Genomic DNA, 144,179 nt, shown 5'->3' on the forward strand with positions numbered 1-144,179 from the left:
CCCTGGCGCGGTGCCCAGCGGTGGCTGAAGGACGGTGTTTGCAAGGTCACCCAGCAGTGGCTGAAGGACAGGGTTAGCAAGGTCAGAACCATTTGCAATCATCTCTGCCAGTGGTGGGATTTCAGATACTGTATTTGAAAGATGGTTCTGATGCTGGGAAATTCTGGGTCTGGCTGAAATTACGCCACGTAGACACGCACACACAACCCTTTATTCCCAGGTCCTCCTTCCAAATCCTTTTTGAAGATGGAGGCCCAAGGAAACGAGTTCTTGTAAAACTAGTTCTTGTAAAACCATTTCCTTATTTTTCTACCCTGTTGAGCCTGTGCCTGCATCCCGCCCACCCCAAGCCTGGGGCCGCACCTCCAGGGCTGGCTTCTCATCAGACGGAATGGTTCCCACAAAGGCCCAGAACCGGAGACTTAAATTGGATTTGCCTGTGGCTTTGGTGCTCTCCTTTGTTTTTGATTTATCGTTTTAATCAGTTGTAGTCAATCATTCCCTCTCTGTCTTGCTTCACCATAAACACAACCCTTTGCCAAAAAAATTATGACTGTATTAAATGATTTTATGACAGTAAACTGCAGATTGTACAGTGTAAACACAGGTGTTGCTCAAACCCCACACCCTCCCGCTCTGCCGGACCAGCGCGGGTGCCGCGGAAGGAGGGAGCCTTGGGGGCCACAAGAAAGGAGCTGCCTCTGAGGGTCTGCAGTCAGGAGGTCCTTCGGTTCAATCCTCCAGATAACGAAACGGAGGTCTGGGAAGAGAAGCCCCTGGTCTCAGGTTGCACAGATGCCCCATGGCAGAGCCAAGGTGGGATTTGAAGTCACTGAAGTCCAAGATCCCTTCCAGGCTGCTTCTGCTCTCTCCTCCTCTTCCCCAAGTTCGTTTTAGGCACATGTCACTGTAGCACAAGCGCTTGGGGAGGGAATGGGAGAACATGAGTGTTGTAACTCGTCCGAGGCTGTCTACACCTACACCCTGGGTCTTGATCTTTTTGTCTGCCGTTGGTGTAGCTGGGAACTCGGGACTGACTGCATGGATGTTCTCCTGCCTCCCACCCCAGCAGGGAAGCGGTGGCGACTTCCAAGCTCTAGCGGAATCAGGCACTGCTGTGGGGACAAGAACAGAAAAGTCCCCCGGGAGGCAGACACAACAAAAGGAGGCTTTTCTGGGGATGAGGCTTTGGGGAGGCTGCCCAGCCCTGCACTTCTTGGTGAGGGTGAGGAGAGCTTTGCCTGCGATGGCCTGCCCTTCTGGAAGGCTTGGGAAGCCTGAGATTCCAAGGTGATTCTCTTCAGAGCCTGCGGAGCATGGCGTTGAGTCCCTTTTGGTGCAGGTTCGGGGGGAAGGAAGAAGAAACACTCGGGGTAATTTCACCATGGGAATCACCCCCAATGTTTTTCATTCCAAACCACGAAAAAAGGCGTTTTCCAAACAGATTATTTTTTTTTTTTTAGGGCTGCACCTGCGGCATATGGATGTTCCCAGGCTAGGGTTGAATTGGAGCTGTAGCTGCAGGCCTACGCCACAGCCACAGCAATGCCTGTGACCTATGCTGCAGCAACCCCGCACCCTCAACTCACTGAGCGAGACCAGTGTTCAAACCTACATCCTCTCAGACATAGATCCTGTTCTTTTGTTTTTTTTCTTTTTGCCTTTTCTAGGGCCACTCCGAGGCATATGGAGGTTCCCAGGCTAGGGTCTAATCGTAGCTGTAGCCGCCAGCCTACGCCAGAGCCACAGCAACGCGGGATCGAGCTGCATCTGCGACCTACACCACAGCTCACGGCAATGGATCCTTAACCTACTGAGCAAGGCCAGAGATCAAACCCGCAACCTCGTGGTTCTTAGTACGATTCGTTAACCACTGCACCATGGCGGGAACTCCGCCAGATCCTATTCTTAAGCTACCAAGCCACAACTGGAACTCCGAAACAGATGATTTATCAGATGGCAGAGTGGATTCTAAAGAGACTACTTTTTGGGACAACCCACTGATGATGTCAGGTCCCACTGGGACGTTTCGTAGCCTAAGCTTTCTGGCCCTTTGGGAACCACCACAAGTATGCGTGTGCCCCCTGCCCCCACTGGTGCACAGCACGTGTCTGATGTCTATTCATGTATAGTTTAGTCTGAACATTGGCTGTTTCCCCTCCTTTCTGTTTGTTTCTTGCTTTGGGCTCACCTGGGCCTCTGCAGGAAACAGATCCAATATTTACCAAGCAGCTCCAAAGGTTCCATTCGCTTCCAAAAGTTTTTATTCCTCCTTCGTTTGGGTAAGTTTCAGCTCACATGAGGAGCTGTTTTTGCTGAGCCTGGGCTGCACGAGAGGCAGTAACACAGGCCCATCTGGTGGAGATGGGAACATAAATAGCCCCCTTTAAAAATAAATCTCCGCTTTTAACTCTGCAGATAAAAATATCTGAATAAAGGACAATTCTTAATCTCCACCTTCTTCCCTGCTTGACTCAAGCACTTCTAAGTGGAGTTTTTTTCCCCCTTCTCCTTTTACAGGTTTCATTTTGGCTTTGATTCTAGCGAGTTTACTGACAGATTACTTCATTTTAACTATATGGCTTTTCTGTCTAGCGGGAGGCATATTTCTAAGTATCATATTTATCAAAAGAGCTCTGCAAAACAAGGGCCAGAATTACTCTTTTGATGGTTCCCCCTCCAACCAGAACCACAATAAATTTTGTAAGAAAGAATGCTCAACTGGGGACCTTTTATGTTAAAGCCGAGAACTGGGGTTCAGACATTGTCACTTTCAAACCGCCATCAGTCGGGCTGTTTCTCCCCCCGCCTCCCTGGGCAGAAATCTCACATCTGGTCTCACTTGCAAGGCTGGTCTTGGGCTCCCAGGGGCTCCATATTTTTCCCCCTATAACTTTAAATCAGAGGAGCATTTCAGTAAATCACAGGGAACACTTATTTATTGGACATAGTTTTGGGTCTCTTAAAGCATGGAAAATAAATTTAATGGAGCATTCGGAGCATTTCTCCAATCTTTTGAGGGATTACTTGGGGAATTTGTCAACTGCGCCAAGCCCAGCAGCCTGATCCAGAGAGATGGGGAGGAAATGATGGGAGAATCCTCTCGGAGGGCCCAGGTGGATCCTAAATCACCCCAAGAAATATGACTAAGAAAGGGGCCCTGTTGCCAGCAAGGTGGATTGGCAGCCTCGCCGCTTAGTTCATAAACTATCATTTCAGCTGGATGGTGACTTTAATCTGAATTACATTTTGGTTTTGTCATCCACGCTGGCTGTGTAATTTATGGGCAGCCAGAGGATGCTTCTTAACCTCAAGCAGAGAAGGAGGGAGGTGAAGATGGGGCCGAGGGGCGGGAACAAAGGAAGACAGTGAACTCAGGGGTACAGATGGCTCTGGGAGGCTTGGGGTCGACCTTGAGGACCCTTGGAAGAGCAGCCAGAGTGGGATGGGGTGTGTGGGGGTGGTGAGGATCTCAGACCAGCAAGCGCCTTGCCTAGTGGAGTCTCAGGTCTCAGGGCCAAGGTGTGTGTGCTGAGGGGCCGTGGGGATTGGGTTGGGAATGGCCTGGGCCGGGGAGTTATTCACATCAAAAAGTGAGGCCTTGGAGTTCCCATTGTGGCTCAGTGGGTTATGAACCCAACTAGTATTCATGAGGATGCAGGTTCGATCCCTGGCCTTGCTCAGTGGGTTAAGGATCTGGCATTGCTGTGAGCTGTGGTATAGGTCAAAGATGTGGCTCGGATCCCACGTTGCTGTGGCTTTGGTGTAGAGCAGCAGCTGTAGCTCTGATTCAACCCCTAGCTGGGAACTTCTATATACTGAGGGCGCAGCCCTAAAAAGAAAAAAAAAAAGTGACTGATCAGCACCAATGAATGGGTGGAGGATGTTCTCCTGGGACAGGCAGTTGCTCCTGGGTGGGCAAGCTTTACTCTTGGGGCCCTTGAGCAGGAAAGGAGGGTCGATGGGCTGGTCCTTCTCCCTGGAGGGAAAACAGCAGGGAGGAGGTGTATGGGGCTTTGGGAGCCTGGAGCCTTGAGTTCAGGGTGGTGGGGGCGCCTCTGTAGGGACGAAGATGGAAGGTGGCTGCTGCTGGAGCCCCAAGGAGGATGTCTTTCCCTTCTGATGGAAGCTGCTGGAAGCACAAAGAACTGTTCATGGGGGCAGATGGGCTCTGACTGTGGAGGCAGAGTAACAATGACGTTATTGTGTCATGATTGGTATGAGCTGCAATGGTAACCACGTCCTTCCCCCTCCTCCCACCCCATGTGTTGGGTCTTAGCCTTCTGCCTTGTTCTCACCTCAGTCTCTGAAGAAGGCAGAGGGCTGGCATCCTTCTTTGTAGGTGCAAATGGGCAAAATGAGGTGTCAGCTTGGGATGGAAGAAGGAGCAAAGGTTGGTGGAGATGTTCAGGTCCCAGGGGCACCATAGGAGGATGAGGTCACAGAGGCAGCCCTTTCCAGCTTTCATGCCCTCAGAATCCCTGGGAACTGGAGAGAATTCTACTCCTGATGCCAATTTTCTTGGCGTTTCTCTGATGTCTTGGAGAGACTGGCTTTTCTGTCTAATTTGCCATCCTTGGCCATGAGTGCTTTTGCCCGGAGATCCTCTCCCTCTTTGTTGCTTCTTTTGGATTTGCTTTTTCAGCCTCTCAGAGCAGCCCTTGCCTGGGACCTGCCAGAAGTCCATGCGTTGGGGCCGGGAGGGCCAGGAAACAGGAGGCAAGATGGGAAGTTGGGATGGGCTGATGGGCAGGTGACCCTGCAGCAGCTGTGACCATCTCAACTCAAAGATGAGCATCATCTGGATCGCAGCCATCTGTGGGGTACCTTTAGATGGATTTTTAGGTGTGAGTATGGAGTTTAGAAAATTATAAGACTGGGCTCCCTGGTCAGCAAGGGCCGAAGCCCTGACCTTCACGTGACTCCCTGGCCTTGTGGACGTTTTCCCAGATGGCATGAGATCCTCCATGCTTCAGCCAGTGTTCAGCCTTGGTCCCCTCTCCCCACATCTCTAAACGCTGGGCCCTCAGGTCTCAGGGATACATCAGCCTCAAGTTTACCTCCTCTCTTGGCGTCTGCAGCTCTTTTCTTCCTGTCCATCCATCCGATCTACACACGCTTCACGGTCAAGATCCAGTTTTGTTTCTTCCTAGTACATGGCTCTGACCGCTTTGCTTTCTCTGACCAACCTCCAGTGGCCACCACGCTCTTCAGCATGAATTAAATACTGTTTCATTTTTGCCCCTGATTCATGGTTTCTCTAAACAGTCGCATTTTGCCATTGAGTCACCATTTCTCTGAACTGTCCCATTTTCCTTGCTGGTAAATGAAGGGTTTCGATGGAACACTTCTAAGGTCCTTGGCAGTTATAATAGTCTAGGTTCTAGGTCTGCTCCTCTTGTCTCCTCATTTGGACTGTAAGCTCCAGGCAGGGAGAGTATCTTTCCTCGTTCTGACTTCCTCAATCTTCCAGCTCAGTGCTGTGCCCCGAGTGGGTATTCCCTAAGTCTTTTGTTGACCTGATCTTTTGGCATACTTTTTCCTACTGGAAATGGAAGGAATGAGAGCCTTAGAAGCCTGGTCTTGAGGTCTGGCCCAAAGAGAAGTTGTTCTGTAATTTGCGGATATGGTGAAAACTGCTGTGATGTCTTAATACTCAGTGTCCTCTGCTGCAGGAAATTTACCCTGGGGACTCTGCCCAGCACAGGAAGACATCAGATTAAAGGGGGTCAGGGGGACCCAGCATATATATTTGGTAGCAAAGTAGAAAAGAATTCTTTGCTTGGTTCAGACCTTGGTTTGGCCGCTTCCCACAATCACTTGTATGAGGCTGGGTTGCTCACTGTAAACCCAAACCAAAACAACCACTGTGCTAGCTGCCCTGTGATGGGAGTTAAAGACTTGTGAAAACATTCTGTAAATTGTGAAGCTAATAGCAGTAGGTGTGAAGTGGCCTTGGAGGCGTGACTTAACATCTCAAAAGTCAAAAAGTCAAATGCAGAAACACAGCTTCAAAAGAGAGTAGCAAAGGGCTCTCTTTCTCTCCCTTTTTCACTCTTGGACAAAGACCCACTTCTGTCTCTGGATGATACTCTGTAGAGAACCCTCCCACCAATCTCCGCCAAAAAAAAAAAAAAAGAAAGAAAGAAATTAAAGTTCAGGAGTAAGAGGAACATCCTGGTATATTCTGAAAGTTGACTCCGGGAAGAGAGGAAAATATGAGCAAACAAAAGCTGTCACTCACTGGCAAGCTGCTTCCTCTGGGGAATAATCACTGTGAAGAAAAACTAAAGATCTGAACGTGGCCTGGAGCCGGCTGTGGCTGGTAGAACAGGAGCCCCTGCTTGGGGCCTGCCAGCCCATTCTCAGGGTTTTAGCAGCTCCGAGGCTGCTGGTTAGGAGCCTGCCTGCTGTCCCCTGAGCGTCATGTCTCTGGTTCTCCAGCGTCCCAGGAGCTCTCATGAACCTGGTGTCAATGGTAGTGCCAGCCTAGCCACTGACCTCAGCTGGAAACCCACCCACCCAAACACCAGATCCTACCCTTCTCTTCCCCTCCCCTGTCCCAAAGTCCTCTCTCTTCCCACATCCATCCTCCTTGCCTGTCAATTTCCACCCCACGAATCAGAAGTCAGAGCCGTCCCCCTGCCCCAAAAGCTGGCAACCGAGGCTCCAACCTTCTCAAAACCTGTTTGTGTGCAAACAAAGGCCGCCCCCCACCCCCTTCAACACACCATCGCCTGACTTTCCAAGATGATGATTGAGTTTTTCCCCTGTTCTGCTTGATATTTCTGCCAAAGCAAGAAAAATCCTCGTTGAAGTCTAGCAGGAAATCCAATAAAAATTCTTCAAAAGATGGGCTTGACATTGAAAAACAGCAAAATTATAAAATAGGCCTTAGAAAAGAGAGCGGAGAGTTATTATATCTGGCACCAAGCAAAAGCCCCGAGACCCGTCCAAATGAGCCATCACAGACTGAAAGTGTTTAGCTTCCCGTTGATTAAATATGGAGAAGGACCCAGGGCTGCCAAGCCTCGGGGATCCAAAGTTTGTTTTCAGTCAGAATGTGTTTTCAGTCAATGGAAAAAATGGTCGGCCCGCGCTGGGCTGTGTAACCGAGAAGCCCCGGGTTTGGGCTGAAAAATGGCTGTGAAGCAGAAAACCATGAGGGTAGTTAATCATCCCTCCCAGGCCCCTGTAATTTAACTCAGCGACTCATTCCACTTGCAAAGCCCCCACCACCACCCCCTTCTTTCTTCTTTTCTCAGTTCATTTTGCTCCAAGGGGAATAGATGAGTCCCTCTGAAGCTTGTTTCAGTTGCTCAAACTCCTCACCCCCGAGACATCCCCTCCTGGGCCGTGCACTCTTCTCGAGTCACCCGCTGTTATGTGCACCTTGAGCCGCGAGAGCAGAGCCAGGGATGCCTTCACGTGGATGGGCTTCCTTCAGGGAGATCTCTTTGTCCCGGGAGCTTCTGGGAAGGGGGCCTGGAAAACGCTCCTCCTGCTCCGCTGCCTTTCCAGGGAAAGCTTTTGGTCAGAGGTGTTTACTGACATTCTTTAAAACAGGGTGTTCTTTATTCCAGATTCACAGTTTTCTTTTTCTTGGGTTCTTATCTGGCCCAGCACGTTCCCTGACACTGAAGAGGAGAGGATATGACTCAGCCATAAAAAAAGAATGAGATGTGGATCTAGAGATGATCATACGAAGTGATATTCGTCAGACAGTGAAAGACAAACATTATATGATATCACTTATACGTGGAATCTGAAAAAAGGATACAGGAGTTCCCGTCATGGCAAAGCTGAAACGAATCCAACTAGGAACCATGAGGTTGCGGGTTCAATCCCTGGCCTTGCTCAGCAGGTCAAGGATCCCGCGCTGCTGTGAGCTGTGGTGTAGGTCGAAGATGCGGTTTGGATCTGGCGTTGCTGTGGTTGTGGGGTAGGCTGGCAGTTGTAGCTCTGATTAGACCCCTAGCCTGGGAACCTCCATATGTCACAGGTGCAACCCTAAAAAGCAAAAAAAAAAAAAAAAAGGATATGGAGTTCCTGTGGTGGCTCAGTGGTTAACGAACCTGACTAGGATCCATGAGGTTTCAGGTTCAATCTCTGGCCTCGCTCAGTGGGTTAAGAATTTGGCATTGACATGAGCTGTGGTGTAGGTCGCAGATATGGTTTGAATCTGGTGTTGCTGTGGCTGTGGCTGTGGCCAGCAGCTGTAGCTCTGATTTGACTCCTAGCCTGGGAACTTCCATATGCCTTGGGTGTGGCCCTAAAAAGCAAAAAAATTAAAAAATAATAAAAAAATTTAAAAAAGGATATGGGAGGTCTCACAGTGGCTCAGTGGATTATGAACCCGACTAGTGTCCATGAGGAGGCAGGTTCGATCCCTGGCCTCACTCAGTGGGTTAAAGATTGGTGTTGCTGTGGCTGTGGTATAGGATGGCAGCTGCAGCTCCAATTCAACCCCTGGCCTGGAAACTTCCATATGCTGCAGGTGCAGCCCTCAAAAAGCAAAATAAGTAAATTCTAAAAAGCATACAAATGAACTTATTTGCAGAATAGAAATACAAACAGACTTATGGTTACCAAAAAACCCCAAAAGACCTTATGGTTATGGAAGGGGACAGGTGGAGGGCAGGGGATAGACTAGGGGTTTAGGATTGGCATATGCACACTGAGGTATATGGAATGACTGGCCAACGGGGCCTACTATATAGCACAGGGAACTCTACCCAGTGTTCTGTGATAATCTATGTGGTAAAAGGATCTGAAAGACAATGGATATGTGTACATATTACAACTGAATCACTTTGTTGTATAGTAGAAATTAGCACAACCTTGTTAATCAACTCTACTTCAATGAAACTTTAAAAAATGGAAAAAGACAACAACAACAAAAAACAACAAACCCCACAACTGAGGTGTTCCTGTTGTGGCTCAGCAGGGTAAGAACTCATCTAGGATCCATGAGGATTCGGTTCTATCTGGCCTTGATCAGTGGGTTAAGGATCTGGTGTTGCTGTAGCTGTTGTGTAGGCCAGCAAGCTACAGCTCTGATTCGACCCCTAGCCTGGGAACTTCCATATGCCACGGGTGTGGCCTTAAAATGACGGAAAAAAAAAAAAAAAAAAAAAAAAAAAAGAGAGAGAGAGAATGAAATAACGCCATTTGCAGCAACATGGATGGACCCAGAGATGATGACACCAAGTGAAGTAAGTCAGGCAGAGAAAGATAAATACCATATGATATCACTTATATGTGGAATCTAAAAAATGATACAAATGAACTTATCTACAAAACAGAAACAGACTTAGAGACATAGAAAACAAACTTATGGTTCCCAAAGGGGAAAGAGGGAGGAGGGATAAATCAGGAGTTTGGGATTAACAGATACACACCACTATATATAAAATAGTTAAAACAATATTGTCCAACGGTGTGGCACAGAGAACTATAGTCAATATCTTGAAATAAGCTATAAGGGAAAAGAATATGAAAAAAATATGTATAGCTGAATCACCTTGCTGTTTATCAGAAACTAACACAACCTTGCCAATCAACTATAGTTCAAACATTTTTTAAAAAAAGAGTATATGAAGTGTTTTTTGGATGTCATTAAAAGCCCCATGAATGAGGAGAGAGAAAGAGAAAGAGATGTCAGGAGTCGGGTGTGTGGGGGACTGACAGCTTGTGGAGCTGGAACTTTGAGGAAAGCCAAATGCCTCCCTTTCACATGCAAACACCTAGTCTACTTTCCATTTCAAGTTTTATACCTGGTGAGAAGCCTAAGAGAGCGAGATGCTTGTGCATTTCTGATCCTCTTTCTTGTGCTCCCATGGCCAGCCCTGGCTCTGTGTCTTTCGTGTCAGCTTCATCTCTCCAATACCTGCCATCCACAAGTTCCCCTCCCACTGAAATCTCTGGAAAAATCACAGGGGATGGGCCCAGCTGGGCATTCTTTTGGCTTTTCTGGTTGTTGCGCAGTGGTGGTTGCTCAGCTGCAGCCTCACCTCAAAGCCCAGGCCGCTTGATACCTTTCGGCCGGGCACCCATGTTCAGTAACAAGAAGTCAGTCCAACCAGATATTTTTTGAGGACTAGGCAAATAAAGTCAAGACAATGAGTAGATCCAAATGGCTTGAAAATGGTGACGTGGGAGATGCCCACTGGTTCAGTGGAAACAGAGCAAGTCTCATGAGCTTAGCCAGCAAATCCCTGGATGACCAAGGGGGAAAGAGCAGGAAGACTGGTCCACTAGGTTAGGGGGGTCCCACAGAGAAGCTCTGGGCAGGGAGAAGGCCAAGTAAAAAGCTGTGGATATGAGATGGCTTGTGGGGAGTGTGTGTGTGTGTGTGTCTGTCTCTGTGTGTGTGTCTGTGTGTGTGTGTGTCTCTGTGTGTGTCTGTGTGTCTGTGTGTGTGTCTGTCTCTGTGTGTGTGTCTCTATGTGTCTGTGTGTCTGTCTGTCTCTGTGTGTGTCTGTGTCTGTGTGTGTATGTCTGTGTGTCTGTGTGTCTGTGTGTGTGTGTGTGTGTGTCTGTGTGCGACCATTCTGGAGAGGGAGCTCAAGGAGGTTATCATAAGAGAAAGAAGGACAGAAAAGAGTCACAGTTGTCCTTGCGTCCAACCTTCACCTTTATATAATCCTCCCCACCCCCATGGCTGTCACTTACTGAGTCATTCTAACAGGCCACCCTTGTTCCAAGAGCCTTATATGTTACCTCAGGCCATCCTCCCACCAGCTCCCTGGACCATGCCCTTCCTCCCTCCTTCCCAAGAAGGAATCTGAGATTCTGGGTCTGGAAGAGCACACATCTTTGAAAGGGGCAGAGTTAGGATTTGAACCTGGGTCTGTCTGGCTTCATCCCCTGAACCCCCAAAGGTGGTCTACAGAGCCGGCTGATGGAGGCAATGATTCCAAGGCCCAGCCATTTGGAGGGAACCCTAGTGGGGTCCACATCGAAGATTCTGCTTCACCAGGGGAAGAAAAGCAGCAGCCCCATCAGGTGGGGAGACCTCATTTCAAAGGCTGTGGAGGCTGTTGAACGCCTCATGGGCAGAAGCAAGCCCGGGCTGGAAGGGTCAGTGGCAGGTCACTGTCACCATCAATCACGTGCAAGGCCTTTGTCCCTTGGGGTGAGTGGGAGGGGCCGGATTTGGGCCAAGCGGGTAGTCCACAGCATTCAGGGGTCTCTGCTGGTGGCAGGAGATGGGAGGGGGCAGTTAGAATTTTAAGGGGAATCTTCACGGTTTGGGGAATATCCTGATGGGAGAAAATGTCTGTTCCTGGGTCCTAGAACAATGCTGATAATCAGCATTCCAATAACAAGCGAGTTCATCCCTGATGCTAAATCACCAGCTAAGACCAGCCCTCCATTTACACAGCTATCCATCCAGTTCTGGACCCACATCACCGCTGTTCTAGAAGTTATGGGGAAACACATTATACTTGCCTTCAGAGAAACTTACAACTGGGAAAAATATATACATGAAGCGTAATAGGTAATATTACATAATTGCACTCAGTAAACATAGATACACAGGCCTCATGTTATTGCATTCTGCTGTATTGAAATTTGCAGGTACTGCATTTTTTTTTTTTTTTTTTTACAAATTGCAGTTTGTGGCAAACTTGCATTGAGTAAGTCTGTTGATGCCATTTTTTTCCAAGAGCATCTGTTCATTTCATGTCTCTGTGTCACATTTAGGTGATTCTTGCAGTGTTTCTAACTTTTTCATTATTATGATATTTGTCACGGTGACCTGGGTGATCTTGAAATTTGTTCTTATGACTTGCTGAAGGCTCAGAGGATGGGTAGCATTTTTTAGCAATGAAGTATTTCTTTAACTTTATTTTTTTTATTAAAGTATAGTTGATTGTGCCAATTTTTGCTGTACACCAAAGCGACCCAGTCACACACACGCTCACACACACACACATATGTATATATATATATATACATTCTTATTCTTATATTATCTTCTATCATGGTCTATCCCAAGAGACCAGATATAGTTCCCTGTGCTGTACAGTAGGACCCCATTGCTTATCCATTCTAAATGAAATAGTTTGCATCTACTAACCCCAAACTCCCCATCTATCCCATTCTCTCTCCCTCCTCCTTGGCAACCAGAAGTCCGTTCTCTATATCCGTTTTGTAGATAGGCTCATTTATGCCATATTTTGTATTCCACATTTAACTGATATCATATATATGTCCTTCTGACTTACTTCACTTAGCATGTGAATCTCTAGTTCCATCTATGTTGCTGCAAATGGCATTATTTTGTTCTTTTTTTTTTTTTTTTTTTTTGTCTTTTGTCTTTTTAGGGCTGCTCTCACGGCAGACGGAGGTTCCCAGGCTAGGGGTTTAATTGGAGCTGTGGCTGTCGGCCTATGCCACAGCCACAGCAACGTCAGATCCAAGCCACATCTGTGACCTACACCACAGCTCAGGGCAACACCGGATCCTTAACCCACTGAGCAAGGCCAGGGATTGAACCCACAACCTCATGGTTCCTAGTCAGATTTGTTTCCACTGCGCCACAACAGGAACTCCTATTTTGTTCTATTTTATGGCTGGGTAGTATTCCATTGTGTATATGTACCACATCTTCTTAACTCATAGAAATGAAGGTTTTTTTTTTTTTTTTGTCTTTTTAGGGGGACATATGCGGCATATGGATGTTCCCAGGCTAGGGGTCGAATCAGAGCTGCAGCTGCCGGCCTACACCACAGCCACAGCAATGTGGGACCTGAGGTGCATCCGGTCTGTGACCTATACCACAGTTCATGGCAACACCAGATCCTTAACCCACTGGGCAAGGCCAGGGATTGAACCCATGTCCTCATGGATACTAGTCAGGTTTGTTACTGCTGAATCACAATGGGAACTGCAATGAAGTCTTTTTAAATTAAGGAATGTACATTGTTTTCTTAGACATAATGCTACTACACACGTAATAGACTAGAGTATTATGAAAACATAACCTTTATGTGTACTAGGAAGCCACAAATATTGGTGTGACTCACTTTATCTCGATGTTTGCTTTATCATGCGAGGGTGGAACTGGACTTGCAGTATCTCTGAGGGCTGCCTGCATGTGTGTGCTGTGGGCAGACACTAGTCTGTGGTTGTGGTGGGGGAATCCTAACAAGGGCTGGCTGAGGCCCTTCTTTTCATATGAAGAGACTGAGGCACATGAGGGGAAGAAATTGCCGGTGTGGCCAGTGAGTGGTGAGGCCAGGATTCAACCCCAGGCTGTCGAGATCCACGAGAAGGCAGGCCGTGGTGATGACTACAAAAGCAGCTGTGACTCAGACACGGGTGGTCAGGGAGTGGGTGGTCAGGGAGTGAGTGCAGGCCCTGTGGGCAGGAGGCTCTGGGGAAGGGGGCAATTGGGCAGGTTGTAGGGTGGGGCCCCAGGAGCAGAGGCTGGGGGCAGCCTTGTCTTGCCATTTGCTGGGAAGAGGGGAAGGTGACTGGGGAGCAGGGCGGTCAGCAGGGGGCAGTTAAGAGTACAGGTGGGTGGGCAGGTGGTCTTGCGGCCTGGTAAAGTCTGTTTCCTTTGAGGGGGTGGCATTTTCCCCGGAAGAGGGGGTGGAGGTGTGGGGGGGTGGGGGCTGAGGATTTGGAAACTAGAGCTGGCCCAGTATGAAGGACAAGGTCCTGGAAGACCTCAATTCCAGGGCTGGCTCTGCCTTTAGGTGTCTTGCTCCAGGTCACTCGGATGAATTATCATCTGTCTTCATTCCAGCTAGCTCATTTGTAAAACAAAAGGCTGAGGCTGGAGGAATCCCTCTGGCTGTAAAGTCTGCTGTGACACCAGAAAAATCTAGCAGAAGAATCTAGCAGAGCTTTGGAAGAGGATGGCAGGGTGGAGGATGGAGTGGAAAAAACTGGAAGCAGATGGAAAACTGGGAATCAGGAGTTCCCATTGTGGCTCAGTGGGTTAAGGACCTAATGTGATCTCCGTGAGGATGCCGGTTCAATCCCTGGCCTCACTCAGTGGGTTAAGGATCTGGTGTTGCCGTGAGCTGCGGTGTAGGTCACAGATGTAGCTCGGGCTCCCATGTGGTTGAGGCTGTGCGTAGGTTGGCAGCTGTAGCTATGATTTGACCCCTAGCCTGGGAACTTCCATATGCCTCAGGTTTGGCTGTAAAAAAATAAAAAAAATAAAAAAATAAAAAAAAAATAAAAAAATAAAAAACTTGGAATCAGAGAATACAGAACGAGGTTTTCTTTCTGCTCTGTTTTACAACCGGGGAAACTGAGGCACAGAAAGGTAAGTGGCACCCAAGCCACACAGCTCATTACTGTAGAGCCCAGGAGACAATCCTGCCTCTGACTCTTACCTCCTCTCTGGCCTGTGCCCGCTCCCCTGGGGTGGAGGGGAGCCAGGGGAGCAGGCAGGGCAGGAAGGTTGGGTCTGAGTGCTGTCCACCTTCATTCCTAGTCTATTTGTTCAGTACTGGCTGAGTGACAGTCCCCAAAGTGGCCCAGCTCAGCAGAGCTCCGCACCTCCCCTCCCACCACCTCCCTGGTCCCAGTCCTGGCTCAGTGTGGCCAGGCCCTCAACTTTGGGAAAACTCTTCCAGGATCATCAGTCAGATGGTCAGTTCAGGCTGTGGGCTGAAACCTCAGTGTCCTGGGAGCCATGGGCAGGGGAATTGGAGAGCCCAGCGTGGGGACACCCCCCCAACCCCCAGCCTGGGCTCCCTTTGGATTCTCTGGGCCCAGAGCCCCATTCCTCCCTCGCGCTTGGGAGCTGCTGCAGGGCCAGGGCAGGTGGGGAGGCTGTGGGGGCTGTGCTGAGTCTCTGACACATGAGTGAACCCCTCCCGGCTTCTTCTTAGTGCTCCATGTCAAAGGAGTCTGGTAAAAGTTAACAGGCCTCCCTGCCTCCAGCAGATCAGAGGGACTCTGGGGGTCAGGGAGAGGTCACTGAAACCTGCCGGATGGCAATGCTGGCGCTGACTCTGGTCTACTCGCCTGTCCTGCCCTCCCCTAATCCAGAACCCAGGACTCCTTCCAGGGTGGCTGACCTGAGCCCCTCTTGTCTAAAGGCCCCCTGGAAGGTATCCTGGACCTTCCTTTTAGGGCCCCCTTCTCTGTGGCTCAGCATCTCCCGGAACCCTAGGCCCAAATGTTTGTGGGGAGGAAAACGGGTGGGGGAGGGAGGGCAGGATGGTCTGTGAATGAGATGCCAGACTGATCTGGGCCTGGGCTGAGCCTGGCCAGGTGTGACCCTGGTCCCTGACCCCTGGTGGCCCAGAAGGGGAGGAGGTGAGGATTGGTGGGGGGTTGGGGAGGAGGCTGTTGGCTAACGTTTACCAGGACCTTTGAAGATGTAAATACTTCCCCAGGCCCTGCTGGGATGGATGGGGTCAGAGTTCACAGGCATGGCCGCCTGCTTCTCCAAATGGGCTGGAAATCTTGCGGGCACCTGGGTTAGGGTCCCGTGTGACAGGACTTGCCCCAGGGCACGTGCTCTCTCTGGGGCTCTTCTGGCTCAGGCCCTGTGACTTGGAGGGACTGATGGGAGCTGTCTTTTTCAAACGCTCACATTTCTCTTGGGTATGTTTTCCAGGGTGTATTTGGGCCCATTCAGATCAATCCCTGGAAGATCTGACCCAGAGAACCTCTGTCTCCTCCTGCCTCTCCCTGAACTTTTTATTCTGCAAATACTAGATTGCTTGAGATTTCCTGCTCACAGCCTGCTCTATCACCCCTGGTACCCCCCTGTGCTAACAGCTCTGCAGTCATTCCCTTCCCCACCTTCCTTCTCAGCATGACTAACTCCTATTCACCTTTCTGTATCACCTCCCCCAGGAAGCCTTCTCTGAATGCAGTCTGCTCCTCTGCTTATTCTCCTGTAGCATCCAATCAACTCATATTTATGTGGTAGGTACCAGACCCTGTTCTATTGGGAGTGCATTAGTGTGTAAAACAGATGAAATTCCTTCCCTCAGGGAACTTACATCCTAGAGGGTAATAACATTGACCAATCACATTAACCTATTTTAAATACTATACATGTATTAACAAATTTAATCCTCAGAACAACCTTAGGAGTTAGGTCAATTATTATCTATATTTCACATATGAGGCAACACGGCTGATAATTTAATTTAATTTAATTTAATTTAATTTAATTCTTATAACAGCCCTATAAGGTAGATGTGATTCATTCATTTTCCAGATGAGGAGACCAAGACTTAGAGGAATTAATTTCTTGGTGCAAGGCCATCTAGCCAGTGAGTAGCATCCTAAGCAGGATAAATCTGAGTCTGTGAAGTACCATATTGCATCCCTATCATAACAGGACTCTGTTTCTGTATGGAAGCCATATTTTTCTCTGTTTCAGTGATCTGATCATTTTCTCCATCATCCTGGGAGCTCCCTGCAAGGCAGCAACCTTGGCTTATTATCTGTCTCCTTTGAACTAATGTGTTGGGCACTTAATTGGCTTCTAACAAATACTTGTCTGTGGGTTGATTGGCAGCTGTATGTGGGTGGAGATGAGAATAAAGCAGCTAATATTTATTGCTCAGGGCTGGGCTGTGCATTGGTCTTTGCTAAGCACGAGCTCTTCCGGTCCTTCTAACAGTTCCAGGAATGATGTCACCACTCGGAGGCTGGCAGCTAGGATGCTAAAGATGGGACTTGAGTCACAAGTTTCTCTGAATCCAAAAACTCCATGTCCCTTCCTGTACACTATGGGAGGCTGATCAAGAGGAAGGCGGCCTCTCTGACAGATCCCAAGCTTCTCTGCTTTCTGTTCCCACCTGGCCGGGAGGCCTTTGGGACGTGAATCGAGGTGGGCCTTTGATACAGGGGCTGCATACATTCTAGGCCAAAAGGCATCTGGAGAAGTTGAGGCTTCAGTTCCAAGTTTATTCCCACCTTTTAAGATGTTTGAAGTAGTTGAAGGGAGTCACTGGGCATGTGGGTGGTGTCTAGTACATATTTACTGGTGGCTGTGGAACCATTCTCCCTTCCAGACTCAGCTCTGCAGACTTTGGGCATTTTGCCTTGGAAGGAGGAGGATTATGGCAGGAGAGACCTCAGTCCTCAGGCCTGGAGCAGAAATGGGAGAGTTCCCACTGTACGTATGTTTGGTTCCTTTGTTCTGACATCTGTTTTTGTTTTTTGGTTTTCTTGTGTGTGAGTTTTTTTTTTTTTCTCTTTCTTTCTCAATTAGGAGGGGCGAATAGCCTTGAATCTTCTGATTCATCTGCCCATAGGGCTTAGCAGACTGGCCAACTGGCCATGTGTACATGAAGGAGAGGATGCAAGAGATGGATTCGGGTCACATCGAATCCACACTGGAGCCTGAGTCTCGCCCCCCTTCCCCCTGGGTTTCACTCCTGCCATCAGGTCTCATTTGCTTCTAGAGTCCCCTCCCCCACCCCACAGTAGACAGGCATGTGAGACACACCCCACCCCCTTGGTTAATCCCCTATTTTGCTTGACCAAGAGTCAAAATGCCAGACTGCACCCAAATGCACTAAGCTCACTTAAATCACTGGCAGGTCATTTGATAGATGTTGGCTGGCGCTCACTTTGGGATTTAAACAAAGCCTGAGCCATGGAGACACTGGGAAACAACCTTGCGTAGCTAGTAAGCAGGCGGCCTCGTTTCACCCACAGACTGGCCCGTCCCAGCTCTCACAACTCAAACTGGAAGGCTAGGGTGGGCCAGGTGGACTGTTGATGTTTCTCTCTCAGCCTCTTCCTCCAAAAGGCAGGACCAACGGGTCCTTGGTCCTGGCTCAGACTCACCTGGGATTGGGGTAACTGACTCTTTCTCTCTCTCTCTTTTTTTTTTTTCTTTTTAGGTCCACACCTGTGGCATATGGAAGTTCCCAGGCTAGGGGTCAAATCAGAACTGCAACTGGCAGCCTACACCACAGCCACGTCAATGCCAGATCTTAGTCGCATCTGTGACCTACACTGCAGCTCATACCAACACCAGATCCCTAACCCACTGAGTGAGGCCAGGGATCGAACCTGCATCCTCCTGGATACTAGTCAGGTTCTTAACCTGCTGAGCCACAAAGGGAACTCCTGGGGTGCCTGACCCTCGAGTGACCATAACTGTGTCCCCACCAGCCAAGATCTTATTTCCCAGAGCCCACCTGGGAAGGAACCAGCAAGTGATGTCATTGGTTGAGCTGGCTTTTTGCTGAGCTAACTCGGAGGGGACAAGGGTCTTTCCACAGATGGGCGTGGTATGGTACAAATGGGTGTTTTATGGGCCACGTGGAGAAGCTGACCACTTGTGGAAGGCAGCACCCATCAGCAAAGGTGCCAGTTGCAAGGGAGAAACTTGTGGGCCCTTTCATCAGGGTGAGTGTTATTAGCACTGACTTCAGATAAGCAGAACAAACAAGCCTCGGCCCAAGTGGAAACCGGTTCTGCCCCCTTTCTTTGCTTTTCTAAGTCATCAAAGCCAAGTTCCTAAAGCCTGACTGTCTCACGGTCCTTTCTGATGGTTTCATTGTTTTGTTTATTGTGCTTATGACAAGGGCTAGCAGACCACTTTCAAAGTGTGTTGATGTTTCAGTTGTTTTTGAATGGCCCTTCTGTTTTTCTGCATCTGGACAGCATTAGAGTCTGGCCCCAGGGAGCCCCTGGGTTCCTATAAAAGTGTACCAGGTCCCCTTTTGCAGAGAACACCAGCCATGGCAAGATCAGACATCCTATCTGGGCAGGAACAAACACCAGAGTCTAGAGTAGAATTAGGAGGCAGTATGCAGCAGCCAGGGAAGGCAGGCCTGGGCTGGGAAAGGGCCAATGAGCACTGCCAGCTGGACTGTGAGTGTTCCTTCTGTCCATGGACATAGTGTGCTCTTCCCACAGAGGACACTTCCTAGCAGAGGGCCTGGCGCAGGGCGCTAAATGCTGGTCGGCGACAGTCTCTCCTTCTGTTGTCTTCTTCAGACTTCCTGGTCGACCAGTGGTTTGCAAAGAGGAGGTTCCCAAGAAGAGGACAAAGAACAAGAGCTGAAAAAGGAAGAAGAGCATGGGGTCCAGGAGGACTACAAGAGGCAGGGCAGCCTGGACCAGCTCCCCTCTATAGCGCTCTTGGGGATCTTGGGTTTTTGCGCCTTTTCCCTTCCTACTTCCCCTGCTCTGTCTCCATCCCAGGCCCTGCCACTTTCCGCACTAGAACCAGCTTCCTCGCATGTGAGAGAATCTTGGGGTACAGACCAGGCAGAGAGAAAGTGAGTGACACTCATACCATCTCACTTTACCAGTTCAGCACAGACTTGAATGCATTTCTTCAAGGTCGTCTGAGTTTTCTTCCTTTCACGCCAGCTGAGATTTTCTCTAGCCTACGCGCTTTACCAGCATGTATGTGGTTCTCTCTTGTTGGGTTACAGGAACGGCAAGGTCCCTTTCTGACTGACCTTGAGGAAACCGTGTGGCTTGGTTTTAGAAGTCCCTGGAACTCCCGTTCAGAGTCACACGGGTGAAGATTGAGGAGGGGGTGACAGGGAGATTTGGTGCCTCAGAGCTGCAGTTAGGGGGGATCCAGACAGCCAGATGGCAGAAATGTTCGCTCCACAATTGTTTCTCCGACAGAACCACGGGAGTCAGTGTAGACCCACAGTCAGTGTGTTCATGCCTATGGGCATGTTGGGTGGGTCAGGGGCTGTGTGATCTGATTGGCTCATGATGACTGGTCTCTACCCACCAGGCTCAAATTTCTTGATATCTTTATGGTGATACTCCCTGGCATTTCCTTCTGCATACACACTATCTTGTCAAAAATTCTCATTTAAGCCATCTTCTGACCCCAATGTGTTTTTTTTTTTTTGTTTGTTTGTTTTTTGTTTTTTTACAAATCTTAAGTGTATGTTGGGTTTTGGCAAATATATACCAAGTATTTTTAAAATATTATTTTCTCTTTCAATAGTTATTGCTTTGTATTTTAAAAACTCTTTTACAATTGTACTTTAAAATTACTTCGATGGTATATTTAAATGGTTTTGGTAATCACTGTGAGTTCCGACCCTGGATCTTTTTCCTTAAAATTTTAGCATCCTGAGAATTGTCACTACAGTGACTTTAGCCCACCTGGGGCACCTGATCACAAGCCCTCAGTGGTGCCCTTTTGCTTCTCCAGGACTGGAATTGCCTTGGTCCTTGGATCTGACAAGGAGACAAAGAGGGGCTCTGGGTCCAGGGCTGGCACATGGAGACAGGCTGGCTGATTGGTCTCTGAGAAGCTGAACGTGCCCTCCACCAGGGTGTGAATATTCTCCAGAAGGACACTTCCTCTTTTCCAGTGGGGTTTTCTGGATACGCCTGGTAGAGAGCAGTGGTCTTCTGTTTAACCCACTATGTGTGTGAGTGTGCATGTGTGAATACTTGTCGTATTGAAAAATTTCAAACTTTACACAGCAGTTTCTTTCTCACCAGGGTCTCTGCTTGTGTGAAACTTTAATTTTACAGCTTTGGCTGTTAATTCATCATGGGCACCAACATCAATAAATATTTATTGGGTTTTCACTGAGCTCAGCATGTTGAAATAAGAACTATATATTTGACTCAAGAGGATCAATAGCAGATGGGGATAGATTTGGGGTGGGGGGGAGCCAGGAGAAACAACCGTTGATGTTTCTTCCAATCCTGAGATTTGACACCTCCTTAAATAAAGTGTTGGGGTCCAGCAGTTCCCGTTGTGGCACAGTGGAAATGAGTCTGACTAGGAACCATGAGATTTCATGTTCGATCCCTGGCCTCCCTCAGTGGGTTAGGGATCTGGTGTTGCCGTGAGCTGTGGTGTAGGTCACAGACATGGCTCAGATCCCTCATGGCTGTGGCTGTGGCTGTGGCGGCAGCTACAGCTCTGATTCGACCCCTAGCCTGGGAACCTCCACATGCCATGCAGGTGTGACCCTAAAAAGCAAAAAAAAGAAAGAAAGAAAAAAATGGGGTCCACTTGACATACATTAGGCCATCGGCTAGGAAAAATGCCTGGGCCATTGTGAGGGTAGTCACATTCAGGAAACCCACCCACAGCTGGTAGCATACATCTTCAAGTCTTGTGTCCATTTGAGGATTCAGGGCTACAAAGAGATAAAGTGAATCTTCTTGGCCTTTCCCACGGTGCCTATAGAAAGTAAATATAGGGATTTCCCATTGTGGCTAAGTGGTAACGAACCCGATTAGTATCCATGAGGATGCAGGTTTGATCCCTGGCCTCACTCAGTGGGTTAAGTATCCGGCATTGCCATGAGCTGTGGTGTAGTCGAAGATGCAGCTTAGATCCTGAGTTGGTGTGGCTGTGGAGTAGGATGGCAGATGCAGCTCCTATTTGACCCCTAACCTGTGAACTTCCATCTGCCATGGGTGTGGCCCTAAAAAAAAAAAAGTTAATAGAGCTGACCCTTGGACAACTCCTGGGTTAAGGGCATCAACCTTCTGCACAGCTGAAGATCCATGTGTCACTTATAGTCGACCCTCTGTAACTATGGTTCCTCCACATCCAAGGGTCCACGTCTGAGGATTCAACCAACCACAGGTCACATAGCCCTATAGGATTTACTGTAGAAAAAAAAACACATGTGTCTGTGGACCTATGAAATCAAACCCCTGTTGTTGAAGGGTCCACTGGATTTGCTGATTGAGTGACAGTTGCCATTTGATTTTGGAATTGAAAAGGTGCAGGGACCTCAGGGAAGATTGGAGCCTACTGATGCTTTGTCAGGAGAGGACCAGGACTCCTTTTTTTTTCTTTTCTCTTTTTAGGGCTGCACCCATGGCATATGGGGGTTCCCAGGCTAGGGGTTGAATTAGAGCTGTAGCCATTGGCCTGTGCCACAGCCACAGCAATGTGGGATCCAAGCTGTGTCTGCGACCTACACCACAGCTCACGGCAATGACAGATCCTCAACCCACTTCGTGAGGCTAGGGATCAAACCCGAATCCTCATGGATCCTAGCTGGTTGTTAACCTCAGAGCCACGAAGGGAACTCCCAAGTCTCCTTTTTTGGCAAATGTATCTGCAGCAGCCTTGAGGAGGGGGTGGTTTTCCCCATTTGGTGTGAGCCCTGGAGTGGCGTGGCTGGGAGGAAGGCTGCTGGAAGCAGGGCTGCGTGCCTCTCAAGGAGCCTTCGTTAATTAGACCACAAACAGCTTGCCTGCCACGGCAGTGACTCAGGCCTCCTGGGGGGTTTTCTTCAATGTTATGAAGATGAACATGGCTCTGAGAATTCCCCTCGGACCTGGGCTTCCTGCTAATTGCCTCCATATTTATGGGAGGGTGGGCAGACCAGGGTGGGAGACTCTGGAGTGGAGTCTGTGCTTGGGAGTGGTCCTGGCTCTAGTGGGGCTTGTGAAAAAGTAGGTCTGAGCCCTAAAGGGTCAAGACACCCCTGTTGCGAGTTGGGTAATCTATTATTATTATTGTTACTACTACTCTTTCCAAGTCCAAGATCATATTGCTCACTGCATGCCAGGCCAATGCATCAAGAACTTATTTGTTGGCTCAAGAAATAGTGACTTTATTCAGAAAGACAGCAGGCTGAGAAGATGGTGGACTAATGTCCCAAAGAACAATCCTCCCTGAGTTAGTACTCAGGCTTCTTTTTATACTAAATGGGGGAAGGGCTGTGGCTGGTTGTTGCACTTTTTTTTTTAAATACATATTTTTAAATATATATATTTCTTTTTGGCTGTGCCTGCAGCATATAGAAGTTCCTGGGCCAGGTTTGGTGTTTTTTTTTTTTTTTTTTTTTTTCTTTGGTTTTTAGGGCCACACCTGTGGCATATGGAGGTTCCCAGGCTAGGGGTCAAACTGGAGCTGCAGCCCCTGGCTTACGCCACATCCACAGCAATGCAGGATCCAGAGCTGTGTCTGCGACCTACACTATAGCTCAAGGCTATGCCGGATCCCTAACCCACTGAGAGAGGCCAGGGATCGAACCTGCAACCTCATGGTTCCTAGTTGAGTTCGTTAACCACTGAGCCACGATGGGAACTCCCTGGGCCATGATTTGAACCTGTGGCACAGCAGTGACAACACGGGATCCTTAACCCATTGTGCCGCCAGTGGTTAAGGATCTGGTTGCAACCTTTTTGGTGCCAGAATTCTTTGACCTTGCAGCTGTCCACCTAGGTCAGGTCACAGTATTCCTATAAACCAGCAACAGGACAAAGAAAACATTCTTGCTCTGCAACATTTTATCTATGAATGGAAAAGTGTTATACTTTTGAAGATCAGAGCCTTGAGAATGGGCTACCCTGTATATTTCAGGCTCTGGGCAACCTTGTTTTGCAAAGGTGCAGAGCCAACCTGACTAAGCACAGGCAACAGAGCACAGGGTTAGAGCTAAAAGGAGTAGAACCAATATGGAGTCAGGTTTGTTCTTTGTTACACCACTATTCCCTTTGTACCAAAGAGAAGCTGAAACAGAGATCAGGAGTGGTTGGATGCCCAAGGTAACACTGAACATCAGAACAGAATCCTAGAGTTGGGGTAAACAGGGGATGTGGGGAGTTCCCGTCGTGGCGCAGTGGTTAACGAATCCGACTAGGAACCATGAGGTTGCGGGTTCGGTCCCTGCCCTTGCTCAGTGGGTTAATGATCTGGCGTTGCCGAGAGCTGTGGTGTAGGTTGCAGACGCGGCTCGGATCCCGCGTTGCTGTGGCTCTGGCGTAGGCCGGTGGCTACAGCTCTGATTCAACCCCTAGCCTGGGAACCTCCATATGCTGCAGGAGCGGCCCAAGAAATAGCAAAAACAAACAAACAAACAAAAAAACCCAAAAAACAGGGGATGTGGGGTCCAGACTGGTTGCTTCTGAGTTCAGACACTCCATTGCCGTGAGGTGTGGGGCAGACAGTCAAGCGGAGCTGAACATAGTAAAAGATGATGTTCAGTGTCTTACAAGCTGCTTTTCCCCTGAGGTTAAACTTGTGGTTTAGGGCTAAAGGGGGCTGAGGGAAGCTAGGACCCAGGGAATTTTGCCTGGTTCCACATTTACTGCTAGTTTAACTGTGGAGTTACCTTTCCACACCTCAGTCCCCTACGTGGGAAGATGATAATAGTTCCTACGTCGTAGGATTGTTGGGGGCAGCAAATGAAATAATACACTTGCATCACACTGGAAACACAAGTTAGTGATTCATAATTCTTAGGTGCCATTACAGGGGTGCTGTCTAGCAGTTAAGGCTGCAGGCTTAGGTTCCCATTGTGGCCCAGTGGTAACGAGCCAAAATAGTATCCATGAGGACGCAGGTTCAATCCCTGGTCTCACTCAGTGGGTTAAGGATCTGGTATTGCCATGAGCTGTGGTGTACGTCACAGACGCGGCTTAGATCCTGTGTTGCCGTGGCTGTGCTCTAATTAGAGCCCTAGCCTGGGAACTTCCATTGCCTTAGGTGTGGCCCTAAAGGATTAAAAAAAAAAAAAAAAAAAAAAAAAAAGACGCAGTCTCGGAAGCTGACAACATGAGGACATGAGCCCAGAGAGGTCAAATGACTTTCCAGGTCACACAGCTGGTGAAGACAGTACTGGTGGATTCCCCAGGTGAGTACTCTTTCCAGACCTCTCCAAGCTGGACCCTTGATCAGGGGTCAGGGATGGGGCTCTCCCAGTGTCAGTGCTGATCACAGGAGTTGCCTATCTTGGGAGCTGGGATCATGTGACATCCCAGTCTCCCCAGACTGCTCCTCATCCCCCCCTCCCCTGACCGCTTTGGGGTTGGCCTGAAGCAGCTGCCCATGTCCCCACAACCCAGTGGAGACAGCTGCCTCCAGGCAGAGCGGAAGCCGCAGGGCCCAGGCAAGCTGGAGGTGCCCCCGGCGCCCTGGGGATCTTGGCGTGGCTTTCTGTCAATCCTCCGTTGGTGCCCGGTTCCTCCACAAAGCCATTATGTACTGGGGGAATTAATCATGCCGTTAGGTAAGCATTATGGCACTTTTATGGCAGCTTTGAAGCTAATCTGTCACTAATGCCTGCTGGATTATCATGATTTCTTGCAGTTGTGATTCATTAACTCGAGGCCTAATAGTAATTCTCTTAAACATCTTCCATCACCGTTTGCCCCAACATGTCCCCACTCTGTTCTATTGTGAGGCGGTGGCACCACTGGCAACCTGTGTGGTCTCCCGAGAGGGGCCCGGAGGAGGTGGACAGGTCTCCCGGGCAGCTAGAAACTGCCCAATGGTGTGTCCACTCCCCCACCCCCGCCCAAGCCTGGAGCCTGGCCCCTCCCCCCTCCAGCTGGCCTTTTCAGGCGATGCTCCCTTTTCTCCCAGAGGAGGGCTCGGTGCCTGTCCCCAAATGCCTGTGGCCGCCTTCAAGAGGCCAGATGGTGCAAAGGTGAAGGTGCGGCTGGGGCTTCCGGTAAGTCTCAGAGTGAGAGAGGCCGCCCACAGGTCCACAGGTGACTCAGACCTGTGGGCCTACCTGCTGCAGAAGCAGCTTTGGGACAGAGAGAGAGAGAGAAATAGAGCGACTCAAGAAATCCAGCCACACCCGCCCCTTTCCCTCTGGCTCAAAGCTCCATGCAGCTCCTGGGGCACAGAGGCGGAGACAGGAAGCCGCAGTGGGGGGCGGGTGGCACACCTTGACTGCCGGCCTGCCAGCATTAATAAAACTCCTTGGTGAGGTTTTTCAGAAAGAAATGGTTCTCTGAGGCTGGCTGTTCTCTGCCAAAGGTCAGCTTCAGGGCATGGCTTGACTGATGGGCTGTGAGCAGGCAAGAAGAAGAAAGCTGGGGGAAAGTGGCTGCTGGGGGTATGGGGGGAGCGGGGTGGGGGGGTTGCTGGGAGGAAGCCCAGGAGGATGGGAGGGCAGGCTGCGCCCTGGTGCCAGCATCCTGCCCCTCGCTCTGCACCATCCATCAAGGCAGGCACTGATTTCTCAACAGCTTGTAATGTTCCCTGCCCGCCCCCCACCTGACCCCGCTCCAAGCTGCCCAAGTGGGCAAGCCCTGACCCCTCTCACCCCCCAGTCAGGTCTTAGCTGCCACCAGGTGATGGATGGCCTCCCCTCCTCACCCTGGGCTCTCCTGGCCACAGCTGGGGAAACATGGGCAGGTAAAAGGGTCAAGCCTGGGGCAGCCACAGTGACCCCGTGCCGAGGCCAGGGGACCCTGTGTTCCCAGCGGCAGCAGGTGATGCCAGGGCTAGAGAAATAGAACGGGAGAGGAAGCCAGGAGAACATTCCAACTCTGTAAGGAGGGAAGGGAAAAAAAAAAAAAAAAAAAAAAAAACCCACCCCAAACTCAAAAACCCTCTCTGCATCCTGAGGTCTTCCAAGACTTACCAAAAAAATCCAGCGTGGTGCCACGTCTCCCGCGCAGCCCCGGCTCTGCCTGCTCCCATCCATCTGTGTTTTCTCACGCCTGTGCGCTTGAAGAACCACTGAAATGGAAAACAAGTTAAAAACTACATAGATGTATATATAGTGAGACGGAGGAAGAGAGGACAGTACTCGGCAGCCTGGATTTGCTTTTTTTTTTTTTTTTTTTTTTTGTCAGTGTTTGTTGTAGGAAAAAAAAAGTGTGTAAAAACAAACCTCAGACAACTGGAGTGAATATTCTCAACACATCAGCCGGAAGAAGTCAGGATCCAAAGTTTCCCTCCTTCCACCTTATGGGCGGAGCTGGGAGGGAAAGGAAGGCTCGCTGCCCGGGTTCCAGCTTCTAGGAGGACTTGGCTTCCTATTCAGGGCTGAGACAGTCCTCCTGGTGGGGGCACACAGGCCCCCAGTCCAACCATGAGGGGGGGTCCACTCCCTCCGAGGCTTGGAGGTCTTTGAAAACCACAAGTGAAGAGTTGCCCAGACCTGGAGTGTGTGTGTTTATGTCTCTTTGTCTGTATGTGTGTATGTAGTGTTTATGTGTATGTGTGTGTGTGTGTGTGTCTCTGTTTGTGTATGTGTGTGTTTGTGTCTGTGCATATGTATGTGTATATATGTGTATGCATGTGTGTATGTATATGTATGTATGTGTGTGTCTGTATGTATGTGTATGTATGTGTCTATGGGTTTGTGTGTGTGTGCATGTGTGTGGATACATATAATGTATATGTGCCTGTATGCCTGCATGTGTGTATGTGTGTGTATGTCTGTGTATATCTATGTGTATGAGTATGTATGGGTGTGTATGCATGTGTGTCTCTCTGTATGTGTGTGTGTGTGTGTGTATGTGTATGCGTGTGTCTCTGTTCTTGTGTGTGTATATGTATGTATGTGTGTGTGTGTAGCATGTATGTATAAGTTTGTGTATGTATGTGTCTGTGTGTCTGTGTGTGTTTACAGATTTGTGTGTGTGTGTGTGTGGTGCTGGAGAGGCCTGTGTTTGTTGCAAAGAGGGTTCAGTGAGAATTTGGTTCTGCATGGGTGAACTAATCCTTGGCCTTGACGGCAGGGGAAACCCACGCTCCGACCCCCCAGTAGCCTTCCCCAGATACCCCTGGACAACTTCCTCTTAGAACATTCAGGGGCAAAGCAGGAGGGTCCAGGAGAGGGGGTCCAGGCAGGGGATACTGGGGACCATGAATTTTTGAAGGAATTGGACCAAGAGGACCGAGCAGCTGGAGTGTCAGGGAGATGGAGGGGCACTGGGGAAGCGAGAGAGGGCGGGGGAGAGAGAGGGACAGGGAAACAGACATCAGAAAGTGATAGGCCAGTGGGAGGAGGGGGAGGGAGAGAAAGATCCAGGAGAGAGATGGTCACGGGGCAGGAGTCAGCAGGCAGAGAGGGAGAGGAAATTTAATGAGGGCAACTCGAAGGCCAGCTTTAACCAACAGCTGGCGGGGGGCCGGTTTGATCTCCTTGTGAGTCAGGAGTTTGATTAATCGTGGCCTGCGGACGAGGCCGGACACCTGGTCCCGCTGCTGAGCTCTTTGATCTCCAGGGTTTCTCAGGGTCCGTGGGAGGGGAGTTGCAGGGGTGAGCGCCCCCTGAGAGACTGAACAGCCTCCCTGGGGGCTCCCTGGGAATGGAGTGGGGGCAGCAGGAGGGTGTACAAAGGACAGGCAGGGCCTGGGGTTCTGCAGCCTTGTGAGCGGAGCCCCTGAGAGGGAGGGGGTGGAGGAGGCCTTTGAAGCAGCAGGTCCCCCACAATCTCAGGGCTCCTCCACCTTCTTTCTCTTCAAGGGAACAGCTGAACTTAGAACCAGGCAGAAGAGAGAGACATTTGCAGAAAACCAGGCATTGTTGCTTGTGGCTGCAGAGCTGGGGTGACTTCATGGCGGAGCCAGCTTGTGTAGGGGTGCAAGGAGAAGGGAGGTGCTGGGATCCCTGGAACAGCTCCATTTTCTGCATCTTGGATGGAAATGGATTTGAGAAAAGAAAGCGACATATTGCCAAAAAAAAAAAAAAAAAAAAAATCAACCCTCAAGAAGAAGGAAAAAAGGAACTAAAACCCTAATGCCCCTAAAAAAGAAAACCAGAAAAAAAAAAAAAGTCATATATTATGCCTTTGGACTAAATCCATTGGTGTTCTGCCAATTTCAAATAATAGTGTAACTCGATTAAGAAACTTTACAGGATTTAAAGTCCTTGGCTTTCCTGACTCCTCTCTGAGACGTCTCCGTAAGCCACTGTCTACACCAGGCTAATTTGTTCCCAGATTCCTTAATCTTCTGCAAGTCGGTGGTGACGTTTATGACTCAGCCGCCATATTTGATGTGTTCACGCTTTCTTCCACCCAGAATTTGGGGGTGACTGGAAACATTACCCTGGATATGCCCTACCGTTGAAAGAAATGTGTGTGTGTGTATGAACTCCTCTAGTTTTGCCTGCCTCCACTGTCCTGTGGGCTGGAAAACTCCTTCTCATAGTTGTGTCAAGTCTCAGAAAGGGGCCCACCGTAAGCATGTCTCCCTAGGGTTCAGCTGGCACACGGGTCAAAGCCAGTGAGGGCCCCAGAGGCTCTGCCACCAGCGGAAAGGGAAGTCCAGAAGTGAAGGAAGACAAGTTTTCTGGTGGGATTGGAAGACAGCCCCAGGGCAGGGCACTGGGCATCGGCCTTGCATGCAATGGCCCAGCTCTCTGATGCGGTTACCAGCAGAGTGAGCATTGGTCCTGCCGTGTCCTCTCCCTGGAGCTTGTTTCCTCGTCTGTAAAATGGGATCCGGAAAAGGACTTGCCTCCCAGGCTTGTGAAGCTTAAAATCATTCATGTCTAGGAGTGCTCCTGTAAATGAGGAAGCCTGCCGTGAACCGCTGGCCCCAGAATTCCTGCTTCTATTACAGAAACCCCATGTTGAGAGCAGGAGTATTTTCATTTCAAACAGGGTTTGTTCATGGAGGGCATTGGAAAATGGGGTCCATAGGAGTTCCTGTTGTGGCTCAATGGGTTAAGAACCCGACTAGTATCCATGAGAATGTGGGTTCAATCCCTGTCCTTGCTCAGTGTTAAGGATCTAGTACTGCCGTGAGTTGTGGCATAAGTCAGATCCAGTGTGGCTGTGGCATAGGCTGAGAGCTGCAGCTCTGATTCAACCCCTAGCCTGGGCACTTCCATATGTTGCTGGTGCAGCCCTAAAAAAAAAAAAAAAGAAAAAAAAGAAAATGGGATGCCTGTTACCTGCTCCCAGGGGCACTCCCCGCCCCCCAGGGGGGCACTGGCTCTCCTGTAATTATTATTTACTAATAAGCATGCTTTGTTCATAAATGTTCCATTAAATTTGGCTGAAATCCTTCACCTGACTGGCCTGGCTTTTCCGGAGGTGTGGAGGCAGGAGCTGCTGGGTGATCCCTCTGGGTGGGGAGCTCCTGGTCTGGGGGCTGTAGCCCCTGCCTGTCCTGGGAGGGCATGGCCATGTGACCTGTGGGTCTCCGTGGTACGGTGGCCTCACTCTCAATCTGCCCCTACCCGAGGCTTGTTTGGGAAAGGAATGACACATGCCTTGGGCCTGGGCTTCCCGGAGCTTCATGCTCTTCTTCCCTGCTTGTCTCTGGTCCTCAGATGTCGGGGTAGCCCTGTGGTGGACAGGCTGGCTGCGTGGGTGCTTGGAGCTCAGGCCCTGGTTCATAAGCTTGCCCTGCCATGAGCCCCATGGGACACAGGGTGTGATTCCTCTGTGGACCAGTGGTCTCCACCTCAGCTGTACATTGAAATCACTGGGGAAGGTCACTATTACAAAGCCGGGACCCCACCTCTAGAAATTCCGATTTAATTGGTCTAGACTTCAACCTTTTCTTTCTTTTTTTTTTTTTTTTTTTTTGGTCATTTTAGGGTCACACCCATGGCATATGAAAGTTCCCAGGCTAGGGGTTGAATTGGAGCTACAGCTGCTGGCATACACCACAGCCATGGTAGCATTGGATCCGAGCCACATCTGCTACCTATGCTGCAGCTCGTGGCAACGCCAGATCCTTAACCCACTGAGCAAGGCTAGGGATTGAAACTGCATCTTCACATATACTAGCCAGGTTTTAACCTGCTGAGTCACAATTGGAACTCCTAGGGTGCAACCTTAATATCAGAATCCAGGGGGTTCCCATATGTAGCCAGGGTTGAGAAATACCAGTGCTTCTCAGATGGGATGTTCATAAAAATTGCCTGGGGGATCTTCATAAAATTCAGATTCTGAATCCATTGGGTGGAACAGCAGAACTTGGGCCTGAATTCTGCTAATAAGCATGCCAAGACCATGCACGGCCTGCATTTGGCATAGCAAGACTCTAGCCTTTCCTAATCCTTAAGACTTAGTGCACCTGGCCGTGGCCGGGATGGCAGACCAGGGAAGCAGGTAGAGGTGAACAGAGAGAAAGAAATCTGAGAGGTAACTCTGGAGGCTTGCTTAAGGGTGTCCCCGCCAGGTGCCAATCATGGAATCTTCAGTTCTCTCCACCCTGCCCGCCACAAACCCCTCTCCTCCTTGAATCCAGTCTATAAACATAAACCAGGAGATGTTTCCCATTATTTCACTATCTTTCCAGGTTTCCTAATTTATTCTGTGAAGACATCCAAATGAATGAAAACATTTGCCATAGGACATTAAGGTTCCAGGTCTTGCGTTAAATACCTCTTTGTAATACTTAACTGGAAAGTAATCCTTAACCGGGACTTGTAAATAGTCAGCCCCAAGACCATTATGTAGCCAAATAAAATCCCCAGAGGTGATGATGAAGACAGCAATCCCCAGTGAGGCTGCAAGTCCAGAATTACTAATACTGCTCATTTCTGAGAGGGAGACAGTGCTGACAGTGGAACAAAGGCTTCTGAGCCATGGGAGAGGGTCTTCCAGAGAGCATTCGGCCTGGAAGAATTCCAGCCCCCCAACAAGGACATGTGTGTATATAAACGACCACCTTTCTCAACATAGCTGCGAGGAGTTTGGGGGGCAGGCAATTTCGCAGAGGGTATTGACAGAGTTGGTTTTCCACGGGTTGGTATCATGCTTACATACAGTGTGATTTCATGGAAGAATAAATAGAAAAAGGAACACCCAGAGTGTATAGTTGAAGACTCTCCATGAAAGAATGAACTTTGAACAAAGTTCTTTTTGTCTTTTTTTTTTTTTTGCTTTTTAGGGCCTCACCCATGGCATATAGAGGTTCCCAGGCTGAGGGTCTAATCGGAGCTGTAGCCTATGCTACAGCCACGACAACGCCAGATCCAAGCCGTGTCCTACACCACAGCTCAAGGCAACACCAGATCCTTAACCCACTGAGCAAGGCCAGGGATCGAACTCATGACCTTATGGTTCCTAGTCAGATTTGTTTCTGCTGCACCATAATGGGGACTCCAACTTTGAACAATTGAGAGTGAGGCCTCTTGTAGTTAGACTGTGGGTTCAGACCCAGGGAGGGTGAACGTCACATGCAATGTGGCCTGGGTCTGGGTGCATTGGCCCTGGGGCCACCCTGGATGGCATGCATATTCTGACCAGCAGGGGATGAACATTTACAACCTCTAGGGAAGAAGAAAGCCCTGGGCTGACCTGTGTTGAAGGATGTCACTAGTCACTCAAGGAAAAGAGTTTTATCCTACAGCTGAGGGGCGGTAGTTGACACTAGAACCACATGGTAGCCATGTCTGTATTTTTGTTTGTTTGTTTTGTTTTTGATTTTTGCAAGTGCATACTTATTTATTTGCTGCATCCATGGCATGCGGAGGTGCTGAGGCCAAAGGTCAAACCCGTGCCATAGCAGTGACCCGAGATACAGCAGTGACAACACTGAGCCACCAGGGAACACTTGCAAGGGTATTATTTATTGAGCTTTTCATGGCTACACCTGTGGCATATGGAAATTCCCAGGCTAGGGGTTGAATAAGAGCTGGAACTGCTGGCCTATGCCACAGCCATTACAATGTGGGATCCAAGTTGTAGCTGTGACCTCTAGCACAGCACACGGCAATGCTGGATCCTTAACCCACTAAGTGAGACAAGGGATGGAACCTGCATCCTCATGGATAGTAGTCTGGTTCTTAACTCGCTGAGCCACAACAGGAATTCCTACAGGGGTATAATTTAAATTCAGGATCCTTGAGAAAAATTTGCATTTAATCTGTCATTTCTGGAGTTCCTGTCCTGGTGCAGTGGAAACAAATCCGACTAGGAACCATGAGGTTTTGGGTTTAACCCCTGGCCTCACTCAGTGGGTTAAGGATCCCGAGTTGCTGGGATGGTTAAGAGCTTGTTTTGGAACTAGGTAGACCCTGGTTCGCATATGTTCTTCTTTTTTTCTTCAAATTTTATTGAGGTATAGTTGATACCATATCTGTATTTTTGGTTGGACGGTTCCCCTGGGCTTCAGTTAACCTTGGGCTTCAGTTCACCGTTCAGCAAATGGTGTAGAATGTTTCTCTAGTTGAGGTTAGGGTCTTCTCTCAGTCCCCTTCTATTGTTTTTCTAAAGCCAGGTATAGGAGTGGACCTATGTCAGGAGGTGATGAAGCCAGCGGCCAGTCCCTGCTGAGATTCTGGTGTGTAAGGCAGTCCAGGAAGTGGCACCTTTTCTTTCCTTCCTTCCTTCCCCCTGCCCCTTCTTTCCTTCCTTATTTGTTTTTTTTTTAGGGCCACACCCATGGCATATGGAGTTTCCCAGGCTAGGGGTTGAATCAGAGCTACAGCTGCCAGCCTAAGCCACAGCCACAGCAATGCCAGATCCGAGCCACATCTGTGATCTACCCCACAGCTCACGGCAATACCGGGTCCCCAACCCACTGAGCGAGGCCAGGGATCAAACCCGCATACTCACAGATACTATTCGGATTTGTTTCAGGTGCACCACAATGGGAACTCCCAGAAGGAGCCCTTTTGATGGAAAGGTTCCTGCACGTAGCTTATGCTTGCCTTGAGGTGTCATTCTCCCAATCCAAAGGATGAGCCCCATGCAGGCTTCCTTGGGTTTGTCTGAGCTCATCAGGCTCTAAGCAGTCTGGGGCCTCTTTACATCAGAAATTGACCCATGCCATTCTAGAAATTTTTCATTGCTCCTTTCCCCTCCCACTATCCCCCTTCTTTGCCACCTCTTCTTTCACTCCTCTGGAATCCTGGTCCCAGATGTGACTTTTTCTGTTTCCTTTGGCTGGGAATTTGCTATTTTCCCATAACCCAGTTGGGTTGCCTGTTAGAGAAACCGAAAAAAAAAAAAAAACCAAAACAAAACCCTCCAACTTTCTGGGAAGACATCTAATTAAATTCCCAAAGAGGGACAAGGAAAGCCCCCTCTGAAACAGACAGAGAACCTCCTAAGACATAATTACCCCGGCAGAGAAGGTTCCCCCGGATAAGCCCAGGAACCAGCAACGTGATGTCCTGTTTCTTAATGTTCTCTGCAAAGACGCTGGCCCTGGGTTTAAAATAGCCCTCTGGTAAAAGCAACTATTTAAAGAGTATTGGGGTCTGAGAAATGCAAAACAAAGTGTTGTTGATTAAAAACACATGGTTTGTTCTCGAAAGGAGAGTAGCCAGCAAAATCAAATGTGACAGTGTTTTGGCTTTTTCTATCCCACAAGACATGATGGTGATTTATTAGCGTGATGTCAGCTGTGGTTAAAAAAAAGTTTGCTGTGTTGTCTTAATAAAAAGAGGCTTTACCTTGGAGCTGTCAGACTCTCTCCCGCCCCTGGCTTCGGGCAGTGGCTGCTGGGCCCTTGGCCTTCCTGGGGTGAGGGTGGAGGGTAGGGGAAGGGGGTCTTTTCCCCAAGGAGCAAACCTCTCCCTTGGGGAAGTTCATGAGGCCACGGGGCACTGAGTTCTTCCTGGTGGAGCTGCAGGATGGCCTCGGCCAGGCGCTGCAACCTGCTCTTGCTCTGTTCAGCTTTGGAGGGTGAAGATACCGGCTGGTTGGGTGGTGGGGCCCTGGCTGGACGGGAGAGATCCTAGTCCATGGCCTTCACCAGGTCCCAGCAACTAGGCCTGGGCAGAGGCTTGATAATCAGCAGGATGGATAATCCGCCGGTAAATAACGAGAAGCCAGCCTGCTGGCTGCATAGCAGGAGGGTGTCTCAGTTGAAGCTCTTTGGTTAAAGGGAAAAGAAACCCTTCAGACGAGCAAACAGGATTTATGGAGGGGATGGAACAGCGCATCTCACAGAGACCTAAGAAGAGACGGGCCGTCTGGAAAATGAGGTGGGCAGCAGATGGAAATGGTTTCCATTGTCTTTCCAAGGAGCCAGGGGATCTCTGATCCGCCACTGTTTCTGCTACTTCCCCTCTTAGGGGGGATAGTCCTTATTTTGAATTCTTCATGGCTTTGGCTTGTATCGGCTGTGCCCTGATGTTTTAGAACCGAATATTCTTTCAAGTAGCATCTTCTTTCTCCACTGAACCTCTTGTCTCAATCCCAGATTCCTGAGGTTGGCACAGCCTCAGTCCCACGTGTATCTCTGGCCCAGTTGGCAGCAGCTTGGAGTGGGGGGGGGGTAGTTGGCTTTGTGGGGTGCCCCTCTGGGAGGGTGGGGCCGGGAGGCAATGGGAGGGTGTCGGCTATGGGAAGGCGACAAGGGCAGCTGAAGGAAGCAGTGCCATGGGTGTGTGTTTGTCCTAAGGATCTGGGGCTTTCTGAGGGTAAGAATTGGATCTTGCTACTTCTGAAAGCCTCTCCCTCTTTATTCCACAGGAAGGATAACCATCCCTCTGGGAGGATGAAATCTCAGCATTTTTTTTTTTTTTTTTTTTTTTCCCGGCTGTGCCTGTGGCCTATGGAGTTCCCTGGCCAGGGATTGAATCTGAGCTGCAGTTTTGACCTATGCCACAGCTGTGGCCACACTGGATCCTTAACCCATATGTGCCGCTGGGCTGGAGGATCAAAACAGATGCCTCTGCATCAGAGTCACTGCAGTCAGGTTCCTAATCCTCTGTGCGGCAGTAGGAACTCCCCCAGTAGACACCTTTAATTCTTTCCCCAAGACACACCCAGGAAGTGGAAAGAAGACATTTTGATTTGTTCTTTTTCTTCTCTTTTTTTTAGGGCATCCAAGGCACAAGGAGATTCCCAGGCAAAGGTGGAATTGGAGCTGCAGCTGCCGGCCTACCCCATAGCCACAGCAACGCCAGATCCGAGCTGTATCAGCAAATTATACCAGATCCTACGGCACGGCTGGACCCTTAACCCACTGAGCAAGGTCAGGGATCGAACCTACATCCTCATGGATACTAGTCAGATTTGTTTCCACTGGGCCATGATGGGAGATCCCTGATATTTTTCAGTTAATCTATGGATATTTTCTCCCTACTTCCAGAAGAAACACACACATGATTGTAGAAAGCTTGGAAAACAGAAACCACCAAGATGGAAGGGAAAAGCAGCTGTAATCCAAGATAACGGCTGTTAACATACTGGTGGGTTCCCTCCTATTCTTTTTTCTTTAAGTAGTAGCCTGGGGCTCTGTGAGTGATCTCGGCTGAAGATCCATCTTTTGACTCTAATTATATGTCTTCAGACTCTAAGACTTTAGGATGGCTTTCAATTTATTCCCATAATTTTCCCTGAGCACATGGGCTTATTTTTCCCTTGCCCTTTTACCTTTTCCTGGAGGTGGCAGCTCAAACAGAATCAACATGGGCTGGTTCCTCTGTGTGCAAGTTCCCCCACCCCGTTGCAATAGCTTTCCTTTTTTTTTTTTTTTTTTTTTTTTTTTTAGGGCTGCGCCTGCGTCATGGAATTTCCAGGCTAGGGTCTAACTGGAGCTGAAGCTGCCAGGCTAAGCCACAGCCACAGCAACGCCAGATCCAAGCTGCATCTGCAAACTACACCAAAGCTCATGGCAACGCCAGATCCTTAACCCCCTGAGCAAGGCCAGGGATTGAACCCACAACCTCATAGTTCCTAGTCAGATTCATTTCCACTGTGCCAAGACGGGAACTCCAGTAGTTTTCCTTATGTTTAACCTAAAGTGCTTTCTCGTTCAGTTGCTCCAGCCCTTTCCTGCGTCACCGAAACGGGATCTCTAAGGTTGTTATGGCTCCAGAAGGATCACCCTCATGAGAGGCTATAAAAGCATCACACCAGCAGGAAACTTTTAAAGGGGAATCAACAAGTTCTGCGATTTTCTACACACGTGAAGTGGTTAGGCAAGGGAGGGTGGCCAGGACAGGCAGGCTCTGGGCCATCACTGCCCCCCATACTGAACAGGGGTGGGGACAAGCGTGGCCCTCTGTTTGCATGAAGGGAACACTAGATGACCAGCACATCCCTTTGATGTTCTGCAATTTTAAGTCCTCAGAAGTGATAGTGGACAAGCTGGGTGTCGTCTTGTATCCAGCATTTTAGTTATGGGATGGCATTTGTTCTCACCTCAACTGGGTGAGGTGGTCAGGTAGGTGACACCCTGTTTTCCATATGAGGATGTAGATGCGCAGAGAGACGAAGTCGTTCCTCAGGCATCCGGCTGCGGAGCCAGTAACCATGTCTGGATGTCAGAAACCCATGCTTTCTCTATGACATCATGACACCTTTCAGCAAAGATTTTTGAGAAGGACCCTGGTCCTGGATTGTGCTGAGGACACAATCTAAATGGCCATCACCCCCCCTGGCTGCATCCAGGAGTGACACCCTCAGCCTGGGGCTCTTTGGCACTCCAAGCTCCGTGGTGAGACAAGCATAATTCATCTAGAATACAGATAGCTGGGGAAGGTGAACCAGAATCAGCATTTTATAACTATTTCTTTTTTGGACTCACACCGCAACAGCTAGTGGGACCTTGTTGAGCCTTGCTTGTGGCAATTTACTTGACAAAAGCAATTTATTATTATTATTATTTTTAACAATGTGAAGTAAATCCTAAAACATTTTTTTCCCTTTGATTTTGCTTTTTGTTTTGGCTGTGCCCAAGGCATGAGGAAGTTCCCAGGCCAGGGATGGAACCTGAGCCACAACAGTGACAATTCTGGGTCCTTAACCCACTGAGCCACTAGGGAACTCCCTAAAAGTATGTTTTTCAAACTGCACATCCTTCTCTCCCTCTGTCCCCTTTCTGGGCAATATGCTCCCCCTTCGTCTTGCCATCTTGCTCACCATCGAGAATCCCTCCATTTGATGGTTTAGAACCTTGCTCTGGGTGTAAGATGATTGGAATCTTAGGATATAAAAGTTCTGGCAGAGAGGCGACAAGACAGGCCTTCTGTGTTGCCCATTTCTCTTCCTGGAACTTCCCCGCCCCATCCATTTTTCTCTGCCTGGACCAGTTATCTCTCTGTGTCCCCCTCTGGCTTCCCCTTGACTCTGAAGCAGCAGCAGGCGGCCTCCCATTGGAGCAGACCACCTCTCAGCACATTGCAAACCCTGTTATCTTTTATTTCTGGCCTGTACTGTCACACAAGAGGGATCTCGACTTCAGAGATGATCACGTCTCATCCTTTATTCTCCCTTTTCTTCTCTCCTTTTTCTTCCTGAAAGATGATCAAATTACCAGACAAGCCCTCCTTTCCTCCCGGCCTAATCAAAGCTGGAGGTATTTACTTCTCTGGTAAACAGCTGTAATCTCCCTAACCAGACTTTATAGCAGTTAAGTAAGACTAATCCCCCACAGGCTGTGGTTTTGTTGTTAGTTAGGTGTTTTTTTTTTTTTTTTGAGGATAAAGCGTTGGACATCTTTTGATGTGATAAGGCAACGCTGGACCACTGGATATGATCCAGCAACAGGCAAAAAAGTTTTAAGGTAACCAAACTGGAAAAGAAGGGCTCTCTCTGCAAAACAGCTTTGGGTGGAAAAAATAAATGCATGGAAAAGCACAGGAGAGGAAGGGAAGAGGGGTTGGTGGGTGTTGGCAGGGCCCGGGGACTCTCCAGTCCCGAGAGTCCTGGGTGGCCAGTCAAAACCGAGTCAGCCTCTGTGACCACGTGCTTCCAGCCATCCCTAACCACGTGCCGGCTGCAGTGGCCAGAAGGCAGGAGAAGAGAATGGCACTGAGCCTGAACTTGAGGTCACGTCATTCCTAGTGGAAGAAACAAGATGTGCTGGCACCTCTGGGAAACAATAAGAGGGCAGATTAAGGACAAAGTCTTCATTGGACTTGGCTCCAACTGTCGAAAATCCTGGGGCTTGGGAGATGGTTAGACAATGGAGCTCAGTGTTGACGTTCAAGGTGTCTGAACGTGTAGGGAGACCAGAGTCGCCGGGGATCCTGCGTGCGGCCGGGGAGCAGGTGGTTACCAGAGCATCTCCAAGCATTTGCGTTAGCAGAAACGGAGGCTGGGAGTGGGAAGGTGCCTGGCATTGGGTGTGTTCAGCGAGGGGACCTTGGGCCAGGTCTTCCTGCCCAGAGGCCAATTCAGCTGGTCAAGAGGGGAAGCGAGTCCAGTTTCTGTGCATAGAGACCCCGGGTTGGCATTTCCTTCCTGTTCAGCTTCTCATCACTCCTAAATTCGGTTCCCAATTTTTCCCTGCCTGACAGTGCCACTGGTGCTCCAGCCAAGCTGTGACATATCCCCAGGTGCCACTTGTCCATTTTAAAGGCCCAAGCCGCACTTTGGAGTTCAACTCCTCCTGCTCCCCTCCCTCTGTGCACATGTGTGTGAGGGAGTGTATATTTTGGGCCTTGACTCCCCATTGAAAAGAAGAAGAAACTGCCAGGGCCAAGGATCCAGAGGCAATTTGCAGAGGCTAAGAATCTGCCCTCTTGTCTCCACCACAGGTGACAGATACCTGGATGGAGGCAGATCAGTCAGCCAGTGAGCACTCCTTCCCAGAGCAACCTGGGACTTGAGTCTGGGCCCTGCTGCAGGCATCTCCTACCTAGTCCCCTGCTTGGGGAAAGACAGGGCCACAGGCCACCTCTCCAGGGGCCCCATCCTTCTGGGTGGCCTTGCCCTCAAAGCCGTGGGAAGCATGTCCTTGGTTCTTGTGTTTTCCTCTTCCTGTGCCTTCCTCTCCTGGCGGCCAGGCCTGCTGGGGTCTCTGCTGCGAGGGGACTGTGAACACCTGCCCCGTCTAAGCTGAACCTGAGACTTGTCCCCACCTGTCCGAAGCACTGCACCAGCTGCAGGAAGACTTCCACTCTTTGTGCCCTAAACATAGCCCCTCTGCTGTCTGCCCAAGCTCTTCACTCCTAGAGAATTCTGCCTTGGTCCTTAAAAAAGAAAAACAAAAACCAAAAAAACCCCAAAACATCTTCATGTTTGCCTCATGCAAAAGTCCCTTGTTGCATTTTATCAGACTACGTGTGTGTTTGTATGTACGTGTGTAAGTGTAGATGAATGAATGAGTGAGTGAGTGAATGAAAGAAAGAAAATAAAATTAGGGTAGGGTATTTGCTTTCAAATCTGCCACTTAATAAAAGCCCCTCTTCCCCCTGCTGCCAAAAAACATTCTTCTCTTTACGTCTTTTTCACACTGGTCATTTGGGGAGAGGCGGGAATAAGGCTGTGTCCTCTTTTGCTCTGAGTGTTTCATAAGCCATTGGATGTTAATGCTCACTGGGGATGGTCATCTTCTTGGGGCGTCTGGTGAGAGCTGAGTTTGATGGGACTGGCGGAGGAGAAAAGGAGGAAATGGGGCAGAATTGTTGGGGAAGGCTCTCAGCTGCCAGGGCTGGGACACTGGCCTTCTGGGTGCTGGAAAGGAGAATAGGAAGACGTGGGAGGCTGGAGACGGAGACAGGGCCTGAAGGCCAAGGTTACGTGACCTCCAGTGGTGTACCTGCTTCCATTCCTCCTTCCATACTTGTTCCTATGGAGCAGACTTGGGAAAGGCCAGTGCAGGTGGGAGTTTGGGGCTGGCTGAGCTGTCAGCAGGGCCAAGTCCTCCTATGCTGGGAACCTAAGGGGGCTCCTCTTCCCAAGGGGAGGCTGAGCTGCGGTACCCAGGCCTGCTTCTGGAACTCCTGACTCTGCTTTGGAGCTCCCCTGTCTACGCTGCATGATGACTAGATCCCTCACCCCATACATTAGTTTTAATTGAGGTCAAATACATACAATAATTTTATTTTTTATTTATTTTATTTTTTTGCTTTTTAGGGCCACACCTGTAGCATATGGAAATTCCCAGGTTAGAGGATCAAATCAGAGCTGCAGCTGCAGGCCTGTGACACAGCCACAGCAAAACCAGATCCAAGCTGCATCTGTGGCCTACCGTGCAGCCTGTGGCAACACTGGATCCTTAACCCACTGAGTGAGGCCAGGGATGGAACCCGCATCCTCATGCATACTAGTTGGGTTCATACCCCAGTGAGCCACAGTAGAAACTCCTAAATGTAATAGTTTTAAGACTCTAAGTATAAATAGTCCCTGAGTTAACAAGGGTTCGATTTACAATTTTTGGACTTTATGATAGTGTGAAGGTGATACCTATTTAATAGAAACTGTACTCCCAATTTTGGAAATTCTTTTTTTTTTTTTTAAGGGCCACGCCAGTGGCATATGGAGTTTCCCAGGCTAGGGGTTGAACTAGAGCTGTAGCTGCTGGCCTACACCACAGCAATGCAGGATCCTTAACCCACAGAGCAAGGCCAGGGATCGAACATGCATCCTCATGGATGCTAGTCAGATTTGTTTCCACTGAGCCACAGCAGGAACTCCTGTACTCCCAATTTTGAAGTTCGATCTTTTCCCCAGGCTAGCCATATCCTGTATCCTGTCTTGTGATGCTGGGTGTGACAGCCTTGGCTCCCAGACAGCCATGGAATCTTGAGGGTAAATGACTGATCAACTTACAACTTAAACCTACAACCATTCTGCACCCAGACCACCAGAATGTTTTTGACTTTCAATACCACAGTCAATCAATGTCAGGAGATATCCAACCCTTTATCTTAAGATAGGTCTCATGTTCAGTGATTCTGTCCAACGGTAGGCTAATGGAAGTGTTCTGAGCAAGTTGAAGTTCGGCTGGGCTAAGACATGATGTTCAGTAGTTTAGGTAGATTAAATGCATTTTTGATTTATGATGTTTACAACCTATGATGGGTTTATCGGGATGTAACCTCATTGTAAGTCGAGGAAGATGTGTAGTGAATACTGAAATGTAGTATAGAGCCATAGAAGTGATCAGGAAGCCCAGTGGAAGAATATTCATGGAGCATCTATTCCATCTAAAGTTTTGGAGTTCCTGTTGTAGTTCAGTGGGTTAAGAACTGACTAGTATCCATGAGGATATGGGTTCGACCCCTGGCCTTGCTCAGTGGCTCAGTGGGTTAAGGATCTGGCATTCCCGCAAGCTGCATCATAGGTCGTAGATGCGGCTTGGATCTTGCGTTGCTGTGGCTGTGGCATAGGCCAGCAATTGCAACTCCAATTCAACCGCTAGCTTGGGAACTTTCACATGCCATAGGTGCACCCCCGCCCTGCCAAAAAACCCCCCAAAACTTTGGACATAGCATTGCCCATCAGGGGACTATTAAAAAAGAATAGTGGGGAGTTCCTGCTGTGGCATGGTGGGTTAAGGATCTGGTGTTGCTGCAGCTGAGGTGTAGCTTGCAGCTGCATCTCAGATTTGATCCCAGGCCTAGGAACTTCCATATGCTGCAGGTACAGCCAAAAAAAAAAAAAAAAAAAAAAAAAAAAAAAGGTAACACTGATAGATACCATTTATCGAATGCCTTTTTTGTGCCAGGCTTGCTCTTATAGAATCCTGACAATAACTCTTTATCTCCAACTGACGGCTAAGGAAACAGACCGATTGAATAACTTGCCCAAGGCTACATAACTCATGAAGAGGCAAGGCTGGGGTTCAGGCTCAGCTCCAATGCCAAAGCCCCAAGCCAGGAAATATGTGAACAGAGGAACCAAGTCAATAGAGAAAGGTGTGGACTAGATGCTCGGGTCTGTGATCCTGACTATATGTCTATAGGAGGTGGTAAAAGAAGGTCCAAGAAAGCTCAAGGGGTGACAGAAGTTTCTGGAAGGAGTTGAGTCTTGATCTGGATTTAGGAAAGTGAAGGGGTGGGCAGAAGAGATTTGAGGATGGATTAAGGTGGGTACGTGGGTACGTGCCTGGGGTGTGTGTAGAGAGGTTCGGGGAGTTAAGGCAGCAGATCCATGTGAATAAAGGTAGAGCTCCCAGCCTTTCTCTCTGTGACTATGAGCAAATTAATAAAGCCTTCTCGGCCCTGGTTGCTCTTCAGTAAAATGGGGATAATGATAGAGTGGCTGTAAGATGATTCACGCAAAGTGTTTGGCACCCCGTCTGGCACAGGCTCACTGCTCCATAAAGGTCACCTGTACTTGAAAACGTTCTTCCCTCCGTCAGCTCCTGGTTTTGTGCTCTTCTCTGAACTCTTCCGCCTTCTTCAGGATCCTCCAGCCTCTGCATCATCAGGTCCACTTGATTCACTCTTCGTGATCTTCGTTCTTATCCTTTCTCACTGCCTCTGCCCTCATCTAGATCCTTGTCATGACAAGCCTAACATATTGCAAGTGATTCCTGCTGGCTTCCTGCCTCTAGCCTTTCTCCACATTAGTTAACCTTGTCTGTTAACACTAGATCGTTCTCTCTAAACTACTGTTCTCTCCATCTTCCTTTTGCTCAAAACCTTCCAGTGACTCACTCTCGCCTTTGCCATTAAAGCCAGACTTCTTAGCTGAATTGCCTACTCCCTCTTTTCCATTCATTTGCCTCTGTTTCTCAATATAGTTGCTCTCTCTCTCTCTCTCTCTCTTTTTTTTGTTTTTTTGTTTTTTTTGTTTTTTTTTGGTGGCCACACCCGAGGCATTAGAAAGTTTCTGGGCCAGGGATCGAATCTGAGCCACAGCAGTGACCAGAGCCACAGCAATGACAACGCTGGATCCTCAATCTGCTGCACCACCAGGGAACTCCTCAATACAATTGCTCTCACTGCCCCCCCAAAACACTAGGTTCTTTAGTGTCAGTGAGCCACCACCCGCATTTCCTCCTCCAGGTCTCTATCTCTTCCTCTCCATCTAGCCAAGCTCTCACCTTTCAGGCTGGTTCCTTTGAAGCCCACCTTCTGGCTAGTTCAGCTCATGAGAGCTTTGTTCTCTGTGGACGCCTGTTATACTCTCCCTGGGCCTTGCTCATTTGGCCAAAAGCTGTCTTGCTAATAATAAACATTCAGGGGGAAAAAACATGGAAAGTTTCTCTAGATGGGCTACAAAGCCTCAAGGGAAGGCCATCTCACTGCCCTTTCTGTCCTCTGCCGTTCCCAGCACAGGGCAGGGCTCTGTCGAGAAGTCACTCCATACATTTAAAAATCACTCTTGTTGGATAAAGGCGGTAGTGAGAATGAACACAATGAAGAATGGAAGGTGGGAGAGGAAATCCTCTCTTCTACCAGAGACAGAGTGATTTTTGTGATATGGCAGAAGCTGTGGCTTAGGCTGGCCAGTCACTCATACCCCTGGACACCAGCTGTCTCTTTTTCTTTGTGTGTCCCTTGGGGCCACCCTCAGTTTTTACAGCTTTGCTTTCTGCACTGGAAGCTGCTGTCTGCCCACATTCTGCTCCTGGGATTCCCGGTAGAGCTCCGTCCTTGGTAGAACTTGCAGAAGGCAAGCTGGGGAGAAGGATCGGACCTTAAATGTAAGTTCTGTATCTGATACTCCAGCCAAGCCTCCCCACCCCAGCCACTGGTACACAGTTGGTTGGGAGTGTTTGTTTAATGTCTGAATAGATGAGTGGAGAGGGTATGAATGAAGAATGGCAATGGTGGAATACAATGCAAAGCCTTTCACAGTAATACACGGCCATGTGTTGTATCCTTAATGGCAATAATAGCAATAATAGTGATAATTGGGCGGGAAGAGCAGAGCGGGATGAATGATGGGTGGGACATGAGAGAAACTTATTTTCATCCTGGGGACTTGGGGATTCAAGGCAGGCTTTGCATCTTGGGGGTCTGTGCTCCTTACCCAGCTGGCAGGACGCCTCCCTCTGATTCAACGAGGGGGAAGGATCCCTCACCCGGGGATCTTGGGGACGTCAGACTCCTCCTTACGCAACAGCTTCCTAATGAGTTAAGTGTAAATGAATCAGAAGCAGATGGATTGGATTGTTCTGGAAATACACCCGAGGTTTAAAAATTAAGGGAAAAAGCATTTGGCAAAAGGCATTTTGGGGTTTGCCAAGACCCAGAACATTTGAAAAACAGTTCAAGATTTTTTTTCCCCTTCCCTTTTTCTTTTCTCTTTGGTTGCAAAACCCACAACCCTGCCTGGAGGCAGTAGAAAGAGATGGGCCTCCGTTCTCCTTTCAAACTCAAGTTCCTCCTGCCGAGTGGGTAATGGGCCTCAGACTGGAGGCAATGGGCTATGGAATCCGGACTGATTGTGCCCAGGGGCCAAGTCCCCGCCTCTGTAATAGTTGTCGGCAAGGGAGGGTGGCCTTGGGCCTGCAGCTCCCAGCCTGGGCCTCAGCCCTCGGGGTCTGCAAGGTGCCTCCTGGCTTTTGTAGGACTTGATTCACCTCATCCAAACTTGTGGAAGCTCATGATATAAGGGAAATGGTCTCTAATTTGCTAGGCGAGAAACTCTGGGGGTTAGCACATGCTAATCCAATCACATATAAAGTGAAATGTTTATTCTAGGGGAAAAAACTCTTTCAAGCCATTTTTTTTTAATGAGTCACATTTGGCATAGTTGAGCCTTTCCCTGGAGGGACCATCTTGCTGAGGGAAAAGGGGAAAAGCAACAATCTCAGAAGAAAATTCAGGCCAGCAGTTTCTAAATCTGCAACTAGCTTGCTGTGTGACGGGGCATGAGACAGCTGACTTCTCTGTGCTTTGGTTTCCCAATAACCCACTCTCACAGGGTTCTCTGATTAAAGGCAAACATATGAATCAAACAAGGCAGGGGCTGATTCATGTGGGTGATGAATTCTGATGTTATAGGAGCAGTGCCTCCTTGGTGGAATCAACACAATGGCCCCATTACTGAATTCCAGAGAGCAGTCCCCTGTCTCTCTCCGCCAGGCACCTATCTGGGAAGCCAGACTCACCCACATCTCTCAGAATCCTAGGTTTTGAAAGTGTGGTGACCTTGGCCATTCCCCAGATGCATTTTTTTTTTGTTTTCTTAACCCACTAAGCAACAACAGGAACTCCCCCAGGCAAGGTGTTGACTGGCAGGCAGTGGCTTGGTGAACTGGGTCCCACCCCAGGATTTCCTTTTTCTTTTTTAATTAATCATTCTATTTAATTTATTTTATTAAAAAATTTTTTTTAAGGAGTTCCATTTGTGGTACAGCAGAAACAAATCTGACTAGTATCCATGAGGATGCTGGTTTGATTCCTGGCCTTGCTCAGTGGGTGGAGGATCTGACATTGCCCGTGAGCTGTGATATAGTTTGAAGACTAAGTTCAAATCTCACATTGCTGTGGCTGTGGTGTAGGCTGGCAGGTGTAGCTCCAATTTGACCTCAAGGCTGGGACCCTCCATATGCCACAGAGTGCGGCCCTAAAAAGCAATCAATCAATCAATCAATTTTAAATTAAAGTGCAGTTGATTGACAATGTTCTGTCAATTTCTGTTGTAAGGTGACCCAGTCATACACATATATACATTTTTTCCTCATGTTATCTTCCATCATGTTTTATCACAAGTGATTGGATATAGTTCCCTGTGTTTTTTGATTTTTTGTTCATGTCCATGGCATGTGGAAGTTCCTGGGCCAGGGATTGAACCTGAGCCACTACAGTGACCTGAGCTGCTGCAGTGAGACTGATGGATCCTTAACCTGATGCACCACCAGGAAACTCCTACCCAGGATTTATTTATTTTTCTTTTTTCTTTCTTTCTTTGGCCCAAACTGTGGCTTATAGAAGTTCCCAGGCTAGGGGTTGAATCAGAGCTGCAGCTGCTGGCCTACACCACAGCCACAGCAACACAGGATCCAAGCCTTGTCTTTGACCTACACGAGAGCTCATGGCATGTTGGATCCTTAACCCACTGAGCAGGGCCAGGGATTGAACCCATGTGCTCCTGGATATGATTCGGGTTTGTTACTGCTGAATCACAATGAGCACTCCTACCCCAGGATTTCTAATCACGGTTCTAGACCATGTCCGACCTCCTCATGTATGGCTTTGCCACAACCCTGCCTGGGAAAGGAAGTTCTGTGGTTTCTCTTTGGTCTTGCTGCTCTCATCTCCCCAGGCTGCACCCCGCCAGCCCTGCCTGCTGCTAACTGGGACTGAGGAGGCCCCAGAGCTTGACAGGATGAGAGATGGGAGCTGTAGCTCTGGCTGTGGGTGCCATGGGCAGAGCATGACATGATTCTGTCTCTTCAGAGCCCTGCCCAACCTGCTTCTTCATTTACTTCTGCCTTGGTTGGTTGTGTGGCTACTGGATGTCAGCCTGACTTCTGAGTGAAGGTAGGTCAGTTCGTCCCAGCCCAAGGTGACGATAGCAACCAGCCATTGCCTAAATGGTTGCTGCTCATCAAGAGCTTTCACCTGTGTAATCTTGCAAGGCCTCTCCTCTAAGACACAGAAAATGCAGGGGCTGGAGTTCCCACTGTGATGCAACGGGATCGCTGGTGTCTCTGCAGCCAGAATGCAGGTTCAATCCCCAGCCTGGCATAGCGGGTTAAGGATCCAGCGTTATAGCACCTGTGGATTAGGTCACAGCCGTGGCTCAGATCTGATCCCTAGCCTGGGAACTTCCATCTGCTGAGGGGTGGCCAAAAGAAAAGAAAAAAAAAAAAATGCAGGGGCCTTCAGATCATTTGGACACCATCTCATTTTGCAAAGGGGATGTTCTTTCCGAGGTGCCACAGCCAGTGAGTGGCAGGGCTGGGTCTAAGGCTTCTTCACGTCCTTCACATTCTTGACTTGAACTTCCTTTGTTCTTGATCAGGATCTATTTTGCTCTGTGTCATCTTGTTTGCATTATCCCACCAGGTCTGTTAAAGTGCTTTGGGATGAGGATAACGTTCTGGACGTCTCCACGACTCACCTGCTGCAGAGCAGAGCATGGCATGTGGAATCTACTTAGCAAACATCGAACTGGCAGGGGAAAGGTATTAAACTTGGAGGGACTAGGGGCAGCCCCAGTCCCCAGCAGACAGACTGGCACAGCGTTACCTGTCCTGAAAGAGCAGCTCAGGGTCCCTGGGAGCATCTCAGATTGTCAAGATCTTCCCCCACCCCTCTTTTAGTCCTGATACAGACTCACTGTCACCAGGTGTAGCATTGTTATCCTTATGATCATGGCTCTCACCTAGCTGTCTCCTGGCCTGCATGGAAAAGAAGGTGTGAGCTTCTAGATAGTGTCCCAGCCAAGTGAAAATGAGGCAGAAGTTCCAGAACTGGAGAGCGGAAGCAGCCCTTATGGGGAGGGAGGGAACCAAACACATGGTCTTTGGGTTGGAATCTGGCCCTCAGCCCCTCTGCCCCTTGCGGAACATGAAAACAAATCTCCTCTCGGTCCTGCTTGCTTGCTTCTTTAATGGCAGGAGTGAGAGGCCAAAGGAGATCCCACTGGGAACTCCCAGGAGGAAAGGCAGTAGTAATAACAATGATGAGGAGAGCTTATGGCTTGTTGAGGCTGCCGGCAAACAGAAAACAGGGCAAGTGGAGGCCACTCCTGGGGGCTGGGCGAAATTTGCCCTCCTCTCGGCCTTTGAGGGTAGGAGGTGCAGGGAAGGGCAGAGGACGCAGGAAGACCTTGGGACCCTGTTTCAGACTCATCACTGCTTTTGGACTTCCTAGGTGTGTGGGACTCCTGAGAAGCCCGCCTCCCTCCCCGGAGTTTCTTCCTCTCATCGGAGAATTCTGGCTTCTCCATTTCTGACAAGATGATTCAAAGCAAAAGTGGACTTGTCAGAGACAGGAAGGGAAGATAAGATAAAAATAAAAAGTTAGCCAGACTTAGAAGTTTTTCTGGCCTTAGTTCCTGCTCTCTCTCTCCCCTCCAACATTTGCATTCTTGCAAACAAAAATCCCACAGCAAAGCCCAGAAGGGGGGCCCAGGCCTTAGGCTCCAGGTCAAGGCCTGAGGGCAGTGGAGGAAGTGATTCAGGGCCCCCCGGGGGATGGAGGAGCTGGAGGCTGGGGCCAGGACACAGGGCTGCGGGCAGCGGGTCAGCCTCAGTCCGGCTCGCAGTGCCCCTGCCCCCATTCACCCACAGGCAGGCCAGCCCGGAGCCAGAGACGGGTGACTGATGGGTCCCAGCTTGAATGGAAAGTCCAGATTCCAGGGAGACAGCCTAAGAGGTAGGAGGAAAGCCACTTCTCACATCTGCAACAAAATTAAAAACGAAGTACATAAAATTCATTAGTTTACAAATAGCACTGTTACTTGTTACTCGGGGTATTAACAATCTCCTTTTTCGATTAAAAATTTTTTTTTAATTTTTAATTTTTTTTCTTTCGGTAACGCCCGTGAAAGACGTTTGTTTCAGTTGCCAACATTTCTGCAGAACTAATGTGGGTGGATTGTGACAGATATAATTTCTCCATCCTACAGTTTCATCAACTTGAGTTCTGTTAAACTATACCCGCTGGGCTTAGCTCCTTTTAAAGTTTCCGCTTTGACAGGTAGATTTATTAGTCTTGAAATTTGTACAAATCAGATGTCACTCGTGGCAACTTGTCAAAATGTCAGTCTGGCGAGGCGGCATGAAAGGCTTTCTGGAGAGGGAGACAGACGTGAGGCAGGCTTTAAAGAACTCCAGCTCGAGCTGTAGGAAGGGATGGGGGCATGGCAGCCTCTTGATCCCGAGGGCTTTACTTTATTAAATATCTCGGTCTGTACAGGGGACGTGACGTCGAATCTTGGGTCTCAGAGACATCAAGGCTGACAGCTCCCGAACCATGGCTCCTGTCCCTTCCAGTGTCAAGTTTCTTTGCTTGTTATGTTCACTTAGTGGAGAAGGCCAGGGGTGCTTGCATGGGGGAAGGAGAGCAAAGCCAGGCTGTTTGGTTTCCAAAAGGGCTGGGTGGGTCCGTGGCAATGGATGGGCGTTCCAGGCTGGGTGTTCCAGGCTGGGCTCCCCTGGTTGGAACTCGGGGCTGCCTTCAGGCTCATCAACACAGATTCTTGATTTTTTTTTTTTTTTTTTTTTTTTTTTTTTGTCTTTTTGCCATTTCTTGGGCGCTCCCGCGGCATATGGAGTTTCCCAAGCTAGGGGTCCAATCGGAGCTGTAGCCACTGGCCTATGCCAGAGCCACAGCAACGTGGGATCCGAGCCGCGTCTGCAACCTACACCACAAGCTCATGGCAACGCCAGATCCTTAACCCACTGAGCCAGGCCAGGGATCAAACCTGCAACCTCATGGTTCCTAGTCGGATTCGTAAACCACTGTGCCATGATGGGAACTCCTCTTGATTTTATTTTATTTTATTTTTTGCTTTTTAAGGCCTCACTCTCAGCACATGGAAGTTCCCAGGCTAGGGGTCGAATCGGAGCTACAGCTGCCACCCTAATTCACAGCCACAGCTATGTGGGATCCAAACCACATCTGCAATCTACACCACAGCTGACAGCAACGACAGATCTTTAACCCACTGAGCAAAGCCAGGGATCAAACCTTCGTCCTCATGGATACTAGTCAGGTTCATTACTGCTGAAGCACAATGGGAACTCCTCCTCCTCAGATTCTAATTCTACTGGGGAGGGAAAGCAGCTGAAGAGAAAAGGGAGCTCTCAGGTGGGAGCCACAGGAGGGGCAGGGGCGGCCCCATCATTGCCCCCAGGAGACCTAGGGCCTCGCTTTCCCAGCCTGCCCGATTCCCAGACTAGCCTGTGCCTCGTTACTTAATCAAGGATCCCTCGCTTTGGTCAACTTCCTCATTATCTGGTTTGACATGGCAGGCGATGTTATTAATAGTCAGAAAGCTATCTGAATTTTTTTCTCCCTGGGGGGAGGGGGTGGGAGTGCAGGAGAAAGAACCCAGCCTGGCTCTGAAGGCAGTTTTCTTTAAGGCTGGAACCCCGGGTGGATGGGGACATTCAGGACTCTGAGAATGTTTCCCCTCTTGGGGAGCAGGGGGGTTCCTGCTGCCACATTGGAGAGAAGATTCTGGAAGCGGAAGTTCTTGCTGGTTGACTGCACTGTTTCCATCGGTCTGTCTGTCCCGGGCATTTGGAAGATGTCCTGTAGAGCTGTAGCGCCCAGTACTCCTACAACCTCTGTCTCCCACTCCCCCAAGAAGTTCTGGCGGGCTTGGTACCTATGTCTTCAGAGAGAAAGGCATGGCCTCATGCTCCCGTAGGCCGGTGCTGGGACCCACTCCCCTATAACCAGTTCTTCCCTCATTTTCCCCCTGGGGAGGGGTTGGGGTCAGAGCTGCCAGGCTGACCTCCTCAGTGTTGCTTTCCCGTCCACTCCCACCCTTTCGGGTCCATTTGTCTGCCTCTGAGATGTGCCGTCTCAGCATCAGGCCAAGGCACGACTTGATCTGGGAGGTGTGAAGCACGCTCGCTCCACCCCATCTCTCCTCCTCAGTTCCTTGCCTGTTGACTTACAGAAGGCCCTTTTGCATCATACGTTCCTGGGAACTCCTGCTCCAAGGCACACACCTCTTTGGTGGGGGGAGGAGGCTCCTGCTTACTGGGGATTTGGTGACACATTGTGGAGAGCAAGACGGTGTCCTGTAGAGGCTGCAACTGGGGCCCAAGAGGACCTGCCCCAGCTCAGGATTGACATGTATATATATATATATATATATATATATTTGGCCACTCCAAGGCATATGGAGTTCCTGGGTGAGGAATCAGATCCGAGCTGCAGTTGTGACAACAACAGATCCTTAACCCACTATGCTGGGCTGGGGATTAAACCCAGTTTCCAGCGCTCCTGCCACCGATCCTGTCGTGCTACAGTGGGAACTCCCCAGCTTGTGATATTTTTGTGAGTCCTACTTGCTTGATGTGTGTCTGTCCTGTCTCCATATTGGGGAGCAAGGCTTTAAAAAATTATTTTTTTCTTTTTAGAGCTGTACCTGTGGCATATAGAAGTTCCCGGGCTAGGGGTCTAATCAGAGCTGCAGCTGCCGGCCTACACCACAGCCTCAGCAACGTGGGATCCGAGCCACATCCAGACCTCCACCAATGCTTGCGGGAATGTCAGATCCTTAACCCACTGAGGGAGGCCAGGGATGGAACCTGCATCTTCATGGATACTAGTCGGGTTCTCAACCTGCTGATCCATAATAGGAACCCCCTATCACCGAATTATTTTGAGCTGCATCCTATTCCTGGGAGTGGAACACACACACACACACACACACACACACACACACACACACACACACGCACACACACGCACACACACCACACACACACACGCACGCACACTTTACCACATTTACACATTACCAAGAAGCGCCACAGCTTAGCGAGTTGAAAGACTTCATCACCAGCCTCCAGCCCGGCCCTTGTTTCCCCTGTGCTGTCTGCCCGGTTCCCTCGTCAAAAAGGAACAGGGAAGAGGCAGTGAGCTGTGAGGAGCACTTCACAGGGGAAGACTCTTTAAAAGAAATCACTTCGTGTCACGGTGCAGGGTGATGGCCTTTCATGTGGCAGATGCTCACTGGCAGCTCCCCACTTCCCATTAGATAGATCATTAGGAGTGGAGGGGGGGGGGTCTTCCCGGCCCCTCCTTCCTGGGACAGCCCTGCCAGTCACAGGGGGGCGTGCTGGGGCCACTTTGAAAGGGAGAGCGTTGGGTTTGGGAGGTTAATGAGTGGAGAACAGAGGAGAAGCCGTGGAAGCTCCTAGCTCATCAAGAGCCCACAGTCTCTGCTTAGTAATGTCAGGGCAGGCAGCTGAGAAAGCACAAGGGTGCTGGTGATGGTGGGGAAGATGGGGAGGCGGGGAAAGGCAGGGGAGAAGAAGGAAAAAAAAAAAAAAACCTCACCAGCCCGTCTGGCTTTAGTTCAGAAAGCTCTCCAACTCACACATCTGGTTCTTATATTTCAAAGTTAATTAGTCATATTGAGGCTGTCTGAAGATAAATTTATCATCCAGAAAAAACACAAACAGTTTGAAAAATGAAAGGAAGTGGGGTGACATGGCTTGACGTTTAAATAAATCATTTTAACATGATTAAAAAACTTGTCCTGTCTGACACCCAGCACTTGGGTACTTTGTAAAGACTTTTTTTTTCTTTTTTTTGACAAAGACAAGTCCCTATTTGGTACACAAAAGCCCTTGCCGTTCAATTCCTCAGAATCATCTTTGGCCAATTGCTTTTCTGAGGGATTTGGAGGAGGGTAGCCAAGAGTTGGGCCCCTTTTTATGGGGGGCTGGTGGCACGGAGCTTGGGGTATCCAGTGATTATCTCGGGGGGCAGGGAACTCAGCTAGGAAGAGGTTGGGGAGGGGAACTGGGGGGGGTTTCTTTGGAGAGGAGTGAGCGTATGAATTCTTAATCCAGCTCTTTCTGGTGACTCGGGTTTGAGCAGGAAATCCTCCTGCCATAGAGGAAAGATCTTCTTCAAACGTCTAGGCAGAGACTTCCAAGAACCAGATGTGTTCTATTCCTTATGCCTCCCAGGGCTTCGCTGACAGTCTGAACTCTGCGATAATGGGATTAGGAATCGGGGTTCAGCCTGGCTGTAGTAAACTTTGGCCAGCTGGGGGTGGTAACCGTATAAAAGAGTGGCCAGTCGGATGCACTGGTTTGCTGTAGGAGCCAATGGAAATGAGCTGGAGTTTCTACAAGCTCAGATGCTCCCTCCCCTGCTGGCTGTGCCCGTGAACCTCATGTAGTTTGTAAAGGTTGCTGGTTCCTGTTCTACGTAAGGACAGACAGTCCTTCCCAGCCCAGCACAGCCACGGGGACAGATGTCTGGAATGGTGGTGCCTTGGTGGCATAAGTGGGTGTCTCTAGATGTGATGGAACTGGGGAGGGGGCTTCCAGGGCCTCCCCCAAATCTCAGGTAAATTGGCTGGTGGGAGATTTTGATGTGCCTTGTTGTTGGTTGCATGCTCCTCGTGGGACAGGAGTGAAATTAATACAACATGAACGTTCTCTCCTATTAGCAATTTGGTCTCATCAGTTTTGTTAATGGGATAACAAGAGGTGCCGGTGATGGTGCAAAAGTCTCATGGTGTTGGTAATTTTCACTGTAACATGTTAGCAATCTGTCACTATTTGTTTCCAGCAACACTGGCAAGAGTCTGCTTACACCAGGGCCTCTAATTTTCTCTCCACACTTCCAGACTGTTCTTTCTTTCTCTGGCTGGGTCGCTTCCCCGCTCCGATCTGTCTCCATCCGTCTTGCTGTGCCTTTGTTTCCGTCTGCCCAGTGCCACCACCCTCCTCTCTGATCGCCGATGACAGGGTTCACCCTGGCAGGAGGAGATGCTGTCCCAGGACAGCCCCTGCGAGGATGGAATTCCAGCCCTGGTGGCCCCAAATGTGCGTTATCCCCACTCTCTCATGTGATGGAGAAAATTAGGTCCAGAGAGGAGAAATGAATTGCCTCAAAATATAACAGTTTATCATAGTCAGAATAGGGCCAGGCCTGGGACCCTGTTTTTAGTTTTTGTTTTTGTTTTTCTTTCTTTCTTTTGAGGGCCAAATCTGCAGCATATAGAAGTTCCCAGGCTAGGAGTCAAATTGGAGCTGCAGTTGCCAGCCTACACCACAGCCACAGCAACGCCAGATCCTTTATCCACTGAGGGAGGCCAGGGATCAAACCTGCGGCCTTATGGATACTAGTTTGGTTCCTTACCACTAAACCACAATGGGAACCGCCTCCTGATTTCAGGATTTCAAATCCTGGTACCTTTTACCAGGTGATGGATGATGTCATATGAAAAATCAGTCCGGGAGTTCCCGTCGTGGTGCAGCAGAAACGAATCAAACTAGGAACCATGAGGTTCCGGGTTCGATCCCTGGCCTCGCTCAGTGGTCCCTGGCCTCACTCAGTGGGTTAAGGATCCGGCGTTGTGGTGAGCTGTGGTGTAGGCCGGCAGCTACAGTTCTGGTTGGACCCCAGCCTGGTAACCTGCATATGTCATGGGTGCAGCCCTAAAAAAAAGGACAAAAAGACACACACACACACACGCCAAAAAAAAAAAAAGAAGAAGAAAAAAAAGGAAAAAAGAAAAATCAGTCGGCCCCAGAAACCAACTTGCTTGCACATGGAAAGCTTATCCTGGTGAAGTCAAGGTCACAGAGAGGAAAAAATCTCTTCACCCTCAAAATGGGGCCTTTCTCTGCTACATCAGGGTGGGCCCTTCAACCAGGTGGTTTTCTGATGTGAGCCATCTTACCAGCTGTGATATCCCAGCCTCGGGGTCCCTGGCTCTGGAATCCAGAGGTGTCTCTCTCCTTAGCGCATCTTGGCCATCAGTGAGGGTGGCTGCAGCTTCTGGCCCCACCCCTGGTCATCAGCTGTCCTGAACAGAAGCCATGGCCATAAATAGCCTTTCTGTGCCAGGTGAGCTCCTCTCGCCTGCCTCCAGGCCCTGTAGCCCGCTGCAGCTCTCTGAGACCTTCACCTTGCCCTTGGGTGTCAGCTGTGGAGGCGGGGTGGGGAGGGAAGGGAAGGAGGGAGGCCAGATTCACTCCTGCTGGAAGTGTTCTTTCCTACAGCTGGTGCCTCAAGGTGTGGAGGCTGAGGAAAGCCAGAAGTGTCACCTGCTGTGCCAAGATGCCAGATTTCAAGTCAGACGGACTAGGGTTGGGATCTTAGCTCTGTTAATTGGTGGCTGTATGACCTTCCCAGATACAGAAACTGTCAGTCTCTGTTTCTTACAGGTAAAATGAGGAGGCCTAAGAGTTTGCCCGTGGATTTGTAGTGAGGAGGAGGGAAGATGTATGTGAAGACCCAGAATGTTCCAAGGCACCTGGTCAGCCTGCCCCTTACTCCCTGTGCAGGCAGGTGGCTCAGAGACTAACCTTGACCATTCTTTGATTTTGCCTGTAGCCACCATCAAGCCCACAGTGTACTGCTGGGCATGTGAGGTCAAGCCACGCTGGGTTGTGGAGCGAATGCTCTACTTCCAGGGTCAAGGAGAGTGTCCAAGGCAGAGAGGGATGAAGAGTGTGAATCAGGCATCTGCGGTGCGGAGGGGAGAACGCTGGCTGCTGAGTCACCAGCGGTCCGATGTTCAGCAGAAAGAATGAATACCTGAGGTTCCGTGGCTTGGAGAGAAGAAAAGGAAAACAGGCTCTGACTTGGGTGCTGGCGAGAGCTACCAGCTCGTGCATATTCAGAACCTTCCCTCCGTTTGTCCAAAGCATCCTTGATTGCTTCTAAGGAAACAGCCAGCAGACTCTGATATCTCAGTATAGTCTCATCAGGCCCCATTGAGTCATAAACGCTGTTCGGGGCGGGGACTTGGCTGTGTCATACTGGGAAGGGGGGGTACACTTCTCCGATTGGTGCCTGCCAGGCCTGCAGGGGATCAGAACCCCAGATGGGCGACCCCCCCTTCTGTTGTCCTTAAGATGCTTTGGCCAAGCAGTCTGCCTGCCTGAGTGCTTGTCTGGTGCCTCCTTAGGACTCTGTGTGTGCATGCATATTTGCCTTTCCTGTGATCCAGGTCTCTATTTAGAAAATGGGAGGGTTGGTGGAGTCACAGTGGGGTCGGTTTATAAAAATCGAGGTCTGGGAGGTCTGGGCCGCCAGACGCTACAGGTTCTGCCAGGCATGACTCCCTGAGTCTCCGTTTCTCTCTGTAGCTCTGAGCCAACCAGCTCATGCTCATCCGGAAGGTCACCTCATGCCTGTCTCCTCCTTGGGGGGGGGGGTTCCTGGAGCTCCCAGTCCTGAATGCCTCTCTGTCATTGTATTTTCCTTCTTAGCCTCGATCAGAGCCGTCACTAGCTCATTCCTTAGCCATGCCCTCTCGGGAGCGAGTGAGCCAGGCGAGGCTGGGGCCTTTGCCATCCTTTTGGCCTCTGTCTTCTGAGGCTCCAACACCTGAGCCCCGAGCCTACAGGTGCGGAGGCCTACCTGTTGAGTGCAAGGGGAACCTGAGCATCGTGGCCGTTAATGACTTCCTTTACCTGCCTCCCAGGGTTTTCGCAAGGGTCACACCATGGTTGCTGTGAAAGTAATTTGAAAGAGTGAAGAGAAATATGCCAAGTGTAAGCCATTAACATCCCTCTCCTGTGGGAGGCGGCCCATGTTCCTTTGCCAAAATCTCTCAGCAGCCTGGAGGTGAGTCTGGCAGAAACTGGATGCTTTCCAGGTGCCTCACTCCCACTGATGCTGGGGTCCTTGAAGCCAGACCTTGGATAGCAGAACAACGGAACTCAGCTTTACCTGAGTTTGCCCAGTGCCGGCTGAGGTCCACGGGCAGCAAGAGCTCGAGGGCCCTCATTTGGGCTTGGTCCTCAGGAAACTGGTAGACTTGGGGCTAAGGCCGACCTGAAAATCAATAGATCCTCATCCAGGGACGTTGCCACAGCACAGGCAAGTTTAGGTCCCCATGTCGCTTGGGGGAAGCAGAGACCAACCCTAAAGAGATGGGGAGGGGACAGAAGGACCCATGGGAAAATGAGGCTGGGGTTCTAGGAACTCACACCTTGAGCCTGTTTCATGACCTTGACCTCTCCCTGCCCCCATCTCCACCCCCTGATTTTGTAGACAGTTTCTCCTGATCACCTCCAACATGATCTTTTAATCCCACGGATATATAGTGTGTCTGTTTTTTTCTTTGTTGTTCATTTTTTTTCTAGTTTTATTGAAGTATAGTTGATTTACAATGCTGTGTCAATTTCTGCTGTGCAGCAAAGTGACCCAGTCATACATGAATATACATTCTTTTTCTCATACTATCTTCCATCATGTTCTATCAGAAGAGATTGGATATAGTTCCATGTGCTGCACAGCAGGACCTCATTGTTTATTCTAAATGTAATAGTTTTCATCCACCAGCTCCAGACTCCCAGTCCATCCCACTCCCTCCGACTCCCCCGTAGCAATCACAAGTCTGCTCTCCATGTCTGTGAACCTGTTTCTGCTCTGTAGATAGGTTCACTTGTGCCACATTTTAGCTTCCACCTATAAGTGATATCATGATATTTGTGTTTCTCTTTCTGACTTACTTAGTATGAGAGTCTCTAGTTCCATCCATGTTGCAAATGGCATTATTTCATTTTTTTTTTTTTTTTTTTTTTTTTTTTACAGATGAGTAGTATTCCATTGTGTATATGTCCCACATCTTCTTAAGCCATCTGTCAGAGGACATTTATCTTGTTTCTATGTCTTGGCTAGTGTGAATAGTGATGCAATGCACATACAGGTGCATGTATCTTTTTGAATTGTAGTTTTGTCTGGGTAGATGCCCAGGAGTGGGATTGCTGGATCACAGGTTAGTTCTATAGTTAGTTTTTCGAGGAACCTCTATCCTGTTTTCCAGAGTGGCTGTACCTGGTGGTTGACTTTGAGAGTCAAGTATCATCTACCAAAGCTTGAATCCATCACTGGCCTCTTGAAACCAGTTTCCCAGGAGCTGAGCAGGGTACTGGCCAGGGGTCGAATTCTATCACAAGGCTGGTTTTCTCCTGGAGGAACAGCCATTGAATTTGAGCTCCATCGTGAAACCAATAGTGGTAACTAAGTGCTGCCTTCTAGGTTCTGTCTTGGGTATTCTCGACAACGCTTCTTGTAGGGGCTCTTTTTAAAGCTTCCTCTGGTTGGGTTGGATTAGCAGACATTTAGACATTCTGCTTTGCAAATTGCCACAGAAATTACATCCCTGTCATATTTGAACACTCTGAAATAGGAAAGAATTACTTTATTGGGTGTCTCCCCCCCACCCCTTCCCTCCCCCTAAATGTTTGAAGCTAACAAAGTGTTTTCAAGCGATTTCTCGCCACTGGATTTGGTGAAACTCACTTCAAGTGTCTTTCCAGAACCTTTCATAGAAAAGTAATTGTGTAATTAGCTATAAATTAGTAAAAATTATGCTAATTACTTCCAGGTGTGACATATTTTGTGCTTAAAAACAAGTAAGAGAAATAAAGGAGCTGTCACTGTGGTTCCCTAGTGAAGGTTGGCCCAGGCAGCTTGGCAGGCTGATGTGCACATTTACTTAATATTATTTTTTCTTAATTACGTAATTTCTGAATAAGTACAAACAGACCCGAGAACAAAAGTACAACAGACTAAACCCAGGGGTGGTTCTTTTTGTGCGTGTGCTTAATTAAACCGAATCCCAGTGGAAGATTTTCCAGAGCTTTTCAAACTTGTACTGGGGGGACAAGAGGTAGTGGGATGTGGGGAATGTGGGGGTAGGAGGTGTTGCTGGGATTCCTGGGGCCCTTAAGCCAGAAGACATCCAATGACCCCCCAGGGGTTTGCTCAATCCACATCCCCTTGGCCCTCTCAGTCTGGTTATTAAGGTGATAGGCACCATGGTACCTTGACATGGCAGCTGTCATGTACTAAAGGTATTGTCTTCATTTGCATACAGTTCTTTTTTTAAAATTTTTATTAATAATTTCTTTTTTTTTTTTTCAGGGCCGCACCTGCAGCATATGGAAATTCCCAGGCTAGGGGTCAAATAGGAGCTGCAGCTGCCGGCCTATGCCACAGTCACAGCAACGCGGGATCTGAGCCGTGTCTCTGACCTACACCACAGCTCACAGCAATGCCAGATTCCCCCACCCACTGAGCAAGGCCAAAGATTAAACCTGCATCCTCATGGATACCAGTCAGATTCTTTTCCACTATGCCACGAAGGGAACTTCCTGTTTCCGTTTTTTTATATTCTACATATGAGTGAAATCACATAGCATTTGTCATGGTCTGACTTATTTCACTTAGCACAATGCCCTCAAGATCTATCCATATTGTAGCTAATGGCAAGATTTCATTCTTTTTTTTTATGGCTGTGTAGTATTCATTGTATGTATGTACCACATCTTCTTTATCCATTCATCTATCAGTGGGCACTGAGGTTGTTTCCATGCAGTGGCTATTATAAATAATGCTGCAATGAACATAGGGGTGCATATATATTATCAAATTAGTGTTTTCACATTCTTTGGATAAATACCCAGACATGGAACTGCTGGATTATGTGGTAGTTTTATTTTTAATTTTTGGCGGGTCTTTTTAGGGCCACATCTGAGGCATATGGAGGCTAGGGGTGGAGTTGGAACTGTAGCTACTGGCCTGCACCACAGCCACAGCAACTAGGGATCTGAGCCATGTCTACGATCTACACTGCAGCTCACCGAAACACCGGATCCTTAACCCATTGATCGAGGCCCGGGGATTGAACCCACAACCTCATGGATACTAGTCGGGTTTGTTAACCACTGAGCCATGACAGGAATGCCTATTTTTAATTTTTTGAATTGTCTCCACACTCTTTTTCATAATGGCTGCACCACTTTACCTCCCCTCCAACAAAGAGCATTCAGCTCTTTGTGTGGCACAGTGCTTTACTGCACTTGTTTTTCTTGCATCTACCTCCCCACAATCCTGTGAAGTAGATAGGGCAGGTATTCACAGTGTATGTCTAAGTCTGAGGAACCACATTCTCCGGGGATGAAGTAAAAGGAGAAAAAGGCAGAGGTGGGACACCTTCACCTTCCCTCCTTTTTCTTCTTTCTTTCCCCTCCCCTTACTTTTTGGATTCATTCAACAATGATTATACCACCCAACTCTACACCACTGGTGGCAAGGCATAAACCAGTCAGTCGGTCCATCTGTCAGTCAAATGTGCTGGGTTCTGTGGGAGGGGCTGGGTATCCAAAGCCCAATGTTGATGTGAAAGCTCAGTGATGGAGGGAATGCTCTGATGGACTGTGGGCAGCACTCTAATCAGACTGACCCCAGGTCTTGGGTTTTCCAAGGATGATGCCACTTCCAAATATGCTGTCTCATCATCTTTCCATAAGTACATTTATGCTCGTAATACACTGCGTCCCCAGCTTTGGTTTGGAGGACTCGATCCCTACTACCAAGTTCAAGCTTGTATTGCTTGCTGCACAACAGGCCAGTAAATGAAGAGGTGGGTGTTGGGGCAAGGAATAGGTTTAAATAACTTTATTTGGAAAGCGGACAAATTGCAAAGATGGTGGACCACCTTGCCTGAGTTAGAATTCAGGCTTCTTTTATACTAAAAGAAGAGGGAGGAAAGTCAGTCGTTTCCTGATTCTGCTTAGCCATGGAGAGGCTGTGTTAATTTCTTCCTTCCTGCAGTCATTTATGGCAGACCTGATCAGGATGTTTCCTGTAAGCGAAACAGGTATTTTAGCTTAACATTCATTACCTGGGAGGCAGGGTTCCCAGCGAGGGGCCACTATGTATAATGTAATCTTATAGACAACCATCCCTTGAATGATCAACTTACAGTAGAATACAAAGTTTCTTCTCTATGACATCCCCAGGGCTGTAATAGAGGAACGTAGAAAGCGCTGTAGCTGGATGAGAATCATTCTCATGGAGACCCGGTATTGGGTCTTCAAGGGTAAGTGGAAATTTTCCAGAGAAGGAAGGAAAGAAATTCTTTCAGTAGAAATGATGGCTGAGAAGGGCTTTGAAGGATGACTAGGAACTCACCAGGAGTTAAATGGAAAGGGAGCTGCTAGTGGTGGGAACAGCATGGGAGAAAGCATAAAGGCATTAGACAGTGTGACATACTGGGGCAGCTGTAAATATTGTAGTGTCACTAGAGCATTAAGAGTCAGGAGAAGAGTAGGGAAAGATGGCCGGACCTAAGGAGAGCCTTACAGTCTATAGCACAGAGGATGGACTTTGAAATAAGGGGAAACCATGGTAAGCTAAAGCCTAGTTAGTGTGTGTGTGTGTGTGTGTGTGTGTGTGTGTGTGTGAGAGAGAGAGAGAGAGAGAGAGAGAGAGAGAGAGAGAGAGAGAGAGAGAGAGGAAGAGAGAGTGAGAATGAACGCATCAAGGTCTTTCTAACCGTAATGCTCATGTTATTTGAACTTCCCTATGGAGAGCTGGTTCATATTCTCAAACTGAGAAATTTTAAGACTGATCGGCTTGGAGGCAGCAGATCCCCACCCTCTCACGGGAGCCCCAGGACCCTCTTGGAGGGATGTCCTGACAGAGTGGCTTCCTGACTTCTGCTGGTCACCCTGCAGCCTCTGTTCCCCACCACAGGCAGTGGGCCACATCACATCTCCAGCCTTCAGCCTGACACACTTAAGCCGAAGGACTCAAGGGGTAGCTAAATTGGGAGCTTAGCAAGGGCCCCAGCTTAAAAGGAAAAGGAATAAAAAGCACGTGTGTCTTCTCTGCCACTCTTGACATCCTCAGAACCTTCGTCTAAGTTTCTGTCCTTCTGATCTGCAGATTAAAAAAAAAACCCCAAACCCCACCGAAATACTTACAGCTGCACCTGCAGCCAGTGGAGGTTTCCAGGCGAGGGGTCCAATTGGAGCTGCAGCTGAGACCTATGCCACAGCAACTCAGGATCTGAGCCGAGTCTGGGACCTACACTGACTGCAGCTTGTGGCAATGCCAGTTCCTTAACCCACTGAACCACAGTGGGAACTCCCTGAAATATCTTTTTAAAACTGAACAATAGAGAAATATTAAGGAAGTGTAGGAAAAACCAAATAAAGAAACCCAAGCAGCAATGACACCCTCCCTCCCAACAAAAAGGCACAGACCTGGAGGCAGGAGGGCTGGACCAGGTCCTTGTCATCCATCTCACTTGCCTTGTGTCACATTCCCATCTAGGCTTCAGATTCTAAAACAAGAGAATTTTTAAAACAAGAGACCTGAGCGAATTTGTCTCAAAATTCTTCCCAGCTCTGATCCGTAAACTTCACAAGTTGAATTTTTATTTTTGGCAGCTGTATGGCAAAACACTTTTATTTTTCCTATTACTTTTAGCCCAGAGAGGAAGTGGGACAGGGCTGGGTACTAGGTGGGCGGGCAGAGGGACTATGAAAGAATCCCTTTCTCACAGTTAGGCTCTGGGACATTTGAAAGTGTGGACACTTGAAAGTGTTAACCATCAAAAATATTTCCTTTCCTATGTGTTCCGTTTCCCCAGGGCCAAGGGGCTTTTGGGTTGCTGGATCAGAAGACACATTTTGTTTGTTTCCTTATAAAACGTAGCTTATTTTCCTCCCTGGCTTCACCCTGGTGTAACCATAGCGATAGCACTGAAAGTGACAAGGATGTGGAGCATGGTGGGATGGAGCATCCATTGAGTGTGCACCTCCATAGTCAGACCTCATTCTAAGAACCTGGTGTTTCTTTCATCCTCTGGGATGGATGTCATTATTATCCCCATTTCACAGATGACATTGGCACCCAGGGGAGTTGTCACCAGTACTCTTACTTTGCTGGGCTTGGGGAAGGTGCATGCATTCAGAATCAGATTCTTGTGGGTTTGAGCCCCGCAATGGATTCCCAAGTCTTCTTGTTTCCCTGGCCAGCCACATATGGCCCTTTAGGATTCAATGAGATGATCTTAGTGGGACAAGTACATTGCCAACTGTGATGTACATGTGGACAGAAATCAACGAGGAGCCTGAGCCAGGGCAGGTGGGATTAATCTGCCTCCCACCCCCCAAGCGGGAAAGCGGGAATCCCAGAGAAAGGCAGGAGAGGCTGAGGCCCAGGGTTGGGGGAAGATGTCCAGTGGGAGGAGCTAGGGCCCCTCTGCCAGAGGCTCCCTTCTCCTGGGATGCTCTCAGCTGGCTGTCAGCTGGGCTCCAAGCAGAGGAGTGGACCAGGCTTGGGGTGTACATCTGGCAGGAGGACACTTCTGGGGGCAGGTGGCCTTTTTCCGGGGGTCGGGGGGGGCCTCTGTCTTGCCCTTGGATTCTTCCTGGATTCTTTTTTTCTTTTGTCTTTTTAGGGCTGCACCCATGGCTTATGGAAGTTCCCAGGCTAGGGGTCGAATTGGAGCTGTGCTGTATCTGAGCTACATCTGCAACCTACACCACAGCTGACAGCATCCCGGCTCCTTAACCCACTGAGCAAGGCCAGGGATCAAACCTGCGTCCTCATGGATGCTAGTCAGATTCATTTCCACTGAGGCATGAAGGGAACTTCTTCTTTCCTTTAGAACCAGGCATGGGGTCAATCTGCTTTTTCATTCCCCAGGAGATGAAGTCCAGCTCCCTTGGCTGGCATGGAAGCCCGCCCACCCCAGCTGGCCCTGCCTGAGGAATCTGGTCACATTTCCTGCAGCCGCTCACTAAGCACCTCCTTCTGCCCCAGGGGTGACTCTCTTCGGCAGGCAGCCTTTCCTGTGCCGCCTTTGCCGAGGCAGCTCCCTTTCCTGAAATACCAGCTTCTTCCCTCTCACCCGAAAGGACAGCCGAAATTCTACCTCCTTTTGAGGTTTTTCCCCTACCATGGGCTCTTAGAGCCCTTATTTCCATCAGTCTTACTTAGCCATCTGGGTGCAGCTTTTCTGGAGGGTAGGGGACTGCAGGAGACACAGCCTTTTCCAAAAAAAACACCCTTAAGCTTTGCATTTGGTTTTGCTCCCAGCGGGTTGCTTGAGACATTATTTGCTGGAAGAAAGAGGAAACATTCGGACAAGCCTGGCCTTCCTTCTAGATTCGTTTGGTGGCAGGTTGGCTTGCCTCCGTGCTGGAAAGGGCTCAGGGCCTGCTGTCCCCAGGGAGGGTTTGCAGCCCCTTAACTCTGACCAGTATCCCTGGTCTGGGAGCTGGGCTGCTTGACAAGGAGTCTGGCCTCCACCAGGGGAGACTTGCTCTCCAGGCCAACACCACTTGCAATAACTCCGGCAAGAGAGAATTCAAAAGAAGTCAGCACATTCCGAAAATGCCTTTGTCGGACTGGCTGAGTCATTTTCGGTGCCGGAAACAAAAATGGGGTCGCTTTGGTCAACAATTACAAAGAATTTTAAGATGATGATGAGCAGAGCATCATGCCAATACGGGCTCTTCTGATTCGGGAGAGGGGCCCGAAGATGATGCCTAGGAAGCTGGCTTAGTTGGTGGCTGTGGTGGGGTTGCGTCTGCTGGGGCGTTGGGGCAGATGGTGGTGGTGGTGGTGTGTGTTAATATCTTCTTTTCACTCAGCAGTTTCCAAGTCAGATAATAATACTCATGTGATCAGCAGTGTTTATAACACCATGGGGGAGGATGGGGTGCGGGCTTTACAAAATCAGACAGGGGTTGCCCCTTGAGACATTACACATAGGAAGAAAGGGAATCACAGGTAAACCTCCCCCGAGTTTATAGTATTATAAAATACATAGGAGGAGTTCTCGTCGTGGCTCAGTGGTAAACAAACCCGACTAGCATCCGTGAGGACGCAGGTTTGGTCCCTGGCCTCGCTCAGTGGGTTAAGGAGCCGGGATGCCATGAGCTATGATGTAGGTCGTAGACTCGGCTCAGATCCCAAGTTGCTGTGGCTGTGGTGTAGACCAGCGGCTATAGCTCCGATTCGACCCCTAGCCTGAGAACCTCCATATGCCACGGGTGTGGGCTAAAAAGACAAAAGACAAAAAAATAAAAAAAAAATACATGAGATATATGCATTCTGAAAATAAAAATAAAATACATAAGAGATAAATTCATTCTGTTCCCACTGATCACCATCAGTTGAAGAAACGGAGGATCAGAGAGGCAAAAGGATTTGCCCAAAGTCACACAGGTCATCCAGGTCTCTAGGACCTTCTTCCTAGCCTCTCCCATGAAAAACTTAAAGAGCTGGTCCATTTGGTGTGGAGTCCCAGAAGCTGGGGGAGGTCAGAGAAGCAGGGGTGACCGGTCAGGGTCACAGGCTAGTGGCAGCCAACTTGGAGGGAGGGAGTGTGCTGGAGTGGGGAGTGGGGAGGGGGGGCTGGTCTGGCTCCATCGGCAGGGCTGAGAGGTCAGGGGGGTTCTTTCCTCACTCCTTTCCTTCTAAATAAGATACCTGTTCTCTAGGCTGATCTCTCCCTTAATCCTAGTTCAGGGTTTTTCAAGCTTTTTACATCACAACTGTCATTAAAAAATATATTTCTGGTGTGGCCCAGAACACACCTATGGGTATGAGTGTGTGCAGGAGCTTTTGTAACTTCTTTATGACTTCTGATGCAATCTGATGTTTTCTATCATATTCTATTATGTAACTAAAAATTCAGATAATGGAACAACCAAATTGATGTACTAACCTTGCTTTGGAAAACTGCTTTAATTCCACTCTGCCATTACTACTAGACAGAAAGAATTCTTTTGTGGGCAAAGCCCACATGGAAGGAAGTCTCTGTGGATGGATGGATGCTTAAAGCTCATCTTGCTGGTACCCTGCCCCCTTGCGGCCCCATCTGAGCCCCTCCTACATGGGTTTAATTACATTTTTATGCAGTTGCATCTTCTCTCCCTGATCTGAGGGAGTATAAATTCCTTGCTGAGAAAACACCTTGTACAGGGATAAGCAACAACACAGAGCAGGTGGTAAGAACTCCCATTTTCCGCCTGGCTCCTCTGAGGCTGAGCCTTGTTTTCCATTGTGGATGATCCATAAGCATTTACAGATGGAGGAATTGGTGGAGAACCTCAGAAGGATGTGGAAATTTTCCAAGGAGTCAAACATCACCTCAGCCTTACTGGTTTCAAAGACTTCTAGGTGGGACTGGCATTGGGTGGTTGCCCAAGCCAGCTCTTGGAACCTCCTTGGATATTCTGCATCTAATCCCATTTCTCTTCTGACATAGCCTGGCTTCTAGTCTCAGGTACTTCTGGAGCTCACATCTTATTGCTTTTTCCTGTGAGAAGCTCATGGGATGGTAAAGGAGTCTGACAAAACCCACACACTTGGCCTTGCGTGTTCCCTGAGCCATACAACAGAAACCCTACAAGACCATTAGCCCACCCTCCTCCACAGCCCGGAGACTCTGGGCTCAGTGTCAGAAAACCTTACCTCGGGAGTCCCTTCCCCTGATGAATGCCTTTGAGGAAATTGCTTGGTCTCTTGGAACTTCTTCTCTTGACACCCCCTGGGCTTGTTGAGATGATCACATCACCGAACTCCTGGAAACTCTAACTGTAAGGATACCCCCTACTTCTGTAACCCATGTTTGCCTAGCAGCTTCCTCTGCTCATCTTTTAACTGTGGGAATTGACCTATGACCAACCCCAATATCCTAGGGAGCTGAGCTTTGGTTAATCCAAGATTACCCAGCCAACAAGCTCTGGAGTTAGAATTCCAACTCAGGTTTTCTTTTTCCCAAGTCTATATTCTTACCATCATTATTTAATGTGATTATATCAGCCCATTAAGTTAATGATTATTTCCTCCAGCCCAGGGGCACTCTTAAGGGAGGGTGTTTCTGTTGATGAAGGGAGGGTTGACTCCCGGTGGGGAAACAGGAAGGCTGTGGCTGGTGAAGGAAAGGGAGGAAAGGAAGGCAGAGGGTGTGAATGAAAATCAAGTTGAGGAAACATTCAAGGCTTGTGGCTGAAGGCTTCCTGTGTCGTTGCATTGCTGCTTCAGCTCCTCGGGTTTATGGGCAGCCGGAGACACCATTGGTGATATGAATCAACCAACCAATGAACCGATATTTACTTGGGGATTTAGAGGCTGGTGCAGAAGACCCATTGTTGGTGGGCACTTCACACCGGGGTCATTTTCCATGGCCACACAGCCCTAGACCGCCAGTCCTTGCATTTGGAATTGGAGTGGTGGGCGATGTTCTTAGGAAGTCTGTGAGCACGTGGTGGTTTTCATCGTGTTGTCATGTCAACCCAGAAGGGGAGGAGGAGGGGTCAGGGTTGAGGTGGGACCATCTTCTCTGATGACTCAGTCTCCCTTGTAGGGGGCACCCATTAATGACTTCTTTTCCTTTGGTCAGTTTCCAACCGGTCTTTATTTTTTATTATTATTTATTTTTCCTTTTCTGTATTTTGCTTTGCTTGTTTGTTTGTTTTGTTTTTCAAGGCCGCACCTGTGGCATACGGGAGTTCCCAGGCTAGGGGTCTAATCAGAGCTACAGCTGCCAGCCTACGCCACAGTCACAGCAACGCCAGATCCAAGCCGAGTCTGCAACCTACACCATAGCTCAGGGCAACACCGGATCCTTAACCCACTGGATCCTTAACCCACTGAGCGAGGCTAGGGATGGAATCCACACCCTCATGGATCCTAGTCAGGTTCATTATCACAGAGCCACAAAGGGAACTCCCAATTTGGTTTTTAAAAACTGCTTTGACAGTCTTCGCTCTAATGAACCATCCGGTCAAGACTCTGTGGTGGGTTCTAGCCCCACCCTCACCTTATAGGTGAGGAAACTCCAGCCCAAAGAGAGACAGTAATGCACCTCCCCCTCCCAAGGTCCTGAAGTCAGGCTTGGATCTAAGTGTTCGGATATCAGGTCCCACCATCATCTCCTTTTTCCTCAAGTGCCTCAGCTCTTGGAGAAAGGACCAGGTAAGAGAGCAACGTGAGTTACCCAGGTGTCATGCTTTACCACGGGCTCCCACAGAGGACCAACCTCAGGTCCTGAGACCCTGGGCTCCTCCAGGGCAGGTCTATGTTGAAGTTTTGGGTTTTCCCGTTCCTAGTACTTCCTCTGGGGGATTTCTTCCCAATAGGTGTAACTCAGTGACCAGTACAAGTGTAATGAAAAGCTTGAACACCAGCTCTGTAAAAGCAAACCAAGTAATTCAGAAGTCTCCCTCCTCCTACCCCCTCTTTACCAGTGGCATTTTTTTTTTTTTTTTTATGAGGTCACCTGTAGCGTATGGAAGTTCCCGGGCAAGGGGTTGAATCGCAGCTGCAGCTGCAGCTGCAGACCACAGCCACAGCTGCAGGAATGCAGGACCCCCCCCGCCCCCCCGCATCTGTGACCTATGTGCAGATTGTGGCAATGCCAGATCCTTAACCCACAGAGTGAGGCCAGGGTTCAAATCTGCATTCGAACCAAGGTTCAAGACAGTATCAGGTCCTTAACCCACTGAGACACAATGGGAACTCTGAACCAACAGCTGTTGCTAATCATTCTGTGTATGTCTTACAGACTTTTAAGCAAGGATATGCTTCTATGTATATGTGTGTTTTATATAAAATACTTTTAAGCATAAGTAGGTCATACTATGCATATAATATTGCAACTTTCTTTTGTACTGAAGAATGCTATATGGACATGCATTTGTGTTAGTATCCACAGTCTGGCCTCATTCTTTTTAATTCATGCCTAGTATTAATGTCTAGTATTAACATTTTGTTCTATGGATGAACTAGTTTTTTAACCTATTACCAACTGATGGACGTTTAGGTTGATTCTGGCTTTTTTCTATTATAAACAGTGCTTCAGTGAGCATCCTTGTACAGTTGGATAAATTCATGTAAATGAAATTTCTGGCTTGCAGGATCTGTGAATTCACAATTTTGATCGATATTACCACATTGCTCTCCAAAAATGTTGTCCCCATTTACGACAACAGCCTAAATATTGTGTGTGTGTTTGTGTGTGTGTGTGTGTTTGCGTGTGTTCAGTAAATGCTGTGGAAATTGGCCCTGACGGTTTATGCAGTCATTCTTGTGATTCAGTTCTCCCCTCTACTACTCAGGAGGGGGTCCATCACATTATGGGGTGTTTGATTTAAATCTCATTTCTTTTTTTTTTTCTTTTTTCTTTTTAGGGCTGCACCTGCAGATATGGACGTTCCCGAGCTAGGGGTTGAATCTGAGCTGCACCTGCCAGCCTACGCCACAGCCACAGCAGTGCCGGATCCGAGCCGACTCTGTGACCTACACTGAAGATTGTAGCGATGTCTGATCCTTAACCCACTGATAGAGGCCAGGGATTGAACCCGCATGCTCATGATACTGGTCAGGTCCTTAACCTGTTGAGCCATGATGGGAACTCCTAAATCACATTTCTGCTCTCACTGGCTGGGGGATGGTGGAAAGTTTGCATGACATCTCTGAGCCATGATTTCCTCTTAGAGATAGCAGGACCTCTCTTTGAGGAGTGGAGTTAGGGATGTCAAGAGTATGTGAACGTCTCGCCCAAGGTCTGGCACAGAGTAGGTGCCCAGGGTTTGCCATCATTGTCCCTCAGGAGAACGGTCGACTCCTGACACCTGGCCCTCACGAGAGAGGATGCCTGATTTGCCAAAGGACTCAGAAGGGAAACTGAGGCTTGGCTTGTTAGTGGTCTCTGTTTGCAGTGGCAGCATAAACACTATACCTTTGTAGATGGTAAGTTTCTTTAGGACAGTGACTTTGTTTTCTACCTCTGTACTCTCCTAGAGCTGAGCCCAGGAGCTGGGACATGGAAGGCCAAGTTAGATGTCCAGGGTGTGGGGTGGGTGACAGCTGTGACCAGGGAAATATGTGTACCCAGAGGAAACCTCATAGAGGCAGAGCGTCCCTTTCTAAAATCCACATCCATTAGGAGACACAAATGATGCTTCTCACTTTTTCCTATTTTGAGAATTTCAGAAAGGAAGGTCACTGGGGGATAGAGGAAGGGAGAAACAAAAAACCACACATCAAAAACCAGTCTAGGCCCAGAAAACTCCTTTTAGACCTTGTCGGGGACAGGGTCGTAAAGGTGGGAGGAGAGAGTCTGGATGCTTGGGAAGATTGGTGGCCTCCCTGGAGGAGGTGTCTGGAAGAGCCCTCTTTCCTGGGAGGGCCTGATCTTACTCTCCCTGCAGCTCTCCACCTACCCTTCTGCTCTTTCCTCGATCTATTTTTTAACCAGCCTTGCCCTTCATTGCCTCCCCACACTGCCTGTCCACTCCAAAGGCATCTGGTGTCAAGAACTCCATCTGAAAGTCTTGGGCTCTGAAGTCGAGGCTGTCAATCACACTTCAGAACCAGCTGGTCCCTGTGGGGGAGGTGAGGGGGCCAGACTGGGCCCTGGGGTGTGGGAGTGAGGTCGGGCTAGGGGCCAGGTGACTGGAGTCATAATGGCTTTGCATCCCATGCCTCAGCCTTCCCTTCTGCTAAATGCGGTTAAACTTGCCCTTGCCTCATCGTCAGGGAATTACAAGGGCAGCTCAGATGCTTGACACCAGAGCTAGAGAAATCACCAGGAGGAAATTTGTCTGTCAGTAATTCAAGAAGATGGTGTTGCATTCATGTCTTCCACGGGTCCTCTGGGATTGAGAAGATGTGCCAAACTTGTAATCTTCCACGCAGAGGTTGGAGCCTCCTGTCTGTGCCTAGTTTATTCACAAAGGACTAAGTCTGTATTCTTTCTCTGCCTTTACTAGCTGTATGATCTTGAGCAAGTTATTTAACTTCTCCGGGCCAGATTTCCTCCCATGTAAAATGGACATAACGCTAGCACCCCCTTAGGTTGTGAGCGGATTTGGTATTATCATTATCTTTGGCTGCACATGGAAATTCCTTTTCAAGACACGTGGATATTCCTTGGCCTTCAGTCAATTAGGCTATATAGACTAGCGTACCAGACTATGGTATATAGTATGCTATGCTCTATATGCCACAAACAACAAACTACGCTACAGTCTGCTATAGACTCTATGGAAACCCTTTTGCAGGAAGTGGGGAAGCTTCAGGGAAGGAAAGGTCTTTTTGAATAGCAGGAGGGTTTTTCCAAACGATATTCCATCTGTTGCAGACCACTGCATTCCATCCTATGGTGTCAATACCGTTCACTATACTTTTATTTAGCACTTAGTGTGCCACATGTGAAAATCCAATGACTTTCTCTGATTCAGCCTGAATCCTGGGGCAAAGGACAGAGACAGAAAAGGCAAAGCAGAGTCGAGACCATGCTGAAGAGCTCCTAAAGAGCAAAGTAATAACCTCTGAGCTCTGGCTTATGGCTCAACTCCTGTCTGGGCATGGACAACAGGCCTGAGTCCAGAGTTGAAAGAGAACCCGGGTCTCTTAGCAACATATTTATGTTGGTCTGGCTTTGAGATGAAAGTGAGGACATGGTTTCCACTCCTGGGCAGCTGGGCCCTGGACATGGGAGAGAAATGAGGTTAATTGTTCCCTTCTTTAAGTTGGCCAGGGTCATTTTATTCCTACCACAATTCTGCTAAAAAAAGATACATGCTTATGTACGCAGTGCACATAGACACACACACATACACACACGGAACCAAAGAACAAATTAGCAACTTTTCTCACCAGGTCCTATCTGTAGGTCTGTCGTGAGGCAGTGAAGACCCCTGTGGCTTGAATGTCGGTGTCAGCACTATCAAGTGTTGATTGAGTTCTGGTCCCAGCAGTAAAAAGCATGTGTGAAATTCAAATACAGCATTTCAAACCCTTGAGCACTTCCTGAGAGTCTCAATGGCTTTAATAAGGGAAGGGCATCTCTTTGATGGCAAATGATTATCCTTCACAGTGCAAGCACAAATTGGATCATAATTAATGAATTTGATATACGTTCCTCCTTGCCATGGATAGGAGCTGGCATTTAGTTTCTATATATCTACATATCCATCACTTTATATTCTCCTCTACAAGGGGGGGGGGTGCTGCCACATGCAAATGAAAGGTTATATATTTGTAAGCTCCTCTGTAGCTTAGCGACCAATTTGGAACAGATCATTTCTCTCTTCCTCCTTCTCTTCCTCCCTCCCCTCCTCCCCTCTTCTAGTACCATTTTGCAAATTCTGAAACATGACAGTTTCCTAGAGGGTTTAAGACTGTTTAAATGCCAGAGTCCCTGGTAGGAGGTGGGGAGGAGGCTCGATATGTCCAGTTCTCACCATTTTTTATTCCTGGTCTCTCCTTTCTTAGTATCTTTCTTCTCTGTTTCCTTCTTTCCTTATGGGGCACCAGAGGGGGTGAGGATAGTTGCACTGATGCCTAAAGGAGACATGATGAACATACCCTAAATCTTTCCAGGGCTGAAGAAGGTGAGAGAGCCACTGCAGAACTTGGTTCCTGTCCCTCGCTCATTCAACAAAGGTTTATTGAGTGCTCGCCATGGCCTGTCACTATCTTCCTCACCAGGACCAGGAAAACCAATAAAATACAGTTTCTGTTCTTCAGGAGTCACTGTACCTAGCCTCACTAATCTTTTTTTTTTTTTGCTTTTTTGCTTTTCAGGGCCGAACCCGTAGCATTCGGAGGTTCCCAGGCGAGGGGTCAAATCAGAGCCATAGCTGCTGGCCTACACCACAGCCACAGCCACACAGGATCTGAGCTGCATTTGCCACCTATACCACAGCTCACAGAAACACCGGATCCTTAAGCCGCTGAGTGAGGCCAGGGATCGAACTTGCATCCTCATGGCTACTAGTCGGATTCATTTCTGCTTCGTCACAAGGGGAACACCTCATTAATCATCCTTTATCCAAACTCCATCCTTTGCCAGTGCGGTTCCCTTTCTCTACTCCCCCACTTGCATTGATTTTGAGGCATCCCAAATGATGGACTCATTTCCAGGATGGGCACATGTGTTTCTGCCCAGTCTTCTTTGAATGTGGCCGTGAATCTGTGCCAGGGAAAGGAGGCTTCTTTCTAGACAGATGGCTGTGGACTGAATAGGTCCCCTCAAAATCCATAGGTTGAAATCTTAACCCCCCAGATGATGGTATTAGGGGGTGGGGCCTTTGGGAGGCGATTTGGACGTGAGGCGAGAACCCTCCCTTAGGACCTGCTGTACAGCACAGGGAACTCTAACCAATATTCTGCGATAATTTATATGGGAAAAGAATCTGAAAAAAATGGATGCATGTATGTGTATAACTGAATCACTTTGTCGCACAGCAGAAATTATCCCAACATTGTAAATCAACTAGACCTCAATAAAACTTTAAAAAGTGAAACAAAAAATTCGTGCCCTCATGCAAGAGACCCCCTAAGGATACAGTGAGAAGGCAGTGGTCTATGAAGCAGGAATCGGGCCCTCACCAGACACTGACTCTGACAGCATCTTGACCTTGGACGTCTCAGCCTCCAAGGCGGTGAGAAATAAATTTCGGTTATTTATAAACCACCCAGTCGATGGTACTCTGTCATAGCTGCCTGAAAGGACTAAGACACAGATGTAAGGAGAAGATAAAGGGCAGAGATGTTTCCTGCGGGTACCAAGTCAACAGTGGCGCACAGGAGCATTGATTTTCAGCCTGGGGTGGGGGTGGTGGTGCAGGGAAGAGTCAGGGCCATCACGTGACCCCATTTCAGGGGCCACAGTGCCCATCCTTGTGTAGAAGGCACCCTTGCTTTAGGAAGAGCATGGACGGGTGGGTTTCCTCTACCCAGGGGTGGTCTCAAAGCCATGTGTCACCTTGTCACGACTCAGTTGACAAGGAGTTTGCCTCAGAGGGGCTGCATGTTCCCCAGGGAAACTGGCCAGAGCCAGGATTTCTAACTCAGATGCTGGGATAGGTGGTGGTCAGGAAGACGCACTCAGTCACAGAGGGCTTGGGTGTGAGCACCCTGTGCCAGAGTGAGGACAGGCCAGCAGGAGGCGGTTGGGGACCTTACCTGCAGGAGCTGAAACCAGACCTCTCATCATTCGGGATCACCTGGGAAAGGAGCTGACATTGTGAGGCACGGCTAGAATCTCAGTCCAGCATCCTTTTGATAGAGGCAAAGCAGAGGAGGCTGTGGGTGTGGCATTGGTGGGGCCAGGGATTCCATGGTGATTTGACTCAAAGAGGCCGGTCAGATTCTGCATTCTGAGCGAGCCTCTGTGTCCATTTTCAACAATTCCCAAATTACCAGCAAGGTTGTTTCCCGGGGCCAACTGGGAGGTCCCTCTGCTGCTAGTCCCTTCCCAGGAGCACTGATGGGATAATCAGGATGAGGAAGGTGACCTTGTGGTTCCCTCTGGCCCCAGGCCACTGCCAGGGTGGTCTGGGGAGGGGCTGCTGCAGACAGACTGCAGAAGTCAGCCACTGTCCCCATGCTCCCTGGGGCTATGGGAAACGCTCACCTCCCAGCGTGGGGTATGTGACAGGCTGGGAGGAAGCAGACAGAGGGGGTGGCGCCAGCAGGCAGGGCTGGAGTGGTGCGAGGGCCTGTCTGGCGTCTGTGACAAGCCGGGTACCTGCCTGCCGGCCTCCGCCAGTGCCTGTTAATTGGGGAGGCGCAGAGGGAAATCGCGACTGAGATTCACTGGCTGGGCTCTGAGCTCACAACCTTCATCAAAGCCAGGACTGTGCCCCGACCGCCTGTCACCTCCTCCGACAAGTAGGGCTTGGCTGTGGGCTTCGTGTTTGGACTTCTTATTTAAATTTTTTTTTCCCCAAGAAAGGAAGGGCTGAAGGAGGCAGCCTATAATTGGGCTCGGAAAGGTGATGCTTGTCAGAGGAGGTGGAAGCTGGGGGTGGAGGCCAGAGTGGAGGAGGAGAAGGAGCCGTTAGCATAAGTGTGTTGCATGGAGTGAGGAAGAGGCCTCAGGCCTTTCCCAGGTCCCTCCCAGCTCCTCTGATGGAGTGTGTGGGTGCAGCCTGGCCCTTTGGTTCTGCCTGGGGTGGAGCATTCAGGCCCCTGAATATGCTGCCCCCTTGCCCAGATGGTAGACTCTGAATGAAAGCAGGAGGAACGAGCAAAAACAAGCGCACGCCATGGTGTAGGATAGAGTGTGTCTACCCCACTCACCCCCTGCCCGCCCCACACACACTGCTGTTGGGCAGGGTCCAAGGTGACCCGGCTTCAGCCGTCACAGCTCTCCTGGGCAACTACTACGGGAAAAGGAAGGGACTTGCTGAAGGTCACACCTCTGGTCAGAAGCAGGACCTCAAATATTACTCTTGGGCTCAGAATGATGCTGAGGATTCTGAGGGTTTTTTTGACTTCTTCCTTTCCCAGCCAATCCCATTTCCAGCCCACGGAGGTGATTAAAATCACGTCCTTAGAGATTTATTCATTTGGAATCAAGCTTAGCTCACAATTATACAGCAAATTCTCTAGGGAGGGCTTATATATTAAGCTCTGTCAGTAATTTCTCCCTTAGCAAGAATGATAAAGGCGATAAAGCGGTTGGGTACCTGGGGGCTAGTGTGTGTGTGTGTGTGTGTGTGTGTGTGTGTGTGTGTACGCACATGTTTTGGGGGCAGCTTGGGGGAAGGAAAGACTGATGAGAGGAAGATTCTGGGGGCCCTCCAACCAATTTCATCTCCAGCAGTATTCGACTCCAGCCTAGGTCCCGGGCTACCCCCTCCGACCCCGGGGGCAGGTGGGGCGTCTCCACCGAGACGGCCTCGCCAGCTGCTCCTGCAGCTGCCATCTCCTGGAGTCTGTGTGACAGAATGGGACCTGTGGGGAAGTGGCCACGTCAGCACCCAGCCCATTTTTGCACTCCGGCAGCTAATTAAAGCCAGAAAGGTAATTTACTGCTGAGGGAGAACGTGCGGGAGGTTTGGCTTTAGTTGAAATGGCCCCCAAAGAGTTATGGAAAGCTAAAGTGGGTTTTCAGAAGCAAAAGTTAATTGCTCTTCACTTAGCATTTCAGTGTCATGTGGCTCTGAGTTACACACATGCTGAGTGGAAGCCTTTACCCAGACAGGGGGCCTGGGGGAGGATGCTGGAGCCAGGGATTCCAGGTGCTGGAGGTCCCCTGGCCATGGATCAAAGTGCCACTCCTGTCCCCACCAGGGAGAAGGCTGGCCTGCTCTGGAATCTCAGCCTCAGGTGGGGGCAGGGCTCTGTTGGGCTCTGGTGAAGAGAATTATTGTGTGGGAGGAAGGGCAGGGCCCAGGGAATCATGGGAAGATTGTGGGAGGGGGAGGGCTCCCCATTCAGCCCCGACAGCCCTGTGACTTGGCCTTCTTGGGTCTCAGTGTTCCATTCTGTTTAACCATTGCCAGGGTACCTCCTCACCTTTGCCATTTGGTCACTTCTTTGACTCCTCCCCCAGCTCGCATCCCGGAGGCCATTCAGGCCATGTGACATATTTGATAGAGAGGAAGACTGAGGGATAGGCCATCCCAACATTTTGGGCCCAGAAGTGAACTTATGGGTAATGGCATTTGGGGGAGAAGATTAAAAGCATGAATATGGGAGTTGCAATTGGGGCTCAGCAGATTAAGAACCTGACTGGTACCCATGAGGATGGGGGTTTAATCCCTGGCTGGGCTCAGTGGCTTAAGGATCCGGCATTACTGTCAGCTGCAGTGTGGGTCGCAGATGCAGCTCAGATGCCCTGTTGCTGTGGCTGTGGTGTAGGCTGGCAGCTGCAGCTCTGATGCAACCCCTAGCCTGGGAACTTCCATATACCACAGGTGCGGCCCTAAAAAAAGGAAATAAATAAAATAAAAGCATGAATCTGGGTTCCTTCAGCCAGAAGGGGTGAAAAGTTCTGTCAGTGAGAAAGGACTCAGAGAGACATGGTGCAAAGCCGGCTTGCACAAAGCGTCTGGAGCTCAAGGCTGTGGTTACCTAACTACAGGTATGCTGAGCATCAGATGCAAAGGTTTAAAATAACTTCGACTGCTTCTGTTTAAGGAGATGAGTTGAGAGGCTCCCACATGATCTTTTTAGCTACCTTCTGGAGGGGAGGGTCCTGGGCAGCGGCGGGGAGGGAGGGGCACCACATTTAGGTTTTCAGTCCCAGGTGGCTTCTAAGTAGCAATGAATACACGATGGTATACAATGGGATCACATAGCAGGTGCGTGTCAAATTCTCAAGTTCGTGGGGTGGGGAGTCCAGGAAAGTCCAAATATTTTCTGGAAATCCCTATATTGTGGGCACCTCGCCTGGAAACTCAGCAGTGAAGAATCCTTTCGTTTTTCTTGGCATTCCCTACTCTGTCATCCTTTTGTCCTCTTCAGGGTGAGGGGAGGAGGGAGATGGTGATGGAGTGAACAGAGAAACGCCCCCCCCCCACTCTCCACTATGTTCCTTTAAAGTTGTGTGGAGTGAACAGGCCTTTCTCACTGTTCCCTCTGCTCTCTGATCCCAGGACTTATAAAGCAGGCAGGAAGGTCTTTGGCCAAAGCATCTTCTGATAATATGAGCTCAGTGAGGAACTTTTGAATATATGGCTGAACAAAATTTAAAAGTTTTGTCTCAGAGTTCCCACTGTGGCTCAGTGGGTTAAGAACCCAACATAGTGTCTGTGAGGATGTGGGTTCGATCCCTGGCCTCACTCAGGGGGTAAGGATCCGGCATTTCTGCAAGCTGTGGTATAGGTCGCAGATGCTGCTAGGATCTGGTGTTGCTGTGGCTGTGGCTGTGGCGTAGACTGCAGCTGCAGCTCCAGTTTGACCCCTGGCCTGAGAACTTCCACATGCTGCAGTGCAGTCCTAAAAAGAAAAAAAAAATTTTTTTTGTCTTATGCTTTTATTCCTACCACGGCCATTAGAATTGTGTCCATTCGTCCTCTGTGGACATGGCTGGGTACAGGGGTGCCTGGGGTTCAAGAACTACATTGAAAATAATTAAGCTCCCTGGAGACAGGAGGTGACACCCAGCATGAAGGCTTTAGCACTTCACACACACAATCTTTGGTCTCAGGAAGCAATCAGAGCACCGTTAGTCTGAGAGCATTGGAAATGGGGTAGAATTCCTCTCGCACAAGCCATCTACACAGTAATTACAGGGCTTCTTGGCATTATTAAGCCTTCTATGAAAGGCCTCCCACTCTTATTCCAAAACGTTCTGAGTCCAGGAGCATCGGGTCAAGTGGTCCCCACCTCCTTTGAGAATGAGCTGGACAGCTCTGACCAGGTCAGGATCTGGGCAGGCTGGAATGAACTGAACATCAGTCAAAGATGGTACTTAGGTCCTGTTCTCCTCTACAAACCCACTCTGCCGGGGAGTCCATTGTCTAGCCAAGGGCCAAGTTCCCATTCTGGTATAGGCCCGAATGAATGAGCTGAAGTGGCCTTGGATTTGGCAGATGAGGTTTTAGAGCACATAACTGCTTTGGGATAAGTACCAAGTGCTAAGGAAACACAAGGCATCGTTCACTTTCACGCTGGATGCTGTGAGTGGGAGAAAAATTCGCATCTTTCAATCAGCTTGGTTGGGGGATGGGTTGTCTTTGGTGATCTTGTCCCAAAGCTATGCATCTGGGAGAAACACAGAAGCTGGTGTGGCCAGGGATTCCCTGTCTCCTTCACTTCATGCTGGATTTTCCAGTAAGGGATGTGGGATGTAGAGGAAGGATACAGGGTCCTTCTTGTTGGGAGGGGGTGGTAGTGCCTGCAGGTGGATGCCTCTGGAAAGAATTTGGTTTCTGCCATATTATTTATTTTTAGGGCTGCACCTGCAGCATATTGAGGTTCCCAGGCTAGAGGTTGAATTGGAGCTGTAGCCACTGGTCTACACCACAGCCACAGCAACCCGGGATGCAGGATGAGTCTGCGACCTACATACACCACAGCTCAGGGCAATGCTAGATCCTTAACCCACTGAGCGAAGCCAGGGATCAAACCTGCATCCTCATGAACACTAGTCAGATTTGTTTCCACTGAGCCATGATGGGAACTCTGGAATGTCATTTTCTTATGGATGCAAATCCTAACATCTTATTGGGAGGAAGTAAGAGTGGGATTGAGAAGCATTACTTAGATGGAGGGAAGAGAATGGAGCTACTGATCATGGTGCACTATTAGGTGGAGAAAATCCAGCAAAGGGCAAGGGAAACACTATAAATTAGCAAAGCTATGTCTTTCAGAAAGAGGGATTTCATTCTCCCGCAACACGAAGATTCCAGCTCAGTCATCCTAAATGATGTGTGACTCTTCTGTCCTTGAAGGCTTCTGGGGAGAAAGTTCTAGAACCATATATCTCTATAGATGGTTATCCTACAGATGACTAAATTGAATCTTTTAGCCAGAGAGCAGACCACCCAAAAGGGAACCCAACTCAGATTGGTTCTTCTTAATCCTTTTCACACAAGCAAAGGTAGAGAGGGGCAGATTCGAGGCCCCAGGCACTGGATGGCCTGAAATGTCTCAGAGCAAGTGGTAAGTGTCTAAATGTTAGTGTTTAATGTGAAAAAGTCATCCACATTTGTATGTCCAATCAAAATGTACCTGTGTTTTTCTTTTATCTTATTCAATTTTTTTTTTCTTTTTATGGCTATACCTGTGGCATAAGGAAGTTCCTAGGCCAGGGATCGAATCAGAGCTGCAGCTTCAGCCCAGGCCACAGCCACAGCAACTCTGGATCCAAGCTGCATCTATGACCTACACTGCAGTTTGCGGCAACGCCAGATCCTTGGCCACTGAGCGAGGCTGGGAATCGAACCTGCATCCTCATGGATACTAGTCAGGTTCTTAACCCACTGAGTCACAATGGGAATTCCAAAATTAATTTTTTTTAATTGAAGTGTAGTTGATTTACATTATTGGGTTGGTTTCAGATATACAGCGAAGTGATTCAGTTATACCTATACATTTGTGTGTGTGTACCCTTATAGGGTGAGATGCCTGTGTTTTAATATAAAAACAGTATTTTGTATTACCATGAGGAAAAATACAGGCTCACATGCATGTTTCTTGGCTCTTTCAATTAAAGGAAGTAACATGTTTGCCAAGACACGTGGTAGGGAACACAAAATTAGAAGGGCAGGCAGTGGCCTATCACTGTCAGTGGCCTAGATCATTTTGCTTTCTGAGAATCAATACAAAGGGTGACAGCTTTTCACTAATTTTTGAGCCGAATCAGGGTAGTAACTGAGGAGAGCTATCTTAGAAGTGCTTTCTCTCTCTTGCTGTGCTTGCCAGGAGAGGGAACGCTCAGGGGGCACCAGAGCCCAGGCAGGGGTCCTCAAGTTTCCTCACTGTGGACTGCTTCCTCTGCACAGGAAACTGCCCTGTGTCCACCCCAGGATCCATGGGGTCCCTCAGGCCCCCCCAGCTGTGGGAACCCAAGGGTGCAGGACCTCCAATATGAAGAGCCCAGCATTACCCTATTTGGCTTTCTTATCCAGCCTTTTTCAGTGGCAAGTAGCATCTTTTAAGGAAAATAATGGAGCTAAATTTCCTTTTGCAGCCCATCTCAGCCCTCAGCTGCCCCCGCAGGCCACATCTCTGCGTTGTTTCCGGAGGCGTTTCCAAAATTAAGAATTAAGGTGCCCCAGTGAATTCCAAAATGCTATTAACATTTTCCCCCTGATGATGTTCATGGTCAGGGGCTTTGAACCTTCCAGCCTTGAAATGGCATGAGAGTAGCCATTGATGCTCTGCCATGGCATTGACAGACCAAAAGAACGGGATGGTGGGGACCAAATCACTGCTGGGTCTGGGCTGGTTTTTTTCTTTTCTTTCTTTTTTTTTTTTTTGTATTTCTATTTCTTTTTTTTAAATTACTCAGTGAATTTATTACATTTTTAGTTGTACAATGATCATCACGATCCAATTTTATAGGATTTCCATCCCACAACCCCAGTGATCCGCCCACCCCCCAAACTCTCTCCTTTGGAAACTATAAGTTTTTCAAAGTCTGTGAGTCAGTATCTGTTCTGCAAAGAAGTTCATTCTGTCCTTTTTTCATATTCCACATGTCAGTGAAGCATTTGATGTTGGTGTCTCATTTTATGACTGACTTCACTTAGCATGATAATTTCTGGGTTCATCCATGTTGCTAAAAATGTCAGTATTTCGTTCCTTTTAGTGTCTGAGTAATATTCCTTTGTGTATATGTACCACCTCTTCTTGATCCACTCCTCTGTCGATGGACATTTAGGTGGTTTCCATGTCTTGGCTATTACAAATAGTGCTGCAATGAACATTGGAGTACATGTGTCTTTGAGTCATTGTTTTCTCTGGATAGATGCCCAGGAGTGGGATTGCTGGATCAAAGGGTAGTTCTATGTTTAGTTTTCTGAGGAATCTCCATGCTGTTTTCTACAGTGGTTGCACCAATTTACAATCCCACCAACAGTGTACTAGGGTTCCTTTTTCTCCACACCCTCTCCAGCACGTATTGTTTGTAGACTTTCTGATGATGGCCATTCTAGCTGGCGTAAGGTGGTACCACATTGGGCTGGGGTTTTGTCTCCCACTTCCACCCATCGTCATTGCTCGACATTCCTTAGGGTTTGGCTCCCACTGAAAGTATCCCTCCCTGATGCCCTTGTTTCCCCTGGTCTGAGGTTTGCCTCTTGTCACCCCCACTTCCCTAACCAGGGTCATCAGAGCAGATAGGGATCAGACTCCTGCTGCAGGGGGAGTTCTCTGAGTTGCTGCAGCAGAGGCTTGGAGGACATTCAATGCTGGACTTATTCTTGGATGGATTTACTTTGGAGAATAACCTCATCCACCTCTGAGAGAGGAAGCACCAGCCCATTACTGTCCCACTGTGAATGACCCTAAGGGTAAGCTCTGCAGCAGCTGCTGGTGGGAGCAAGGGCTGAGAGAAGAAGGAAGAAAATCAGAAATAGATGCTTCACCAGCCCTCTGGGCACATGGATAAAGTTGGCAATGGGTCTAGAAATACAGACCAGTTGTGTCTCCAAAACCCAGGGCTCCAGCACACAATGTGGATGGCTTCTTCTTTCCTCTCTTCTTCTTCCTCTTCCTCTCGCCCTCTCCTTCCATCTCCTCTCTCCTCCATGTCTCTCCTTCTCCCATCCCTCCCCCTCTTCCCCTTCCTCCTCCTTCTTCTTCCTCTTCTTCTTCTCCTCCTTCTGCTTCCTCCTCCTCCTTCTCCTTCTCTCTCCCCAACTCCCTCCCCCTCTGTCTCACTAACTTGTTGCCCCAAGTGGAAGGAGCCTGCAAATAACTAAGATGTGCTTTGGAAATGGATCTGATGAGTCTTTTAATAGAAGAAAATCATCATTATTTCCCAAGAGTTCACATCCCCATAGTGTTTTTATTAGCAGCCTCTCTTCTAAATAAAGTTCAGTGGATTGATTTTGGTTGGCTTTCCTCATTTTAAATATTCCCTTAAATTATGGCCATGGATATAGTCCCGTCGTCACTATTGTTATTACAGTTATCAGCATCAGTGGCTCCTTTGTAATATTTATGTCACACTTAGAAAGCTCTCAAAACACTTCAGGTGTATTACTTTATTTGTCCTCGTAGCATCCTTGTAAGAAAGGGAGGGGACGCCATTAGAGCTGAACACTGAGCACGGACCTCCCCTCTCTGTGAGGACAATCCCCTTGTTGGGGTATGGCCAGAAGGAAGCCCTCTGCCCCATCCACTGTATACAGTGGTCCCTGTAACAGTGGGGGATTGTTTCCAGGACTGCTTCAGATACCAAAATCCATGGATGCTTAAGTCCCTTACGTAATGGGGCAGAACTCAGTTGGTCCTCCATGTCCGTAGGTTCAGCATTCAACCAAGCTCACAGGATTGACTCTGCTCCTCTACTTCCACCTGGAGCAGAAAGAGATTGAGCCAGGACAGTTTACAGCCACCTGGGTCTGCACCTGAGAGGACCAGGATTCAGATTCAGGATGGGACAGACAGTACTCACCTGTGGGGGCTCTGGAGGAGCAGGGGCAGGATCCTTGGGAAAGGCCATGACCTCCTGATACCAACTTGCCTTAGCCCTCATTTAATATAGGGGACAATGTCTATGGAGGTCCCCAAGGGCCCCAGATTTCCAAGGAACAGTGGAAAGACACTGGCATGGGAGTCAGGAGATCTGAGTTTGAATCCTGGTTCTGCCACGGATGAACTTTGCTTCTTGGGCCAATCCCTTAATGTTTCTGAGGCTTCATGTCCTCATTCATAAAAATGGGGTGGGAACATCTCCTTTCTGGGTTTTTGTGAGGATTCCATAGGATGAGCTATATGGACGTGCAGCATTCGAAAGACACAGGTGAGCAACAACGTTTGGGTCCCTTTGACTTCATTTAACTTTCTCTCCTAACAAAATCTAAACTGTCTAGTCTGATTTTGAGAACTGAAAAGGAAAATAGAGAACACCACTTGGATAGGTTCATCATTTTAATCAGTGCCTTGTCGGAAATCATGTATTTTCTTACTTGCACTGCATAAAAGCTAGTAATCAGTCATTAGTGTATTTTGAGGCGTGTGTTAGGAAACAGCTGGACTGGAGGACAGCCAGCCCAGGCTGCATCCCCTTCTGCCACTGACCAGATGGAGGCCTCTGAGCAAACCTCTTGGCATGCCTGGGTCTCAGTGTCCTGATCTGTAAAATGAAGAGCTGGGAATACAGGATCATGACATGACAGATGAGCCTCTCAATTCTAGAATTGTACAAGTCGTGGTTTTTAGGGAAGAAGCCAAATGATGTGTGTGACCTTTTCCCTTTCATCTTCTGGGTGGTCTGCACCATGAAAAGCAACCCCTCTGACCCCTGGTTGGCCCCAGGGTCATTGTCAAGGGACCCAGGAAATGTTTTGTAGCCCAGGAGGAAACAAATGACCTCTAGAAGGCTGGTGAGTCAGCCTGGGCTCTAAGGTAGCTGCCACTGTCTCAGACTCAGCGCCCACATGGTGGTGAACCCCGGCCTCCCTCCGGCTTCCTGCCTCGCTCATCTGCTGGCTGGAGAAGCTTGGAGAGGAGAGGAAGGTGGGGCCAAGACCAATGGCAGTAAATGTCTGTGCACAGAAGCCCAGCTTCTCTGAGTCCTCAGGGTTTGGGAGGGCTGCTGAGGGCTGATGCATGGTCCCCAGGCCGCTGTGCTGACTGCCTCCACACAGGCACTGTGTCCAACAAGACTGTCCTTAGTTGCTGGGCTCGTCCCTGCTGGTCTGGGCTCTCATGGAATCTCCTTGAGCTCCCCTCCCTTAGGGGCTGCCCAACTCCAGTGCTCCTTCTGCATCATCTGAAGAAGCAGGGGAGAGTCTTGGGGGGATGAAGGGTTAGGACATCCTCTCACACAAGTTTCCCTGCACACAAATGCATGGGGAAGAGCGTGAAACACAAAGAAGACTTTGCCTTGCATGATTCACCCCATACTTTATTTTCTTTCTTGAGTTTTTACAACAAAACAAAACAAAGCCTAGCTGCCTTTTCTGTTTATGTCAATGAGTATTTACAAGGGCAACTCACCGACGCTGGGCGTTGTGAAGCTCTCATGGGGAAGAAGATTCTGTCTCTGCTCTCCAGATGCTCGCAGCTTGGGTGAGGGAGGGGGTAGGTAGACAAACACAGAATTAATGAGGATAACCCAGTAGCTGGTCGGGTATGCTTTTGTAGAATCATCAGCTACTATGGAAAAACAATTTGAATAGTCAGTGTCAAATTTTTGGTTCAGAAGTAGGTCTTCATTTGGACCTTAGATAATTGGTTGGGTTACTATAAAAACCCACTAGAGGGTGGGGAAGGGCATTTAGGATAGAAGAAGGCATAGTTCAAGGGAAGGCAAGGTGATGGGAAAGAGAATGCTGACAGCGATTCCTTCATTCCCCTCAGTCCATCCTTGAGGATACACACGCTGGGAGAAGTTTCAAAAGCAGTGTCTAGTTCTGGGGGTGGGGGGAGGGAAGTGCAGCTTTTGTGCATGTGCCTCCATGGGGTCTAGTGCCTCTTAGAATTAATTCTCTGTTCTTATTGCAGGTTGTTTCCTAGTTTATCTGGACCAGAAGCACACAGAATCTTGACTGTACCTTTAACAGTTAGGAAAAAACAAAACAAAACAAACAAACAAACAAAAAAAACAAGCATGGAAAACAAGCTCTCAAAGGAAGTATGAATGAGAACTTTAAGTGTCAACATCATCCTTTAATCAATGTTGAATACTCCTCCTCCTCTGGCAGTAATATACTTTGAAGTGGAGCTGGAAGGAAGTAACTCTTTCTGATTTTCTGGGACTGTGCCCATGCGAGACATCACTAATCAAACCCAGCATGCCTTCTTCCTGACCGAAGCTTCTCCTAGGAGTGCAGTGCTGTCCCAGGCATCTCTTGCCATTCAGCTTGTTGTACAGATGAATCCCATTTGCTAGTTTTTGTTTCAAAGTATTAAAACTTGGAGTTCCTGTTGTGACTCAGTGAGTTAAGGACCCAACTATTATCCATGAGGTTGTGTGTTGGATTCCTAGCCTTGATCAGTGGGTTAAGGATTCAGCATTGCTGCAAGCTTTGGTGTAGGTCAAAGACTCAGCTCGGATCCCATGTTGCTGTGGCTGTGGTATAAGCCTGCAGCTGCACCTCGGATTCAACCCCTAGCCTGGGAACTTCCATATGCCACAGGTGCATCCCTAAAAAGAAAAAAAAATTCCCTGCCTTTTCTTCCAGTCTCCCTGTGATTTAATGGTATAAATATTAAATTCTAAGAGCCAGAAAATAGGTGAGAAAGTATAAGAAAATATACATAGAAAAATAACCCGTGGCTTAGATCAATTTTTCTCAACCTGGTTTAGGTCTGAATCTCTTGCTTATTTATAATGCGATCACTGGGCCCCATTTCAGACTAAATCAGAATTTCTGTTATTGGAACCTGAAAGTCAACATGTCTACCAAACATTCTAAGTAATTCTTCTACAGGACACCCAAGATCAGCCCACAGAACTAGGTTTGGGAGCTGTACACTTAACTTAGGATTTTTTTGCCTTGTCTATGTCCTTAGTTGGTTGGCAAAAAAATTACCATATTCATTTACCATGGCTGAGCGACCTTAAATTCCATGGCATTCCAGGTACGAAAACAGTAGTCATTTGGAAAATGGAGATGAAGTCTCCAATTTCCAAAGGGATCGGTCATTTGGATGAGCACGGATGAGCTGCTTTAATAAAGAAATCAATTTTTAAGATGTATCTGAATTATTATGTATCCATATTATCATTTGGGCTTGGTTTTAAGAGGAAATTCAGAGAGAGAAAAGTAATTTATGTTGACCAAGAAGACAGATCATCTTGAAATTTCTGGTTATGTAGTCACTGTTTGAATCTACTTGACTTTCTGAATATTACAATCAAAATAAACACTATACCTTGTGCATCTATTCTGTACTGGGTTCTTCACTAGGACTGTAATATACACTGCTATGAAGAACTTTTTATTGTTCCCCAAAGAGGAATCTGAGGTTCAGAAAAGTTAAGCCACTTGCCTTGAGTAATATAGGACATGGATGTGAATCTTGATGCTAGCTCCAAATCTTTTATCCTTATCTATTATGCTCCACCTGCTGTTTCCAGGAAATATTCTGTTCTATCCAAATCTTTTATCCTTATCTATTATGCTCCACCTGCTGTTTCTAGGAAATATCCTGTTCTGTTTCCAGGAAATATCCTGTTCAAACCAAGAACCTCTGGTCAGAACTGAGATGGGCTCTTACTAAACCCAGCAGCAGTGGTCTGTTAAACTCTGGAATTCTTATTGGTTTGATCAAAAGTCATCAAGTTTAGTACTAAGTCTTTATCTGTCTCCTTTTGCATGAATAAAGGTTGTCGGACCATTTCAGGATTGTTCTTCTGCCCCAAATTCATTTTTATGAAAAGTTAAAAAGCTCTTCCTGAAGTTCCCATTGTGGCTCAGCAGGTTAAAGACCCAACATTGTCTCCCTGAGGAGTCAGGTTCAATCCCTGGCCTTGCTCAGTGGGTTAGGGATCCGGCGTTCTCTGAGCTGTGGTGTAGGTCTCGGATTTGTCTCGGATCCAATGTTGCCTCGGCTGTGGCGTAGGTCAGCTGCTGTAGCTCCGATTCAACCTCTAGTCGGGGAACTTCCATATGCTGCATGTGAAGCCATTAAAAAAAAAAAAGGTGATTCCTTAATATTATTGTTTTTTTTAAAAACCACCACTGTGATTCTTACACATGTGACTTTCCATGGAACAACCTGGGTGCCTCTAGAGTGTATTCTAGGATGTGTGCTTAGAAAGGGCATGCCCGGTGTCCAGTAGACAGACCCATGAGCAGGGTATGCAAGAGCACTGACCAGTGGTCCAGAGGTTTGCTTTACCTGTAGCTCTGTTATCTTAGGCTGGTCCTCAGTTTCCATGCAAATCTGTTGGACTGAAGCCTATAAAGATCTCTTCTTTTTAAAAAATTTTATTGAAGTATAGTTGATTTACAGTGTTAATTTCTGCTATAGAGCAAAGTGACTCAGTTATCCTCCATGTACATTCTTTTTCATATTCTTTCCATTACGGTTTATCACAGGATATTGAATATAGTTCCCTGTGCTCTACAGGAGGATGTCATTGTTTATCCATGCTAAGCTCTCTCTCTCTCTCTCTCTCTCTTTTGTTAACCCATACTACCTGGGAACCTAGCTCTCTTTTTAGATCTCAAATATCATGATCTGGAGAAAGTGTCATCAGGTGGCTGGCAAAGAGGCTGACGGGGCTTTGACAGGGATGCCATCATCACCATCCTCATCAGGCTGGGATGGGCAGAGGGGGGACAACTCTGGGGACCAGTCTCTAGCATTTTCTTCAGTCCCCCTCTGACTTGCTCCTTCCTGGGCCTGAAGCTGCCACTCTCTTTTCTCCTGAGACAGTCCTGGTGGGTTCCAGTGCCATATTCTTCTCTATTTCCTGTTGGGGTGAATTTAAAGCCTGGGTCTTGAAGCAAAAATTTCAGTAGCCCTCATCATGCATAATTTCTTTGCACCTGGAAGTACCCATTCACACCCCTTATCTCCAGTGGGCTAGAACTGCCAGGGCTGCTTGGGTGGCAGCATGCTTATATGATTTAGAGGGATTCGAAGCTGAAGAGACCTTATTGGACATTGAGTCCAACTCCCTTACTTCCCAGATGAGACCAAGGGCCTCAAGAGGGAAAACAGCACAAGGACACCCAGCCAGATCAAGAAGGAGTTGATACCATGTTTTCAGATTTATACTGCGCATATCAGAATGACACTGACCCCACAGGGCTGGTGTGAAGGCATTGACACAAGCTAACACATCCAAAGCACCTGGGTAGAGTTCTTGGCCTAAAGGGCCATCTGATGGAAGGTGAAAGACAAACATCATTTGACATCACTTATATGTGCAATCTTAAACATGAAAGGATACAAATGAACTTCTTTGCAGAACAGAAACAGACTCACAGACTTTGAAAACAAACTTAGGGTTAACAAAACGGACAGGTGGTGGGGGGAAGAATAGACTGGGGGTTTGAGATTGGCATATGCCTACTGTGGTATATGGGATGACTGGCCAATGGAGACCTGATGTATAGCACAGCGAACCCTACCCAATATTCTGTGGTAATTTATATGGGAAAAGAATCTGAAAAAGAATGAATGTGTGGACATGTATAACTGAATCACTTTGCTATACAGCAGGAATGATCACAATGTAAATCAACTAGACTTCAATAAACCTTTAAAAAAATGAAAGAAAAAAAAAAAAAGGAGTTCCTGTTGTGTCTCACTGGGTTAAGAATCTGGCTAATATCCATGAGGATTCAGGTTTGATCTCTGGGCTTGCTCAGTGGGCTAAGGCTCTGGTGTTGCCAAAAGGGGCAGTGGAGCTCGCAGCTGCAGCTCAGGTCTGTGTAGCTATGGCTGTGGTGTAGGCCAGTAGCTGCAGCTCCGATTTGACCCTTCAGCCCCGGAACTTCCATATGCCACAGGGGCAGCCCTAAAAAACAAAAGAAAGAAATATTATGGATTAAAAAAAAGAACCATCTGATACAAGTTGTCCTCTCCCTTCCTAGATCTCAGATCCTCTGCTGCCCGTCATCCTCACGTCCTCACAGAAGCCCTGTGTTTTAGACTTTACTAGTCCTTATTCCCCGGCTCATCAAGGCGTGCGCAAGTAAGCCGAGCTGTCCCACGTTGAATCATTGTTCTCATGGTAAAATCTGACTTGGCGCATGTGATGCACTCAAAGAATGTTTGGCATTGCTGCCCATCCCTTGGGACTCCTAATCCAGTGCTCTTTCCATGATACCACGCCTGAGGACTTGCGGGTGGGGCAGAGCGCCTTTGAATGCTATGAATACCAGCGTGGTGACAGATGCATGAGAACACATGAGGCCACCATCCCAGTAGATCTGAAGTCGGCCAGGGTCATCTTATTATCAAGCATTTATTAAGGCTGCTCTGTGCTAGGGGCTCTGCTTCCTGCTGTGATGATTCTAAAAATGAAGAGGATGCAGGCCCTGCCCTCAAGGAGCCTAGAGACAGACTTAGACATAAATAATTCAGATGTGAAGCAGGTAGTCATCCATGACTATGATACTCTATATATATAGGAGGAGGTACAGGGATTGGGACCTCACTGGTTGACATGGTGGGAGGGGGCAGGGCTAGGATAGGGTGACCCCGAAATGTCTCTGTCCAGCTGAGGGCACAGGACCTGGGTGGAGAAACTCAACCACAGGGCCATGCTATGTGTCACAATGAAAGGTCGTCAGGGCCTGCCAGAGAGGCCAGCCCCTGAGCTCCTTGGCTCCCATGGCTGAGTGACCACAGCTGGGTCACTGTCCTTTTTTTCTTCTCTTGCTCTCTTTTTTTTTTCTTTTTACAGCTACACCTGCAGCATATGGAAGTCCCCAGGCTAGGGGTTGAAACGGAGCTGCAGCTGCCGGCCTACACCACAGCCACAGCAAAACCAGAGCTGAGTTGAATCTGTGGACTGTGCTCAAGCTTGTGGCAACGCTGGATCCTTAACTCACTGAGTGAGGCCAGGAGTCAAACCTTTGTCCTCATGGATACTAGTCGGATTCTTTACTGCTGAGCCATGACAGGAACTCCATACACCTCATTTCTTGAGCAGTTTTGCAGAATGGGAGAAACCCCACCCCTCTTCTTGCTCTGAACTTGTGGGGCCGGGGAGTGATCAGTTGGTCTAGATTTCTGCTTCTGTATGGAACTGCCCTCAACTGCGCAGATAGGTAAGAATCTTCAGTCCACACAGAGAAGGAGAAAATGCCATCTTTTGCTCTCTTCTCTGTTTTGGTGGGTGCAGGTGCGTGGGGGTTGGTTATAGCGATGGGGGAGGGATGGCGAGGGGACTCATAGGTCAGTGCTTGGCAAGGGGAGCTGGGTCACTCAGGACAAATATGGCCTTGCTCTCTATTGGCAGGTTCCCAGAACTGCTCTAACTGTGCCCCACCTGTCCTGGATCCCCCTCCCCCAGAGCTGCTGTCCCGCCTGCGAGCAGGGAGGCGATGATGAATTTCCCCCAAACGGCATTACAGACAGTCATAAATAATGCTTTGCTCTTTGGTGACGGCACTTTCCATTAGAGCTGCCTGCGCTGGGCTGTTGCAACCCCCAGTCTTTTGCTGGGGACTTGCAGTAAAATTTATCAGCGAGCTTTCTGCACCTAATAAATCATTCCCTCCGGGAGCCATCTGGCAGATAAGGCCAGAACCCACATGCTCTGCAGAGGCGGAGCTGGGGGAGAGCCGGCCTCAATGGGGCCCCAGGCCCTGTGGAGGGGGGACTTTCTCCCCACCAAGCCCAGGCCTGTCACCCTCCTCCTGGCTTTTGTCATCAGACTCAGGATGACAGCCCTGGATAGGGCAGCTGTTCCCACTCACAGTCCTCACCCTGCAGACAGGCCTGAAATCACCCCTTCCTGGTGCTCTCCTCCCAACCCCCCACCCCAGGTGTACAGAAGGCCCTGGGGGCTGACGCCCAGCAAGAGCAGGGGTGCCCCAGGGCCAGGCAGATGCTGTGACAGGCATGAGTCTCCATTAATTGAGTCCTCCTTGGTGGCTTCTAGTCTCTTAGCTGTTGGCCACTGTGGAAACAATCTCACAGTGATAAGAAATTTCCTGCTTGGATGAATGACACCAAGGACTGTCTCCTTGTAATTCAGGGTAAACGTCCCCTGGATACCCCCACTCTGTCTGAGCAACAACTACGGTGGCATTAGAATCTTCTTTCAAATATGGGTTCTGGAATTCCGTTGTGTCTCAGTGGGTTAAGAACCTGACATAGTGTCCGTGAGGATGCAGTTTGAATCTCTGGCCTCGCTCAGTGAGTTAAGGATCCAGTGTTGCTGTGAGCTTTGGTGTGGGTCACAGATGCTGCTTGGATCAGGCATTGCTACGGCTGTGGTACAGGCTGGCAGGGGCAGTTCCAATTCTAACCCTAGCCTGGGAACTTCCACATGCCACAGGTATAGCCGAAAATAAAATGAAAACATATATGGGTTCCTTTCATTTATATACATTTAGGGAGGGTCTAACGCCAGCTGACCTAGAGGCAGAGAGGCAGAGATTCACAACAGCAGTTCTTTCCTTCAGGTGCCTAAGGTTGGGTTGGAGAGACGGCTTTAAGCCCAGCTTGGGCATGTGGTGGCAGTGCCTGCCCTCACAGGGAGACACAGCGCTTGCAGGGGCCTCCTTGCAGCTGAGGAAGGCGGGAGAGTTTGATGTTCTGGTTGTGGAGTCTAGTGCCCAGCGCAGTGCCCGGCACATGCACGTTGAGTGTATAGGAGGGGATGTGGCAGCAGGTGAAGTCACTGACACAGCCACCAGTACCAATCTTCGATAAGACTAAAACGGATCAGCTCAGATGTGGGCCTCTCATCTCCAGCCACCAAACCCTGTCCCAGGCCTGAGGTCACCTGTGTCCTGAGTCAGCCTGACCATGGGATACTCTGAGCCTCGGTGTTCACACTTACAGAACAACAGGCAAAGTCAAGGCAGTTTTTTTTTGGGGGGGTAATTTTTAATATTTTGCTACTGGAATATTTTCTAACTTGTCCTTTGCTGATGCCTGATTTTTTTTTTTTTTTTTTTTTTTAATTTTAGGGCCGTACCCACAGCATAAAGAAGTTCCTGGGCCAGGGATTGAATTGAAGCTGCAGCTGTGACCTACACCACAACTATGCAATGCTGGATCTTTAACCCCCTGTGCCAGGCTGGGGATCAAAGTGGCAGTGACCTGAGCCGCTGTAGTCAGATTCTTAACCCACTGCGTCATGGCGGGAACTCCGATGGCTGATTTTTTTTTTTTTTTCTGAAAGGCAGGAAGCTGAATGGTAAGAACAGTCAGAACTCTTCTCTCTGCCCAGCCTACCTGACCACTTCCCAACCTTATTTTAAGGCCTGATATGGGGGCCCTGGGGCAGGCAGAGCCAAGCTACCCGAATTCTTCCCAGGGGCAGGAGGTGGGGGCTCCTTCTGCAGAAGGACACTTATCAGGCCACCTCTGAGTGCTATGGACACACCTCGGGTAAAGCATGAAATGGGGTGCCCTGATGATGCCTGGCTTAGCTATACATTTAATTTGGTGGTAACTGAAATTTGCCAACAAGATTTGCATGTAATCTGTGATTTCATTTTTCAATTAAAATTGTTTCCTTCCCGCAGATGGAAAGTGCTTGGCTCTGGTTCCCCTCTCAGCACTTTGCTAACACGAATCCCCTACTTCTTCGGGGGCTGGGGTGAGGGGCTGGGTAGGGTGGGGAGGGGAAGGTCGAGGCCCAGAGGGGAGGTCAGGCGGGAGGGCAGGACCCAGTGGGAGAGGCTGAGCTGGGGGCTGGGCTGATGCGAGCTGGGCGCCTCCTGCATTCCTTGGGGGCCTGGCAAAGAAGCTCCAGCTGGGGACTTCTGGATCTTGGATTCCAGATGGGCAGGCAAGGGAGGGTTGAGAGGATAGAAGGTTTAGACAGAGGTAGGAAGAGCCCATCAATTCTCCGCGGCCAGGGCGAGTCTGGGAACAGGACCACGGAACTGGGGAGTGGCAGGGGTGTGGTGGGGTCGGGGGAGGGCCTGGTTGACCTGAAGGAAATCATCTCTGTGGGCAGAGGTGGCCTCAGATTAGGCAAGAAGACGGGAAGCAGAGTCTCCGGGGCCTACAGGCTATAGATTCCCAGGTTTTGGATTTTCCTTTGTCTGTTCAGTGACCTTGGGCTAGTACTTCATTTCCCAGTCTCAGTCTCCTCAACCTCCCTAAGGGCCTAAAGATGAAGACCTCCCTGAGCGGGGGCTGGAAGAGGCTGCCTGTGGGTGTGTGAGGATCACCCCCAGGGCAGGGGCCCCCGTCTTAATACCGATTGCCCCACAATGGGTAAGAGGTCAGTAAAATCTGTTACAATGGAAATCTGTCCAACGAGATGGGGTGAGGGGAAGGGCATTTTATAATCCCAATGACCCATTTTCTGTGCGCTTCCAGCCTTATTATTTGTGACAATGGGATTGGGTATTTGACTCCTGGCTGGGCTAGTCTTAGACTGGGCCCTGGGTGGGGAAGATCCAGGTACAAGTGTCTGAGTGCTTCTCTGGGAGGCTCTGGTGTCGATGGGCTACTGGAGCCCCAGGTCCTGCATGTGTGTCAGGGGGAGGCAGAGGGAGGAGGGCTGGGACAGGGCTGCTTTCTCGGCCTGAGCCCATCTGCTCAGTGGCTGGTGTGAGAATCACACTTTGCTTGGTTGGGCAATTTCATGATGGTGGGACAGGCCTTGAGGGGGTTTGTCACAAGGAGAGCCTGGGCCAGTGCAGGAGAGAGACAGTTTGCTTCCTGGTTTGGTTCACATGGCCCCGCTGGAGATGGGATGAAGCCCCATTTTAAAAACTAGCAGCAATAGCAATTTGGGCTACAGCAGCAGTGCAACCGCTTTGCTTTTTTTTTTTTTTTTTTTTTTTTAATTCTGCTTTTCGCTTTTTAGGGCTGCACCTGAGGCATATGGAAGTTTCGAATCAGAGCTGCGGCTGCTGGCCTACACCATAGCCACAGCCACAGCAAGCCAGATCCAAGCCACATCTGTGACCTACACTGCAGCTTGCAGCAATGCCGGATCCTTTACCCACTGATTGAGGCCAGGGATCAGACCTGCATCCTCATGGATGCAGTTGGGTTCTCAACCCACTGAGCCACAATGAGAACTCTAAGGCATACCGCTTTGGGTAGAATTCTCTTTGTCAGTGCAAGACTTTTTTTTTTTTTTTTTTTTTAAGTCTGATTTCTTTCAAGTAGAGATAATCCTTTCTACCTGGTCAGACAGCTGAACTGTTTTCATTTTTTTTTTCAAATTCAGTAATAAATCTGCCAACCCTGCAAGGCTTGAGCCAAGGGCTCTTGCTGCATCGACACTGAGGTCTCGTAAAAATGGTGTAAAATAAAAAAGAAAAATGCATATTTCACACTTTGTCTGCTTTGGGTTATGGCAATGCCCAGCTCATACCTGTTCCAAACAGCTGACCTGCCCACAGAGTTCAAGTGCCTTCTGCTGGCCTGGAAAAACCATCTCTCTCTCTCTCTCCCATTCTCCCTCCCCTTCCTCTTTTGCCCCCAAAAGCACTTTTTGCCTGAGGGAATGCAGGGCTGTTGGGCTGTTGGTAAGTCCACTATGATGGTCCAGTGCTTTCCAGGAGGGAGAGGGCATAAAAGCCCCCTTGCACACGTGTTGGTGAGTAAACACATACACACACACACATCTCCCCCTTCCCCACCCAGCTGAGTGTTCATTCCTGCATTTCCTCACTCCCCCCAGATGCACATTTAAGTAGAATGTATGAATATCGTTTTCTTTTTATTGAAGGCTGTCTTGTGTTTATCACAGGCCATATTCAACCATGACCAAATCCCTAAATTACTTGGTTACCATTCAATAGAAACAACCAACCCTTCCAAAGTTGCCCACCTCTAGTATCTGATACAAATCTGCAAAGTCAGAAGGGTCACTTTAAGTTCTCCAACATGCTGTATTTGTTTCCACATTCTGGTCTTTACCCCACACAGTTCTCTTGCATCGATTCTTCAAAGCATGCCTCCTCCTTGAAGCCTTCCTGGATTACTCCAGTTTATAGTGTTCCATCTTCACTTGGGACTTGGTCAGCTCCTAGAGCTCCATTACTCTCCCTTGGTCAATAATTATGTACTGCTTTTTAATTTTTTTTTTTAAGTTGTTGTCACTTTCCTATTTAAAAATTTTTTTGTCTTTTTGTCTTTTAGGGCCGCAGCCACGGCATATGGAGGTCCCAAGCTGGGGGTCCAATTGGAACTGTAGCTGCTGGCCTACACCGCAGCCACAGCAATGTGGGATCCGAGCTGCATCTGCAACCTACACCACAGCTCACGGCAATGCCAGATCCTTAACCCACTGAGTGAGGCCAGGGATTGAACCTGTGTCTTCATGGATGCTAGTCAGATTCGCTAACTGCTGAGCCACAACAGGAACTCCTATTTTCCTATTTATCCATGACTTTTTTTTTTTTTTTTTTTTTTTTTAAATAGCTATGCTCACAGCATTTAGAAGTTACTGGGCCAGGGATCGAATTCGAGCCACAGCTGTGACCTACACCACAGCTGTAGCAAAGCTGGACCCTTAACCTACTGTGCGGGGCTGGGGATGGAACATGAACAAGAGCTGCTGTAGAGACAACATTAGATCTTTAACCTGCTACACAGCAGGAACTCCACACCAGTGAACTCTTAACCATCACTTTCTCATTTAACAGTTCTATTCCCTTGTTAGTCAATAATGTCTTACCTGTATTTCTGGCCTTTCCCCCGAAAACACATGGTAGGTGCTTAGTAAATGCTTGTCCAAAAAAAAAAAAAAAAAAGAATGAATGAAAGTTCCCATGTGGGGTGTGAGTATGGCTCTGTGTGATGGCTTTACATATATAGTTTTAATTGAAGTATAGTTGATTTACAAGGTCGTGTTAATTTCTGCTGTACAGTAAAATGATTCAATTATACATATATAGACTTTTTTTTTTTTTTCTTTTTTGGGCTACACCTGCAGCATGTGGAAGTTCCCAGACGAGGGGCTGAATCAGAGCTGCCACTGCAGCTGCAGGCCTACACCACAGCCATGGCAACACCAGATTTAAGCCACCTCTGCAACCTAAGCCTCAGCTTGTGGCAATACCAGATTCTTAACCCACAGGGCGAGGCCAGGGTTCGAACCCATATCCACTAGTTGGGTTGTCAACCTGTTGAGCCACAACAGGAACTCCATACACACTCTTTTTTATATTCTTTTCCATTATGGTTTTTCATAGGATATTGAATATAGTTCCCTGTGCTCTACAGTAGGACTGTTGTTTATCCATTCCTTATGTAATAGCTTTCTGGCTTTATCTTTCCTGATTGGATTAGAAAGCAAGACCCTTCCCACCTCCAAGGGAGGGGAGAGTCTTGACTTGTGCCCATAAGATGTTTCCTCTTGTTTGGATGACGCTGGCTACTAGGTAACTGTTGAATGTCAGAAACGGCTTCAGGGCTCTCGGTGCAAATCCTGTGATTCCCACGTCCCACATCCACCATCACATACGCTGTTGAGAGTTTCATGGTGGTGCCTCTTGCTGTGTCCCCTCCCTCCCTCCTTGACATCCCTGTACACGCCCCACGTGTAGTCTGTGTTTAGTTTAGAGCAGGGAGTTACTTCAATTTTAATTCGATTTTCTTCCAAACGTGTTGAGTGCTGGCCGGCCTGCTATCTTGCGAGGCCTCTGCTTTGTGCTTCCCACCTCAAGGCCTCTTTGGGAATTTGATTTGTGGTCGTGGTTTGTAGCTGTCACTGATTTCTTTGTTGCTGTTGCTGCTACTGCTGCTGCTGCTCCTGTTTCCTTGCAGCTCGATTTGGAGCTGTTTGAGTAGTAAAGATGGTTTACACCAACTCTGTTGGCAATAATGGCATTTATGTGCTGAAGTTATTTCCAACACCTATGATATGTGTATACAAATAGATCCACGCAGGGCCCCTAGACTGGGGAGAACAGACTCAATAAAAATCTTCGAGATGGAGTATAAACAGGTGTCTGAGACTAGGGCTAGGCCAGGCGGTTCAGAACGCAAGTACCTTCCACCCCCGCTCTTGGCTCTGAGTGGAAGCCGTACCATAAATACTTTGCTTAGCGTTGGGAGGCATAAGAGATATTTTTGTGATCATATTTATGGGCTCAGTGTTCACTTACGTTCTTTTGTGCGTCTCACATTCAACTTGCCCCTTTTTTATTCATCGACTCTCAATGGTTTTAAACCTTAATCATCCTGGATTCTGGGATGGGAAAAAATGTGCCAGGAAACACTGCGCTTGGCCTGTAAAATTGGTGGCCCCTTCTCCACATGGCTGCTGGGTGGGCAGGGGTGGGGGTGGGGCGAGGAGACCAACTTGGGTGAACCATCTGAGCAATGCCCCTAAGCCCTGTCGTGGGGCTGTGGTAATCCTCGTGCAAAGCAGGAAATAGAAAGTCTGGAACCTTCAGAGCAGGAAGCCGATTGCTCTTACCAGATGTGGCTCTGGCCTCTGTATTTGGGTGGTGTGGGCGTCCTGGGTGCCGAGGCCTCCCTCTCTGCCCTCATCTCTGGAGCTCAGAAGGCACTGGTCCCCGGTCTGACATGTGTCGGGAAGTGGAGGCTGCATGCTGACCCCCTGGGAAAGGTCTGGATCGCCAGGAGGTCAAGAGTGACTGCAAAGATGCCTGGGCTCTCCAAGCTGATGGGCTGTGCCTGACAGAGGCCCAGGAAGGGTGTTTCGGTTGTTCTCCAACTTGTAAATGCCAAGCAGAAATCTTGTCGCAGTTCCTAAATGCCACATTTCGGCGTGTTTATTGTTTCCCCCCCTAACGGGGAAAGATGGTGAATGAACTAATAATTCAGGAGCCGAGAACATGTTTATTTGATTTTTAGAGCTTTAGCAAATACAGTGTGTACAAAGCCCGGTGCCAACAGCATGCATAATTCCTCCAGGAATGGGGCTGATAGAAACACAAAGCTTGCGTGCTTCGGAACGGTAACCAATATTTACACATCTGAGTGACTAATTCTCTCCCAGGCAGGAGAACAATAGTCAGTAATAGTCAGGTACATGAATGCAGATCGGGCCTGTCTGGTGACTTGGACATGTGACACATAAACAAAGTTGGGGGTGGGCTGGGGAGAGAACCCGGGGAGGGGGAGGTAGGAAGAAGTGGAGGCTTTTTATCTACCTGTGTAACCATACACCAAACAGCAGGTTACAAACGCGATAAAAAAATGCTGACCTGATGCCGTTCCTGGGCCTCCCGGTGCAGGATTGGCACGTGATTTGGCGGCGCTGCAGGAGATCTGGAGCTGACCTCATTAGCGGCGCGTTTCCTGGCTTGTTAGCATCATATTTGTATAATTTACAGCACCTTCGTTTTTATGGAATGTGTTTCTTGTAGAGTGTAATGGCAGCAATATATTTAACCTAGAGGATTTTAGGAACGCTTTTGCTGGAGGCGGCCTGCAGATAGAAAGGGGACATTTTCTCCTCTACCTGCGTGGGCCCTTTCTTCGATTTTCGTTTTGGCTGGCTTGTTGGCCACATGCATGTGTGTGTGTGTGTGTGTGTGTGTGTGTGCGCGCGCGCGCGTGTGTGTGTGTTTGCCTGTGCGTGCATGTTTATGCACGTATAAATATATGTATGCAAATGCTGGGCCGACATAAAAGGGGCCCTGGAGGTTCGATTCTTTCTTTGAGGATGATCTTTGCTCCCTGGCTGTCTCTAAGCCTAGTGGACTCGGTGAATCTTGAAGGTCTAGATGCCTTGGTGTGAGAGGACTAATTTGCAAAATGGAAAGGGGGCCCAGACAGATAAGTTATTGGGGAATGTTTTTTTTTTTTTCTTTGTAAGGCCAAACCTGCAGCATATGGAAATTCCCAGGCTAGGGGTCGAATTGGAGCTACAATGGCTGGCCTACACCACAGCCATAGCAGCAAGGGATATGGGCCTCATCTGCTACCTACCCTGCAGCTCATGGCAATGCCAGATCCCTAACCCACTGAGCAAGGGCAGGGATCCAACCCACATCCTCATGGATACTAGCTGTGTTTGTAACCTGCTGAGCCACAACAGTAACTCAGGGGAATGATTTTTTTTAGGAATGGGGCGGGGGCAGGAGGCGAGGGTGGCATGAAGATGCTAGATTAGGGAGTACACGAAGGAGAGCTTCCAAGTTTTCATTCCTCCTGGGGGCCGCTGTGTAAAATAACAGGACTGGAAAATGGAAAGTATCGGTCATTCAGGGACAGATCTTCACCCAAACAAATGCTTATCTTAGAGAAAAATAAAGCCTATGGGCAGAGATATGTACATTCTTTTCTTCTCCAAACTGTGTATAAAAGAGAGAAATGGCTGGGATGCAGTGTTTGCAAAGGGGATAAGACCTCAATTTGGAGGTGTCTTGGGGGAACTTTGGACCAGGAACAGGAGATCTGATCCCTGTGTCAGCTCTGTTGCTAACCATGACCTCAGGCAAATTGCTTTCCCATTATAGGTCCATCTCAAAATGAAGGCATTGGACTGGATGGTCTCTCTCTCTGGGTCCACATTTCTAGACTCCCCATCACATGACTAGTTTGTTCCTGAAGGCAGATACAGCCAGGGCTAGGGGTTAGTTGGATGGGGAAGATAAACATCATATGATATCACCTATCTGTGGAATCTAAAAAAAAAAAAAAAAAAAGGATACAAATGAACTTATTTGCAGAAGAGAAAGAGACTGACAGACTTTGAAAAACTTATGGTTACCAAAGGGGAAAGTGGGGGGTGGGATGGATGGACTCGAGGTTTGGGATTGGCACATGCACACTGAGCTATATGGAATAACTGGCCAACGAGGACCTGCTGTAGATCACAGGGAACTCTACCCAGTGTTCTGTGATGATCTATGTGGGAGAAGACTCTGATAGAGAATGGATATGTGTGTATGTATGACTGTGTCACTTTGTTGTATAGCAGAAATGATCACAACCTTGTAAATCGACTATATTCAATAAAGCTTAAAAAAAAAAAAAAAAAGCCAAGGCTGGGGTTCTCAGCAACCAAGTGATCTGAGCTATGCTCTGGGGGGTTCCTGGCAGTGACCCAGAAGGGAGAAACACAATCCTTTAGGAACTGGCAGGTGTCTTCATTACATCTTCTGACAGGGGACAGAGAGTGTGAGTAGACCAATATAATTCAGAACCAAGGCAGGATAGGGGATGTTTGAGAACCTGAGTAAAAACAGAATAGGGTGTAGAACTGCCTATTTCCTTCCCATCAGCACTTCAGTGACACAAGGAAAAACTGACCTCGAGGCTGGGGTGGGGGGTGGCAGGATAGATATATAAGCCCTGAGCTTTGTCAACCCACAATAGAATGATAAGAAATTAAGTCTATTAAGGGAGTTTCCACTGTGGCTCAGTGGAAACGAATCCAACTAGTATCCATGAGGATGTGTGTTCAATCCCTGGCTTTGCTCAGTGAGTTAAGGACCGAGCACTGCCATTAGCTACAGTATAGGTTGCAAATGCGGCTTAGATCCTCTCTTGCTGTGGTGTAGGCCAGCAGCCACAGCTCCCATTTGACCTCTTGCCTGGGAACTTCCATATACCACGATGTCCCCCTAAAAACCAAAAAAAAAAAGACCTGAGGCCCAGGCACAGAGCTTATCCAGCTGGCCAGTGAGGTTAATGTTCTTGGTATCTAATCCCCCACTGCCACGCCTCAGCTTTTGAAAATTCAGAAATTTTCCTGCTATCTTCTCTGCAATAGCTATACCTCTTCTTATTGACTTGGGAGGATTTTGCTTCTTGATTTTTCTTGATAGATATGTCCCTAAAATACCAGAGTGGGTTAGATTCTACAGTAATAATTGAAAATGCTGAAGGTTCCCATTGTGGCTCAGTGGGTTAAGGATCTGGCATTGCCCAAAGCTGCAGTGTAGCTTGCAGATGCAGCTCATCTCGTGTTGCTGTAGCTATGGCTTTGGGCCCAGGTGCAGCTCCAATTTGACCCCTAGCCCGAGAACTTCCATATGCTGTGGCTGTAAAAATTAAAAAAAAAAAAATGCTAAAAGTACTTAGAGCCAACATTTGAATGTAAGTTTGTATTCAAAATTGAAATGCAGCAGAGTTGCTGGCTATTTACAAATACTTAGCAGTGAATCTTTTGGTAAAGAAACATAATTGTTTTGTAAACTCTGATTTAAACTTAACTAAGTCCTAAAATATTTATTGAACACCTGTGAAAAACTAGAATTCAAACAAAAATTGTATAGAGTTCCTGCCTTTAGGAGGCTTTTATTCTAGCTTTCAAATTGTGATTTGCCTCTTTTGTATACACATGCTAAAACATATAATAAAATGTAGACAGTTTCAACATCCAACATCCACTAATTAGGTTGGCTCTGAAACTGCAAAAATTAGATCATTATTATAAATATTTATTCGAAGACTCTTATTAGTCACTCTTGACTGATTCGGTGATTGGCTTGTCTAATGTGATGATAAAAAGGGGTTGTGAACCTGGATTTAGATTAGTGGAACAGACATGTGGTTGCCCAAACTCTTTCCCTTCTGTTAAAATAGAAGCTTCGTTGTTTTCCTCCCCTCTGCCTCCAGTTCTGCCACTTTCTCTAGATCATCCCATCATCTCTCACCCTCTTGTGATGTAAAACCACGACTCACGTTCACATTTTCTTTTAACTTTAGCGTCTATGCCTGTCCAAATCTCTTCCATCTGAACAATGCATCTTGGGAGTTCCCTGGTGGTCTCGTGGTTAGAACTTAGCACTTTTACTGCTGCAGTAGGGTTCAGTCCCTGGTCTGGGAACTGAGATCCCACATCAAGCCACTTCCTGCTGTGGCAAAAAACAACCCCCCCCCACAAAAACATACAATAAAGATATAATCTTAAAAAATGCTGTCTCTGCCATCATCTCTAGATTTGCTACCTCTTTCTCTTTCTAGCCATGACTTTCTGAACCTCCAAGGTATACTCATTACTTCTGTGCCTTTCAGTCCACTTGGGTGTGGCTTCCGCTTCCCTCTGTGCCCTTGAAGTTTCTCCCCGAGGTCACCAGTGAGTTCCAAGACCCTAAATCAAACAGGCGCTTAACCTTGAGAGCTTCCTGCTCAGCACAGTCCACTCTCTCTGGAACATCAATCTCCTGGGGGCTGCTCACCTTTCTGGTTCCTTCATCAGCTTGGGTTTTGGTACCTGAACCTCCTGTTGGGGTCCTGAGGGTTTTGACCAAGGCTTTGCTCTCTTACTTTTTTTTCTCTCCTGCCCGGACTCTTTTTTTCTCTTTGCCTCAGCTGTGGAAACTGTGACTTTTATGTTCTGAAGACTCTAACTCTTCTTAGACTCTCTAACCAACCTTCTACCAGACAGCTTCACTTGGCAACTTGACTATAACAGAGTACAAAAATCCTGTGGCTTAAGTAAGATGGAAACTTATTTATCTTTCACACTATAGTCCAGAGTTTCCAGCCATTTCAGGGAGGCAGGTGGGGCTGTTCCAGGAAGTTGTCCAGGGTTTTTCTATCTTGTGACCTCACCATCTAGAGTAACTGTCCTCCTCCATAGGATGAAAATGTCTCAAAAGCCCAGAGATCCAGCAGGCAGGAAGGGGGAAGAGGAAGCTGAGGACGAACATCTCCTCTTTTAGAAAGTAAGACAGTGGTGGTATGTGACACTGACATGCCCAATGCACATGGCCATGCCTTGTTGCAAGCTAAGCTAAAGCATGTGGATCTACATCAACACACTGGAGAATGATAAGAACTGAAGCAACTCAGAATTCCCGATAGTGGCTAAGCGGAAACAATCTGGCTAGCAACCATAAAGAAGCAGGTTCAATCCCTGCCTCACTCAATGGGTTAAGGATCTGGTGTTGCTCTGAGCTGTGGTGTAGGTCACAGATGCAGCTCTGATTCGATCCCTAGCCTGGGAACTTCCATATGCCGTGGGTGCAGCCCTAAAAAGACAAAGATAAATAAATAAATAAATAAATGAATAAATAAATAAGCCTTGTTTAAAAAAAAAAAAAGGGAAATGAAGCAATCTATTACAATGACCATAAGGCATAAGGACAAATTTTATCCAAGTGACTGGTCTGATCAATGTTCTTTGCACTTTCACTTCCGCTCCCAACACCACCCTACACTCCCACCCCACTATTGGAAGGATAATTAGTAGCCTCTGCCACAGGCACCTCAAACTTCACATCCCCAGGAAATTCCCTGGTGGCTGAGTGATTAGGAATCTGGTGTTGTCATTCTTGTGGCTCAGGTCACTGCTGTGGTGTGGGTTCAATCCCTGGCCCTGGAATTTTCCTATGCTGAGGGTGTATCCCAAAAAAAGAAAAAAAAAATCTCCAAAATTCACCTTATCATCTTCATCCACACAGGCTCCTGTTGTAGTTTCCTCTCAGAAAATATCATCACCACTCCCAGCTGCTCCAACTAGAAACCAGGAATCATTCTTGAGTTCCTCTTCCCCTCACTGCCTCACATCTAATCTGTAACTCTAGTCCTCTCTATCTCTTAAATATTTTAGATCCAGACCCTTCTTTCCCCTTGCCACCAGCTTAATGCAAGATACCATGATCTCTTTCTTGGATCATTGAAGTGGGCTCTTAACTGGCCTTCAGATCTATTTCCCATCCCATTGTCAAAGTTACATCTGAAAAAGGCAATTAATGTCTGCTGAACTTCTCTTGATGGCTTTTCAGCAACCCCAATTAGTAATAAGATCTGGGAGACCTACCATGATGGGACCTCTGCTAGTGTCAACAGGCTGATCCCAGGCCTATCTGAACTTGGTTCTCTGCAGTCCTGATATAGGGGGTTTATTTCGGCTCCTAAAATTGTCTACGCTATCCCTTGATTCTGGTCTTTCGAACAAACTACTTTCTTTGCTGGAACACACGTCTTGCTTTCTTCCATGCCTGGAGAACTGCTATTTCTCTGTGGTCAGTTTTGGGGTGATTTTTCTCTTGTTTCTTTTTGCCCTTTCCTTGCTCTTGTTTCCTACAACACCTTGTGATTCTTCTGTCCTAACACTAACCAAACCAGTCATTAAATGGCTAGTATCTGTGTCTGTGATTATGTTATAAGCTTCCAGAAAGCTTGGCTGACTTTATTTGACGAGTAAAATAAAGTTTAGTATTTGTCAAAAACAGGCTATTTTCAAGCAATTCCCTTACCCCTTCACCCACTATTCCTCTATGCAAAGCCTTTGTACAAGGACGTCCTGTTTACTTATTGCAATAATGGCCACAGCCCATGAAAATTATTAGGAATGTATAGAGAAGGAAACAAACAATAAGAAATATAAATGATACATAATATTTAATTGGAAGAGTGATAGTTTACATTAAGAAGCTCTTTTATAATTTTAATGCTTTTATTTCTGAACTTTATTTGAATCTTGCAAGTCTTGCTTAGTTTGAGATGTCAGGTACATTGTCCCCACTATATGGGTGTGCAAACTGAGATTTTGTGAAGTTAAACGAACTTAACTAGAGTCTTCCATTTAGAAAATAAAGGAAGCAGCACTTGAGTCTAGATCCCTAACTGCAGAGTCAGGGCTGCTGTATCTGGCTATGATGGACATCATGAAACACAACTATGCATATCTTTAGTTTCTCTGTCTGACACAGGCAGGCATTTGGTAACTCTTTGTTGAACAAATACATGCATGAATAGATACACCAGTAAGTCTGGCAATGCGATTAGACTTAACACCAACAGGTAAATCAACAATTAGGAGATAATAAACAGAAATAATAAAACATGCTACATAGGAAAGAAGTGGAGTCTGGCAAAGAAATTTTTAAGTGAATTCAATGATGACTTTAAATAAATATGAGGGTGTGAGAAGTCTGTATATACTCCTCCTGAATCTTGAACCCACTAATCTTGACAAATGAAATTTTATCGTAGCTCAGAATCTGATTGAAATGCAAGATATAAAATGTCTGAATAATATCCAGCTTGATCCTCTCCTAGGTACAGAAAGAGCCAGAGGGGTTGTTGGCTCTGTCATTGGCTTGAGGGGGCTGTAAATATTCCTCTGTCCAAATTCCATCCTGGGTACCAGGTAGCCTTTTACAGAACTTGTGTTCCTTCAGGAAAACACCCAGTGTTTCTTTCTCTGGCATTTTGGGGTAGACAGCAACTCCATTAGGGGAAAGGACTTCTCCCAAGGGAAGTTTTTATCTGTGGGTTCATAAGAATTATCTTTGAAACCTATAATTCTGATGATTCCATAAGGGGAAATATTTGCATGAACTGAGGGTCTTGTACTATCTTTTGATCAGTTTCAGGGTTATATCTAGGTCTGTAGAGCAACTGGGATAGTTCTTGGACATGAGAGGTACTCAATAGTTGGTGGTTATTATGGAGATAGAGTAGCCTACGAAGAAAGTGCAGAGGCATGATGTAGGAACCCAAATCCAGCAATGACACTTACTAGGTGGCAAGATAACTTCCCGAGGTGAGCAAGTTATTTAAACGTTCCGATCTTGGGTATTCTCATCTGTAAAGAGAACTGTAGTTACTATGAGCCAGGTATTTCTTATCATTATGATGACTTTGAATAATCAGTTTATAGGTAGGTTAACTGAAGCTCATAAATGTAATTTACTTTAAGATGTGGTCATTTAGCCTGTGTCAAAATGAAGATTCAAATACAGGCCTATCCAACTCTAATACCTGATTATTTTCTACTTTGTAATATTGCTCATATAAAATAGAGATGACAAAAATATTGAATCTTTGTAATATTAGAGTTAGTGCATGGCACACATTTGGTACTCAAAATAGTGTCTATTATTAATGATGCCTTAGGTGGTAGAGTATGTTCATATTAATCAGAGTTGGAAGAGCTTTGACATGTACTAACCATGAAACTCCCTGGTTGAAATTCCCTGTTTGGCACATGGTAGGTGGCCAATAAATGTTTGTTGACATGTTAAAAATCCAGTAATGTCTGCATTTATAGATTCTGTTCTTTCCACAACCCGGCCACCAACACACCTCTTTCACTTTTGAAAGTTTTGGGAAATGCAATAGGACAAGGAACTATGAGGGGTGATTTTCTTGAAAGAGCTGGCGTTTTCCTCTCAAAAGACACTAAGAAAGTTCTACCTGTAGTATGGCCAAGTAGGCTTCTATCAGACTAACCCTCTCTAAACAGACAATAACCACTAAACCTGGACAAAAAAATAAATAAACAAACAAACAAAGAAACAAAAAACTGCCTATAGAAAAGATAAAGAAGCTGTAGCCACTATATACAATGGAATATTTGTCAGGAATAAAAAGAATGAAACAATATCATTTGCAGTAACATGGATGGACCTAGAGATGATCATACTAAGTAAAATAAGTCAGACAGAGAAAGACAAATACCATATGATATCACTAAAAGTGGAATTAAAAAAAAATGATACAAATGAACTTATTTACAGGACAGAAACAGACTCACAAACTTCGAAAACAAACTTATGGTTACCAAAGGGGAAAAGTGGGGGTGGGGAGGGAGGATGGATTGGAGATTTGGGATAGGTATATCCACAGTATTGAATATGGAATGGTTAATGAGGACATACCATATAGCACAAGGAACTCTACTCAATGTTCTGTGATAGCCTATATGGGAAAAGAATCTGGAAAATAGTGTATGTGCATATAACTGAATTTATTTTAATTTTTTTTCTTTTTAGTGCCACACTTGTGGCATATAGAAGTTCCCAGGCTAGAGGTCAAATCAGAGGTATGGCTGCCAGCCTATGCCACAGCCATAGCAACGTGGGATCCGAGCTGTGTCTGCAACCTACACCACAGCTCACGACAATGCCGGATCCTTAAACCACTGAGCAAGGCTGGGGACTGAACCTGCGTCCTCATGGATACTAGTCAGGTTTGTTACCACTGAGCTACAATAGGAACTCTGTATATGTATATAACTGAATCACTTTGCTGTATGGCAGAAATTAATACAACATCGTAAATCAACTATACTTCAATAGAACTTTAAACAATATAAAAGCAAATAAGTACCTCCATGCAAAAAAAAAAAAAAAAAAAAAAGCTAACCCAAACCAAAACAACCCAAACTCTTGAAGGCAAAATTGACACTTGGGAGGAGGGAATAGCATGGGATAAGCTTCCTATTTATTCTGGCTTTCGCTGCAGTCCATGTCACATGGGGCAAATAAAGTGCCTGTAGAAAACCTGCAGTTTTTCTGGCCTAAAGAATTAGATGACAAAGTTTTGGGCAACCACGCCTGCTAAATATAAACTCCACCCAGCTCTCTGGGTCAAGCATGCATGGGGTAGAATCCAAGCAGCTCAACTAAAAATAGAAGAATTGAACTGAGATTTGAGCTGCCACCCAAGAGACAGAATTTGCGATTTGAATCTAACTAATTTTATTGCCTTGTTATTATAACAACTACAACTGCAATAACAGCTTACACTCTTCAGCAGAATGTAACAGAAGTCGCAGTACTCACAATATAACAGTCACAATATATAAGAATATGACCTGAAACCACTCACCACAGAAAGAGCTAGAAAAATGTCACCTATTTTCAAGAGAAAACATCATCAATGAAGATGGACCCTTATTTGGCCCAAATGATGGAATTAATAGATAAGGATTTTAAAGTAGTTATTATAACTATCCATATTACCTAAGAGAAAATATGCTTAAAATAAAGGAAAAATATAAAATCTCAGTGGAGAAGTATAAACTGTTAAAAAGGACCAGAGAGAAGTAAAAAATGAAATATCTGTAGTCAAATTCACTGAATGGACTTAAAAGCAGAATGGGTATGACAGAGAAAGAGTCAGTGAACTTGTAGATAGATCAATATAAATTATTCAATCTTCAGAATAGGAAGGAAAAAACAAACAAAAGGAATAGAACGTCAGGTACCTGTGAGATGATATCAAAATATCTAACATGTGTTTGATTAGAATTTCAAAAGAGGGAGGAAAACAGTGCAGAAGAAAAACTTGAAGCAATAATGAGCAAATATATTCCAAGTCTGATGAAAGACACATTTATACAGTCAAGAATCTCATCAACCCCAAACAGGGTAAATATGAAGAAAACCATGGCTTGGCCCATCATAGTCAAATTATGAAAAACCAAAGAATAAAGAAAAAATCTTGAAAGCAGATAGAAAAAGCACTAATATATAAAGAGACAATGATTTGGTGGAGGCAAGAAAACAATGGAAGGTCATCTTTAGAGTGGTTGAAAAAAAATCAAAATCCTGTTCACCCAAATTTATATTCAGTAAGTATATTTTCCATGAATGAAGGCAAAAGAAAGACACTTTTAGCTAAATGAGAACTGAATTCATTGGCTGTTGACCCACACTATAACAAATGCTAAAGGAAATTCTTTGGATTGAAAAGAAATAATACTAGATGGAAAAGAAGATCTTTAGGAAGGAATGAAGGGCATAAAATACTAAGTATCTGTCCAGCTAGGGTCAAGTGGTTGCACCTGAAGTGCATCTCTCATTGGTTCTCATCCATCCAATGTGTGCAGAAGCCATGAAGTGTGCTTCCAGAACAGGCCAACGGGAAAACCTCCCATAGATAAACCTCCATGTTTTTCCCCTTTCAGACCTGATGCAGAAGAGCACAGGGAGCTTGGAAGTCAGGTGCCGAAGATAGTGGAGCCAGGATATGGAAGGATGCGGGGCCCTCAATCACTTCTTGGAGGAGCACGACCCCATACAATAGGGGTGCCGTTCTAGACTTAGTCTAAGTGAGAAATAGACTTGTATTATGTTGGGGCTTTCATACATGTTGGGGTTTGTTGTTACAGCATTACCTTAATTCATTTAGAAAGCACAAGTTACACAAAACATCTGATCAATTGGTCACACAGTAGGGTGAAATAGATAAATAAATGTGCCCTTCTGCCTGGCAAGAATTTTTTATCAGGTTGGATGAAAAGAGTCAATATCATTTGTACTTATGTTATACTTTTGTCACCTATGCATGTGACCCTCTTACGTAAAGAAACTAAGCAGGTAGCAATACCACCCTCTCTCCTGCAATCAGTGAGGAATGAGTAAGTTCTGAGAAACAACAGGAAAACAGCAGTAAGCTAAGAGCAATTCAGAAATATCAGATGATAACTGGATGGGCAGGTGAAATTACATGAAACCAAAAGCAAAAGCTTTTGTTAAAGCAGCACTTTTTTTTTTTTTTTTTTTTTTTTTTTTTTGGCCACCCCTCAGAGTTCCTGGACCAGTGGATCAGATCTCAGATCCAGGTCGCAATTATGACCTAAGCCACAGCTGCAGCAACACCAGATCTCTAACTCACTGTGCCAGGCCAGGGGTTGAACTTGCATTCTCATGCTCCGAAGACCCTGTTGTGCCACAAAGGGAACTCCAAGCAGCACATGTTCTTGGGCCAATAGCAGACAAGGAGCTTGGCATGTGTGTGTGGAGAAGCTGGTTTTTTTTTTTGCTTTTTTTTTCTCAGATGTTTTTCAGGTAAGTGTCCTCATGGCTGGCTAGGAGAAATGTCTGGCCATCATTTGACAAGGAAAGATGGGGGATGGAGGCCTGTATGGCACAGCCTCAGGACCCAAATCCAGCAGTCCCCTTGGTGTGGGGGCTTCTGGCAGGAAGAAACAGTGGTCCCTGAAGCCCATCCAGGTGGAGGCCCGGGGTGGTGGGTGGCTGTGTGTTCCCACACTCACCACTGTCTGTCCAGACTCTCCCAGCACTCTGGCCAGCCCCTCGCCACAGACACTCCCTCCCTCGGACTACCAGAGTGGCTTCTCTTGTCCCTGGGCCTCATGGCTCCTGGAACTAGTTAGGTTGTCATGGTTCTTGCCCTTGGGGACGTGGTGGCTCCTACCCAGCCCACAAGGCCTCAGAGCCAGGCTGAAGAGGATCTGGAATCTGATTTGGCAAAAGCCAAATGACCACCAGGTTTTGAGGAGGAACTTGGAGAGGGCTGTGAAGAGGAACAGAGAAGGTTGTATGCCTAGGTGGGTCTTTCTCCTCATACAGAGCATCCAATAGGCTAAGAAATTAAATTGGACTGATAAGTGAAAGGGTTATATGTAAGTTATACAATTTTAATTTGGTACTTGTAAATAGTGCTAGGCAGGCCTTCTACCTGCAATACTCTAAGAGTTAAGGTAGCAGAAGGATTTGGAAAGAACATTTTTTTTTCCACAGCTCATTTGCCCCTTGATTGGAATAATTCTTTTTCTAAATTCAATGAATTTTGGAGTTCCTGTAGTGGCTCAGTGGTTAACAAATCCAACCAGGAACCATGAGGTTGCGGGTTCGATCCCTGGCCTCGCTCAGAGGGTTAAGGATCCAGCGTTGCCCTGAGCTGTGGTGTAGGTTGCAAACATGGCTCAGATCCCGCGTTAATGTGGCTGTGGCATAGGCTGGCAGCCACAGCTCCTATTCGACCCTAGCCTGGGAACCTCCATATGCTGCGGGTGCAGCCCTAGAAAAGACAAGTAATAATAATAATAAATAAATAAATTCAATGAATTTTATTATATGTATAGTTGTACAACCATTATCACCTAACCGCTGCCCCAACCTGTCTCCTTTGGTAACCGTAAGTTTTTCAAAGTCCATGAGTCTGTTTCTAGAAAGGATTTTTTTTTTTTTACAACCTCCCTGCTACTAGAATACCCAGGGTGCTTGATGTAAGGGAGAGAAGGGTTAGGAGGAAGCATCTGCTGCCCTGAGAGGAATCTGCGGGGTGATAGGTAGAGATGAGGAGTGTGGGGGCTGCGGTGGCCAGCGCGAGGGGAGCCAAATCCGAAATGCCAGGCGGAGAAGTTCCCTGTCAGACAACTGATGGAGCTGCTTCCCAGGCCAGGCCCAGGAGGGGCACCTATGAGCTTCTTTTCCAGCAGAGCCAACTCCACCTCCCTGGATGCCTGGAGGTGGGCGGGCGGAGCGGGGGCAGGGGGTGGAGCCTGCTGAGCGCTCCCCCCTCCAGGCCCCGCCCTCCCAGGGAGCCAGGTCAGCCCTTCTCGCCATGCCCCTCTGGGATGGCCAGTGCAGCGTGGCACCTGGCCGCTCAGCCCACGTTCCTCCAGCTCCACTTGGCACATATTCCCTATCTTCCCCTTCAGTTCAGCTCAGGCAGTCTCCCAGTCCCTCCCCTGCATCCAGGCCAGAGCAAACCACCTCTCCAGGTGGGAAGGAGGTTGGGGTTCAAGGGGCCTCCTCCCAGCTGCTGCTTCCCAGCAGAACACTGCCTCTCCTGGTTCCAGCCCTCCGAGCAGAGCCTGTCACGCCTCCCCCACCTTTCCCAGGATTGGACTAGCCCATCCCACACTCCTCCCCCTGCAAGAGTCCCATTAGTTCAGTCCTGACCAAGAGAACTCAGCTTCATCTCCGCCTCCCTGTTCTAGCTCACTTCTGCTTGACTACCTTGCTTTTGTTACTCAAAGTCTCTCTCCTTACAAATGGCTTTGCAGCAGCCCTGGGAGTGCAAGGCAGCACCAATAATGTCTCCATGGTTCCTTGTTAGCTGCACTCTAAGCAGGAAAGTGACTGGGCCTGACAATATAATTTACATTGCTGTATAAAACTATCTGTGGAAGCCAAGCTAATTTGTGCCAGATTAGGCTATTTGTCTCAGCCACTGTCTAGCAGCACAATCTATCAGAGGGCTGTTTTCAAATATCGCTCTTCAAGCGTGCCCTTGAGAGGCAGAAATTGATTGGGATCTTAGAGAGCAAAATTACAGCAATAACTTAAAAGAAACAATAATTACTGAATCATACCAGTGTCAGCACTCTGCAAAACACGAAATAGCCATCAAACCCCAATCCAATATATTCTGAAGCGAATTTATTGAATGGAAAAAGCAGTTGAGTGAGGGTTTTTTGTTGCCCCCCTCCTCTTCCCTGTACATATGGTTATCTCAAAACCGCAAGTGAATGAGTCGATAACTCTTGTCATTGACTGCTCCATTTTCACGGAGTCAGAGGCGATCCATTAGCTGCCTCTTGCTGCACCCTCTCCCTGCCTCCTCTCTCCTTCTCCATCGCCTCTATTCATTTGCTAGTCTCTGCTCTTCAAGCAAACAAACATGTATAACTAATCATCTGTTAAAATGCAGAGGGCCCCTAATAAATCTCCACAGCTGAAATACTTTAATGGGTAATTAATTGATCCTGTTCCAGAGGAGTAATAAGATAATAAATTAGACAATATTTCACTCAGTCGTGTCAGGCTCCTAGCTAATGGCGCTGTAGGGCTCAGCTGAAGGATAATAAATTAGCCAGAAATTAACTGCTAAGAGCTTTTCTGCAGAGAAATCGGATGACAAGTGAGTCACCTGTGAGGCAGGGCTGGACTAGGGTGGTGGTGATCTCTGCGAAGGGAAGCTAGGCTTGGGGGGCCTTTGGGGAGTTATGCTCTGGACCCAAGAAACCCTCCTATGTAGGGCTGGGACCTGCCCACTGACCTATGACCCTTTCTTTGTACATCTAGCGGATTCCTGGGAGCTGTCAACTCAAGCACTCATGAGCTCTTGCCTGGTTTTCTCTGACGTTTTTATGAGTTTCATTCTGAACAGTGTGGCCACCAGATCCCCATGGCCACTGAACACCCATAGCCACCAGATCCATCAGCTGCTCCCTAAGCAGGTATGCAGATATGGAATGAGCCTTTGTGGAAAAGAGACTCACACTGTCACAAAGAAAGAGTTGCACAAAAATTAAGCAGAAAAAAAGAGTAGGGAGAGAAGACATAAATTCCACTTTTTTTAAATGAGTGGGATAAGTTTGTTTCAGGGTAGAATAGAGAACATCTCTTGGTTTCACTAAGGAAGTCAGAGAGGGTGATGATGATTATAGCCAGGATAAGAACTTAGACCTAGAAATTTGGGTGGGTCTTTGCTGGTGGATGTGGGAAGTGTTTCCCCACGGAAAGGGTGTGGACTAAGAGTGAGAGGTTGGAGAGGGACTCAGTATATAGTGAAGCATTGGGGTGAGGTCTTTTGAACTCTCCTCTGCTCTTTACTAGCTGTGTGACCTTGTCTAGATTACTTAACTACTCTGAGCTTTGGCTTGCTCACCAGGGAACCAGGATGAAGGATGAAATATGCCTGAGAAGCTTCTTGTTCTGTATCTCACCCCCCAGGAGGTCCTACACTAATGTGAGTTATTACACAGTGGGCAGTGGGGAAGGTTATCATTGACAAACAAGGGAGATGGCAGTCAAGGAAATGAGAGACGTTGGCAGTGGGAGATAATGGACTGCTCCTCTTAAGGACCAGATCATGCCCAACTCCACTGTAGAGACTGTCCAAACTGAAATGTGCTCACCTTCTACCAGACCACTCCTGATTGCTATGGGAAATGTGGGTGGATCCATCTTCTGAGTCATGGTGAATATGGCAGTATGGGTGGAAGGCATAACAGAGCTTGATTATATAAATGAGAAAATGCATACAGAACACACAGCCAAAGCTGGTCATCATGATCAATGGCAGTGTTACTGAGTCCAAGCTTGTACTGCTCACTGCACGACAGGCCAATAAATTGACAGATGAGTTGTTGGGGAAAGGAATAGTGACTTTATTCATAAAGCCAGCAGACTGGGAAGATGGTGGACTAGGGTCCCAAAGAACCATGTTCCCCAAGTTAAATTCCAGCCTTCTTTTATACTAAAAGGGGAAGGGATGTGGTTTTTTGTTGCAAACCTCTTGGAGTTGAAATTTTTTGCTCTTGCATCTGTCCACGTAGGTCAGGTCATGACCTTCCTATAAATCTCCAACAAGATAATTGTTATTTTCTGTTCTGCAACTTTTTATCTCTCTATGAATGGAAAAGTGTTATACTTTTAAAGGTCAGAGCCTCCAGAATGGGCTACCCTGTATATTTCAGGCTATAGGGTCACATTCTTGTAGCAAAAGCAATAGAATACAAAGGTTGAAGTAAAAGAAACAGATCTAATCTAGAGTCAGATTTGTTCTTCCTGGTATTGGTATTCCTTGCTGGCATCTTCCTGCTCTGCATCTTCCCAGATGGTGTTCAATGTGGGAAGTGCTCAGAAGACAAGGGCTTGCATGGTCCCTGATGGGCTCCTGGCCTCCTCCGGGAATCACCTTGGCAGCCTCGGTGCTGTTCTCCTATGGAGGGATATGCTGGATCTCTCCCAGGACCTAGAGCCTGGATGGCCACAAGCAGAACAGGTTCCACTGGAAACTATGTTCCATATCCAAGCAGGTGTTTCCCCAGGTAGAAATGGCAGGGCAAGTCAGTTCCCATCACAAATGTGCATTAACTGACATTTCTTTTAAAAATAAACATGTGCTCATTCATCCTTTATTCCTTTAGGCAGAATGGCTTCCTGGCTCCTGTCAGTCAGCCGGTGCTCTTTCAGTTTCCTACCAAAGCTTGGTTCTTTGTACTTCAGACTCAGACCTGGAAGAGTGGTTCAGGTCACCTGGTCTACCCTCTGTCCCAGATTACACATCCTCGATCTGGGATTGCATGGGCCCAGGGAACAGCTGAATTTGTTTCTGGGCCTTGTGGGACATCTCTTTAGATCACTTGACCTTTGTATAATCCCTGAGCCTTCTCTCTCTATCTTTTTTTTTTTTTTTTTTTTTTAATAGGCCAAAATTGCCCAGTTGCTTGGACCGTGATGTATGGGCCATTTCTCCTTGTTTGTTTGTTTGTTTTTTATTGTGAAATAGAACAAGTAACAAGAGAAGTACCCTGAACATATATGTGCAGCTTGATTAATAATTATAAAGTGAACACCCCTGATGGCTAAAACTTTGGTTACTTTCCCTGGTGCTACCATGCCAATCAGAACCTTCCTACCCCGCGGAATAATCATTATCCTGACTTCTCTAGAACCATTCCTTTGCTTTTCTTCATAGGTTTAGAATTTATTCATTTATTTATTCCCAAGCCGTAGAGTTTAGTTTTGCCAACTTGAAATCTTCACATGGAGAAAATCATACTATATGTATTCTTTTAAAAAGTATTTTTAAAATTATAGTTGATTTACAATGTTGTGCCAATTTCTGTTGTACAGCAAGGTGACTCAGTTATACACACACACATATATATACATACACATTCTTTTTTATATTCTTTTCCATCAGAGGTCTATCCCAGGAGATTGGATAGAGTTCCCTGTGCTATACAGTAGGATTTTGTTGTTTATCCTTTTTAAATGTAATAGTTGGCATTTACTAAGTATGTATTCTTTTGTACCTTCATTGTGTTAATGAGATTCACCCATGTGATCCTTGCTTCAGTAGCTCATTCATTGTTTTGATATATAATATAGGTTGTATAGATTTTATATGTATCTGTTCATACAATTTTACTGTTATATAATAATTTATTGATGGTTCCACTCTCTGGATATACCATAAACTACTCGCCTGTTCTTTTTAGGATGAACTTCTGAGTCGTTTCTGGTTTGGGGCTATGCCAAACAAACAGGGCAGTGATGGGCATTCATCTCAGGACACACGAGGTTATGTGTCACTAGGATACAGACCTGGGAGGGGAACGCTGGACCACCGGTGGACACATCTCCAGCTTTACTGAGCTGGTGTCCACAATGATTGCCTTAGGTCACAACACAATGGAGAGGTGCACTTGTTTCTGTGGAAGACCAGTAGGTGGGCTGCACAGATCTCCTTCCAGAAATGCTTGCTGCCTGGCTCAACCGCTTTGGGGCTGCTGGCGGCACAGAACCCAGAGCTTCCCTTGCTCCCCGGGACAGCCCTGATCTGATGACTGCAGAGGGGGAATCAAAGCCATGGCCAGTCTGGTGGGCTCCAGAGCGCCCCCTCAAGGCTTTGTCCCGCCTTTTCCTTCCTCCTCTGCTCTGCCTGCTTCTTCCCCTCCCTTTATTTGGAGCTGATCCATCATAAACTTCTCCCACACCAGGCTCCATCTGGGTCAGCTTTCTGAGCACTCCATCTATGAGTGCTCTTGCAGCCTCTCATCACTGCCGACATTTCATATTGACATACTTAAAATTTTGCCAATGTGGTCGCTGTTTAAGGATATCTCATTGTGCACACATGTGCATGTTTCCTTGGTTAAAATTTCAGAAATAAGATCTATTGAGGTATAATTTACATACAACAAAATTCCTCCTTGTGAAGTGTGCAGTTTGATGACTGTTGACAACTGTATACCATCGTGTGTTCACCATCACAATCAAGTAGAGCATTTCTATCATCCAAATTTTCCCTCATACGCCTTTGCAGTCAGCTTTCCATCCCATCACCCACCCCATCAGGAATCTCTTCTCTGTCACTATAGGTTTCCCTTTTCCAGGTGTTTAATCAATGGAATCATCCAGAACATACTCTTTTGTGTCTGGCTGGCTTCTTTTACTTAACAGAATGCATTTGAGACTCATCCGTGCTGTTGGATATATATTAGTAGTTTGTTCTTTTCTACTGCTGTGTTGTATTCTGTTGTATGAGTATATCCCAATTGATGCATTCTCCTGTTGAAGGGCATTTGGAAGATTTCCAGTTTTTGGCAATTGTGAATAAAGCTCTTGAGACATACTATTACAAGGCTTTTGGTGGATATATGCTTTCATTTCTCTTGGAGAGATATGTAGGATAAATATGGCTGGGTCATAGGATAGGTTTAATTTTGACTTTAGAAGAAACTTCCAGTTTTCCAAAGAAGTTTCATCACTTAACACTTCACATACCAGTGATCTGTGAAAATTCTGGTTGCTTCTCATCCTTGCCAACACTCGGTATAGTCCATTGTTTAAATTTGAGCTACTGTAGTGTTTGAAGGATACTGTATTTTAATTCACATTTCCTTGGTGACTAGTGATGTTGGAAATCTTTTTATGTGATTATTGGCCAATTTTATGTTGAATTTGGTGAAGTGTCTGTTTAAATCTTTTATCTATTAAACATTTTAGTTGTCTTCTTACAGTGAAGTTGTTAAAAGAGTTCTTTGTATATTCCAGGCTGATTTTTTTTTTTTTTTTTTTTGGCTGTACCCATCCATAGCATGCGGAATTTCCCAGGCCAGGAACTGAACCCATGCTGCAGCAGTAACCTGAGCCATAGCAGTGAAAACACTAAATCCTTAACTTGCTGAGCCCCTGGGGAACTCCTGGACAGATTCTTAACAGATATGTGTTTTTCAAATACTTAATTCCAGTCCATGGCTTATGTTTTATGTTTTTTTAATTTTTAATTTTTTTTTGTCTTTTTGCCATTTCTAGGGCCGCTCCTGGAGCACATGGACGTTCCCAGGCTAGGGGTTGAATCAAAAAATTGAAATATCCCAAGGCACCAATGTGAGTTTGGTGCAATATCCTAGGACACCCTGGTTAATATTTTGGGACTCATGGTCTATATCATGTTTGAAAATCTATTGTTTATTTTTTATTATTTATTTTATTTATATTTATGGTTAGGTCTTTCGTTCATCCTGATTTGGTTTTAGTGTATGGTGTGAGTTAGAGATCCAATTTAATTTTTTCCAAATGGATACACCGTTATCTCAAATCATTTGTTGACAAATCCCACACATTTCTCAGTGATCTGCAGTGGTACCTCTCTAATAGGTCAAGCATCCATATATGTGGAGGTCTCTCCTGTACCATTACTACGTTATCTTAATTACAGTTGATTTGTAATAAATCTTGGTATCTTGGAGCAGCTTTTCCTACCTTTCCTTCTTCTTCTAGAGTATTTTGTTTAATTTTGGCCTTTTGCATTTTCATGTGAATTTTAGAATCAACTTGTCAAGTTCTAAAAAAAAAAAATCCTCTTGGAAGTTTTATTTAAACTGCACCATAAAAAATAAAAATAAAAATAAATAAAATAAACTGCACCAAATCTACAAAAAAGAAATTGGGGGAAGTATTTAAACCTTTATAGTATTGAGTTGTACAGTTAATGAATATTGTATAACTCTGTTTACTTAGATCTTCTTTGAGGTCTTTTAACAAAATTTTATAATTCTCCCCATGAAGACTTTAGGTACTTTGTTGTAAATTGTGTCTTAAAATATTTCATTTCCTGTTTGCTGGAATATAGGGGTACTCAAAAACATTTTTTTCTTAATTTATTTTTTTTTAATGGCTGCACCTGTAGCATATGGAAGTTTCCAGGTCAGGGACTGAATTTGAGCAGCAGCTGTGTCCTATGGCACAGCTCCAGCAACATTGGATCCTTAACCCATTGTGCCAGGCTGAGGAATAGACCTGTGCTGCCACAGAGACAATGCTGGATCCTTAACTTGCTGAACTACAGCAGGAACTCCTTTCCTAATTTTTAATTAATTATTTTAAAAAATTTATTACTATTATTTTTTTAATAGTTATTCCCCCAATACAATTTTTTTTCTACTGTACAGCATGGTGAGCCAGTTACACATACATGTATACATTCTATTTTCACACATTATCATGCTCCATCACAAGTGACTAGACATAGTTCCCAGTGCTACACAGCAGGATCTCATTGTTAATCCACTCCAAAGGCAATAGTTTGCATCTATTAACCCCATGGTCTCCAACCTCCCCACACCCTCCCCCTCCCCCTTGGAAACCACAAGTCTATTTTGCAAGTCCCTGATTTTCTTTTCTGTGGAAAGTTTCATTTGTGCCTTATATTAGATTCCAGATATAAGTGAAATCATATGGTATTTGTCTTTCTCTTCCTGACTTACTTCACTCAGTATGAGAGTCTTTAGCTCCATCTATGATGCTGCAGATGGTATTATTTCATTCTTTTTTCATGGTTGAGTAGTATTCCATTGTGTATATATACCACATCTTCCGAATCCAATCATCTGTCATGGACATTTGGGTTGTTTCCATGTCTTGGCTATTGTGAATAGAGCTTCAATGAACATGGGGGTGCATGTGTCTTTTTTAAAGAAAATACTGTCTGGATATATGCCCAAGAGTGGGATTGCTGGGTAATATGGTAGTTCTATGTATAGATTTCTAAGATATCTCCATACTGATTTCCAGAGTGGTTGTACCAGCTTACATTCCCATCAACAGTGCAGGAGGGTTCCCTTTTCTCCACACCCCCTCCAGCATTTGTTATTTGTGGACTTATTAATGATGGCCATTCTGACTGGTGTGAGGTGGTATCTCGTGGTAGTTTTGATTTGCATTTCTCTAATAATCAGTGATGTTGAACATTTTTTCATGTGCTTGCTGTCCATTAATTATTTATTTTTAATTGAATTATAGTTGATTTATAATAATGTGTTAATTTCAGGTGTACGGCAAAGCGATTTGATTAGTTTTGTTTTGTTTTGTTTTTGCTTTTAAGGCCATGTACATGGCATATGGCAGTTCCCAGGCTAGGGGTTGAATTGGAGCTACAGCTGCAGTTCTATGCCACAGCCACAGCAATGCAGGATCTGAGCCGCATCTGCAAACTACACCACAGCTCATAGCAATGCCAGATCCTTAACCCACTGAGTGTGGCCAGGAATCAAACTGGCAACCTCATGGTTCCTAGTTGGATTTGTTTCCACTGCACCATGATGGGAACTCTCCTGATTTGATTATACATATACATGTATATATCTATATTCTCTTCTTTGTATTATAGTTTATTAGAAGATATTGAATATAGTTTCCTGTGATATACAGTAAATCCTTTTTGTTTATATATTTATATATGGTATCAAAATTTTTTTATAATTTCACTCTTACAGACAAGTTGTAAGAACTCCCATATATCTTTAAATCAGATTTATCAATTGCTTCCGTTTTGCCATGTTTGCTTTACAAATAAAAATATGAATATATTTGTGAATATGTATGTATGTATGTACATATAAATAATATATTCAAAAATTATTTCATTAAGTTACAATCCAATGATGGTGTATTAACATTACTGTGGTAGACCTGAAAGTATGCTGGGTAGTTTCCCCTTCATTTTTTTGAAGTTTACTGAGCCCTTTTTCATGGCCCTGTACCCCCTATATAGTCTGTCTTGGTGAATGTTCCATGTTTTATTTGAAATATTTTGTCCTCATTGGGCAGAGTGGTCTATAAATGGGCAATAGTGTTTTTCAGATCCAGTATATTATTATTATTTTTTTAAAGTCATTCTGTGGTTACTGAGAGAATGGTATTATCCTTCAATTATTATGACTAGGTCTATTTCTTCCCTCATTTTGTCAGTTTTTGCTTCATGTAGTTTAAAATTCTGTATTAAGTGCATAGGGATTTATGGTTGTCATGTCTTCCTGATAATTGATTTTTTAATCACTATGAAAAATCACTCTATTTCTGGTAGTGTTTCTTGTCTTGATATCCATTCTGTTTGTTATCAGTGTAGCCTCTCCAGCTTGGTTATGATTAGTGTTTGCAATGGTTTATCTTTTTCTTAATTTCAACTCAGCTGTGAATTTTTATTTAAAATACATCTCTTATGCACACAGGTAGTTGAATCTTGTTTTTAAAATCCGGTCTGACAGTCTCTGCCTTTTCATTGGAGTGTTTAGTCAATTAATATTTAATGTAATTGTTGATATGTTTGATTTAGGACTACAATTTGGACATTTGTTTTCTATTTATCCCATCTCCTCTTATTTCTTTTTTTTCTCCCTTTTTGCCTTCCTTTGGTGAAAATAAAAGTCAACTTTTCCTTCCTTCCTCCTTCCCTCCCTCAATCTCTCCCTCCCTCCTTCCTTTTCTTCCTGACTCTCTTCCCCACCTTTAACTTTTTGGATCCTGAAGATATACCATTTTCATTATTTTTTAGAAGTTTATCTAAGGATTACAAAATGTCTCATCATCAGAGTATTGTTAGAATTAATATTTTATCACGGCACATAAAATTTAAGAATCTTGCAAGATTATAGTTCTACTCCATCTCTTTCCTGAATCCTTTGTGCTATAAGTCCTATTGTTTGTTTTTTGTCCACAGTATATCATTTTCCTTTGATTACTTTTGGTATTACCTATCTATCATTAGTTTTCAACATTTTTGCTATAACTTACCTCTTTGTGTTTTTTTTTTTTTTTGGGGGGGGGGAGTCCCTTTGTCTTTTCTAGGGCTGCGCCTGCAGCATGTGTAGGTTCCCAGGCTAGGGGTCTAATTGGAGCTGTAGCCTCTGGCCTACACCAGAGCCACAGCAATGCCAGATCTGAGGCATGTCTGCGACCTACACCACAGCTTACAGCAACACCAGATCCTTAACCCGCTGAGCGAGGTCAGACCTGCAACCTCATGGTTCCTAGTCGGATTTGCTAACCACTGAGTCATGACCAGAACTCCTCTGTGTGGCTTTTCACTGTAGTTATCCTTCCTAGGATTTATTGACCTCATTAGATGTACAGGTGTATATTTTTCACATAAATTTAGAAAAATTTTGACCGTATTTCTTTAAATATTTATTCTTCCTCAGTCTTTCTCTCCTGTCCTCTGGGATGATAATTATCTGTATATTAGACATCTTGATATTGTCCTTCAGCTTATTGAAGTTCTGCTCCTTCCTCAAAAATGTTTTCTTCTTTTTCCTTCAGATTGGATACTTTTTAATGATTTATCAGTAAGCTCACTAACCCTGATGCTATGGCTATCTAATTATCTTTTCATTTCAGATATTGTAAAGTTTTTTTTTTTTTTTTTTTTTTGCCACTCCAGTGGCATGTGGAAGTTCTCAGGCTAGGGATTGAACCTATGTCACATCAGTGACAATGCTGGATCCTTAACCTGCTGAGCCACCAGGGAACCCTAGATATTATATCTATGTACCTATATATCTATTTTATGGTTGCACCTTTGGCTTATAGAAGTTCCTGGGCTAGGAACTGACTTGGAGCTGTAGCTATAGTCCTACACCACAGTCACTGCAACACTGGATCCAAGCCACATTTGCGACCTATGCCACAGCTCGTGGCAGCACTGGATCCTTAACCTACTGAGAGAGGCCAGGAATCAAACCTGCATCCTCATGGATGCTTGCTAGGTTGAGTTCTCAACCCACTGAGCTACAGTAGGAACTCTCAAATATTATAATTTTTAATTAAATAAATTTCCATTTGGTTCTTTTCTATAGTTTTCATTTCTCTCCTGAGGTTTCTTTTTCTTTCTTTTTTTTTTTCATTATGGCATTAGCTACTTACAGACTTTGAACATATTTATAATGGTTTCTTTAAGTTCTTGTCTGCTAATGTTAACATTTGGGTCTAGACATTAGTTTATAGACTAGATCTTTTTTTAATTTACTCTAGCTCACATTTTTGTTGTTTATTCCCAACCCCCCTTTGTCTAATAATTAAGAAAAATTCTAAATTAGACATTGTTGATGATAAGTTATAGAGATTCTGGCTTCTGTTATCTTCCTTTGAAGAATATTAATTTTGGTTCTAGCAAGCAGTTAACTTGACTGGACTCAAACTCCAAATGGTATCCCCTGGAGCAGGCAAGACTTGAAATCTTGTCTCATTCTTTCAGCCTCACAGCCATTGTATCTCAGTGGTTCCTTAGAATCTTGAAGAATAAGAAGCCACGGCCTGTCAGGGAGCAAGACTGAAGGCTGTTATTGGAGTGAGTGACAGCAAGATCAGAGGTGTAGAGTCTTGAAAGGGTCTTGGTGCCTATGGGACATGGAAGGAGTAGGGTGGCAGGATTAGGTACCTGGGCACAGGGAGGAGTGACGTGTGGGTAGAGAAGTGGGATATCCACCCATTCACCCCAACACTTCCTGAGCTCCTGTAGGTGTAGAGCACAGAATTAGATAGGGGGAGGGGCACAGATAAATAAGAAATAGTCCTTGACCTTCAGAGGCTATCAATCTAGGAAGGAGAGAAAGACCAGGAGGCTTTTTCCTCAGGGGAGTAGGATGACTTCCTTCTCATTTTTTTTTTTTTAAATTCTCTCAGAGCAGTGAGCAGAGTGCTTAGTGCTGTAAGTGTTCATCTGCTGTTCTTTGAACAAATCAATGGACATAAATAATCTTCATATAACACAGGGAGGAATAAATGCCAAGCAGAGGTGAATACTAAGGAGCAGCAGTCAGCGCTGGTGATGGGAATCTGAGAGCTCAGGTTTAGGGGCTACAGGGGGCTGACCTGGTTCCTCCTGGGCAAGCCTGGAAAAGGGACCATCCCATCAGAGCATCCCTAGCTGGTTGCCCTTGGCTTCTCCTCACTCGCCCCTCCCCTTCCCATGGAAGTGGCCTGGGACTGAAAATCAGCCTGGGCAGCACCAGAAGAGCTTTGCAGACGAGATTAAAAGCAAATCAAAGAAGAAAAATTGTGGCTCGGTTTATGTCTTCCTAATTAAAACCCCGCCAGTCTCCCTTCTTTTTCTTTCCAGCTAATGTTACACTAACGAGCTGAGTTTAGTGGCATTTATGTAGATAAAAGTCCCAATGATTGATCTCAATGGCTTGTTAAAATTAGTTTCAGTCCACCATATTGATTTAATTCCATTGCTTGAAAGTGCTAATTAATAATGATAATAAAAGTGTCTCGGCCCATTATTATCAGTGGGCAGGCGGGGGGTGGGGAGTGGAGTCGGGGCGGCGGGGGGGAGAATTGCTGTTTTTAGTGTCACTTAGTCAGTGGAAGGGTGGCCTTTGAAAGCTGGTGGAAGGGACAGGAGGCTGGGGGTGGGGGCAGAAAAGGGTAGTTCCATCACTTTCAGGAAGATTCCTCCTGGTGGTGCTAGAAATACCTGGGAGAGGTGAGAGGCCAGTGGATGGGAGGATCCTGGGTAGGCCGTGCATCTTGCTTGTTCTTTAAGCCTCCTGACTCCCTCCAGATATGGTGGGGAGTTGTGGGGGCAGGATGCTGCTTGCCTGGTGGTTCTTGAAGGAGGTCAAGTGTTTACACTTTAGACCATTTCAGAGGGTGTGGAAGCCGGAGAGGATGGGGTCGGGGTTCAGCATTTAGAAATTGATGAACAGCTTCTGGGAATCTGAGCTCCAAACCTCGGCCATCCAGACCCCATGCTGCAGGAAGTCCAGGATTGGGGGAGGGCTTTGGGGAAAGAGGTCAACGGATGATGAGTCAGATGGATGGGGAGGGAAGGAGTTTAAAGAGCAAAGAGGGAAAGAGTCCACGGAAGTCGAGTTAAGAAAGGTGAGTTAGGGATTTCCTGTTGTGGCTCAGCAGTAATGAACCTGACTAGGATTCATGAGGACGAGGGTTCGATCCCTGGCCCCTCTTAGCGGGTTAAGGATGTGGTATTGCCATGAGCTGTGGTGTAGCTCACAGATGTGGCTTGGATCTCACGTTGCTGTGACTGTGACGTAAGCCTGCAGCTGTAGCGCCCATTAGACCCCTAGCCTGGGAACTTCCATGTGCCACAGGTACAGATCTTTAAAAAAAAAAAAAAAACAACGCAAAAAGGCAAGTTAGAGGTTGCTTCTAAGTTAATGAGTTAATTTGGCTTTAAAGAAGTCTCCTTGCCTTTGATAAAGCCCCAAGCCCCTGGAAAAGGTTCTGCCAGCCACTCTGGGGACTCAGGTGTGGGAATGAGGGAAGGTTGATGCCAGGAATGAAAACAGCCCCTGGAGAAATGGACAGCTGTCCCAAGACAGCAGCAAGGCCTGGTGGGAAGAGATGGGAGGCAAGGGGGAAGGGCTTCTGTATTTGACCAACCCTGCCTGCAACCCAAACCTTCTCCCTTCACTGCAGACCACCTATCAGATCTCACTCTCTCCTCCCCCACCCTGCCTGGACAGACTACATCATACGGAAGTCCAGTTTCATTAACTGAATATGATTTGCATATTGGGTCAGTTGGAGGCCTGTAATTCTTCCTCTATTGAATGTTATAACCATCAATTGTTCATCGTTTGCATGTACTTTGAGAGCCAAGAAGGGAGTGAAAAGAGCTTTTAAGTCCCTGGGGATGTGGTGGAAAAGTGGGACAAGAGAGATACAGGTTAAGGACATATTACCTCTGGAAGTGAGGGGCCAGGGGCTCACAGAAACATATAGCCCGTAACCAGAGGACCAGGAGACGACCTTGATTCTGAGGCAAGTTCTGGGTCAGCCAGTAGTTGCCCTTTCTCTGGGCTGGGCTGCTGGGTAGAAATAAATCTGTTTAAGGCAGATTCTATAAGATATGCAGCTGCTGGCTGTAGCAGTTCCCGGCATCACTGTCTTTTTTTATTTTATTTTTTTTAGGGCCACACCCATGGCATATGGAAGTTGCCAGGTGAGGCTTCTCATTGGAGCCACAGCCACCGGCCTATACCACAGCCACAGCAACTCGGGATCTCAGCCACATCTGCGAACTACATAGCAGCTCGAGGCAATGCCAGATCCTTAACCCACTGAGCAAGGCCAGGGATCGAACCTGCATCCTCGTGGATACTAGTTGGTTTCTTAACCCGCTGAGCCACAATGGGAACTCCTCAGCATCACTGTCTTGAACATAATATCCAAAGATCCACCTGATAGATGTTATGTCTCTGGAGATACTAGTTATCAAAAGACCTTGTGAAGCCCCATTCCCCACCCCCCACCAAATAAAAATGATTAAAAACTCACACTATAGAATGCAAACTATTACGATTTACTCTACACTTAACTCAAGCATAATTATATGCAATAATTATACGGTGTAGTTCTGATATGAATTACAATCTATTCTCATTAAGGAATTAACCAAACCATGTGTGGCTGGGGTGAGGGAGGAGGGGATAGTTTTTTAATGATTTACTCTCTATTTTAATTTTTCCAGGGTATGCTATCTTTTTCTCCTCCTGCACTTTGTGCTGTAACATGTTCCCCCAGTGGTTAGGGTTCGGATGCTGTGTATGTTATATTAAGGTCCTTATTGCTCAGCAGAGAAAGTCATCTGTCTCTGTTTATGCAACTCCTCCGGGGTCACTTAAGACTCTTCATCAGCGCTACATCTGCGGAAGGTGCTCCCTCCAATATGATCAGCTGAATGCCAAGTGCTGGTTCCACTTTGGGGTTTCTGTTTGACTGAACCTAGCTTTCTGTTTCTCACTACCTCCTCCCTGCCTTCTGCTCCCATACTCAGCACAGTGCCCCGCTCTGTGATAGGGTGAAGGGGTTTGAGCGCAACTCATTTTAGGGGAAGAGAAACTTCCAGATTGCATCCAAGCTCAGAATAGCTTGCCTTTGGAAAAAATATGGGGATCCATATGCTTCTTTGTAACACTGTTAGGCATCCTTCCTGTTCCCACTCGGGCCGATTACCGTTAACTCTTTCATGCATGTGTTTGGATGGGGGAGTCATGCCCTTGGCTGAAATGGGGATCCTGGTGAGGGTTGCACAAGTAATCTATTCACTGCTCTGTTTTTAGTTAGAAGCCACTGTTTATGTTTTCTAGGGTCTGGAAATCCTGTGGAATGTTGGAGAACATAATGCATCCTGTCATTCCCTGTTTTGCTCTACTGTTCCTTTCCTTTTTGCCGTATCATTTTTCCCCCTTTCCTCTAATGTTTTTTGCTGGTGCCCTCTTCTTCTGCCACCCTCGCTGACTCAGCCCAGCTGAGGCCGACCTGAGGGTCGTCAGGTTGCCCACCTGGAGGACCACGAAGGGGAGGGTCTGCAGGAGGGCCCAAGGAGGCTTTCACCAGGAGGACGTGACTCGGGCTATGTCGGGGAGAGTGTCTACTGGTTGAGACTCCTGACATTAGGGATGGCAGACCCCACTTGTCCTCTTGGCATGACTTGGGTGGCAGCTGGGGACGGAGTGTCTTCCAGTTGTAATTTTGGAATAGCCGGTCACGGGTTATCCAGTCAGACGCATGGACACACGGTGCGGTGCTCCAAGTCAGAGGTCAGTTGGGAAGCCTGCTGGCCTCAAGCCCGGATGTTAAGAATCTCTGACCATGCTCAGCTGAGGCCACCGTGGACAGTGACAGGTCCTGGAGGTGGAGGGCTGGCAGGGGATCAGGGTGTTCTCATGGGGTTCAGGGACTATTCAATCCTCAGTGGGTGTCTCTATGTTCTTGGGGGTGGGTGGAGGTGAAGGATGGTTTCTGTACCAGCCAGGGAGAGAGAGTGATTTAAAAATCTCATCCAGTTTGTTTCCGGAATGTGCAAATTGAATTTGTCACCAGATCCATGGAGTAAATCCTGAGTGGAAAACTGGAGCCCAGGAACGAGGTCAGAAGCTTGATTAGGATTGAAGTGGAGCCAGAGGTAAGGAGCTGGGGGTTTGCACAGCTTGAGGCAAGATAGCCCAAGATTCTGTGGCCAGAGGAGAGAGAATGGGAGTGGGGAGGGGGCAGCTGCACAGTGGGATCAACCTGAGTCGCTGGCATAGGCGTAGATATCTATGGTCTAGGGCCCTTGACAGTTGAACCCCACGGACCTCTTAGTGACACAGGCTGTATAGTGTAGGATGAATGGAGAGGGCACTGCAGCTCGGGGGCTGTGAACACAGGGCCCAGGGGGGTCCTGGGTGTGGTTGGACGTGGAGGAGCATGCAGATGGGGTGGGAAGTCATTAGTGCTGCGAGGAGAGAAACTTGGTATGTTCGTTGGCAACTGTGTCTGGGTGGGGATGTGTAGAGCTGCCTTTCGGACTCACAAGAGCCTATGATGTCCATCTCTTCCCAACTCCACGGCCAGCGATGTTACGGTGGTAGATCCCTAGCTTGAAATCCACCCAGGTGAGAGCATTTATACCCTCGAAAGTGGCAGATGCTACAAGTCAGGCTTTCCCCCTTGGTGAGCTGGTTGTTAAAACACTTACCTACTGGGAGGAGAACCTCTTTGATGCCTCCCTAGGGTCGACGGGAGAGGGTATCATGTGGCCTTATTCTGTGCAGTTAGCTGCGCAACCAGAGATATGCAGGAGTCGGCTTGACTTGCAGGGAGAGACAGAAGCAGAAGAAAGAGGAGGAGGGCTGACACCAGATCTGACAGCTGCAAAGGCTGTCACCAGAGGTGGTGCTAATGAAGGCTGATGAAAGTCCCCGTCAGCAGCCCCACTTTTAGCATCTTGGCCAATCCCCTGTTTCTGGGTGTGGCGTGTGGGCACCGGCACTGGCTCCTGGGGGGTGAAAATGGATACAAGCCTGTGAAAAACCAGTTCGTACCGTGTACCGTGACCTTAAAACACGAATACCCTTTGACCCAGTAATTCTTCTTCTGGGAGTCTGTCCTAAGAAATGAATCCTAAACACATTTCCTTTGTTTTGGAAAATGTATTGTGCAAAAAGATGTTAGTTGCAGCTTTATTTAGGTTAGCAAAAAATTGAAACTAATCTAAATGTCTAACTGTAGCAGAATGGTTAAGGAATCTATGGCATGTCTTCTTAGTGGATTATGGGTGATTTAAAAGGATGTGGAGAAAGTTTAGGAAAAATATGGAAATGCTTACAATAAGCAGAATACACAGTTGTAGAGTAGCATTTTTTCCCGAAATGTCTCTTTTGGAATCTGACTCCTGTGTTGAATGTACTTGGGAAATGCTTGGCATCCTATGCCCCTCTCAGGACTGTGTGTACATCAACACTGAAGAGGCTGAGAAGCTCTGTGGTTTAACCTATTGCTACCTGAACTTATTTCACCCTGGAGTTCTTTATCCAAACAACATCTCTTACCATCCTTAAGCATTAGAGCTCAGCAGGGCAGAGTTTTGGGAAGTAGTGACTTGCTGAATGGTTCTAATGACATTAAAGTGTCCATCAGAATATAGAGAAAGAACAGGAATTAAAAAATGACAAAATGCAAGGGGGCCCAGTGGAAGTGAAGACTGTGAAAGATTTTTTAAGATCTTTTTTTCTTTTTTTGGCATGTCTTTACCAGAAATCCTTTAATATGCATATGTTTTATTAATGAATTATATAGAAAAGCCTCTCTCCAGGCAAGTTTACATGTCTTTCTGCAGTTTAAGACATGTAAGATTCAGAATTTATGCTTTCTGCTTCGTGGAGAAAATGTCCGTGTCATCTAGTGGGCTATTTGATAAATAAAGAGTCTGGGGTTTCCCTCGTGGCTGAGCGGGTTAAGGATCCGGCATTGTCACTGCTGTGGTTCTGGTTACAGCTGTGGTATGGGTTCAGTCCCTGACCCGGGAACTTCCATGTGCTGTGAGTGCAGCCAAAAAAGAAAAAGAGTCTGATGGCTGGTATTTATTAGAAGACTATGATAGTCAGTGTGTGAATGTAGATTTGGGGTCAACCTAATTCATTACAACTAAAAAAGAGTCTTTAAAAAATGAGTGACTACCTCCGTAATAGTTAAATGTATGCTGGGCAGGATCAGAGCCTTTTCTACATGTTAACTTATTTAATGCTCACAGTAACTCCATAACATAGGGACTAGCTTCTCCCCATTTTACAGATAAGTAAACGGAGCCACGAAGAGGTTAGGTTACTTGTCCGTGGCTCCAAGCCCTCTGTCTCCAGAGACTAGATTCTTCATCAATACCCAGGGCTGTCTCCTGCTGAGGGACCAGTGATGACATTGCATCAACAGACGGTATTACATGGCCGCTGATTTTCTTTTCTTTTTTTTTTCTTTTTAGGGCACATCTGCATCACATGGCACTTCCTAGGCTAGGGGTTGAATCGGATCTACAGCTGCCAGCCTACACCACAGCCACAGCAACTCAGGATCCAAGCCTCATCTGTGACCTACAGCTAATGGCAACCCCAGGTCCTTAACTCACTGAGCAAGGCTGGGGATCAAACAGGAATCCTCATGGATACTTGTTGGGTTCATTACCACTGAGCCACAACAGGAACTCCTGTTCTCTGATATTGTTGTTTTGTGCTGTATTTAATTTCTCTCCTTTTGAAAACATTTGGACATCTATATTCTCCCCCAACTAGATTGTAAATTCTTTGATGAGAGGGATCATGGTGTGTGTGTGTGTGTGTGTGTGTGTACATATTATTTCTCATAGTACCTGGTCCTTAATAGATACTCAATAACTCTTTGATCCATGAAGGGATGCCAATATATAAATATAGTGCCCAGTTCCAAAGGTATGAGCTTCCTTCTCGGATTTCTAAAAACATGAATCTTCCCTATAAAGAGGGAGGGAGAGAGAGAGAGAGGAAGATGCATTTGTGCAGAGTCTTGAATGGGGTCTTGAATGAAACGCAGGCCTTTGGTGCTCAGTCAGCAATTTTCTGGGGCTTTGCTTAACTAATTCAGCTCAGGATCCCCAGATAGTTGGGCGAAATAACCAATAGCAGGGTAGCTGGAGCGTGCTGCAGAGAAATTGTGTGGTACTCATTACAGTCAGAGCAATAATAACGATTATGAAAATGATGATGATGGTGATGGCGATGATGATGGTGGCGGCTTCAGTGACAGTCTAATAATTAGACGGCAGCCCCTACTGAGCCTGTCTCCTGGGTGGCAAATCCTCCACAGGGTCAGTGGGAATCTGTTTCCTTTGACTCTTGGAGGGAGGTCTCCCGCTGCCTCTGTTGCCCATGACCCCAGGCTCTCTAAACCACAGGGACAGGTCAGGAAGGCCGGCCCACAGGCTCCTGGCCTGCAGAGGGGAGGGAAGTCATTTCCAGTCCTTTTAGTCTTGACTGAAAACAAAGCGAGGGTCCCTGAGTTCTCCTATAAACGGTAATGATAACACAATTATCATGCAAAACAAAAATTAAGTTTAATGGTGCAAAGCCAGGGTGTACTGGGGAGGTAATTCATATTAATTATGTTTGGATTAAAAGCTTATTTCTTTGGTTAGCATCTGCAAGTAGAAACTTAGCTGTTAGGAAAAAAACCCCGCATATAATTACGGCCTCTTCTGGAGGAGCAGTGTTGGGTTTAATGGAGCATCCCGGCTCTCTTCAAGCTCCCAGAGAATGGTAATATTTCACATTTTATGAAACACAGAAGAAATAAATTACAGGTTTAATGATAAGAACTACTTGGGCTCATAATGAAATCTGATTGGCCAGTTAATCCACCGAGACCCTCCGATGTGAACCATCCAAAAGGGGTAAAAATGATGAAAAATGAAATTAAATGGAAAAACCTTCACCCACGGCCTCTTTTGGGGGAGAGGCTGGGGAAGCAAAGAGCAGGGGACCAGCACCGGGGGCCTGGGGCCTAGGCGAAGAATGCTTTCTGTGAGCTTGGGGGGAGCAGAAGGAGTGAAGGAATTTTCTTACTCCCCGCCCCCCGACTCTCCCACCCCTCAACCTGGCCTTGTCTTAAACAAGAAAGACAAAGACAGAATAAAGGCTGCTTGGAGCTGGCTGAGATGCTAACATTTTTTTTACACCCAGGAAATATTTTGCTCAGGGAGGAAGGTCAAGGTTTCTGTTTCTCAGTTCAGGGAGCTAAGTTCTTCTGGGCTTGAGGTATGTTCCCTTGAGGGACCTGACACAAAGTCTTTCTGCAGGGCCGACTCAGCCTCTGCCTGCGGGTCCTGGCTCCGCAACATCTTGGGGAATAGGCCCACCTCTGTGGGGTCGAGCTCCATGAAGGCTTACTTGCTTGCTTGCTTGCTTTTTTTTTTTTGGCTGTGGCTGCAGAATATGGAAGTTTTGAGCTAGGGAACTAGCTTGCAGCAACACTGGATCCTTAACCTACTGACTGAGGCCAGGGATTGACTCTGCAGCCTCAAGGACACTATGTCGGGTTCTTAACCTGCTGAGCCACAATGGGAACTCCAGCACAGCCCTTCTTAATGGTAGAGGTCCAAGCTGGAGGGGTCTTGGGTATCACCTGGTAAAGCCCCCTCACTGCACAAGTGAGGAAGCAGGTATAACCCATAGACAATGCCCAGTGCAGGGCCTGCCACCTGCAGGTATTCAATAAGTGACAGTTATCTCTTCCTTAAGTAATTTTGCCCGAAGTCCCATAATGGCCAGGCTGGAAATACCATGATCCCTTGTAAAATTTTTTTAAGTCTTTATCTCTTTAGAGTTTTAGGTTCACAATAAAATTGAGAAGGTGGTACTGAAATTTCCATATACTCTCTGCTCTGACACATACATAGCCTCCCCCATTACCCACATCCCCCACCAGAGTGGTACCTGTGTTAGGACTGATGAAACCTCCTTTGATGTGTTCTTATCACCCAAAGTCCATAGTTTCCATTATGGTTCACTCTTGGTGTTGCACATTCCATGTGTTTGGCCAAATGTATAATGACACATATACACCATTATAGTATCATACAGAGTAGTTTCATGGCCTTATAAATTGTCTGTCCTCTGCCTGTTCATCCTTCCCTGCCCCCAGCCCCTGACAACCACTGATCTTTTTACTGACTCTGTAGTTTTTCCTGTCCCAATGTCATATAGTTAGAATCACTAAGGAGTTCCTGTTGAGGCTCAGCACAAACAAATCTGACTGGTATCCACGAGGATGCGGATCAATCCCCGGCCTCATTCAGTGGGTTAAAGAACCAGCATTGCCATGAGCTGTGGTGTAGGTTGCAGTCATGGCTTGGCTCCTATGTTGCTGTGGCTGTGGTGTAGGCCAGCAGCTACAGCTCTGATTCAACCCCTAGCCTGGGAACTTCCATGTGCCCCAGGTTCAGCCCTAAACAACAACAACAACAACAACAACAACAACAAAGAATCATTTGGTAAGTGTGTTGCCTTTTCAGATTTTCTCTCACTGAGCGATTTGCATCTAAGTTTCCTCCACATCTTTTCATGGTTTGAGAGCTCATTTCTTTTTAGCACCAAGTCATATTCCATTGTTTGGATGCACCAAAGTTTATCATTCACCTACTGAAGGACATCTTGGTTGCTTTTAGGTTTTAGTAGTTATGAATAAAGCTACTTTAAACATCTTGGTTTTTGTGAGGACACACAACTTTTCAACTCCTTTGGGTAAATACCAAGGAGCATGATTGCTGGATCAGAGTTCCTTTAGTTTTGTCTGGTCAGAGTATCTTTAGCCACTCTCTTCCAGAGTGGTTGTACCATTTTGCATTCCCACCAGCAATGAATGGGAGTTCCTATTGCTCCACATGCTCACCAGCATTTGGTGGTGTCAGTGTTCTGAATTTGGGCCATTCTAATAGGTGTGCAGTGTGTCTCATTGTTGTGGCTCCTAGTGTTTGAGCACCTAATGTGCTAACTACATGCTAGTACTTTATTTATTTATTTATTTATTTATTTTCCCACTGTACAGCAAGGGGGTCAGGTTATCCTTACATGTATACATTACAATTACAGTTTTCCCCCCACCCTTTCTTCTGTTGCAACATGAGTATCTAGACATAGTTCTCAATGCTATTCAGCAGGATCTCCTTGTAAATCTATTCTAAGTTGTGTCTGATAAGCCCAAGCTCCCGATCCCTCCCACTCCCTCCCCCTCCCATCAGGCAACCACAAGTCTCTTCTCCAAGTCCATGATTTTCTTTTCTGAGGAGATGTTCATTTGTGCTGGATATTAGATTCCAGTTATAAGTGATATCATATGGTATTTGTCTTTGTCTTTCTGGCTCATTTCACTCAGGATGAGATTCTCTAGTTCCATCCATGTTGCTGCAAATGGCATTATGTCATTCTTTTTTATGGCTGAGTAGTATTCCATTGTGTATATATACCACCTCTTCCGAATCCAATCATCTGTTGATGGACATTTGGGTTGTTTCCATGTCCTGGCTATTGTGAATAGTGCTGCAATGAACATGCAGGTGCATGTGTCTCTTTTTTTTTTTTTTTTTTTTTTTTTTTTTGTCTTTTGTTGTTGTTGCTATTTCTTGGGCCGCTCCCGCGGCACATGGAGGTTCCCAGGCTAGGGGTTGAATCGGAGCTGTAGCCACCGGCCTACGCCAGAGCCACAGCAACACGGGATCCGAGCCGCGTCTGCGACCTACACCACAGCTCACGGCAACGCCAGATCGTTAACCCACTGAGCAAGGGCAGGGACCGAACCCGCAACCTCATGGTTCCCAGTCGGATTCGTTAACCACTGCGCCACGACGGGAACTCCCCTTTTTTTTTTTTTTTTTTTTTTTTTTGTCTTTTGTTGTTGTTGTTGTTGCTATTTCTTGGGCACATGTGTCTCTTTTAAGTAGAGTTTTGTCCGGATATATGCCCAAGAGTGGGATTGCGGGGTCATATGGAAGTTCTATGTATAGATTTCTAAGGTATCTCCAAACTGTTCTCCATAGTGGCTGTACCAGTTTACATTCCCACCAGCAGTGCAGGAGGGTTCCCTTTTCTCCACAGCCCCTCCAGCACTTGTTATTTGTGGATTTATTAATGATGGCCATTCTGACTGGTGTGAGGTGGTATCTCATGGTAGTTTTGATTTGCATTTCTCTTATAACCAGCGATGTTGAGCATTTTTTCATGTGTTTGTTGGCCATCTGTATATCTTCTTTGGAGAAATGTCTCTTCAGGTCTTTTGCCCAGTTTTCCATTGATTGATTGGTTTTTTTGCTGTTGAGTTGTATAAGTTGCTTATATATTCTAGAGATTAAGCCCTTGTCCGTTGCATCGTTTGAAACTATTTTCTCCCATTCTGTAAGTTGTCTTTTTGTTTTCTTTTTGGTTTCCTTTGCTGTGCAAAAGCTTTTCAGTTTGATGAGGTCCCATGGGTTTATTTTTGCTCTAATTTCTATTGCTTTGGGAGACTGACCTGAGAAAATATTCATGATGTTGATGTCCGAGAGTGTTTTGCCTATGTTTTCTTCTAGGAGTTTGATGGTGTCCTGTCGTATATTTAAGTCTTTCAGCCATTTGGAGTTTATTTTGTGCATGGTGTGAGGGTGTGTTCTAGTTTCATTGCTTTGCATGCATACATGCTAGTACTTTAATGGACACATGTCACATTTACTTCTCATCAGAACCCTTACAGTAGGTGTCATTTTTGACGTTCTTGACCAGTAAAGGAAGGCCCAGAGAAATGAACTCATTGGAACAGGTAACTCAAGGTCTCCCAACTCCCAGTTTGGAATTCTCGCTACTACGCTAACTTCGGGTTTGGGGACAACTGTTTTCTCTTATTTTTCCATATAAATATTTTACCAGAAGTCCTGAGATATCTCCTCTAAGAGGACATCTCACTGGCGTTTGTGCTTGTTGATTAAACTATAGTCGCACTAACCACAGTCTCTCCTAGTTCTTCCACACCCAGTGTAATATACCTCACCCTTCCATCCCAGGGCTCTTGCACTGCATTTCTTCAGCCTAGCACACTCTTCTCCCCAGGTTCCTCACATGGCTGCCTCCCTTAACAAAAAGCAGCCAGCATCCTTGCTGTTCCTCCCTGACCAATGCTCTGCTTTACTGACTTCACAGTACTTCCCTCTATCTGAAATTCCATCAGTTTAAGAATATAAACTCCAAGGAGGCAAGGAGTATATGTTTTGCTAACTGCCAAGTTCACTGTGTTGGGATGAGGGGCAGCACAGAGAAGAGATGCAATACATCTTTGCAGAATGAATAAATGAGTGAAAGAATGCCCACTCCCGTCTCCATTTCCATTGTCTGTTGTGCTTCCCCATCCTCCTCTTGACTTAGTTCCTCTCCTTGCAGCTGCACAGCCCCCTGTGTAGGAGCACATGTCTTTGGACAGAATAAGTTACATAGAGCAGTAGCATGTATTGCCACTCTCCCTTCCTGCTCACCTGCCAAGTGGCAGAGGGCTGGGGACGCCGTCTTTGGCAGCAGGAAGAAGTGATGACCTGGATGCCTGTGACAAATACACTCTCCTTCTGTTATGGTCCAAGTTTTGGGAAGTGGTGCTTTGGCTGAGGAGGGAAGAAGCAAGGATGGTGGGTGGCACATCCCACCCTCTTCTCCTGCTTTCGCTCTCTCCTGTTGCTGCCTAGGTAGCCCATCTTGCTATTATGTCAGGGAAGCACACCTGAGGGCAGTGGTGCAGGGCACGGACCTAAGGGTGAGTGAGGATAAAGTCTTCCTTGAACAACTGACCTTACCCTCTGGACCTTCCATGGGACTCAGACCACTGCATCAAGTGGTCATGTTTCTGCACATGGAAACCTTCTGGTGATGGTGGAAATGAGAAGGAATGCCAGGAACTTGGCAGCTCTCTGTATACGAAGATAATATCAGCTACATAGTCAAGGGCAGTATAGAATCGTGGGCAGGAGACAGACTCTGGGAGCCTGGCAGTCTGGGTTTGAATCCCAGCTCTGCCTCTTGCCAACCATGTGACCTTAGACCAATAACTTGAGCTCTTTGCGCTGGTTTCTCTATCTGTAAAAATGGCCTAAGAACAGAACTCGTAGGAGTTAAATAAGTGAATATTTATGAAATGCTTAGGACATTGATTGGCACATGGTAAGTGCTATCTACCTACTTGCTAAATACGTGAAAATGATCACCATTAGACCTCCCATGGGGATGCTATTATGCAGTCTGTCCAACACATTCCAGTGTAGATGCCATTTGATCCTGTCCCTGAAATGGTGGGGAGTTTATTCTTTTTTCTTTTCTTTCTTTCTTTTTTCCTATCAAATGAGGAAACAGGTGGGAAGTGAATTGATTTGAATTGAACAACTAGGTTTGATAGGTCCTTACATATTTCTTTAGTCCTTCCAACAACTGTGTAAAGTCAGCATTATTATCCCCATTTTAAAGGTTTGAAAATCAAGGCTCCACTTCTGAAGTCCAGCCTAATAAAAGTTGAATCTGAGAAGGAAGGCAGTCTTCTATTTTCCCCCACTCCAGCCCCATCAGGCCTGGCAGCTCCTCCCTTTGGGGTGTGTTGTGGGTACGCTGCCCATCTTTACATGTATCTGTGATAGGACTGTCAATTCTGTTTACTTATCAAAAAACCCCAAGAAATTCAAGTCTTTCCAACTACCAAGCCTTTGGAGAATAAGATGCACAAACAAAAGAAAGGAAACTCTAAGTACAGTTATGACTTGAATTTTTCAAAACAGTGGAACTCCTGCTGGCACAGCAATGCCAAGGATGGCTTAATGAAGATACTCATACCTGGACCTTGAAGGGCAATTCCTTGCACATGACATTGTAGGGAAAGACTGATAGAAATAGCCTCCTTGGGTGAGGGAAGATAAGATGGTAGAGGGCAGCCACTACTCTGTTTACAAGTGAGAAACCTCTGCCATAGATGATGAACACACTTGGAAAAAGTACCAAACACTTGAGGAAAGCCACTAAAACGAGACAAAGTTGATAAACAAAATGTCCTATAAAAGGAAATGTAAGTAATAAAGTCATCAGTACAGGCCTTTAAAACAATTATATTTAATATCCTTAAGGAGAGAAAAGAGGACATTATATCAGTGAAACAAGAACAGGAAATTTTGAAATAAGCATACTTTTAAAAAACAAAAGATGAGGAGTTCCTGTCGTGGCTCAGTGGAAACGAATCTGACTAGGAACCATGAGGTTTCAGGATTGATCCCTGGCCTCTGCTCAGTGGATTAAGGATCCTGCATTGCTGTGGCTGTGGTGTAGGCCAGCAGCTGTAGCTCCAATTTGACTCCTAGCCTGGGAACCTCCACATGCTGCAGGTGTGGCCCTAAAAAGCAAATAAAACAAAACAAAATTAAAAAAATAAAAACCCAAAGAAGCAAAAGATTAGTTAGAGAGCTTAGAAATGAACAACATGACTGCTGCTGAGTAGAATGGATATAGCTAAATATTGATTAAGGGACCGCAGGTGTTGGATGCTGGGGTACAAAGATTAACAAAAAGCAGACATGTCTATGGACTCATTAATAAGCACTTCAGTGAATTTAAAACTGAATGGGATGTTCCCAGAGCCTGTGATGGGTGGGAGTGGGATTTTACTTAATCAAAGTGATTAGAAAGCTCTTTCCCAAGGAAGGAGAAGCTGAGTTGAGATCTCAAAGATCAGTGGGAGCTAATCAGTAAAAAGGGAGGGGGAGAGTTCACAGTGGACAGAGTAGCCTATGCAGATGTCCCAGTGGAAGAGAATGAAAGCAGGCCTGGTCGGTGTGCCAGAGAGAGAGAGAGGACACGCTGGAGCCTTCCAGGAGCCAAGGTTGCGGGCGGAGCTGAATCACAGCAGATCATGTCAGCAAGGAGCCATTTTAAGTTTGGACTTGAAGCCAACTTTTAATCAGGAAGGTAGGAAAGGAATCTCTTATGGTTAAAAGGGCTTGAAAACTCTCCTTCTTTAGCCCTTGAACACTTTTGCTCAGAGAGAAAAATGCAGCTTTCAGGTTTGAGAAGGAGAGTTTTATAACTACAAAGCCCACAGTCAGCATTTGATTGAAACACAGGGAAGTGAAATCATTCACAAAAATCAAGTGACAGTATCACTGAGATGAGGCAACTGTAGATGGTGGATGGGGGTTAGGCCACCCTGTGGCTGGAGAGCCAGCATGAGTCAGGTGCATGCTGGGGTGAGACACAACCAGGCAGTAGGGAGAGGAAAGGAAAGTGACCTCAGAAAGAAGCAGATATAAGATCATGTAATATTCTGTATTCAGTTTTTTAAGGAACTACCTTACTGTCCTCCATAGTGGTTATACCTGTTTAAATTCCCACCAATAGCATAGATCCAGCAATCTCACTCCTGGGCACATATCTGGAGAAAACCACAATTCAGAAAGATACATACACCCCCATGTTCATTGCAGTACTACTTACAGTAGCCAAGACATGGAAGCAACCTAAATGTCTATGGACAAAGGACTGGGTAAAGGAGATGTAGTAATATATGCAATGGAATATTACTCAACCATAAAAAAGAATGAAATGATGCCATTTCAGCAACATGGATGGACATAGAGATTACCATACTAAATGAAATAAGGAAGATAGTATTGTATATCACTTATATGTGAAATATTGTATGATATCACTTACATGTGAAATCTAATAAGATGATACAAAAGAACTTACTTATAAAACAGAAACAAACTCACGGATTTCAAAATCAATCTTATGGTTACCATAGGGGAAGCTATGGTGGAGAGGGAGGAACTGGGAGGGTGGAATAACCTATACACACTACAGTAGATAAAATAGATAACTAATAAGTACCTACTGTACAGAACAGGAAAATTTACTCAATAGTTTGTAATAACCTATATGGGAAGAAAGAATGTGTGTGTGTATATATTATACACACACATATACATATAAATGTATAATATATGTAACTGATTCACTTTGCTGTACACCTGAAACTAATATAACATTGTAATTCAACTATACTCTAATAAAATTAAAACAAAAGAAGCAGAGACAGCAGGAGAAGGAGTGGGGGAAGGAAGCATCAAGTGAGGGAGACAGAAAGAGAGAGAAAGGAAGGTGGGGGAGAGAGGGAGAGAGGGAGATGGGGGAGGGAGGGAACACTAAGCTCGCGAAGACTTTTCATTCTCTATTCAGTTCCTGTGAAGCTTGTCCAGCTCCTCGAGTTTCTGTGAACTTCCTTTGAAAGTTCTGCTTGTATTCTTACCAGTAACCCTTTTTAATCTCCTGAGAAAAGAAAGAGAATAATAACAATTTCCTACTTAAAGTGAATAAGTCAAGTCTGTGATTTATAACAGTGATCATCAAAGAAGAGGCTTGACATTCTTCCCTAGCAGCAAGCAGAGGAGCAAAAGAAAATACTGCCTGGTCCATACCCATCCCCTTAGATGGTTAGGGTGATCTCTAGGGAAAGAGAGGAACTGAAATCTGATAATCCTACACATTTTATAGTCAGTTGCATATCAATTTTGCAATTCTGGGTAGTGTTCGGTTTTTACTACAAAGTACAAGTCCAGTCATTATTAACAGTCTTTTAACATCTTGAAGTTAAAGATGAAGGCAATAGAACTTTTTAAAGTGTTGCTATAGATAAACATTTCTACATATCTATGTAGAAAGGAAATAAGAATGAGGCTCGAAATGTAAGAAGTCCTTGCAATGGTATAAGTGATATAAGGATTGGTCACTATCTCAGGATTGGCTGGTTTGTATACGGGAGACACACTACCAGTGAACCCTTTGCTATCTCTAAGGAAAGGCTAATTCTGAGAGGGGCAGTCTTGCCCTGGCCAGCAATTTTATAAGGTGTCAAAACATCATAAAATACCCAAAATGAAAAATATGATTAATATCACTATATAGAAGTATTTTGGAAGGGTGTCTCAGATTGACTCTTAAAGTCCAGATTTTGGAGACCAAAGTGGGCACAATGAGGTGAGCAGTTAGTTCCTCATAAGGAATTCTGTCATCATTGTATCCACCATGGTCTAGTCAGGAAAACACAAACCAACCTAAGTATTTCAAAAGTGGATATTTAATACAGGGTATTAAGATGTTAAAAGTCAAAGAGTGAAAAAGGAGAGCTGAAGGTCAGTCAAGATTAGGTTTCCGGAAGCTAAGATCACAGAGGGTGGATCACAGCCTCAGAAGCTGGAATAATGGAAGAAACACTATCAGGAAGGAAGGAAATGGGAGTAAGGAGAGAGACAGAGACAGATAGGAACAGAGAGAGACAGAGAGAGAAAAAATTGGAAACAAAGACATTTCCTCTCTTTTCATATCTTGATTTTCCTGACAGTTGCAAAACCTAACAGGAAGCTCACTGCCTGGGAAATGTCATTTGCAGACTTCCAGACCCATTATTCTAGAGGGCAGTTGTGGGACTGAGAGATAATAGGCGAAAAGCTTTTACACTTAAAGCTCAATTTTGTTTGGGTTCAGTTTTGTATTGAGCTTCACAATTACTCATTATTATTATGAGCCTATTGTTCTAGTCTCATGGATCTTTCAAATAATCACTTCAACCCCTACTTTCCTTTAAATTAATCAGTAGTGTGACTAATCAGTGTGATTATTTAAGGCCAAGTTACTCTAAAGGAGGACATATACAAATGAGTTTTCTTGAATTATTCAAATGAAAGAAAAATGCCTGTGTACAAAGAAATTCTTAGCAGTAAAACTTATTGTAGGGAAAGAAAAAAACACGTGAAATCAATTTAAATGTTTAATAATAGGTGATGAGCTAAGAGAATTTTAGTATATTATTTTGACTATTATGTAGCTATTACAAATACTAAATGTTGGCATTCCATTCTTTCAGCCAATATAAATTGAGCACCAAGTATATGCTAGGCCCTTAATTAATGATAGACATAAAAAGACAAATGGGACCTGGTTCTTATGGTGCCCATAATCCCATGGAAAAGTGGCTTTATAAACGTGAAATAGTGTTTACAAATTACATAAGAAATTAGAATGGCAATTTTTATGTATCCAAATTTTCTATAATGAACTTGTATTTTTTGTATAATAAAAGTAGTAAATTCCTATAATACAGTTTTTTACAACTATATAAAATATATATAATTACTGGAAGAGGAAACAAGACCGTGAAAGTAGTTGTGTTAGTGTAATCCTACTATGATGGTTAGTTTTACACATTTACTTGGTCACGTTATAGCCCCCCAATGATTTCATCAAACACTAATTGAGGGGTTGCTCTTGAGGTAGTTTGTAGATGTGGTTAACATCTACCATCAGTTGACTTTATATGAAGGAGATGACCCTTGATGCGGGTATGCCTCATCTCATTAGTTGAAGGTCTTAAGAGCAAAAGTAGAGGTTTCCCAGAGAAGCTTTGCTTCAGAACTGTAGCATGAACTCCTACCTGACTTTCCAGCCTGATGGTTGTGCCCCTATAGATTCTAGACTTATCAGCTTCCACATGTGTTAACCAGGTCCTGAAAATAAACCTCTTTATTTCATATATATTATTATTATATATATTATTTAATATATATCATATGTGAAATAAAATATGTGCTTAATGTTATACATTATCTTACATATACGTATATGAAAAATACACACACACACACAAATATCTTGTACTGGCTCTGTTTCTTTGGAGAATGGGGATGAATACACCTACAAAACTTTTATTTCTTTTCAATAGTCCTTAATAATTACTTAATTAATTATTTTTGGCCACACCCATGGCATGTGGAAGTTCCGGGACCAGGGATCGAACCTGAACGACAGCAGTGACTAGGCCACCAGGGAACTCAACTGAAAGATTTTTGACACATGTCAACCATCTAAGAAGTAGAGCCCCTGGTCCATCCCCACCTTCCAGGTCTGACTGAGGGTAAGAAATCACTGGCAAAGCACACTGAACCCTCAAAAAGAACATGGATTTTATTGTCATTTAATATCACTACCACATTAATAGAGATAATAGATTAATCAACTCTACGCATAAGTAGGGAAAATTTACCATCACCCCCAAATTTTGTTTTTGCGACTTTCCTCTTGGGCCACAAGGTATGCAGACAGTAAAAAAACAGCCTTTTATCTTGTCTCCCTTTACTTGGCACCGTATTTATAATTCTCTTGGGCAGGTGGCAGGTGCCTATTTGCAGCATGACGACCAGATCCTCCGAAGCCTAGGACTCAATTCCAGAAAGCTTTCACGTACCTACATGTGGATTATCCACTTAATGAAGCATCTGCCAGGAAAGTTTTAATTCCAACCTGGCTCTCTCCTAGCACCCTGCCTCTCCCTCTTCTCCCTCCCTCAGTCCTCACCCAGCTGATGTGTGCTTAGGAAATGCAAACTAATTTTAAAATTCTCTGGAGCAAAACATGATTAGAATGGTTAAGTCTGCTGCCAAAAATAAACACAGCTAATGCATTTCACATATTTAGATTTCCAAAATTAAGTTGAAATGATGCTTAGTTCATCCAAAGTTTGGGTTTTATGCACATCATCTCATATCTTTGCTAATTGACCTTACTTTTTTTTCTGGTAGCAATGCCTTTGGTTCTCATGTAAATGGCATCCCTTTTTCATTATCTTGGGGTGATGTTCACACTTGCATCCTGCCCAACCAAGGTCACAAGCCCCGCTGAGGATGGTGGCGAAGAAACGCCTGCATGCTGGGGAGAAGAAGGCCAGAGACGTGTGTAGCTCTGCCTAAACCAAGGTTTCCCATTTTTTAGTCCCTCTATCATGCCTTGGCCAGACAGTGAGTGGTCCTGCTGGGGAAAGGTGCTCCAATAGAACCAGTTGCTGTGCCAAAAGATAGACAAGCAAGGCACTAAAAACATCCTGCTGACTGCAAGGAGTTCACAGCCTCTTTGGAGAGACAAGACTAGTTTAGGAGCATAACAAACATAACATTCATTGCTGAGTGGTGTGGCAGAGACTCTAAGGAGAAACTCCAGGGATGATCACCAGTGAGGACCCAGTTGGTGATAAGAGGTACCTGGGTTAGGAGCAGCCTAGATAGTGGGAAAAGAGAGGGCATTTCCAGTGAAAGACTCAACTGGAACAAGTGTGGCAATGTAGAAATGGACAAGGCTTGGTGTGGACAGGAGCAGTCAGCTTGGCTGGAACTGCGGCTCTGTGGAAGGGAATTATCAAAGTACAGGGGTGTTAAGATGCTTTTGGTTGCAAGCAACAGAAAGCAATCTGATCAACTTTAGGGAAACAAGGAGTTTATTTTAACTATACAAGGGAGTCTCATGGAACGGGAAACAGAAAGAATCCAGTTCACCATAGTTTGAACTTGGACATATTAACATGTTTTAGGATGAATTTTTACCCTTATAATTTTACTTCTCCCTCTTTCTTCTTCTTATTTTTTTTTTAATATTTCCTTACATGTTTTTCTCCTTAAGAAAGAGACCCATTGGGGTAACACATTTTGTACCTTTGTAGTTTCTTTCTTTCTCCTCCTGTCGACTAATGCTGGCATTTTCTCCTCTTTTAATATATTAGGAAAATGCCCCCAAGCATCTTATATTCTAGTCTACACAAGGCTTCCTTTCTGTGGCTTGAAATTCAGCCTTTGCTTGAATAATGGAGGGTTCATTACTTTGAAAGGCATCCCATTTCATTGTTAGCTTAGCTGGTTAGAAAGTTGACTCTAAAATTATAGTGATTTAATTGTAGGATACCCCACTTGTTTATACTTTACATAAAAGGGAGCTTTGAGTTTGTCACTCTTCTGCGTCAACTCCCCTAACGGTGCTCAACCACCTTATACATTTTTTTTTTAAAGAAAAGGGGGGTTTGTTTTTAGGATACCAGGAAGTCTCATGGGACCGAGGGACTCAAGGGGTGCATGAAAATCATACCAGCACCCAGGAGGGTCTTACTGTGCCTCTCATTTCCATCCTGGTGGCAGGTTATTGCTGCCCTCAGCCTCCTGGTTTCTCTAATTCCCTTCTGGCCTACTGGCTGCTATTCCGGCTCAATTCCAAATTCCCAGGAGAGAGAGAACCAGAGCAGTCTAGCTCTGGTCCAATCAATTATGATGGGGTAGGGAGCTCACCAAGTGCAGGGGAAACAGAGCATTGGGTGCTCCTCCTGGGGGCGGGTGGGGGTGGGACGGCCCTAGAAGAGGAGGAAAGAATTGATTGACGAAGTGAGGAAGACTGATTAACACAGACTGCCTGCCATTTGGTTCTTCCAGGCTTTCACGGGAAACCAGGTGAAACTATTTCAGTTGTCTGGGATTCCAGAGGTTTACCTCTCTTTCCGCCAATACTGAGAAATCCAGATTTTGAAAGCAGAGGAGCTAAGTTGTGATCACTCACTTGATAAAGAGGCTCCATCATACTGGAGGGGGAGACATACCGGGATTCCCTCCTACTTCAAATGGTATTTCCCCCAATTCTCCTCTCATGACACTCATCTCATCTGCAATGCTACTGCTTCCCTTGACTTGGGG

At 46.7% G+C, this 144,179-nt stretch overlaps 2 long non-coding RNA genes across 6 annotated transcripts in view; both read left to right on the forward strand.

Annotated features, from left to right (window-relative positions):
• LOC106506229 lies at positions 34,022-84,656 on the forward strand. Of its 5 annotated transcripts, none has more exons than XR_002339144.1 (7): positions 34,022-34,092; positions 34,457-34,556; positions 35,398-35,551; positions 35,669-35,768; positions 38,003-38,086; positions 46,608-46,691; positions 47,220-48,187. It is a non-coding gene; the product is annotated as an uncharacterized LOC106506229 (long non-coding RNA). The 5 variants fall into 5 exon arrangements; XR_002339142.1 differs by lacking the exon at positions 34,022-34,092 and adding an exon at positions 84,561-84,656 and having other exon boundaries at positions 34,101-34,556; positions 47,220-48,533; XR_002339145.1 differs by lacking the exon at positions 34,022-34,092 and having other exon boundaries at positions 34,101-34,556; positions 47,220-47,338; positions 48,030-48,187.
• The window catches only part of LOC110257028, a 21,598-nt gene continuing 3,884 nt past the window's right edge, over positions 126,466-144,179 (forward strand). The window contains exon 1 of the long non-coding RNA XR_002339184.1: positions 126,466-126,755. This is a non-coding gene — a long non-coding RNA (uncharacterized LOC110257028). The remainder of the gene's footprint in view (positions 126,756-144,179) is intronic.

Source organism: Sus scrofa, chromosome 15 (assembly GCF_000003025.6).
Source record: "Sus scrofa isolate TJ Tabasco breed Duroc chromosome 15, Sscrofa11.1, whole genome shotgun sequence".
NCBI lineage: Eukaryota > Metazoa > Chordata > Mammalia > Artiodactyla > Suidae > Sus > Sus scrofa.